The 139,278-nt window shown below is 40.7% G+C and overlaps 2 protein-coding genes across 2 annotated transcripts; both read right to left on the bottom strand.

Annotated features, from left to right (window-relative positions):
* Positions 1 to 24,254: 24,254 nt before the first annotated feature.
* Positions 24,255 to 76,873, bottom strand: LOC134623916 (zinc finger protein 665-like). The gene is made up of 3 exons (XM_065470234.1): positions 76,724 to 76,873; positions 40,165 to 41,647; positions 24,255 to 24,364 (listed from the first exon to the last, which is right to left on the bottom strand). Exons 1-3 carry the CDS (start codon positions 76,871 to 76,873, stop codon positions 24,255 to 24,257), a joined length of 1,743 nt encoding a protein of 580 aa, XP_065326306.1.
* Positions 76,874 to 99,734: 22,861 nt separating this feature from the next.
* On the bottom strand, positions 99,735 to 104,615 carry LOC134618428 (uncharacterized). The gene is made up of 9 exons (XM_063463814.1): positions 104,548 to 104,615; positions 104,174 to 104,275; positions 103,864 to 104,069; positions 103,649 to 103,748; positions 103,411 to 103,573; positions 102,318 to 102,415; positions 102,035 to 102,188; positions 101,684 to 101,810; positions 99,735 to 99,911 (listed from the first exon to the last, which is right to left on the bottom strand). The coding sequence occupies exons 2-9, from the start codon at positions 104,251 to 104,253 to the stop codon at positions 99,886 to 99,888; spliced, it is 954 nt and encodes a 317-aa protein (XP_063319884.1). The 5' UTR covers positions 104,254 to 104,275; positions 104,548 to 104,615; the 3' UTR covers positions 99,735 to 99,885.
* Between the last annotated feature and the right edge of the window lie 34,663 nt (positions 104,616 to 139,278).

Raw genomic sequence — 139,278 nt, 5'->3', positions numbered from 1 at the left:
CATTTCCTCTTCAGCATAAGGCAGCATGACCTCTTCAAGTAGTTTGATTTAAGCAAATTGATCCCTGATATAAGATAAGTAGGCCCGATACCATAGTAAGAGAAACAGACCCCATCATGATGCTTGCACTGCCATGCTTCACGGTCTTCAGAGAGTACTGTGGCTTGAATTCAGTGTTTGGGGTCTGCGGCCTTTGGACCCAAAAAGCAACAATTTTACTTTCATCAGTCCACAAAATGTTTCTCTATTTCTCTTTAGGCCAGTCCATATTTTCTTTGGCAAGTTGTATTCTTTGGCTTCTTGTCTATAGATTAGCCTCACAAAAGTGTCGTCTGATATTCACAGCACTCACAGGTAACTTCAGACCGTCTCTGATCTCGTTGGAGCTGATCATTGGCTCATTCTTTGCTCAGGAACTGTTGAACCGGCTGAAAAATATGCAAACTGCTGAGCTGTTGAACCAGCTGATCAAGCCTTTAGTCTGAGCTGGAGTCAGTTACACAAACAGACTGAACAGGATGTGTTCTGTGCAGCACCTGCAGATAAAACAGAAGCAAAGCTGTTCCTGTGAAATGACAGTGAAAGGGAGTTTCCAAATTCACTGGCTGCATCCTCCTGAAGCCGCATTTGTAGGCCGGTTATGTCACAGCGACGTGACAAATTCGTAGAGTCCTCCAAATGCGTCCTCCTTTCCCCTGAATTTAAAGGATGGGTCGGTGTTTCCTTCATGGCCCACCATATCCCAGAATTCATAGCACGACCCAACCAATTCCAGTTTCCAACAATGGTGGCTGCTACTTAGTTTTAATATCACTGTTATTAATCTTTCTGGGTCACAAAGTAAACTTTTAAAATATTTTCAGGTGAGAATGTAGCTGTGTAAACTTCAAATATCTGCTTGGTTTATCAAGACATCACATACTTGTAAAAGTGCTCCAACGATTTCAGAGACGTCTGTTACCCACCAGCTTGATAGCTAGAAGAGAACAGTGGACTCTCGGCACATTGTTTTCGAACCCCCGCGTTCTTTCGCTACTCAGGTTAAACATGATATATAAGTCTCTTAGATAACTTAAAAATGTTATTGTTTGGCTTTTTTCAGTGTTTTATTTGTTCATGAGTAAATCAGTTTGGCTGCGATTAAAATTATAGTTTTGCTTGGAATCAAAATATAAAGAAGGGAGTGTTGGTTCCAGACTTTTGCACAGTACTGTAAGCCAATGTTAGGTTACATCACAATAATATATTTATTGACTATTTCATTTTCATTACATAATAAACAGCTGACTGAAAAAAAAATCTCCTAAGTTTTACAATTCTCTACAGTCATGTGATTTCCAGGAAGTGCTACAGCGCTGCATGCTCTCTCTCCCTGCAGACTGTTTGTTGCTGTCGTTGTTACTTTGGAGGATAGATTTTAATCCCAAACTGAGAAACTGCCACTAATTGCAGTTTCTCATCTTGTATCTTTCTGCATTCAAATTGTTTCCAGTTCTTCAAGTAATGATAAGCCTTATTTTTCCAGTGAGGAAAATTTCACCCCACACCATCACACTGCCTCCATCAGAAGCTGTAACCCCATCAGTGCAGCAATCAGCATTGTCCATGTCCACACTTTGACCTCATGACCCCCCTGCTGTACTCAGGAAGAGTTTCCTTTTGATTCTTTGTTACTGACCTGCACTGATTTAATACTTTGACAGTTCAGATTAAAGTTAAGTTTAAGTTTCTGAATCCTGCATTTAGGTTCCATCTCCTCCTGCCGAACAATCTTTGACCAAAACCTGACTGGATTAGTGAGAATTACAGTTTTACCTTAAAGCCAAGAGTCACTGACTGCAAGAACACATCTGTTTTTCAGCAGTCACATGACTGTAATCAGAGTAGAGGAGAGTAACTGAGTACACTTCCTCTTTGTGATGGAGGTGATTTTCTTCATTATGTTGTGTCAGTTTGCCTGAGCTGGAGTCAGTCACACAAACAGGTTGAACAGGATGTGGTCTGTGCAGCATCTGCTGGTAAAAACAGAAGCAAAGCTGTTCCTGTGAAGTGAAACTGAAAGCCTCTCTGAGCGTCTCCATGTAGAAAATGGAGGCTGAGCTCAGTCACATCACTCAGCCAGCAGACAAAATGGAGGAGTGTTTGAGACGTGCAGATAAACCGTCACAGCTTTGTGCCTGAGGGCTCAGGGCAGATACAAAGCAGGCAGACAATATGAAATATGAGGAAATCCCTGAGCACTGTGCAGAGGGCTCTGAGGACTGAGACTCTGTGAGAGCTGCAAGATTATAAAGTGACTTCTGTGATGTGCAGAAGAGCACAGAGCACGACTCACTGTCAGATCCTCAGCCGTCACTGTGACACGTGCCTGTATGTGCACATCTTTACTTTTAATAAGATGTTTCAACCTGCAGACATGAATCTAACACAGTAACAGCTGCCTTTGTTTCAGATCCAGCAGAGAAGAAGAAGCTCATCCCAGTTCACTGACAGAGACAAAGTTTTGATGCTGTGATAATGACTCTGAGCTGATGACAGCTCTGATAACTCTGATAACATCTCCCTCCCAGTAATAACCTCCCAGCAGCAACTGTCACAGGCAAATGAGGATGAGGCAGGACAGTTTCACTTCCTGCAGTTACAGTGAAACAGTCTTTGTAATTCACATCTGTGGGACTTGTTTAAGTTTTCTTCTCCTGACAGTGAAACTCTTACAGATACACATTCAAGATTCAAGAGCTTTATTGTCAATACAGCAGTATACAGATTACCACATGGTGCATTTATAAGTATATTAAAGATATATCTCCAAGAGATATAAAACTCAAAATTACAAATAAATAACATGCTTAATTTTGTGATGCGGCTGCTGCTCCACATGTTAGTAAATCTGACCCTTCCTGCTTCTTTAGAGCACACAGGTAACGGCTGCACTGAGCATGAAGGTGTGTCTGAAACATGATGAAGCTCGTCTGGTGCAACGATTACAATCTGCTCCAGGGCAGCTGGAGAGTCGTGTTTGGAGTTTTCCTCGTTTAGAAAATAGAATAACAGCCAGAAACTTCTCAACAGAAAATAGTCTTTCAATGTGTTTGATTTTATTTTCTAGGATCCCTTAGAGTGACAGTGGATACAAAGTGATGTTAGTGGAGAGTTTGTAGTAAAAAGTGTGAGGTTGACAGTTTGATTATAGCTGTTCAAACTGATTTCCTGTTCATGTATATTTGTCACACTTACATGTTTCAGATCAGGAACATGTAGGTTTGGATTTGTTCCCTTAATAACAAACTGCTCCATTTACAATCTTCATTTTGTATTTTCTTTGTTTAATATTTTAATGTGTTTGATCTGAAACATTTAAGTGTGACAAACATGCAAAAACCAGGAAACCAGGAAGTAAACAAACACTGTTTCACTCTGTCTGTGTTTGTTTCTGTCTTATGTTCTTATATGTTGTTTGTTTGAAACTTGTGATCAGTTTTTTAAAGCTCTTAAACTGAACTCAGACACATAAACTACAAACTGGTCAGACGTTAGAAATAAATTGTTTCTCTGAGTATTTGAACCTGCTGTTGTGTTGCTTTTGTGTGCTGGAGTCACTGATGGCTGCTGCTGTGACAACAAACACACAAACAGTTTGATGTCATCAGACATAAACTCTGGATACACTGAGAGAAAAGCTGATTTACTTTCACACTCCAACACTGTTATTACGTCCTGCAGTCTGAGTGTGTAACAGCACTGCCCCCATGTGGTCAAACTGGAGCATTGCACATGATAATTCACATCAGCAAATTTCTTGGACCTTCACACACATCTGACCCTGATTTAGTGGAGACTTTAGAAATTTCAGTGTTTCTAAAGTCTAATTGCGTTTATATGATAATTTTTAATGCAGCCTATGAATTGGGACACAGCTGATGTGTTCTGCTTTTATTAGTTACATGTACTGGTTCAGTTTGTTCACTGTTTACGGCTTCAACTATATATGGCAGAGTGATTTTATTTTCCACAGTCACAGCTTTTATAGCTCACTGTAAATAAGGCACGCCCATGTGTCGTTCAGAAAGCTTTAATTACAAGAATGCAAGAATTAAAGTGTTAATAACAAACACAGATATTAAATCTACATGTAAGTGTTTATTAACAGAAAAATTAAAGCTGAGAAACACAGGATGAAGATCCCATGATTTAATTTAAAAATAAAATGAATAATTTAAATTAAAACAATGAACGACTGAGACTCAACAGAGAACAATAACAGGATCAGACTGATCCATTAGTGTATTGTATAGAGACACCCTTCACACTGTGTCCTACATGCAAACATTTGCAGCTCACAGACTCTGACAGTGTTCACACAGACTGTGAACACTGAGATCATTGGTTATTGATTTCACTCTTTAAAGCTTTAAACAGATTGGAGAGACAGTCCAGGCAGGTGGGATCACGTGGTGAGTGAAATAAATACAGAGGTGGTCACCTCTGCATTTAATCATTAGTTATTATTCATCTCTGGCTCTCTTCCACATTTTGTCTTTATCCTGTCTTCATCCCATTATCCCAGCTGGTCGCACAGAAGGCCGCTCCTCCCTCTTCCTGGTTCTGCTGGAGGTTTGTTTTTCTTAAAAGTTTTGTTCCTGTTTACTGGCGCTAAATTGCTTGCTTATAGGGGGTCATATGATTGTTGGAGGTTTCTTGGTGTTATTGTAGGGCCGTACTTTACAACATAAAGCACCTTAATGACTGTAGCGGAAATTGGATGTCCCCCCGAGCAGCCTGAGACTCTTTAACCATAACCAAGGGATGATCCAGTGCTAACTATTAGCTTTATCAACAAATAAAATGCTTTCTGTCCCCTGAATCCAAACTGGAAGCTGGTTCCACAGAAGAAGAAGAATTATTCACATCAGCAGGCTCAGCATCCTCAACCTGAGATTTCCATCACGTTGGACAACCTGGTTTCTCTCTTACTGGGCTCACCTGACTCAGGGCATAATCCAGAACCACGTCTAGCCTTCCAGTGTCGTCCAAGCTGCCCAACCTTCCAGCCTCATTTCCACCAGTCTGTGAGGAAGTCTTACTGTGAGGAGCTTACAGGGTCCAGTTGTCCAGCGTTCCAGTTTGTTTCATATCAGGTCCTCACTGGTGAAGCTATGAGCCAACTGCCTTCGTTCCACCTGGGCCCTCTTTAAAGAAGCAGAGCTCTCACAAGCACCTGTGTGCCTCTCTGCCTGGGAGCACTCCAGACACTGAGCTAGTGTTATTTGAGCCTCAGCAGGTTCCCTCTGTTTTCCACATGATGCGAATGAGGTGTTTCAGTAAAGAGCAGGAAGTGGTTCAAACAGGAAACACTTCTTCCTCTTCAACGGAAAGCGATAAATAGAAATGAGCGACAGATAGGTGCTGGTGGATCTATATCCTGTGTGTGCACCCACTGTGGGCCCTACTGTGGGCCTCTCTGCTCTTAGTGTCAGCCTACTTTATGAGCGACACACGGGCCTCAAAGGCCAAGCAATTCAAAATCGTGACCAAAAGTAGACACCACTCATATAGCTGGACCCAGGCTCGCCCCACTTATGCTCAGCAGTGCTTCCCTCTGACAGCAGCTCCCCTGTTACTGAATGAAGGGAGCTCTGATTGTGGAGCAAAACATTGAAGATGATCTCTGTGAGTTATTTTTACTGTCATATTATAACATGTGATGTTCTAGCATCATGTTATTCTTCTTAAACCTTAGAAAAGCTTCCTCTGTGTCCATTAAACTGATGACATCAGTGCTGCTGTCTAGTTGTTACATTTAACCTTCGAACACTATCGCTGGGTGATTTACACCCGAGCAAATACATTTACATGATTTCTCTCTCCTGCAGCTGTTTGCGTGTCGAGGAGCATGTGCCTTCACCAGGGAAGTCTCAAATGTCTCAGGAATGGGTGGACCAAAGACCAGCTTTCCAGAGTCATTATTTTGTTTTAGGAGTTTTTTTTTTCTTCATTTTGTTAGACATGGCACAGTTGAAAGTAAAAGACAACCACTCTAATTTGTCATGTGTTGTCATATTTTGATATATATGATTACTTTTCATTGGTCATATTATATCGGGTAAAAATCACCCGGCATTAGTGATTGTGTTACTATTTATAGCGATAGTGTTCTGTTTAATTTTCAAGGTAGGAACATCTGTAAAAAGTACACACAATATAACAATACTGTAAAATTACAAGTAAAATACTTTGATTTAACTACAATCTAAGTATATAATCACAGACTCAGCCTGACTGCCTTGAAGTTCAGGTGTCTTCACTGCCTCCTCGGATAAGAGCTGGAGACCTGAGTAGGTTCGGTCACCCATTAGCAGCAGATCACCTCTCGATCGGGCGCTTTTCAATCTGGGAGGGTTTTAGAGGCCTGGACAGTTTTCCCCAGGAGACTTTAAAAGGCCTCTTTACTGTTTCACAAAGGAAAAAGTCCACAATTTAGACTTTGAGCTCCACAAAGGAAATTTTACTCAAACAGTTTAGCAGAAGCAAAGCAAACTCAGAATCACAAACAACCACAAATAAATTATACAGAATTAACCTTATTCATTTATCAAAATAACCTGCTCTGAGCTAATGCTTTTTCTCTTCTTATCTTTGTGAAGATGAGACTGGCACATCCAGGTCTTAAGACGTGTTTTATCCCAGTGTTTCTCCGTCAAACTGAACAGCAAGATTCCTTAAATATTATGAATACAACCAGTTCCTAAATCTTTTCTTTATAATCCAACATGGTAACGATGAAGACGAGCAGAGAAAGAGTCCACAGCTGGGGGCAGCGCTCGCTGCCCTCGGCGTCGCTGCTGGAACGCTGAAGTTTTGGTATTGAATCTTTGACCTGCTGATCTCACAGAGGCAGGAGACCCAGAGCATCCCTGCAAGCTTCAGTTTATGCTCTGTCCTGTCATCCAATCAGATTTGCATATAATTCACTGATATTCAGTGGCGTTCTCTCCATCTCTGACCTTTCACCCACTGTTAACTAAGCCAAAGGTTTTTTTTTTATTGTCATCACTTCCGGCGCCCCCCGTGTGCGGCAGCCTGTTATAGCAGCTCTGCTCATTCCGAGTTTCTTTCTTTCTTATCTTTTCTTCTCGTAATTTTTCTATAACTAACGTATTAGTAATTAGACTCTGCAACCATGTTCTACCGTTTTGTGCTAGTTCTGGTCGTTTTTCTTAGTTTTTCTCTACTTTTTTCACCCGTGTGTGGGGACCCAGAGCAGGGATCCTTTGTTTACAGTAAGGATCAGCTGTTAGCGCTGCGTCCCACAGCAGTACTGCCGGCGGACAGACCCGACATTCCCAGCGAGCTGAGGAGGAAAAGACGGGGGTGTCGTGCTGGGAAGGAGCGCCGTCGCCCGAGAAGGAGACGTTATCGACCATCTCTTCCTTCTGTAATTATTGGAAATGTACGATCTTTGCCCAATAAGATGGATGAGCTCACGTCGCTAGCCTGGTCACAGAGGGAGTACCGGCAATGTAGCATCATGATGCTAACGGAGTCGTGGCTAACACCGCTAACTCCGGACACGAGTGTGACACTACCGGGATTCCAGCTGCTTCGAGCGGACAGGACAAGAGACAGCGGTAAGAGGAAAGGAGGGGGACTGGCAGTGTTTGTGAATGACAGATGGTGTAACCCTGGGTACATCACTGTAAAAGAACAACTCTGCAGCAGAGACATTGAGCTGTTAGCCGTTAGCATGCGTCAGTACTACCTGCCCCTTCACCCAGTATGTGACCTGCCCAACCAGAGACAATAAAACACTGGACTTACTGTATGCCAATGCTGAAGAGGCATACAGTTCATCACCTCTCCCTCCCCTGGGCAGATCTGATCACAACCTGGTGCACCTTGTCCCTGGTTATGAGCCCTTAGTGCGCAGGGAGCCACCAGCCACCCGCACAGTACAGAGATGGTCGCAGGAGAGCGAGGAGGCTCTTAAGGATTGTTTTGAGTCGACTGTGTGGGAGGTGATCTGTGACGACCACGGAGAGGACATCGACAGCCTTACTACATGCATTACGGACTATATTAATTTCTGTGTGGATAACACCGTACCTACCAGGACTGTACGATGTTTCTCCAACAACAAACCTTGGATTACCCCGGAAATTAAAGCTGTCCTCAAGCAGAAGAGGAGGGCCTTCAAATCCAAAGACAAAGAGGAGTTGAAAAGGGTGCAGAGAGAGTTGAGGGGACTGATAAGGAATGGGAAGGATAGCTACAGGCAGAAGATGGAGAACCAGCTTCAGCAAAATAACGTTGGTGAAGTCTGGAGAGGCCTCAGAACCATCTCAGGCCACAAACATCAGAACTCTCTGCCTGTGAGGGATGTGAGGTGGGCAAATGAACTGAATCATTTCTTCAACAGATTTGATTCAGCCATGAGGCAGTCTCCAACATCGGCTGCAGACTCAACCACCCCCACTGCTGCTGTTCCACCTCTGACACCTCAGACACTTCACACCTCCTCTATTCACCCTGCTCACTCCTCCCCACCCCCAACAACAGCATCCAATACACACTCAACACAAGGCTCCAGCCTGTCTCTCTCAACCACCCAGGTTAGGAGGGAACTGAGGAGGATTAATGGCAAGAAGGCAGCGGGTCCAGATGGCATCAGCTCGAGGGTCGTCAGGTCCTGCGCGGACCAACTGTGTGGTGTGATGGAGCACCTCTTCAACCTGAGCCTGAGGCTGGGAAGAGTCCCACAGCTCTGGAAAACCTCCTGTGTTGTACCAGTGCCAAAGACTTCACGCCCCAAGGACCTCAACAGCTACAGGCCGGTGGCTCTGACATCCCACCTGATGAAGACCCTGGAACGGCTGGTCCTGGCTCAGCTTCGGCGCCTTGTGAGCGCATCACTGGACCCACTTCAGTTTGCCTACCAGCCTGGCATTGGAGCGGATGATGCCGTCATTCACCTCCTACATCGCTCCCTCGCTCACCTGGAGACCGCTGGAAGCACTGTGAGAATCATGTTCTTTGATTTCTCCAGTGCCTTCAACACTATTCTTCCCTCGGTTCTGAAGGACAAGCTGGAGAACTCTGGAGTGGACCATCACCTCACTACCTGGATTTTGGACTAACTCACCGACCGACCACAGTATGTGAGGACTCAGGGCTGTGTGTCGGACAGGGTCGTCTGCAGTACGGGGGCCCCACAGGGAACGGTTCTGGCTCCGTTCCTCTTCACCATCTACACTGCAGACTTCTCCCACAACTCCACCCAGTGCTTCCTGCAGAAGTTCTCTGATGACTCTGCTATAGTCGGCCTCATCACTGATGGGGACGACAAGGAGTACAGAGGACTGACTCAGGACTTTGTGGACTGGTGCCAGCTGAACTACCTCCAGATCAATGCCAGTAAAACCAAGGAGCTGGTGGTAGACTTCCGCAGGCACAAACATCCTCCACTGCAACCACTCAACATCCAAGGTATGGACATTGAGACTGTGGACAGCTACAGGTACCTTGGTGTTCATCTGAACAACAAACTGGACTGGACTCATAACTCAGACGCCCTCTACAGGAAAGGGCAGAGCAGGCTGTACCTGCTGCGGAGACTCAGGTCGTTTGGAGTGGAGGGCCCACTCCTGAAGACCTTCTATGACTCTGTGGTGGCCTCAGCCATCTTTTATGGTGTGGTCTGCTGGGGTGGCAGCATCTCTGCTGGGGACAGGAAGAGACTGAACAGGCTGATCCGAAGGGCCAGCTCTGTTCTAGGATGCCCTCTGGACCCAGTGGAGGTTGTGAGCGACAGGAGAATGGTGGCTAAGCTGTCATCCCTGCTGGACAACATCTCCCACCCCATGCATGAGACTGTGACAGCACTGAGCAGCTCCTTCAGTGGGAGACTGCGGCACCCACGGTGTGGGACGGAGAGATTTCGCAGGTCTTTCCTCCCCACTGCTGTCAGACTCCACAACAAAGACTTTAACTGATCAAACACACACATCCACAAATGTGCAATAACACAAATGTGCAATAATCTTTCTGGCACCGTTGTATTTTTCACTCTGTTGTATATAGCATTTGTATTCTATTTTTATCCTATTGTATATTTTATTCTATTTTATTCTACTGTATATAGTATTCTATTTTTATTCTATTCTGTACAGTTGTGTACTGTATTTATTATTATTTTATTTTATTCTAATTGTCCTTCATAACTTTTGCACTGTCCACTTCCTGCTGTGACAAAACAAATTTCCCACGTGTGGGACTAATAAAGGTCATCTTATCTTATCTTATCTTACTTCTTAACACAGAAATTCCGTCACATTTAAACGTCATCAACACGTTCATTATAGATTTCATCCCTTTTAATTCAAACACACTTTCTCTTTAAAACTGTTGGTCAATCACAATTTACTCAATTTATTTTTATTCAATCACATATTTAAAGACTAGTTCAGATATCAGAGCGTCCAAACTCTCTCACACACACATACTTTAGTATCAGTCATAATCAAGTCTCAGTATGATCTGAGCTGTAAATCTGTATTTATCAACACAAAACTTCAGCACTTCAGAGCAGCTCCTTCAGTGGCTGCAGCGCCCATGGACAATTTTCACTACATTTCTCATTAGTTACTGTTAGCAGAAGTGTACAAAGAAAGCAGAGCTTTAGCTTTAGCCCTCTACATCACTTTTAAGCCTGGATGTTGAGACTTTTGCTTCCTCTCAGCTGTGATGACAGTCTCTGTCTGCTCCATCTCACCCAACATCATCCATCTGACCTGATGCTAACTGACAAACTAAAGATAAAATATTAAATTCCTTTTGGATCGCGTACATTTAAAACACATTTAAAGTGGATCTTTTAAAAGAGAAGAGCGTGACCTGACTGTTGTGTTGAGACAGGTGTGAAAAATGAGTTCACACACATGATTTTGTCTCTGTGACACTTTTCTAACAGCTGTATTTAAATGCAAACAGAAGACTATATCTAGCTGTATCCAATGTATGTGACAGCTCTTTTATACCAGCTGTTTGTTGCTGGTTTTCCAGTAAATTTCTCTTGGTAAACTATTACTTTCCTGTTACTTCATAATGTAATGGCAGCTAATAAATGTCTGCATTTCTTCAAATGTCTGAATAGAACTAAAAATTCTTTTTCTATTATCCTACGTTTCATTCAGTCACTCGTAGACTTGGATGAGCGTTTAAAGCAGGGGTCCCCAATCTCAGTCCACGAGGGCCGGTGTCCCTGCAGGTTTTTAGATGTGTCCTTGATCCATCACAGCTGATTTAAATGGATAAATTACCTTCTCAACGGCCGTTTATCAATGCCCAAGTACGCGAGTACGTACTGGCGTGCTCGGTGAGTACGTACTCGCCGAGAACGCACGGGAGTACGTACCCGCCGAGAACGCGAGCACGTACTCGTGGGCTGTTTCTCAATTCTCAAGTACGCGAGCACGGACTCGTGATTTCTACAGTCGGAACACCAGCGTACGTGATGATGTCACAGGTCCGGAGTTTTTACTGCCGTGCCCTCTTAATTTAACTGTGAGTAACATGTTATGAAGCTTAACTTTAATCACAGCCAAACCGGTTTACTCAGGAACAAATAAAACACTGAAATAAACCAAACATCAACATTTAGAAGTGATCTAAGTGACTTATATATCATTTTTAACCTCAGTAGTGAAACCTCTATTAATAAAAATAGTGTACATGTACATACGTGTACATACCTTAATAAAAACAAGCAGGTGAGATGTTAGAACGCTTTTATTTCTATTCTAGTGGACACTCAATACTATAGACAGCTGCTGGGGTTTCTTTAACCTGAGTAGTGAGAAGACCGCGAGCGGGGGGGGGGGGGGCGATGTGCCGGGAGTCCGCTGTTGAGTTTTGGATGAAATGCATTCTGGGATATATAGCTGTCCCAAGTCTACACCGATGCATGCTCGATAAAATGGGCGGATCGAGAACACATCCGGGACTTTTTCGCGTTCTCGGTGTGATGCGTACTTCGAATTGGAACAGTACTTGGTCTCCGACTGATGACGTATCACGAGTACACGAGAACGCAAGTACGCACAAGTACGCATATTGATAAATGCCCAACATATCTTGAAGTTCTCCAGAGGCCTGGTAATGAGCTAATCATGTGATTCAGGTGTGTTGACCCAGGGTGAGATCTAAAACCTGCAGGGACACCGGCCCTCGTGGACTGAGATTGGGGACCCCTGGTTGAAAGGCTACGATACTGTTTCACAAAGGAATAAGAATGTAACAACCACAATTATACTTTAATTGCAGGAACTTTTATTTAAAGAATTTAGCAGGACAGAAGCAAACGCAGAATTGAAAACAATAATAATAGTAAATTTTTCTTGGAAAATTATTACCTTCCTGTTACTTTTTAATGTAACGACAGCTAATAAATGTCTGCTCTTTTTCTATTATCCTACATTTGATTAACTCACTCGTGGACTTGGATGAACGTTTAAAGGCTACAACATGTAAAACGAGTCATCAAATCTAAACTCAGATGTTGTCCTGAGCTTGGTATTGTTCAGTCATCTGTAATACAAATAAAGTGAAATCATTTCAATCAACGCGTTCAGCTGACAAACAAATCTTTGAGAAAAAAGGGCGTGTGTGTGTCCCCATAAATGATTTCCCTAAACCTGCTGGTCTGGAAAATCCAACAGTTGTCATAAATTGCAGGGACAAGGTAAAAAACTTGGCCGTGTGGTTCGACATGGTGTTATCTTATCTTTTTAGTTTTAAATAGTTGTATAACACTTTGTTTGAAAGCGCTTTATAAATAAAGTTATTATTATTATTATTATTATTATTATTATTATTATTATTATTATTAGTTCATCTAAACAAGATGCACTTAGCCTAAAACAGACATGGATACGTTTATCCTACCATAAAACAATAAGACAAGGTATGACCTCTCCCATGCTCCCAGAGTGTGGGTGTGAAAACCAGAACACCCTGGAATGCACACAAAGCCTACTAATATCATTAAAAGATTATACTGACTACTAAGTACAATTTTCCATTGACATTCCCCCCTGCTGTCAGTATAACTTTTAAGTGAGATATCAGTATGTAACATCTTGTTATACATTTTCTGTTACATCGTCATCAATCACACAAAGTCTTCACGTTCCAACAAGTCAGAGCCTTCATCATCATTTGTCACGGCTACGTATGCAGCAACAGTGGAAAATATTATGCGGTTATCCAATTTCTCATTAATCTCATTCAATGGTAAACTGCATCCTACAGATGAACAAATGAATTGTTAATGGTCAAAATAAGAAATTAACATTTTCAAGATCACTCCAGCTTGGTGGTGCTCCTGTAAATCACAGGTCCCTCTGCAGAGTGGTTTAAGTTCTGCAGGGCGTCATAAATGTGTCTTCCAGTTGTTTCCATCACTGGCCATAGGACCAGAGTCCAAATGAATGTAGAATAGACATTCAAACATACCAGTTGAGTTTGTTGTTTGTCAACATGGTCTCTGCTATCGTGAAAGCTGCAGACCTCTTCAGCACTCTAGTTTTATGGCCTCTGCCAACCCCCATCACCTCACTTGACTCCTCCATTGCCCATCCTCTACAGGAAAAACCCTCTGTGGAAAGGGTGCTGGATCCAGTTATCTTACTGTTATGATCCCAGCACTCTTCAGTGTGCCATCGTGTGCACAGTACAGTGACACAGCATTAGGTGATGTTCATAGGAAACTGCTGTCATCACCACAATAGCTTTTGGCTCCTGTGCTTTTCACACAATCATGATGCCATCCTTGGACTCCCCCTGCGTTGTCACTTTTGGAGCTTAGCACGCTCACCTCATCCTTCAGGTGCCCGTCTGTTGTCCACAATCTCCTCTGTTGGCCTCTGGAAAGCCCCCTTGGCAAGCTCTCATTCCAGGATGCCTGGAATGGGTTCGCTTCTCACTGGGCCTCTGAAGATTTCTCAGGAGATTCCTTTCAGCAATACTTTAACTGCTGCACCTGTATTTCCTAGTTAGGAGGAAAAACTCCTACTTGGAAAGCATGTCAATCATCATCAAACCACATTCTTTAGTTCAGTGAGCTTCATCTATGGACCATCAAAGCCTCATCTGAACATGGATGCACCACTTTGCATAGGTTTAATACCCGTAAATGAACTGTTAATCACACAAAAATTATAGTTTAGAAAACATAGTTTCATGTAACTCTGTAATTCTGGACCCCTCCTCTTGACGCATGGACACTCCCATGAGTCAACTCATCAAACCTAGATTCCTGTTTGAAAGAAAAAAAGTTAGCTAGATCATGTCCCAGGCAACATCAGGGTGTCTCCCCCTCTGGAGCAGCACCACCCCGGACCTATAACCCTGCAATAAAAGATGCTAGTGTGTTTTGCGTATTAAGTTTGCTTAAAACCTGGCTCTGCCAGGAGCCTAAATACACACCATCATGGCCTGGAAAACAAGATCTAGAAGTGAAATCAAACTTCACACTTATAATCAATTGTATCATCAAATCAAATCAAATCACTTTTATTGTCACATCACATGTGCAGGTACACTGGTACAGTACATGTGAGTGAAATTCTTGTGTGCGAGCTTCACAAGCAACAGAGTTGTGCAAAATACAATAATGTAAAACAAGCAAAATATAAAAATGGCTAATCTAAAAAGTAATAAATATATGTACAATATGTAAAGGTATATACATTACTGAATGTGTATACTAAATATGTTTTTCTACGTCGTACATCAGAGTAATAAAGCATTCAGCATCAGCAGGACAAGTATCACGTGCAGGTTTTCTCAAATCAGTAAACTACAATTATTGGCATAATTTGCCTCAGACATGGATCATCCCATGTACTCAGTTAACATTAGTGTAATCGGTGACTTCCCTTAAGCAAAGTCACTCCACTTAGCTATCACTAGGAGCTCAGTAGTGGCCAGCTAATGAGCCCCATATTAAACTACTTCATAAACACTGCAACTCTTAGTTGCTTTCTCATGTTACTTGTCCGTCTCTGCTGAATCCTCTACATGCACTCTTAGAAAAACAAACATTAGCAACACACATGGACAATCCTGGAGGTCAGGCAGAAGTTGACAGGGTCCAGAGGTGCTATAAAAAGACCATAAAGTTAGCCATCCATAGCTGTGGACAGAAGTGACACTAGTTTCAACACAGGAAATGTTTCACATGTTATTCACATCGTCAGAGTAACCTTCACATTTCCCCAACAACACAGTGTAACAGCATCACCAACTCATAACCTGTAAACACAGTTTTCTTCACACATGAACCCAGAAATCCTGTAGTAGAAAAACATCAACCAGCTATCCTGGTATAAATCACATGATCAACTCACATGAAGAACTGTAATGCTGTAGAAATGTTAGCGCTGCGCAGGTGTATACACACTTTCTCACAGTGATCTCTGTGAGCAACACAAGGTAGTGAATAACACCTGTGACAGATGCACAGACACAGAAAGTGGCATTTAAAAGGTTAAATCGTCACGCAACCTCGAATGTTGTTGTCCTCTTTCTGCTCCTGTAAAAAGAAACACACATAGATTCATCTGCACCTTTGTCAGGTGGGGGTTAACTTCGCACAGTCGTGTTACATCAGTAAAGTCTTGTCAGCTTTTGTCAGCTTTTACCAGTCAGTCAGTTTTATTTTCTCTCACTCATTTTCCATTCATTCATTCATTCATTCATTCTTTGCTGATAGTGGAACCTATCGTCGCATTTTCATTTCCACTCTCAGCAAAATGACGTCATTTCAAAAAGAAAAAGAATTTTAAATTGGATTACCTCGCTGAATCCTTTTTGAGCAGGGACTCTCATTTTAATTGTCCCAAATAAGTGACTTTCTCCTGAGCCCATTTTAATGGAGAAGCTCACTTGCAACGGTTTCCTCGACATGTCGTATAGCGCTTCTGTTCTAATAGTGCAGATCTGCTTAAACAGAGATTATCAAACAAAACTTTCAGTGCACTGTAAAAGTATCAAAATAAAAAGGTCTCGTTAAGTCATGACACACGCTCCTCATCTCAGGAGGGTAAATCATACCATTAGCATGATTTATCAAACCATCATACTAATTGGCAGGCTCAACTTCACAACAAAAGAAAAATCATCAGCTAGATAAACTCCAAACCAACCATCAGCCGCACAACACACAACATAAGCCTCATGTCTCATTAACTATGAATTTAATCTGTACTTTTTACTCATTTAGGCCACAGATTTTAGTAAGTTTTCCTTTTTCCCGTCATCATAAAACATGTGACATGTTGTCATGCATTTCACAAAAGAAGTTTGTTCTTATGTATTCAGAGTTTTGTATCTGGGTGCAGGATTCACTCGCACATCAAAACAGGAAACTCAGTGTTTTAGAGTCTCCACTCTTACAAACTCCAACACATCCCATTCACTCGTGCTAGAATTCAATCACCTTTCATTAGTCTAAGAACGATCAACTAATTTGCATATCAGCTATTAACCCACTAAGATGACAGGACAACAGAGATGCATGTTCAACATGTTATCACAAAAATAGAATTTCCCTCATACAGTAAAATATTTTGTGCTGCATCAGTCAAGCAGAAAGCATCTCCCAATTTACTATATTAACAACTAAATTTATTGTCTCATCACTGGTTGGTCAAACCAGAATCTTTTTTCCCACAAAAATGAAACTGTTGTCCTGCAACCTGGAGAGTTAACTGTCAGCATTTGATAAATTCAGCATTTGATAACAAATGTCTGTTAAATTTACACTATTTTAACACTGATGAGAGATAACAAGCTGATCTTCATTGCATGTGTGTTTGTGTTATTAGGCAGGTTTAATCGATGTCTGTGGAGTTGCATCTCCAGCAGGGCATGTTCTTAAAGCTGCCTTTCCTACACACTTCTCTGCTATTAATTGATCATTTTGTAACTGATGTGCTATGAGTCCACTGGTCTTTGCATCACTTCTCATCACACGAAGTGACTTGGACAAGATGATAAACAGACTCACATGCTCAAGATGTTGTCTAATCTTCATGAGCTCTCTTGTGTTTGTGTTAGTAGGGTTAATGCATGTTCTGCTTGTGTGTGTGATTTTGTATATGTTTCTTTTTGCAGTGTTTCAGACTCTTTCACAATTTTCCACTTAAGCAGTCAGTTTTCTTTTCCCCAGGTTTGCTAACCCAAATTTTAATTTCCCACATTAAACAACAGCTTTCCTCTGTGTTCTCACCTACTGCTCTCACTCTGTTGTCCTCTCCCGCTTCAACAGTCCAATAGCCGGCAGTTCTTCTTCAGCTTTGTCCTGTGTTCCACTGTCTCTTCTTGCCATTTTACTCCAAATGTGGCAAATGTCAAACTCCAACAGTCTCCTCAGTTCTCCTCAAACGTTCTTGTCACAGCACAGTGAATTGTCTGTGTCTGACCAACCAATCAGAGAGCTCCTTACATCCCACGGTGTGGCTAATTTGAATAGCCTCCAGCAAGTTGTTAATCGAAGAGCTAATCCAGCAGCTAATCCCGGAGCGAACAGGAAAGGGAAATGGATTTTGAACTGCAGTTTATTAAAGTGCCAGTGGAAAAAGGATTTTGAAAGGCAGTTTATTAAATTGCAATTGGAAAAATGATTTTGAGATGCAGTTTATTAAAGTGCAATTGGGAACCCACGTGTTTGCGTGGGTTCCCTCCGGGTACTCCGGCTTCCTCCCACCATCCAAAGACATGCAGCTTGTGGGGATAGGTTAATTGGATAATCGAAATTGTCACTAGGTGTGAATGTGTGAGTGAATGTGAGTGTGAATGGTTGTCTGTCCATGTGTGTTGGCCCTGCGACAGACTGGCGACCTGTCCAGGGTGTACCCCGCCTCTCGCCCTATGACAGCTGGAATAGGCTCCAGCACCCCCTGCGACCCTGAAAAGGATAAGCGGAAGCGAATGGATGGATGGATGGATGGATGGATTTTGAGATGCAGTTTATTAAAGTGCAATTGGAAAAAGGATTTTGAGATGCAGTTTATTAAATTGGAATTCAAAAATGAATTTACAATTGCAGAATTTATTCTACAATTCATTATTTAAGCACAGAAATTTTTATTTCAATGCGCGTGGCTCTTGTGGTCCTCCATGCTAATCAGATGTGGTGACGTATATGGCAACATATGCTAACGTATTAGGCAACTTCCTTTCCTTTGGCAAAATGGGTCAAAAGAAGGACTTGACAGGCTCAGAAAAGTCAAAAATAGTGAGATATCTTGCAGAGGGACGCAGCAGTCTTAAAATTACAAAGCTTCTGAAGTGTGATCATCGAACAATCAAGCGTTTCATTCAAAATAGTCAACAGGGTCGCAAGAAGCGTGTGGAAAAACCAAGGCGCAAAATAACTGCCCATGAACTGAGAAAAGTCAAACGTGCAGCTGCCAAGATGCCACTTGCCACCAGTTTGGCCATATTTCAGAGCTGCAACATCACTGGAGTGCCCAAAAGCACAAGGTGTGCAATACTCAGAGACATGGCCAAGGTAAGAAAGGCTGAAAGACGACCACCACTGAACAAGACACACAAGCTGAAACGTCAAGACTGGGCCAAGAAATATCTCAAGACTGATTTTTCTAAGGTTTTATGGACTGATGAAATGAGAGTGAGTCTTGATGGGCCAGATGGATGGGCCCGTGGCTGGATTGGTAAAGGGCAGAGAGCTCCAGTCCGACTCAGACGCCAGCAAGGTGGAGGTGGAGTACTGGTTTGGGCTGGTATCATCAAAGATGAGCTTGTGGGGCCTTTTCAGGTTGAGGGTGGAGTCAAGCTCAACTCCCAGTCCTACTGCCAGTTTCTGGAAGACACCTTCTTCAAGCAGTGGTACAGGAAGAAGTCTGCATCCTTCAAGAAAAACATGATTTTCATGCAGGACAATGCTCCATCACACGCGTCCAAGTACTCCACAGCGTGGCTGGCAAGAAAGGGTATAAAAGAAGAAAAACTAATGACATGGCCTCCTTGTTCACCTGATCTGAACCCCATTGAGAACCTGTGGTCCATCATCAAATGTGAGATTTACAAGGAGGGGAAACAGTACACCTCTCTGAACAGTGTCTGGGAGGCTGTGGTTGCTGCTGCACGCAATGTTGATGGTGAACAGATCAAAACACTGACAGAATCCATGGATGGCAGGCTTTTGAGTGTCCTTGCAAAGAAAGGTGGCTATATTGGCCGCTGATTTGTTTTTGTTTTGTTTTTGAATGTCAGAAATGTATATTTGTGAATGTGGAGATGTTATATTGGTTTCACTGGTAAAAATAAATAATTGAAATGGGTATATATTTGTTTTTTGTTAAGTTGCCTAATAATTACGCACAGTGATAGTCACCTGCACACACAGATATCCCCCTAAAATAGCTAAAACTGAAAACAAACTACAAACTACTTCCAAAAACATTCAGCTTTGATATTAATGAGTTTTTTGGGTTCATTGAGAACATGGTTGTTGTTCAATAATAAAATTATTCCTCAAAAATACAACTTGCCTAATAATTCTGCACTCCCTGTATATAAATTACATATGTGCACTTTTAAGGCAGTATTGATTATTTCCAGTTGCTTAGTTTTGCATAGAAAGAGTGACACTGAGTAACTAATAGTTAATCACATGTTAGAATTGTATATACAGTTGCTTCCAGATGCCTATAGCACCTGCTGCTTATTGCATTTGTGTATAATACGTAATAAACATTAAGAGTAAACAGTGTTTAAAAAAAAGAAGAAGAAGAAGTACGGCGCCTTCCTGCTGTGGTTGTGATAGGGCAGACAGTTTATTGTTTTAGGGGGAGATGTTATCAAAACAAGTTTCTGATCCACTCAAAGTTGTTATTTCAGTTCCAAAAGTTTGGCTCTGTCCTAAAACTCTCCAGTCAGTCCTGCATTTGATACCGCGGATCATGGATTTTACTCTCTCGTTTGGAGCACTGGGTGGGCACAGCACTGGAGTGGTTCAGGTCCTACTTGGCGGGACAACTTTTTGCGTCAGTCTCTGACCTTGTTTCGTCCTCCACTCCTCTCTTGTGTGGTGTCCCACAGAGCTCACTTCTAGGCCCCCTCCTCTTTTCTTTGTATCTGCTCTCTCTTGGATCTATACTGCGAAAACACAGCATTGCATTTCACTTCTATGCTGATGACTGTTAGATCTATGTCCCTCTACAGAAAAAAGGCAAATATTTCATACAGCCATTACTTCAGTGTCTTGATGACATTAAGGCTTTGACGTCTCTTAACTAGGGATGGGTACCGGTGTCCGGTGCCATGATGGCACCGGTTCTGACATGAACGGTAGTAACCAGACCGAAAAGCAGCGCACATTTCGGTGCTTTTTTTTTCCTGAGCCAATTCTAGCCAATCATTTTACGTTTCCGAGGATAGTAGGTGGGGCCAGGTACGTACGTTCTTTTAGAGCAGAGCTACAGATTAAAAATGCCCAAGGCAAAGCGATCAAAAGTCTGGCTGTACTTCACAGCAAAAGATGCAAACTCAGCAGCCTGCAACAAGTGCTTTAAGCTGATACTGTGATACTGTCAAAGGAGGTAACACCTCAAATCTGATGAAACACCTGGCGACGCATAGCGTTTTTTTTTAAAGCCGAGAAATGCGCCGTGTTTGATAGCTTGCTGCGAGACCTCACACCGAGCACATCTACTGTGGGTGTGGTGCCTGTTATCGGACCCGGAGTTAGCAACATTCCCCAAAAACCCGAAGAGTAGAGTCCTGGCCCCTAGCCCTGTCAGTGTAGCAGAAATGATGACGGATGATGATGGCAGCAGCAGCCGTTCTTCTCTGCGTGAGTAGCTTCATGTTGTTCGTGTGTAATTTACGTTGAGTACGCTAACCACATTATTACATTAATGCATGTAAGGTGAACTAGCAAACACCGTCGTAGTTACATGCGGCTGTCTTCTTGTTTGATGGCAGATACTCCCTTCACCCTGGCCAAAAAGGCTAAAATGACCAAAGAAAAAGTGGAAAACAGTTGAACATGAGTCTGTGAAGGTTCTCAGTCATCCAGGTCATCGTAGTCAAAGGAGTTTGCAAAGAAAAGCGTCTGGACTTCTTTAAGTTGCTTGAAGACGTTTCACCTCTCATCCGAGAAGCTTCTTCAGTTCTAAGGTCAAATGGCCGAGAGTCCCAGATTTAAACCCAGTGGGAGTATCCCCCCAAGGAGGGACAAAGGACCCCCTGGTGATCCCCTAATCACATGCGCCAAGGTGTGAAAGCGGGTGTGGGACCTAATCAGCCAGGGTTTCGGGTGAGCTCATTGTGAAACCTGGCCCCACCTTGTCATGTGAATTCCTGAGGTCAGATGGCCCAGGATGTGAGTGGGCATTAAGGCGTCTGGGGAGGGAACTCAAAACTGGATTATAGATGGCAGACAGTTGGTGTCGTAAACCACCGCCTCTGTTCAAAGATGGTCCCTCACAGTGGACATAGATGGCCTCTTTCACTCCTCTTTCAAACCATCTGTCCCCTTTTGGACAGAGAGGACATGAGAGGTTTTTGGACCAATTTTGTGTTTTTTCCGTTGTTTAAGCACTGCTTCCAGCCAAGAGTGATACCATATATGCCCTATAGCTGCAGAAAAGGCTAACATTGTTATCTTGTTACAAATAAAAAACAGCTGAACATGAGAGGTTTTTGGACAAAGTTTGTGTTCTCCATTCTTTAAGCACCGGTTTAAGCACCGTTAAGCACCGGCACCGTTTCAAAAGTACCGGTTTGGCACCGGTATCAGATAAAGCCTAAACGATACCCATCCCTACTCTTAACCTTGTAAAATTCAGTGACAAAAAGACTGAGGTGATGGTTTTTGGCAGCCCCACTGAGACACCAAATGTATATTTAGATACCTTGGCCCAGTATGTTAAGCCAACTGTCACAAACCTGCTGGTCAAAGTGGACTGTGATCTGAAACTTGACAGTTAGATCAAAGCAGTGGTAAAATCAAGCTTTCAGCTCAGGCAGCGAGCTAAAATAAAGCCAATTCTTTCACAAAGGCACTTTGACACAGTAACCCACGCCTTTGTCAGCACTCGGTTGGATTACTGTAATGCACTTTATATAGGGGTCAGTGCTTCATACATCTACACAGCGTCAAATATGCTGCAGCTCGAAAGTTGGAGCACATTTCCCCTATTTTAGCTTCACTTCACCTGCTGCCCATTTCTTTTTAGGATTCCTTTTAAAATTATTTTATTTGCTTTTAAAGCCCTCCATGGCCTAGTCCAATCTTATCTCTCTGAGCTGCTACAGCCGTATACACCCACCTGCTACAGCTGTATACACCCACCTGTGGTCGCAAATTTTGAAGCCATTCTGATAACCTTCTCCCACCAACGATCTGGAGATCCAAATCCAATTAAAATCAAGACACTCAAAAAGATGCTCTGTAAAAGAGTAGAATTCTTGGAACAGAGTTTAATACACTGAATCATATGAACAGCAGGAAAAATACATACAGACATTTAGCAAGAAAATTACAGAGCAGAAAACAAGCAAAGCAAAACCCCGGGGTGTACAGCCTTAAGCACAGACAACAGAGCAACACAGAAACGGACAGGTAGCAGCAGCAGGAGGAAAAGAGCTCTGGGGCTGTCCTCTGGTCCCCTAATATAGGGACCAGTGTCGCCGCCCCCTGCTGCTGGGTAACTTTCCCACACGCCCAGCACAGCTGCTGGGGTCAGATAGCGGCCAGAGTTCACACCTGGCGCTGGCTGAGGGCCCGGTCCAAAGTGACACCAATAGGTTAACCCTTTGCTTTACCCTCTGACAATAGGTCACAACATGGTCAAAGGTCACACATTAGTACAGCAAATAGCATAGTTTTTATGATAATCTTATGATATTAATGTGAATAATACTTGGCCTAACTACATCAAATATATGAGTTAAATGCATTACATAAAAATAAACACTCCAGTGTAGGTTTATAGTATGTGTGTGTACATGACAGTGATCTCATTATGTTGTTTCCAGTATCTCTGCTACCATGTAACATTTATTGTGTGCGTGTGTGTGTGTGTGTTTATATCGTATGATATTTTATTGTGATGTGTTCAGGATCTCTGTTACAATGTTACTGTTTTGGTTGTGCTGCATTAAAGACGTTAAATTAATTAATTATTAAGTAAATTATTCAAGAGAACTCTCCCCCTACATTAACTGCCCTGTTTCAGTACCAACTTAATAAACCTCGGTGAAGCAAAATGTCTTGTGCTTAAGACTCCACATGAAAGTTAAAATATATATGTTCAGTGCAGATAGATATATAGTGTATATAGTTACATAGTTATACATATCATACAAAAATCCACTACATTCCCCCCTGTGGTACCTGAAGGTACCACCTAAAAAGACCCCATGACTAAAGAAGAACAAAAATCGTGAAAACTAATGCGTGCGCTGTTTTTTTGCTAACATACGTAAAAGCAAGCTCTAAATAAAACATAAGAATTTGTATAAAGATCCCACACAGTTATAGGTCAAATGAATAAGCCTTTCCTCCTACCAAAAACCTCATAGTTATCAACATAACATTTTCCAAGACTCCAGTTCTCTTGGTTAACCAATTTAAGACAACTTGATTCGTCTGAATTTGCAAATCATGCTACACAGTATCCTTAACAGAATACTCAAGAAACTTAAAACCAGCCTAATTACAGGAAAATGAAAGTAAGGCATAAAACACATCAGCAGAGACACATAATACATACATGGATTACACAACACCATGTGTGACATTAAAAATAATACAATTAAACAATTAATTCCCAATTTTGGATTTCATCTTGGTCCGGTGTAACTTCTTTTTTGAACAACTTCTCAGTGTGGGCTTTGAAACGTCCTTTGTTAGCTTCAAGGTTGACATTTCTGTGCAGCAGCTTCAACCTTTACTCAACTTGTGTCCCTTTTTCAGTCCCATATTTCAACCAATTCATGAGTCCGTGAAAAGTCTCTCTTGGTACTTCTTGACTGCTGGATCTTGCATAGCTTCTAAGAATACTCGAGACGACTTGGTCCTACTCTTGATTAAAGTCAGGGTTGGCGATGGGTAGTAGTTGATCTTGCACATCCATCATTCGGAAGCTGGTTCGGGCACTGTATGGCTCCACCTGGGCTGTAGGCTCTGCAGCAGATTCAGCAGCTACTGGATGGGTCATGGTTCAGCTGTCTGGAGCAGCCTGTCTCACTCCGTTGTCCCCTCGCACTCGTATCGCCAGCACCTGCTCCAGGACCTCTGCATCTCCGTCTGTTATCCAGATGCCATCTCCACCTGCAGAAAGATAGCTTTGCAGAGTGCATTAGTTGTGTTCACAGTTACCAATACAGGCCCTTTATTTGGACTTATCTATGGACCTTTGTGAGTATGCCATGCAATGTTAGTTGTTCTAGTCTTGTTAGTTCACGACTGCATGCACCTTAGTACTAAAGTTAATGTCTGTACCCAGTTGACCTCTTACTTAGCAAATTCCAATTCATTGCTTTATTTTGTGAAGCACTTTGAAATATTTGTCTCAAATGCTGTTATAAAGAGAAGGCTTATTTAGCTTTACCTAGCTATCAGTTCAGGAAGTGCATAGTAAAGCTCTAACATGTTGTTTCATTTAGCTATTAATGTGTCTGTTTTCTGGTGATTAAGACATCTAATCACAGCCACAGGACTAGGGAGCTTTAGGGCCACTACTAGCTGGGTTATTGCCTCTTCATACAATATACTATTGGGGATCTGTTGGCTTCTCTAAGATCCTCGTTGTTCTTAAGCACTATTTGAGCACATGTCACATTTATATGCTAAATTTGAATAAACATTAACTCTGTTACCGGCTGCCAATTCACAATTCATCATTAGCGCTTTTAGCCCTCGACTTAGCGTTGCTGGTTATATGGCTGATCAAACTTCCCACACCTCTATAGCCGCCGAATCTGAATTTTCAAAGCTAAGTTAGACAATGCCACTTTGACCACACAGTTCTTCATGTTGGCAGTAGTTATACTATCACTCAGAAACCATCACTTGACCTAACTGTCCTAGCCAATTATAGGCCAATCTCCAAATTTCCTTTATGTCAAAAATCCCCACAAGAGATGCTGTAAAATAGTCACAGAGGAATACCTTATTTAAAGAGTTTCAGTCAGGTTTCAGAGAACATCACAGCACAGAAACAGCTTCGACAAAAGTTAAAAATGATCTTCTTAAGGCCTCTGACAGTGGATTGATCTCTATGTTCGATACTTGTGAACATGTTATTCTAAGAATCCTCCCACATACACAAGACTAACCATTGAGCTTCACAACGTTTCACACCAGGATCTATTTCTATTTACATGACACATGCCTCCTTCAGGTAACACCACAAAACACACAACATACCTCTGCCGTGCTGATGAGACCCTCCTCATCTGTCCATGAAGCCAGACAACACACACCTATCAGTCAACCTAAAGGAATGCTCTGACTGGCATTACCTTGGTCTCCATTAACACTGTGAGGTTTCTTGGAGTCATTTTTTTTTATCCCAATATGCACTAATATGCGCTTTTTAAGGACTGCTTTCTTCAATTTCTGCAATATCTCGAAAGTCCTGTCCCAGAGTGATGCTGGAAGACAAGTTCATGCATTTATTACTCCTAGGCTGGCCTACTGTAATCTGTTATTATCAGGTAAGTTGTAGACATTGTAACTCCTGAAAAAGCATCCAACTACATTAAAATGTTGCAACATGAATACTGAAAGGGACTAGAACGACAGAGTATATTTCTCCTATTGACTTCTCTTCATAGGCTCCTTGTTAAATCTGTTTTTTAATTACCATCCTGCTCCTATAGTACTGTATCTCCCCACTTCACTCTCAAACTTTAGGCTTACTAGAATATTCAAAAGTAGAATGGGAAGCTGGGCCTGCAGTTTTTAGGTCTCTCTTTTGAGTTATTATTAGTTATTAGTTATTATCAATCTCTGGCTCTCCTACACAGCATGATTTTAGTCCTGTCTCCTTCTCCTCACCCCAGCTGGTCACAGCTAATGACCACTCCCCCCTGTGCCCAGTTCTACTGGGCATTTATTCCTGTTAAAAAGGGAGTTCCTCTTCTCCAAATTTCTTGCTAAAAGGGGGTCCGATAAATAATTGTTTTGTAATGTTTTAATTTGCAGTTTATTCTTAGACAAAAAAAGTGCCTTTAGATGACTGGCAGCGTAATGTCATGCCTGTTCAACCTTGAATTGAATACTATACAGCTTGACAACCTTTGTTCTTACAGAAAAGCTAAAACAGCTGTATTAGACTATTCATACAAATTTTCAGGCATCGATTGTTTATAGACAGTAATCATAAGAAATTCCCTAATTGTACCCTGTTACATATCCGGGCAGTGGACTCTGAGGCAGACAATTACTTCACACCCCATTTTCCTTAACTTGAGTGATAGTAAATTTTGGACTGTAAATAATACATGTAATTGGTATTATATTTACAATACACTTGGATTTCCATGATGAACATTGAGACCTCCTGAAAAACAAACAGTTCTAATTGCAGGTTAAAAGGTCTACTTCAACAGTTTGTAAATTTGGATTGTACCTGGTCAATAGTTGCTCACCCATAGAGGTTTAATCATGCTGTGCCTTACCTTAATCTTCTCAGTTTGCCCCATACCAATGAAATGTTCTTCTCTTTCCTTTTGGTTGCCATGTGCCCGGTCAGACTGCATGTCCCTCCTCAGTGCTTCAAACTCTACCTCTGCACACTGTAACTAGAATACAACTAGAATAGAGTCATTTAGCTCTGCAGTTTTTGCTAGAATATGCGTTTAAGTAATTTAAACATGTCAATCCACAGACAACTGGACCCTGCCACACACAGGAAAGATAATTTAGGCCCCATTTTTTTTAAATTGAGGTTTGCTCATTTTTATAGGGGATCAGGCTATAGCCTCTTTCCGTCCAAAATATCTGATAATTTAGATTATCTCTTCTTTTTTGTTCATTCTTTGGGAGAGTTAACAATTTAGCTCTGCTAAGCCATTCATTTTATTATTTTATTTTTCTTCCTTTTTAAAATTGGACTACAAATTGCTCACACTAAACTATTGCACTATGGATGGTTGAGTGTTGCACGTTTAGAGCTAGCATCTTACATGAACAGAGGAAGCTGCCACTGGTCTATATGTAGCCACACTGAAAAAGATAAAAGACAGATTATTTGTCATATCTGCATACGGATTCACACATATTTGCATCCACACAGTTACATACATGTCAGGAGGATACCCAAGAGCAGTGTACCAGGGTCAGAAACAGCAGATGTTTAAATATCTCATTTCGTGTTACCAGGGATTCTAAGTTTCATCATTACCCCAACCTTTAGTAAATCCCCATGTGTACGTTTCATCCCTTCAATAATGCAATGCTCATAAGGTGATTAATAACTTCTCTAAGTTTACTTAACTGTCCCATGCCCTACTGGGGTTCTAATGCTCTGTGTGTATCTGTTCTAGTGTCAATGGGAGTCATGTCTGCACCCTTTATGTATTAAACTTTTCAATAATATTCTAATGTAAGAGTGTTAGTAATGAATATATTTTTAATAATCTCCTATCTAATGCTTTCATGTGGCCTAGTTCTTAGTATTTGTGTTCTTTTTCTAATGGAAGAGTAACACAAGGAGTGGAGTCCAGGGCTTTAAACTTATTAGTTTGTTGGGAGCATTACTGATGCAGCTGCTTCATGTTGTTCACTGCAGATATCATGGATAGTTAGGTACTCTGGTATCAGTCACAGTCCATGTACTGAAGATTTCTCTTGGCAGTAAATTTCTTGTTTTTATGGTACTGCCCACATTCCTCTTGGAGTTCTCCAAACAGAGAAGATCCCAGATGCAGACGATGTTGGCTCTTAGAGGCCACCGATTTTCAGTCCTCAGCAGATTGATGAGAATGTCAGCTGACTAAAAGTGTGTTTTAATACACTTTTCCAGCCCTCTGCAGATACAGTCTTTTATTGACTCGAGGAGACTCGGTTTCATGAATTGTGGATCTTCACTTGGACGCTCCTCTCTGGAGTTCCTGGGCTTTCGCACGTGCCAGCCATTGGATGTCGTCATACAGCTGACTCCTCCTCTCCACCCTTGTGCAGGCCTCATCAGTGACGTAGGCCTTCGCAGTACCAGTGTTGCTCTTCTTCACAGGCTCATGGCCTGCCGTCTTTCACTGGTGATCTGTGTTTCTCCCCTTCAGTTGGTGAGCTCCTTCATCTGTAAGGAGTTCTTTTTTTTCTTTCATAGCAGGAGAGTCGTTGTTTCGAGTATGTGCATACATCAGTTAGTTAGTAACTGTTTTCATTTGCTCCATTGTTTTTTCCTTTGCCTGTGAGCTCGACCTCATGTTACTCTCCATTATCTTACTCCTGTTCTTTGAATTCTCCTATTTAGCTTCCTTTCCTCTGACTCACAGCTTTCTTATTCCCACCTATCTAATCACCCTTCACTCTTGAGCTCCTTTATCTAACTTCCTACATCTCTGACTTTCTCATGTCTACTTCTCCTCTTCTAAGCCATAATCACTTTTGTCATGGTGTTTTGTTTTGGGTTTTTTGTTTTAAAACAAAGGCTCAAATTTTGATTTCTCCTTATTGCATTTTAGGTCAATGTGTTTTCTTTCTAATTACCAGCTTTGCTGGAACAAAGGCTATGTCATCCCCTCCAGACCCTGCTCCTGTGTATTTCCCCCCTGCATGATGCACACTGCTTATAGAGGGAGCGTAGTGTTTCTTACTGGCAGCACAGATTTATCTATATTTGCTTTTATTTTATTTTTCTTGTAAAACTAAAACAAAATCATAGGGGCTTTATTATCATATACAACAGTTTTATGTTTTTCTGCCCAACTTTCCTGTAAGTGACAAGATGCAGCTGTGGGATCAACCCTGTCACTATTCAAAACCCTGATTCCTGAAACAATTACCCCCAAATTTGTCACAATACCTATTAAACTTGACAAATTAAAAACAATAGTAATTTTGCATATGTAAGAATTACCATATTGCATTTGCTAAACACAGCATTTTGCAAGTTATTCCTTAAACTTATAAAGTGCAATTTATTTCTTTATTTATTTACTTTCTTGGGTGTTAAAAATCACTCTGATGTTTTGGGACTCTTAAAACTTAAATATTTCCTGATTCAAGCCTGACCCTCGAAGCCTTAAAGGGTTAAGGCCCTCTTATGTCACGCACCTCTGAAGCTCGTCTAAATGTTATTTGTCTTATAGCTATAGAAGAAGGATTACACACAGTCTGACCAGCATCAAGGCGAGTGTTTTAGATACCAAAGATCCCTTTAATAATCCCTTCCCCCATACAATATCTAATCATGCTTTTTAATTATTGATCAGCATTTCTAATGATCCACAGCTGCAGGTTAACCAGCCATGCATCCCACAATTTTATTTCTGTTATTTCTTTCCCCAGCCAAATATTCTTTGTCTTTAGATTTTTATTCTTTTTTCTGAAATGCTTGAGTGTAATCACTTTACATTCTTACCTACTCTTCCTCTTATTTTACTATTACACTTAATGGCATTATTTATTACATCTTTCTAATTACTGTTTTGTTATTGTTACCATTACCCTCTAATCAGTTGTCATTGTATTTAGGCTTTTTGTTTACTCACTGAATTATATTATTCTCAATTCTTTCCACTACTTCTCTACTGTTATGTCTTATACCCCTCTGTCATTCAGTTCTGTCTTACTTCCCTGTTCCTGTTTTAATAGTTTGTTATATTTATTTTAATTTACCTGAGAACCAGTTTACTGGCCGTATCATTTTCCTCCCAGGTGTTTCTTCTAATATTTTATTCTCAAATTTAGAGCTTCTTTCTTCCTGTTCCTCACTCTAATGGGCACTATTCTTTACATTTTTGTTGTTTTTTGTTCATAGTACTCAGCATTTGATCACTTGTTTAAGCATCTTCACTGATGTGGGCCTTAAACTTTACAAACAAGTTACATCTTTTTCTTTTTTTCTTTTTTAAGCAAACAATTTTGCTTCCTGTCTCAGGTGACTCCTCTGAGTTTCGCACAAGCTCCCCATAACAATAACCTCTTTGAGACATGCAGGTCAATCTTTTACTGTTCTTCTCACACACTTGCATTTGGCTTAGATCACTTGAAAGCCTGTGCACTGGTCAAGGACACTCTTGGCAGGATGTCAGGGCCCACCCCACACACTCCACAGTCAGAGCAACTTGAGCCAGCTACACCCTGTAACGCTGTTTACGGGCCGCCTCCTGCAGCAGCGGCTCGGCTGATGTGAGCTCTCTTACTACAACACTTTTCCTTTTTCCTCTGCTACTGTCTCCCTCTGCCACACTCAACAGGCGCTAAACTTTACTTGAAGTTGTTAAGTCACAATCTCTGACTTATTAAACCACCATTTCCAACAAAACTTTTCTATTTCACTTCACTATTTTGCATCCAGTGATTTTAGCTATTGGGTTTAATACATCAGTTAGTTGCATTTAAACCCTGTCTACCTTCTTTTCTCTTCCCAACTACTTATTTGTGATGGCAGCATTTTAAACAGATCTCTAGCAGGTGTCTCTTTTTGTTAATTTGTTCATTATTCGTCATCATTACCACTTCACCCCACATGTCAGCCTGTTTATTCTGAACTCCTCTAAGCTTCACACAATGTATTTCCAACAATCATTCATTTCACATCATATTACTCAGGTATCTTTTCCACTCTCTGTATGCTTTTGGGTGAGTTTATGACCTCTCGGCAGAACTCTCTACAACAAGCAAAACTTCATTATTTACTATTCTTTGGTGAGTGATAACAAACCCTCATATACATTTCACATGCAAACTCTGAGACATTATTAGATTCTTCTACAACTCCTGCATTTTACTGAGATCGATTTATGGAAGCAGTTTTGACTCTCTTATCTTCATTGTAGCCCAAACATGTTCTTATTTATTTAGTCTCTATCTCTCGTTCCTTACTAAGACGTTCAGATGGTCTTAGATCATCACCACTGCCTTCTATATTTCTCCAAACACAACACAAACCTCTCTATTTCCATTTATTATTTGTTTGTGTGATTTATTTACTTTTCCTTTAATTATTTTAGGCCTGGGTTTTATCCCAGCTATGTTTTATTATTAGAATTAGTTTATAGTTCTCATTCTTACTGTTATTAGTTTGGATATGTTATAATTTAGCTCTAGGTTAGGTTATCCTTCTTTTTACTTTAGTCAAGCAGCTCTATTTCCAATTTATTTAACTTTTGGTCATACTTTTATTAAGCTAATAATCCAAAAAAGTGCCTGCAATCCCTATTTACTCATTATCCCTATTTTGGCAATTAATATCTTCTTTTACTGAAATTTACCCACAAATTTTCCAACTTACTTCATGTTGCTGCTTGACAAATATTTTTTCTACAGATCTTTCTGTTTAAATTCCTTAAACAACAGCATTATTTTTCAGCAGCAGTGTCTATTTTCCTCTTTATATTCAGCAACTCTTAATTTTTGCAGACTTATCTCTTTTCACTGCTCTGATGCTCCTCTCACTCCTCCACATACTGTAAGGATGATTCACAAACTGCCTGCAGACACAGCGCTCTGCAGCACAGAGAGCTCAGTTTTTTAGTCTCTCAAATCAGTCCCTCTACAACTTTTTACTTACCTACCTACTAACTTCCCTTTTCCGTATTTATTTATCAAAACCCACCCCTTACGCGTTTTCCTCTTATTTACAGCAAGAGTTATTTTAAGCAATATTTACAGCAATACATGGTTATACTCTAGACTACTACTTAGCAATATTTACAGCAGCGATTATACTTAAAGGTTAGTAACAGCTATTTACATATTTACACTTGGGCCGAAGGTGTCGCCTTTCATACAGCGACGCGCGCAGTTACCCAGCGTGTCCAGACCGGTGGACTCGAAAGCCCTCAGAATCCCACTGCGAGCCCCAAGCCCCCGCGTTACGTGCTGAGTTCTTATCTCCAAAATTCCCCCAAAGCCCGAGCAGTCCTGACTACCTAGCAATTCACTTGGGTTAACCAGGTTAACCAATTAAATGGTTAACCTAGTTAGCCTATATCACCTTATCTACTTAAATGGATAACTAGGTTTCCAGCGGTAACCACCTTGGGGGTGCCGACATATATTTCACTTTTCATCACGTTTCATCACTTTTCATCACTTCAACTTTTTACTTCTGCGCAATCTACGCCTATTCTTCAGATGCACTAAAGAATAGCGGAAAAATAAACCCAAACTCCCCCAACACAGCCCTGGAGTCATACTCCAGCACAGGGCAGAGCAGCCTCTCACACACAAAAACCCCAAATACGCACACACACATACAGCGCTCACTCACACTACCCCCGCGGGTCACACAAGTTACAGGAATAACACACACACATATGATACAGGATTAAACTCCGCTCCTTCAGCATCTGCAACATTATTTTTTCAATGTAACACTTTATCACTTAGAATAACAGCGACCATTTGATTAAAGTCCTTTTCAAGGTTAGGTGAAATCTACTTGGAGCCAAGGTGGAACCCCCCTTCTGCACTCAGACAACACCAACATTGAGCAGAAAAAAACTCTGCTTACCTTATTGTAGCGGCCGTGTATTCTGTATTTGTCTCTATTCAAATGATGATTCAGTGAGTTTGAATTATTCTGCAGCAGGAGAATGACCCCAAGCATACAGCCAAAGTCATTAAGAACTACCTTCAGTGTAGAGAAGAACAAGAAGTACTGGAAGTGATGGTACAGCCTCCCACAGAGCCCTGAGCATCATCGAGTGTGTCTGGGATTACATGAAGAGAGAGAAGGATGTGAGGAACAACCTACCAGCCGAGTTCCTTCAAAAACTGTGTGCAAGTGCACCTAGAAGAATTGATAATGTTTTGAAGGCAAAAGGTGTCAACACCAAGTATTGATTTGATTTATCTTTTGTTCATTCCCTGCATTTTGTTGATTGTTGAAAATATGGTGACTTTCAGCTAGCAGGGCTGAAATTAGAGCACCAATCAGTCATATTTGTAGGTTATTGTTACGCCCCAGTCTAGGGGTACAGAAACATAACATAAGGGTTAGAAAGGAAGTGACCCCCCCCCCCCCCCAAAAAAAACAAAACAAAAACCAAACAAACAAAAAAAACCAAAAACCAAAAACAAGCTAAGTCAGGAAAGGAGGTGCTATCTAAACCCTGTGTGAAACAAAAACCAAACAAAAGACACATGCTACACCTAACTCCCTAACTGAATTAAACAGGAGAATATTAAGGCAGCTCACCCCTTCTGCTTCAGTGCCTATTTACAGTTTACTATTTACAAGTGAAAATGTGTCTACACACTATGTACAAAGCTCTGTAGGTCTCAATCACACACATGAATGTCACAAAGTTTGGAGGCCAAGGATGGCTCTGCTGCTGCTGCTGTCAGTTGCTGCCGCCAACAACTGCTGGTGAGGGATGTTTTAAAAACAGCCACATGATGAGGGGACCAATAACCACCGCCAGCTCTCCAATCAGGAAGGACCTGTAGATACTTAGACATAGCGCAGAAACAAACTCTAGATGGCCAGGACCATAACAGTTATTGCCAATAACCTTCAACTATTAATGTCTCCTGTATTAGAACAAAATAAGAGAAAACAGATAACCACTGTTGTGATCCCCTTTATCTCTCACCTGGGTTTGTTGGTTTTGTCAAGTCAATTAATACAAAGAAGGACTGGCTTTGTTGAGCTTCCTCAGTTAAAACACTAACACAGGTACACACTTAGCCTGTATTTTTGTAGGAAAATTACATTCTGGCAACTTAAGCTCAGCATCTGCAAACTTAACATGAGAAGTTCAAGATTACAGAAAACAAACTGAAGCAGAATTAAGAGAAACTCTATATTTGTTTCTTTATCAGTACCTGTGAGAAGACTGTTCATACTGTGTTGTTCTCTCTGCAAAGGTTTCTATCAGTAAATCTCAGAAAGAGAAAGTAAACATTTACCGTCAGGTCCTGAGCTACTGCTAACGATACTGTTACTGTGCCACGTGCATATCTTTGGAAATAATGAATTAGGTGGCAAAATTTGAGAATTAAAATCAGTTAATTAACTAAAAAGATAGAAAACAAGTAGAAAACCAAATTGAAAAGAAATATGTGTTGGTGTGTCGCCTCCTCTGATAAACCTCCACATGTACCACTGAAAACAGTTAAATTAGTTTGAATCTGAAATCATGGCTCAAACTACTTGTTCTGAGACCAATTCTTCATTTTTCACACCAAACTGTTTAATAAGACAAACGTTACACAGAGTTCATCAAATATAACTAACGCTTTACCATTATCAGGATTTCATAATACAAACTTCAAATCAACAGGAAAACAGCTGCAAACATGTGGATCAAAATGAATTCATTAAAAAACAACACGTGGACTTCAAGGATACAGTAAATACACTAAAGTGAAAGGAGGAGCCAAAAATTTGAAGGAATTTGAATTAAGTAAAAGTCACCTGTGATCTCTAAAATGGTCCTGATGTGTGCTGCTGTTTTTAACTTTAGACATTTCTTTGCTGCCACTGTGAATACAAATGTGGTCTTTGCCCAATTAAATAAAGGTTACACTGACTCACTGCTTCATCTTCTGGTACAAACTGGCATTATATGGAAGTACAGCCCAAAACCAGTTTAGCTTGAGTTTCTTTTTTCTGGATATAAAGTCACAGCCGGTGTTGTTTCAAAGCTGGTGGACAGATTTAGTTCATTTTGGAAGTTTTAAGAGCAACTGCTGTGAAAATATTTGCAGTTTTGGGAGAAAATGATTTAAGAGAAGGGATTACCACAGCAAAAGATTAAATATGAATGAAGGATTGAAATTTAACTGAGGTAACACATAAAATGAATACAACTACTAAACACTACTGTGTCCTAAGGGAACAAAGAATAAAATGTAACAGGGATAACATTTTAGAGAATTAAAATCAAAATCCCTCAAAGGAAAAAACATAAACTTGATATGCATATCTATACATGCAGCTTCCAAAATGTAACATTCAGGATTATTCACTGCAGCTCCAGAAATCAGAGCTACCTCATCAGATCCAAGTGTGACATCAGCTGACACTCTTTACAGGAGATTCCATCTGAACTCTGTGGAGCCTGATCTCAAGGTTTTTAAGTCTGACCCTGAAACCAGAAGAGGATCTTTCTCTCTCTTCAGATTCATTGTGATCCAGTGATTTCAGTCCTGCATGATCAGGCTGATGTTTGCACAGAGCAGATAATGAAGTGAATGTTTTTGCACATTGGTAACAGTGAAACAGTTTATTTACAGTGTGGGATCGTTTGTGTTCGGAGTATGAACTGAGATTCCTGAAGCTCTTGTCACACTGGTCACAGCTGAAGTTCACTTCCATGTGTGTACATTCATGTTTGTTACGATGACCTGATCGTGAGAAGCTTTTGTCACAGTGTCTGCACTTGTATGGTGTCTCTCCTGTGTGGATTCCCTTATGCTTTTTCATTGAGCTCATGTGCAGTGGTGAAGGATGACCCACACTGGTCACAGATGTGCTTTTTGACCCCACTGTGGAAGAGGTCATGTATTTTTAATGTACTTGGTGTGTGGAAGCCTCTCCCACATTCTTTGCAGTAGTTCATTTTGTCTCCAGTGTGGCTACGTTGATGTGGTTTTTTGGTCCCGTTGATGATTGGAAGTTTTTCCACAAAGATCACAGAGAAACTCTTTCCCACCACCACAGTGACGACAGGGTTGAGAACTGGATCCATCTGTGTCGCTCTGCTTCTAAACAAAGACAGAGTAAGTCAGGGAATTCCTTCAACGTTTTTATCCTGAACGTCGCCTGAAATAAAAAGCATCTCTGCCAACGTCCAATTACATTTTAATGTTTACATTACAACACTCAGCTAGGGCTGCCACGATTAGTCGACTAGTCACGATTACGTCAACAATCAAAATCGTCGACGACAGCGTCATTTGAAGCTTTGTAAGATTACAAAAGACGCAGGAATAAGTAGTAGGATTTATGAGTGTAATAACGGACTGAAACAGAAGATGGCAGCACTGCATGTACAAGAATGCCAGCTGCCGTTAAACCCCGAAGAAGAGGAAGCTGTATCCTAGAATTCATAGCGCAGCGCAGCTCAGTTTCCAACAATGGCGACAGCTAGTTAGTTTTAATTATGTGTGCCTATGCCAAGAGGCACACATATTACTATTCGTCGGATTTATTGTGTGGATGCCCTAAAAGGGCTTCCACACTATTGTTTTCCTGTTTCTCTTTATTGTGTGGATGCTGGAAGCATCCACACTATTGAGTTCCTGTTTCTCTTTATTATGTGTGCCTATGCCAAGAGGCACACATATTACTATTCGTCGGATTTATTATTATTATTATTATTATTATTATTATTCTTCAGTTTCCGCCTGAAATTTTGCAGCGAATCTCGCCTCGCAGTTTTGAGACAAGCTTCATATATGTTACCTCATTTTGTGCGGCTGGATCAGGAATGGTGTGCTATGACTTTTGGTGTTTATGACTATTATAGTTTTTTAAATATTAATATTTTAGTGAAAATTTTCCCGCGCTTCTCTGCCAAACAGTTTTGACAATAGGGTTACATATGTTAGATCATTTTGTGCGGCTGGAGCTGGACTAGTATTGTATACACTTTTGGTGTTTATGACTTTTATAGTTTTTTAAATATTAATATTTTAGTGCAAATTTAGAAAGATTCTTCTTTTGGCGCCATAGAAACAGACTTCATTTGTGGTGTGTTGGCGCCATCTTTTGGTCCCACTGATACAAATTTCAAACTTCATTTGTGGTGTGTTGGCTCTCTCTAGTGGTATGCCGGGAGTAGTACGGCCTGTCTACCCTTATTTGGATTACCGTAATGATGACAATATCAACGGTGCGCACAGCGTCGCTGCTTTCAGGAGCCATTGGAATTTTTAAGGTTGCGCAAATCATTCAAAAGTTACGGTAATGCTTGGTGGAAAACTCAATATCCCACAATTCATAGCACGCCTCTGCCGAGTCAAACAATGGCGGCCATCACTTAGTTTTTATTTGTCTTAATACTGTTTCTAGGTCACAAAATAAACTTTTAAGATATTTTCAGGCGAGAATATAGGTGTGTAAACTTCAAATATCTGCTCATTTTGTCAAAACATCCCATATTAGCGACAATGTTCTGACGATGTCGTTTCTGCTTGAGGCTAGCTGGCTAGTGTGGCTAGCGCGGCTTTGCTAACAAGCTACAGCCGGCCTGGATGACAGTGAGAGCGGCTTACTCTGGTTTCACACCCGGTCCTTCGTAAAGTCTCGTGGTCACAGCTGGACTTATTTTAAATAAATAAATGATTTATTTATTTATTCATTTTAGTAACGGTATAAACAGTGAAAGGTGGTGGATTGGCCAGATGTAAACTTCAAATATGTGCTCGTGTTACCAAGACATCCCATATTAGCTCTGATGGTTTCGGTGCCTGCAAAGAGCTAGACAGCTAGCTAGCTAACTGGCTGTCTTTTTGACTCAGGGTCATAGCTGGACTTATTTTTCGTTTTTATGAGCCGATGAGGGTTTTTTTTTAGTAACGGTACAAACAGTGAAAGGCGGTGGATTGTCCAGATGCTGGTCGATGTGGAAAAAATAACTGAGTTGTTTGGTGGTCGCTGACGCGGAGCTACAACCGAGGGCAGCTATCCACCGGTGTGTGTCAGACAGAGCATGCAGGGAACGAGGCGGCGAGGCGACCGCCGATCAACCGGTGGTAGATCGTGGATCAGGGAAACCGAAGGCAGGAGAAGCAGGCGGCTGCCGGTCAGAGCGTGAGGTGAACTGAATTTCAGGTAAGAAGTTATGAACTGCACTCTATTTGGGTCAGATATAAACCGAGTTTAGGTGTAGTTTATTTTCGTTGTGCTGACTTTTTACAATCAGTTATAATAACTCGTACTGCGTGCTAGCTAGCACGACGGAGTTTCTATACAGCTGTGTGCGCGCTAAGTTACTGATGTTGAACTTTATGACAGCCTCCCCTGTCATTCTCTCGCCTGTTCAAACTTCAGTCATGAAACTGATCAATGATCGGCTTTTCTCTCTTGTTTGTTTATTGCGCTAAACAACAGCAGCACGTTTAAGCTTGATCAGCTGTTGTTAGAATTCATTTGATTTTAATTTCTAGTATCAGCTGATGTTTGCTGGAGCCACAGCTGTAGAAGCGGCTGGTGGAAACCAGGAGATGACCTTACCGAATCATCAGAGCTGAACTGGTGATGGAGAAACAGGTTTACCTTTTTTTTAGGTGACATGAATGAGTTGAAGGGAAGTTATGAACTGTTTCTGAGAGAAATAAACACCAAGCTCCTTTTTTATTTAGCTGACAGCTGGTAACTGTGCAGGGGCGGATCTAGCAAAGCTTTTGCCAGGGGGCCAGGTATGGCATCTTACAACCAAAGTTTGTATAATAATACACAAGATTGGCTGTAGACCATTGTTAATCATTCAGAACACTGTGTAAAAATAACAAAAAACAAAAAGTGAATGCAAAAGTGCATAAATATTTATTTTACGTGATTGATGTGTGTGGCGGGGCGTGGTCTGCAGTGCCGCTGCAGGGGAGGTGGACCCACCTGAGCGGCATCTGCAATCACGCCTCTCTGGCGTAGTCTGTGCTCTCTCGGCTGTTTTTTGGGTGTGTGTCAGGCTGTGAGTTGAAAAGCTACAGCCGGCTGTGTGGGTACACCAACCATGTGTGAAAAGTGGTCCATAACGTAATGCTTCAAAGCGTGTTCATGCAAACATTGTCGGGTCTGCCGTGGTACAATGGGACTTCTGCTCATGAAACTATGTGCACAGCGTCTGCAAATCGGGGCTGTACAAAGTCACTTCATCTTTACCCAAAACTGTAAGCTGTCATCTGTGAGGCGCGAGCGGTGTTTGTTTTTACCATAGTTCATGGTGGAGAATGGCTGCTCTGCTGAGTTTTGCTCTCTGTAGCTGTATGAATGGCAAACTACATTGATTACCAGCGGCATAGGCACACTTAAAATTTCTTCTGAAATTTTCGCTTTCTAGTATTACTCTTATTATTGTTTCTGGGTCACAAAATAAACATTTAACATATTTTCAGGCAGGAATATAACTGTGTAAACCTCAAATATCTGCTGAGTTTATCAAGACACCACATATTTTCAAAAGCGCTCCGACGTTTTCGGAGACGTCTGGTACCCACTAGCTCGATAGCGAGCCGGGGGCAAGGCTCACTAGAGCCCGTGAGAACATCGGAATCCCGGCAAATCGTTTTCAAACCCACTGCCGTCTTTCGCTACTCAGGTTAAACATGTAATATAAGTCACTTAGATAACTTAAAAAATGTTATTGTTTGGCTTTTTTTAGTATTTTATTTGTTCCTGAGTAAATCGGTTTGGCTGAGATTAAAGTTCTAGTTTTTACACAGCTGAATAAACGTCAAGCAGACAACTGATTATCAGAAGTGTGAGATGCTCGAGAATATACTCCGGTGTCCTGTTATATTTTAGATAGCAAGGAGCAGACGGCTGAGTTTATTAAACTTCACCGAAACAATCTGCAAATTTCATTAAAATTTAATAAACTATCATCTTTATTTTTAGTTAGCACATACCTTAAACAATTAAAGCTGTAAGAGCAGATGGATGCTGGTGCAATAAGCTGTACGTTTTACGTCCAATGGATGCATGATCTGATTAGTCGACTAATCGCAAAAATAATCGGTGACTAGTCGACTATCAAAATAATCGTTTGTGACAGCCCTACACTCAGCTTACTGAGCGAAAATGACTCTTCATTTTTCCAAACAGTTCATTCAGTATAACTCCATAAGTTTACTGATCAGACTTGTTCCAAACAATCAGGTTACAATTACAAGGTAAAAATAAATACATACCTCACAGTAACTGCACTTGTAGAGTTACTTTCTGGTGTGGATCTGTTGGTGTTGATTCAGCTGATGTGGAGCTTTAAAAGTCTTCTCACACAGGTCACATTTATAAGGTCTCTCCTCAGTGTGGCTAAACATGTGTCGCTTTAACTGTGCATCTGTTGCAAACAGTTTCCCACACTGATCACAGAAGTAAAAATCATTTCCAGTGTGAATCCGTAGGTGAATATTTCGGTAGTGTTTGTTGCTGAAACTTTTTCCACAAACGTCGCAGCTGTACGCCTTAATTCCAGAGTGGGTAACTAGATGCCTCTGTAAGCTGCTATTTAGAGCAAAAGTCTTACCACACAACTCACAGCTGTGTGCTTTAAATCCACTGTGGATGAGTTGGTGTCTTTTTAAGTGTCCAGCCCGGGTAAAAGACTTACCACACAACTCACAACTGTGTGCTTTAAATCCACTGTGGATGAGTTGGTGTCTTTTTAAGTGTCCAGCCAGGGTAAAAGACTTACCACACAACTCACAACTGTGTGCTTTAAATCCACTGTGGATGAGTTGGTGTTGTTTTAAGTCTCCAGCCCGGGTAAAAGACTTTCCACACAAGTCACAGCTGTATGGTTTAACGCCACTGTGGATGAGTTGGTGTCTTTGTAAGTGTCCAGCCCGGGTAAAAGACTTTCCACAAAACTCACAGCCGTAAGGTTTAACGCCACTGTGGATGACTTGGTGTTTTTTTAAGTCTCCAGCCTGGGTAAAAGACTTTCCACAAAAGTCACAGCTGTAAGGTTTAACTCCACTGTGGATGAGTTTGTGTGTTTTTAAGTCTCCAGCCTGGGTAAAAGACTTTCCACACAGGTCACAGCTGTAAGGTTTAACTCCACTGTGGATGAGTTTGTGTTGTTTTAAGTCTCCAGCCCGGGTAAAAGACTTTCCACACAGGTCACAGCTGTAAGGTTTAACTCCACTGTGGATGAGTTGGTGTGTTTTTAAGCTTCCAGCCCGGGTAAAAGACTTTCCACACAGGTCACAGCTGTAAGGTTTAACTCCACTGTGGATGACTTGGTGTGTTTTTAGGCTTTGAGCCAGGGTAAAAGACTTTCCACAAAACTCACAGCTGTAAGGTTTAACTCCACTGTGGATGATTTGGTGTCTTTTTAAGTCTCCAGCCTGGGTAAAAGACTTTCCACACAGGTCACAGCTGTAAGGTTTAAATCCACTGTGGATGAGTTTGTGTTGTTTTAAGTCTCCAGCCCGGGTAAAAGACTTTCCACACAGGTCACAGCTGTAAGGTTTAACTCCACTGTGGATGAGTTGGTGTGTTTTTAAGCTTCCAGCCCGGGTAAAAGACTTTCCACACAGGTCACAGCTGTAAGGTTTAACTCCACTGTGGATGACTTGGTGTGTTTTTAGGCTTTGAGCCAGGGTAAAAGACTTTCCACACAAGTCCCAGCTGTAAGGTTTAACTCCACTGTGGATGAGTTGGTGTGTTTTTAGGTTGTCAGTCCGGGTAAAATCCTTCCCACACTCATCACAGCTGTAGGTTTTCTCTCCCTTTCTTCTGTGAGGTTTGTCGGCCTCCTGAGAGCGCTGACGTCTTGCTCCATGTTGGTCCTGCAGTGACAGAGATACAAACAGAGGCAGTGAGTGAAATGCAGTCGTGGAACAAACTGAAACTCCCTCCATTGGTGGAATCAAACATGTCAACAAACACATTGTAGGTGTGTTACCACCACCTTCTGGTGGTAGTATCACATTACAATGATGTGCTACAATGAGAGTTGTAATGAAAACTAGAAAGCGAAAATTTCTGAAGAAATTTTAAGTGTGCCTATGCCGCTGCTAATCAGTGTAGTTTGCCATTCATACGGCTACAGAGAGCAAAACTCAGAAGAGCAGCAATTCTCCACCATGAACTATGGTAAAAACAAACACTGCTCGCGCCTCACAGATGACAGCTTACAGTTTTGGGTAAAGATGAAGTGACTTTGTACAGCCCCGATTTGCAGACGCTGTGCACACAGGTTCATGAGCAGAAGTCCCATTGTACCACGGCAGACCCGACAATGTTTGCATGAACACACTTTGAAGCATTATGTTATGGACCACTTTTCACACATGGTTGGTGTACCCACACAGCCGGCTGTAGCTTTTCAACTCACAGCCTGACACACACCCAAAAAACAGCCGAGAGAGCACAGACTACGCCCGAGAGGCGTGATCGCAGGTGCCGCTCAGGTGGGTCCACCTCCCCTGCAGCGGCACTGCAGACCACGCCCCGCCACACACATCAAACGCATTAAATAAATATTTATGCACTTTTGCATTCACTTTTTGTTTTTTGTTATTTTTACACAGTGTTCTGAATGATTAACAATGGTCTACAGCCAATCTTGTGTATTATTATACAAACTTTGGCTGTAAGATGCAGATAACTATTTAATAAAAAGCTAAATATTTTATATGAGAGTAAGAAAGAAAAGTATATCTTTGTGTCCCCGTTTCCCTGTTAACGCCCTACCTGGCCCCCTGGCAAAAGCTTTGCTAGATCCGCCCCTGCACAGTTACCAGCTGTCAGCTACACAAAAACAGGAGCTTGGTGTTTATTTGTCTCTCAGAAACAGTTCATAACTTCCCTTCAACTCATTCATGTCACCTAAAGGGTAAACGTGTTTCTCCATCACCAGTTTAGCTCTGATGATTCAGTAAGGACATCTCCTGGTTTGGACCAGCCCTTTTTTCAGCTGTGGCTCCAGCAAACATCAGCTGATACTAGAAATTAAAATCAAATGAATTCTAACAGCTGATCAAGCTTAAATGTGCTGCTGTTGTAAATTTTGCTAAAAGGGGTGAAAAAGATGAAATTTGTGTTGAAAAAAGTTAAAAAAGTTTAACTGTTAACTGAAAGAAATGTTGCCATAAGCCGGATTTGAACCCGGGCCTCCCAGTCTGAGAACGGATGCTCATCTCACTGAGCTAAAACACAGCTCAAATGGGCAAGGAAAATCAGTGACGTCACTGATAATATGGCAGAAATGGGCAAAAAATATTGCAAAAAAAATATCAATATCTCAAAAAGTATAGAAATTATGAGCACCAAAAGTCTTAGCCATCATTAGCAGAAACAGCAGAATTTTTTAAAGTTTGAATGGCGAAAATCGGATAAAAACTGAGAGAGTAGATAAGTGCCAAAAAACGTACGGAAGCAACTGGAACTAGAAAAATTTCCATTTCCTGCGAAAATGCTGTGTGGATGCCTTAACGCTGAAGCTGTCTGCTGAAAAGCTGAAAAAGATGAAAAGTTGCAAAAAGTTGTATGGTGGTGAAGAAACTGAAAATTCTGCTGAAAACAAGTGAAGAAGGAGAGATTTTTACTTAAAAGTGGTGAAAAGCAAAAAATTCTACTGAAAAGGGGCGAAATTTAGCTAAAAAAGTGGTGAAAAACAAAATGTTGCCCTGAGCAGGATTCGAACCCAGCCCTCCTGGTCTCAAAGCAGCTACTCATCTCACTGAGCCAAACTCTTTCTCCGAATGAAGAGGTGTGTGTGTGTATGTGTTAGTCCCCGTAGGGAAATTACTCCTCTGCATTTAACCCATTCACCCAGTGAAGCAGTGGGCAGCCACCAATGCAGCGCCCGGGGAGCAGTGTGTAGGGACGGTACCTTGCTCAAGGGTACCTCAGGGTAGCCGTTCGGTGGAATCGAACCCCCGACCTTCCGATCATGGAGCGGTGGAGAGACTGACAAATTTGCTGAAATGAGCAGAAGCTGCTGAGAATTGTGCTGGTAAGAGGTGAAAAGGCTGAAATTTTTGCAGAAGAGGTGAATCAGCAGAATTTCTGCTGAAAAGAGGCAGAACAACCTGGTTCTGCTCAATTTCACCAATCAGAGGTACTGCTTCTGTCTGCTTCATCAGGCTGTGTACTTGTATGTATTTCTGCCATGGAGCGTTAACAAGAATCTGAGGTCCATATTAGAAAAGCTGCTAAAATCGTAAAACTTTGCAGAATTGTAATAAATTAGCAATATAAATTACAGGCCTGTGATAGTGTATAAATTTGTAGTGAAAAAAAAAAGTTGAACAAGGTGGGATTGAACCCACGACCTTTGAGCTGCAGAGCCGTGTCATTACCAATTGCGCCACCTGGAAAGGGGGCGGGCAACTAAAAAACAGAGACATGAGCAGTCAATTAGATTGCGGTGAGAGGCAAAAAACGCAGTTTTTTGGAGTTACAAAACATCGTGTAAATCAAAAACTAGGTGGGATAGAAGCATAATTCTTCTACTGGGTGAATCAGCGGACTTTGGTGTACTTTGACTGCGATTTTCAGAGCTCTTTGTACCTCCGTCGCGGAGATATGACGAGAGAAGAAACGGCTTCATTTCCGGAGCTTGAAAACTGAGAGGACAGATTTCCACCCCTGAGCAGAAGCTGCTGAGGATTGTGCTGATAAGAGGTGAAAAGGCTGAAAATTTTGCAGAAAAGAGGTGAATCAGCAGAATTTCTGCTGAAAAGAGGTAAAGATGAAAAAAGTTGCGCTGAAAAGAGATGAATCAGCAGAATTTCTGCTGAAAAGAGTTTTTTTCTGAAAAAGGCTGAGATTTGTGCTGATAACAGGTGAAAAGGCTGAAAATTTTGCAGAAGAGGTTAATAAGCAGAATTTGGGCTGAAGAGGTGAAAATTGTGCCAAAAAGAGGTCAATCAGCAGAATTTCTGCTGAAAACATGGAAAGAAGCAGAACGTTGCGCTGAAAAGAGGTGAATGAGCAGAATTTCTGCTGAAAAGTTTTTTTTCTGAAAACAGCAGAAAAAACAGAAAATTTTGCTGAAAGGGGGTAAAGATGCTTAAATTTGTGTTGAAAAGATTTAAAAAAGTATAATTGTGCCCTGAAAAAATTTGTTTCCATAAGCGGGATTTGAACCCGGGCCCCCAGTCTGAGAACGGCTGCTCATCTCACTGAGCTAAAACACAGCTCAAACCGGCAAGGAAAACTAGTCATCCCACTTACAATGTGGCAGAAATGGGCAAAAAAATATTGCATAAAAAATTCAATATCTCAAAAAGTATAGAAGTTATGATTACCAAACGATATAGCACCCATTAGCAGAAACAGCAGAATTTTTTAAACTTTGAACAGTGAAAATCGGCTGAAAACTGAGGGAGTAGTTAAGGTCCAAAAAACGTACGGAAGCAACTAGAATAAAGTATAAAGAACTAGAAAAATTTGCATTTCCTGCGAAAATGCAGTGTGGATGCTTTAAAGCTGAAGCTGTCTGAAAAAACTAGCTGAAAAAGCTGAAAAGTTGCAGAAATTGTAAAAACTTTGCAGAAGCAAAGGAACTTTGCTAAAATGTAATAACTTAGCAGAACTGCAATATTTTAGAGGAAACATAATACTTGGGAGAAATACAATAGCATAGCAGAACTTTGCAGAAATATTGTAACTTACCAGAAACATGATATCTTCTCAAAAATACAAGACTTTAGGAGAAATAGTATAAGATAACAGAAAGAATATATTTAGCCAAAAATACTTAAACATTACAGAAACACTATGATTTACAAAAATAGTACAACATAGCAGAAATACTGTGATTTACCAGAGACACTGTGATGAACTATGAATACAGGGAGTGCAGAATTATTAGGCAAATGAGTATTTTGTCCACATCATCCTCTTCATGCATGTTGTCTTACTCCAAGCTGTATAGGCTCGAAAGCCTACTACCAATTAAGCATATTAGGTGATGTGCATCTCTGTAATGAGAAGGGGTGTGGTGTAATGACATCAACACCCTATATCAGGTGTGCATAATTATTAGGCAACTTCCTTTCCTTTGGCAAAATGGGTCAAAAGAAGGACTTGACAGGCTCAGAAAAGTCAAAAATAGTGAGATATCTTGCAGAGGGATGCAGCAGTCTTAAAATTGCAAAGCTTCTGAAGCGTGATCATCGAACAATCAAGCGTTTCATTCAAAATAGTCAACAGGGTCGCAAGAAGCGTGTGGAAAAACCAAGGCGCAAAATAACTGCCCATGAACTGAGAAAAGTCAAGCGTGCAGCTGCCAAGATGCCACTTGCCACCAGTTTGGCCATATTTCAGAGCTGCAACATCACTGGAGTGCCCAAAAGCACAAGGTGTGCAATACTCAGAGACATGGCCAAGGTAAGAAAGGCTGAAAGACGACCACCACTGAACAAGACACACAAGCTGAAACGTCAAGACTGGGCCAAGAAATATCTCAAGACTGATTTTTCTAAGGTTTTATGGACTGATGAAATGAGAGTGAGTCTTGATGGGCCAGATGGATGGGCCCGTGGCTGGATTGGTAAAGGGCAGAGAGCTCCAGTCCGACTCAGACGCCAGCAAGGTGGAGGTGGAGTACTGGTTTGGGCTGGTATCATCAAAGATGAGCTTGTGGGGCCTTTTTGGGTTGAGGATGGAGTCAAGCTCAACTCCCAGTCCTACTGCCAGTTTCTGGAAGACACCTTCTTCAAGCAGTGGTACAGGAAGAAGTCTGCATCCTTCAAGAAAAACATGATTTTCATGCAGGACAATGCTCCATCACACGCGTCCAAGTACTCCACAGCGTGGCTGGCAAGAAAGGGTATAAAAGAAGAAAAACTAATGACATGGCCTCCTTGTTCACCTGATCTGAACCCCATTGAGAACCTGTGGTCCATCATCAAATGTGAGATTTACAAGGAGGGAAAACAGTACACTTCTCTGAACAGTGTCTGGGAGGCTGTGGTTGCTGCTGCACGCAATGTTGATGGTGAACAGATCAAAACACTGACAGAATCCATGGATGGCAGGCTTTTGAGTGTCCTTGCAAAGAAAGGTGGCTATATTGGCCGCTGATTTGTTTTTGTTTTGTTTTTGAATGTCAGAAATGTATATTTGTGAATGTGGAGATGTTATATTGGTTTCACTGGTAAAAATAAATAATTGAAATGGGTATATATTTGTTTTTTGTTAAGTTGCCTAATAATTATGCACAGTAATAGTCACCTGCACACACAGATATCCCCCTAAAATAGCTAAAACTGAAAACAAACTACAAACTACTTCCAAAAACATTCAGCTTTGATATTAATGAGTTTTTTGGGTTCATTGAGAACATGGTTGTTGTTCAATAATAAAATTATTCCTCAAAAATACAACTTGCCTAATAATTCTGCACTCCTTGTATTGTAATTTTAAATGAATACTATGTTTTAGCACAAATACTGTAATTTGACAGAAATACTATCATTCGGCAGAAATACTATGTTTCAGCAGAAATACTCTGGTTTAGCACAAATATTATAACATAGCAGAAATACAATTATATAGCAGAAATGCTATATTTAGAAAGAAAAATATAATATAGTAGAAATACTATGATTTAGCAGAAATACTGTAATCAGCACATATACTGTAACATGACAGAAATTCCTCCACTTAGTAGTAATAGTATAACATAAAACAAATGTTATGATTTGGCACAAAAACCATAATTTGGCAAAATACTATGATTTAGCAGAAATACTAAGATGTAGTAAAAGTACTTTGATTTAACAGAAATACAATTATGGAGGAGTAATACTTTAAAATGGGAGAAATATTGATACACACACACACACAGAGACTAAAGGGAACAGTATTTGTGCCATGGAGTGTTAACAAGAATCTGAGGTCCATATTAGAAAAGCCGGTAAAATCATAAAAGTTTGCAAAATTGTAATAAATGATGAATATGAATTAGTGGTCTGTGACAGTGTATTAATTTGTAGGGGAAAAAAACATGTTGACCAAGGTGTAATTGAACCCACGACCTTTGGGTTGCAGACCTGTGTCATCACCAACTGCGCCACTGAGAAAGAGAGTGAGCGCCTGGAAAAGAGGGTGATGAGCAGTCAGGATTAGATCGCGGTGAGAGGCGAAAAACGCCGTTTTTTGGAGTTACAAAACGTCGTGTAACTCAAAAACTAGGTGGTCTAGAAGCATAATTCTTGTACTGGGTGAATCAGCGGACTTTGGTGTATTTTGACTGTGATTTGCATTGCTCTTTGTACATCTGTCGCTGAGATATGACGAGAGAAGAAAGGGCAGACCTCAGATTTGATTGGCTGGCTGGGAAGCCGTGCAGGCCCTGATATGTAAATTTGAATGTCTCATTCCTCACAGAGGATTAGCTGCCTGGGGACCTGGCAGAAATATATAGAAATAGTATGATTAAGCATAAATACTACATTTAGCAGAAATACTATATTAAGCACAAATCCTATAAAAAACAGAAATACTGTACTATGATTTGGTAGAAAAACTATAATTAATCAGAAATACTATATTTGGCAGAAATACTATATTTAGCACAAATCTTATAAAATAGCAGAAATAGTATGATTTAGCACAATAGTAATAACTAACAGAAAAATTGGAAAAGCAAAATGGACAGCTGAAAAAATGCTGAACATGCTAAGGGTCCCTCAAATGTAATTGTTAAATGAAAAAAAATCAGCAAAAAAAAGTATAACAGTCACACACTCACAAATATGGACACATATGGAAACACACATGCACAGAGAGACACACAGGATCAAATTCAGTCAACCAGTCTAAATATATTGAATTTAAATCATACAATAAGATGCTCCCATCAAAAGGCTCTCTCTCGCTCTCTCTCTCTCTCTCTCTCTCCCCCTCACACACACACACACACACACACACACACACACACACACACACACACACACACACACACACACGCACAGGGAGAGAAAATCAAGTTTCCAGGTCAGTCAAGCAGCCTGGGAGCTGCTAAATTTGAATCCACCAATCAGAGAGGCTGTGTACTTTTTCCCGCCAAAACAGGTGCACCTGTTTTTACACACACGCAGCACAGACAAAGGATTTTTGCAGTTTATTTCTCATAGTGAGGATTCCCCTCAAACAAATGGCTATAATTTCCTAACCGTAGGGGCTAGAACAGTCATTCTTACACCGTTTTGTTCAGAAGAGATGGGGGAATCTTCAAGTGTTGACAATTTATCATTAAAATATGAATTATTAAAGATATTTGACTTTTAATGCACCATAACTGAGGAGAGGCAAAGCGAAAACTGCCTTGACTTGCCCTCAAACAACGCTTTCTAACTCTAAATCTATTTGGAGTATCAATATCATTCTTTCACCATAAGATACAGCAGGCTTTGGTGAACAGTCATGGAAATTTTCAGGTCTCTGTGGAAATCTATCAAAAAGATATGACGAGAGACAAAAGTGCCTCATTTCCAGAGTTTGAAATCTGAAGAAATCTGAGCGAGGGACAAATTTCCTACCCTCAAACAAGTGTAACTCATCTCAGAACGGTAATAGGTGAGAAAAAAATTCTTGAATTGTGAGCGTCAGGAGTGTCTGAAGATATACTGGGACAAGCCTCATGTTTTAACTTCACTTCGTTAAGGAGATATGACGATTCGAAAATGCCTCTCATTACAGAAATCAAGCGGCGATTTTGAACAAACTCTCCATTAACTTTCTATGGAGAGTTTACAGACTATGTGTTGGTCTGAGGAGATTTGCCAAAATTCTATAAATCCCACAACAATGATAGTGACATTTTCTGAAAGCCAGCAAAAATACCTACGTTTTGATGTATAATTTGTGGAAGTTGAGTGAAAATTAAGCAAGTAGCAAGAAGTTGTTCAGACATGAAGAGAAGACTGCTAAAGTTACAGTGGCACACTGAAAGCCAAGTGCATAGCAACCATAACAACGCATGTATTTTCTGAAAAATCACAAAAATGAAACTTAAAACTTAAAGAGGGATAAGATGAAAACGGTAACAGATGTGAAAAAGCTGAATCATACACGAATAGCCCAATAATTTGTGAACATTTTAAGGTTTGAATGGTTGTTCTAGGTGAAAGTATGAGGAAGTAGTTAAGTTTCAAAAACAAGCAAGTTTTAGCAGAATTTTGGAGGTTTTCCATTCATTTCAATGGGACAAAAAATTGCATAAAAAGCTTAATATTTTAAAAAGTATAATGGCATAAAATACCAAAAGTCATAGCACCCATCTCCTGAAATAGCAGAATATTTTAAAATTTGAACGGCGAAAATAATACAAAAATTGTGGAAGTAGTTAAAGTCCAAAAAACATAAGAAAAAAAGCAACTCCAAGAATAAAGTATAAAGAACTAGAAAAATTTGCATTTCCTGCGAAAATGCTGTGTGGATGCCTTAACGCTGAAGCTGTCTGCTGAAAAGCTGAAAACGATGAAAAGTTGCAAAAAGTTGTATGGTGGTGAAAGAAAAAAAAAAATGCCGCCCTGAGCAGGATTCGAACCTGGCCCTCCTGGTCTCAAAGCGGCTATTCATTTCCCTGAGCCAAAGTCATTCTTACAAAGAAGAGGTGGAGAGAAGGACAATTCTGCTGAAATGAGCAGAAGCTGCTGAGAATTGTGCTGATAAGAGGTGAAAAGGCTGAAAATTTTGCAGAAAAGAGGTGAATCAGCAGAATTTCTGCAAAAAAGAGGCAAAGAAGCAGAAACTTGCGCTGAAAAGAGTTGAATCAGCAGAGTTTCTGCTGAAAAGAGTTGTTTTTTTCTGAAAACAGCCAAAAAAGCTGGAATTTGTGCTGAAAAGGGGTGAAAAAAATTAAAATTTTGCTGAAAAGGGGTGAAGAAGCTAAAGTATACCAAATCAAAGTATTTGTGCCAAAACATAGTGTTTCTGCCATATTGTGGTACTACTACATTACAACATGAATACGGATTAAAGATGAAAGAAACTGGCAACAAATTCCTCCACTACAAACCAGTCTGATACCACTTCTTTGCAGTGTTCACGTTTACTAAGGCACTACCCAAAAGGCGCCACAAGAGGGCACTCCAACACAACAGATGACCTATGTACGCTGATGCACTTAGTAACAGTCAGCCTCCTTTAATTGGCAGAAATACTGTGATTTAGTAGTAATACTATAACATAACAGATATACTGTGATGTTGCAGACATAGTATGCTTTTGCACTACTCATTTGTAGTGAAAAAAATTAGCAATATAAATTACAGGTCTGTGATAGTGTATAAATTTCTAGTGAAAAAAAAAATGTTGACCAAGGTGGGATTGAACCCACGACCTTTGAGCTGCAGAGCCGTGTCATTACTGATTGCGCCACCTGGAAAGGGGGCGGGCGGCTGAAAAACAAAGACATCAGCAATCAGAAATAGATCGCGGTGAGAGGCAAAAAGCGCCGTTTTTTGGAGTTACAAAACGTCGTGTAACTCAAAAACTAGGAGGGCTAGCAGCATAATTCTTGTACTGGAATCAGCGGACTTTGGTGTATTTTGACTGTGATTTTCATAGCTCTTTGTACCTCCGTCACGGAGATATGACGAGAGAAGAAACGGCTTCATTTCCAGAGTTTGAAAACTGAGAGAAGGACAGATTTCCACCCCTCAAACAAACGTAATTCATTGCTCAACGGTAAGATAATTGTAAAAACTGCTTCCACTGTGAGTGTCAGCAGTGTCTGAAGATATATTGGCACAAGCCTCATGTCCTAACTTTGCTTTGTTAAAGAGATATGGTGATTTGAAAATGCCTCCCGTTACAGAATTTCAGCTCTGAATTTCAAAACCTCCCCATAGACTTTGAATGGGGAGTATTGAGACCTTGTGTCACTTCGAGGCAAATTGCGAAAAAACGGTAAATCTCACAATAAAGATGGTGACATTGTCTGAAAGCCAGCAAAAATACCTACGTTTTGATGTATAATTTGTGGGGGTTGAGTGGAAATTGAGCGAGTAGCAAGAAGTTGTTCGGACATGAAGAGAAAATTCAGAACAGACCAGCGCTCACTCTGAATTAATTGCATAGCAACCATAGCAACGCATGCATTTTCTGAAAAATCACAATTTTGCAACTGAAAACTTAAAGATTAAAATGGTAGCAGGTCTGAAAAAGCTGAATAAAACAGGAATAGCCCAATACTTTGAGAACATTTTAAAGTTTGAATGAAGTTTCTAGGTGAAAGTATGAGGAAGTAGTTAAGTTTGAAAAACAAGCAAGTTTTAGCAGAATTGTGGAAGTTTTCCATTCATTTCAATGGGACACAAAAGGTGTAACATTTTAAAAAGTATAATAGTAATAAACACCAAAAGTCATAGCAGGATAATCCACACAATAAAGAGAAACAGGAACTCAATAGTGTGGATGCCCTTGAGGGCATCCACACAATAAAGAGAAACAGGAACTCAATGGTGTGCCCTTTGAGGGCATCCATACGCACACTTAATGACATTATTGAAGAAATATCGATCAGCAGAGAAACTCTTTTACTTCAGAAAAAATTGCGAGTTCAACTGATGATATTGTTGTTTCAATGTGTGTAGAGAAAATATGATCTTTGTATTTTCTTGTAACTTCTGTGGTTTTTGGTTGTGAATGTAGATTCTGTATATATGGAGGAGCCCAGGATGGAAAAGATAAAGCTGCTGTTAATGGGTTTTTAAAAACCAACCAGCTGAACACACAGTTTCATAACGGTATAACTGTGTTGTTTTTGTCACCTTTTCTGTTGAAGTCATTGTTTCCTCAGTAGTGGCTGAGCTGAGTCCAAATGGTTGAAATTGTTCCTCTGCTGCACCACCAGACTCTTCTCCTCCTGTTACTCAACTGGGACACAAAAAGTATATATTTGTATTTTAAGAAGCAGAGCAAATAAACATGACTAAACTCCTCAGTGACAACAATACCTATGAAGCTTCAAGGTGAAACCCCAGAAGCAACTACGAAAAGAAAGTCATCAGTTGCCTACAAGAACTTGAATGGGAAAACCCACTGACCCCCCTGCATATCACCGCCTTTACCCAGGGGATGCTACACCCTGTATATATGGACTTCCATAGACCCACAAAGACGGAGTCCCGATCAGTTTCAATGGTAGCAGTATAAACTCAGCCACCTACAACATTTCAAGCACCTCATTACCATCTCGAAACTCATTTTGTTAATGTGGAATTCTAAAATTATTTTACAAATGGAGAATTTATTCTACAATTCATCATCTAAGCATCTAAGAATTCTGTATTTCAATGTGTGTGGCTATTGTGGTTCTCCATATGGTGGTACAAATAGAGGACATAGAGGAAGTGGCACACATCACGAGGGGGTACATGTTGAAGGTGTTAACAACACACAGTGTGGTTGGCTAGGTTAACTCACAAGCAGAATTTAGCTGCGCCTGACTACAATAGAGACTTTCTTCTTTAGACGTTTCTGAAACAAGAAGGTGTAGTAAACAGAGATTTGTTTCAGAAAAAGGGGTAAAGTAATTAAAACCACATACATAAGCACAGAATGTTTTAATCCTACTAACACATACACACACATGCAATGAAGCTCATGAATACCAGATGGTATTTTAAGCCTGTGTTTCTAATTTTATCATCTTGTTCGGTTCACTTAGTAAGATGAGAAGTGATATATGAACTAGTGGATTAATATTATATTAGGAAAGCTGATTAAATGATAGCAGGGGTGAACAGAATGCAGCAGAGGGTTTAAATGAGTGAGACTAACAGATTCTTAGTTTCTTGTTCCTGATGATCAGATAAATGATAAGTTTAAAATCCAGTTAAGGAACGAAGAAATAAAGAAGGTCAAAGATTTTAAGTTTTTAGGAATAATTTTTGATTTACGTCTTAAATTTGACAAGCATGTAAAGAAGATTGCTAAGACGGTCAAGGCTAATCTGAATTGTTTTGAGTTAATTCAGCACCATATACCTGCTTCAGCAGCTCAGTTATTTATGCATTTGTCACGTTCCTGGGTCTTTTGAACCAGTGTTTTGAGTTCTAGTTCATTTTTGATTTTTATGCTTTATGTTTAAGTTCTTTAGGTCAGCGAAGTTCATTTGGTTATTAGATTCCTCTTGTATTTTCTTCCCCTGTATTTAAGTTTCCCTCACCCTTTGTGTTTCATGCTGCGTGTCTTATGTTATCAAGTTTGTAATGTCATGTCTGCGTCTCATGTTTCCTGTTTTATTTTGAAGGTCTGTGTCCTATGTCAGTGTAGTCAGCTTTGCTTCCTTTGTCTCGTTATGTCAGACTAGTGTCAGCTGTTTCCCCATGTGTTTCCACTTCCCCTAATCACCCTTGTGTGTATTTAGTCTGTGTTTCTGGTCATTCTTTGTCAGGTCGTCTGTTGTTCACGCCATGTTTTCCGTACCATGTTTCTAGAGTTCATGTCCAAGTTTTTCATGTTGTTTGTTTAGTTCTTCCAGTTTAGGTTAATGTTAGTTTTACTTCAGTTTGCCTTGCCCTTTGTTGTACCTTTTTTTTTTTACCAGCCTCATTAACCCTTTACAGGGAGTGCAGAATTATTAGGCAAATGAGTATTTTGTCCACATCATCCTCTTCATGCATGTTGTCTTACTCCAAGCTGTATAGGCTCGAAAGCCTACTACCAATTAAGCTTATTAGGTGATGTGCATCTCTGTAATGAGAAGGGGTGTGGTCTAATGACATCAACACCCTATATCAGGTGTGCATAATTATTAGGCAACTTCCTTTCCTTTGGCAAAATGGGTCAAAAGAAGGACTTGACAGGCTCAGAAAAGTCAAAAATAGTGAGATATCTTGCAGAGGGATGCAGCAGTCTTAAAATTGCAAAGCTTCTGAAGCGTGATCATTGAACAATCAAGTGTTTCATTCAAAATAGTCAACAGGGTCGCAAGAAGCGTGTGGAAAAACCAAGGCGCAAAATTACTGCCCATGAACTGAGAAAAGTCAAGCGTGCAGCTGCCAAGATGCCACTTGCCACCAGTTTGGCCATATTTCAGAGCTACAACATCACTGGAGTGCCCAAAAGCACAAGGTGTGCAATACTCAGAGACATGGCCAAGGTAAGAAAGGCTGAAAGACGACCACCACTGAACAAGACACACAAGCTGAAACGTCAAGACTGGGCCAAGAAATATCTCAAGACTGATTTTTCTAAGGTTTTATGGACTGATGAAATGAGAGTGAGTCTTGATGGGCCAGATGGATGGGCCCGTGGCTGGATTGGTAAAGGGCAGAGAGCTCCAGTCCGACTCAGACGCCAGCAAGGTGGAGGTGGAGTACTGGTTTGGGCTGGTATCATCAAAGATGAGCTTGTGGGGCCTTTTCGGGTTGAGGATGGAGTCAAGCTCAACTCCCAGTCCTACTGCCAGTTTCTGGAAGACACCTTCTTCAAGCAGTGGTACAGGAAGAAGTCTGCATCCTTCAAGAAAAACATGATTTTCATGCAGGACAATGCTCCATCACACGCGTCCAAGTACTCCACAGCGTGGCTGGCAAGAAAGGGTATAAAAGAAGAAAAACTAATGACATGGCCTCCTTGTTCACCTGATCTGAACCCCATTGAGAACCTGTGGTCCATCATCAAATGTGAGATTTACAAGGAGGGGAAACAGTACACCTCTCTGAACAGTGTCTGGGAGGCTGTGGTTGCTGCTGCACGCAATGTTGATGGTGAACAGATCAAAACACTGACAGAATCCATGGATGGCAGGCTTTTGAGTGTCCTTGCAAAGAAAGGTGGCTATATTGGTCGCTGATTTGTTTTTGTTTTGTTTTTGAATGTCAGAAATGTATATTTGTGACTGTGGAGATGTTATATTGGTTTCACTGGTAAAAATAAATAATTGAAATGGGTATATATTTGTTTTTTGTTAAGTTGCCTAATAATTACGCACAGTAATAGTCACCTGCACACACAGATATCCCCCTAAAATAGCTAAAACTGAAAACAAACTACAAACTACTTCCAAAAACATTCAGCTTTGATATTAATGAGTTTTTTGGGTTCATTGAGAACATGGTTGTTGTTCAATAATAAAATTATTCCTCAAAAATACAACTTGCCTAATAATTCTGCACTCCCTGTAAAACCTGTCGGAGCGGGTATGCTCCGTTTTGCGTAACTATTTTTAAATCCCAAAAGCTAGAGCAATAAATTTTTTTGCATATGAAACCGGGGGAGTTGTACTTACATCTTATGCCATCAGCTTGTCCTAGGTCACGGTTTTCTTCCACATATAGCTTTGCAAAAACTGCATAAAAAGCGCTTGCAGCAACAAAAACATAATATTCCAGAAAGACGTTTTGCCGATCCGATCAGCTGTTCATAACACTTCCTACGTTGGAATAGACGTCAGCGCAAACTTTCGCATGTCCGCCATTACCTGCCCGAAACCGGAAGTGACGTCATTTTTCGCGGAAATGTAGTTTTTTTTTTTACTATCAGGGCCTCATGAGTCTATACTGGTGTTTTTAAAAGTTATCTTTGACTTTATGACTTTCTGTGTCGTTTCTGGGATGCTTAGAACTCAAATTGCACTGCTGGAAATAGTTTATTTTGATGCATATGCTGCTTTTTTGCAAATTTGCATTGTAATATTTATTTTCGTTTTTCCTGCAGTATATGAAAATTGGTGTATTTCAAAAATAAAACTATGAAGACACTCAAAATAAATTTCCTGTGGTGGGAAACTATTTTGTGCAACTTTTTTGTATTTACAGTTTTGAGGGATAAGCCTCTTAAATTTCTCTAACTAGAAATATATGTTAAAAAAACAAAAACGATTTTCAATTTTTTGTAGTTTATTGCACTTTTTTGCAATTTATGTAATTACTATGCACTTAATGCATACATATTATTAAAATGTGGGCTATAATGGTTGTATTGATGTATATCAACTTGAAATGCTCCCAAAATTGGCACTGCAGCATGTAAAAATATAATATAAGCTCTGGCGGACTTGGTTCTATGGTAGGTCTTAAAGGGTTAAACGGCTCGCTTTTTGTTAATTCAAGTTTTGTTCCACGTTCCATTTTGTCTGCATTTTGGGTCCTCTACGTCACTCCATACAGTCTGTGTCTGCCAGACTGTGACAGCATTCCATGATATTCTCATTTTTCATACTGTATGACAGTTTGGACCCAAGCAGCACCACAGCACCACCTACAATTCAGCCTGTGGTATCCTTATATAACCAATCTTTAAAAATAATGGATAAAAAATCTGTTCGATGGCATCATTTAGGGCTGCACAATTAAACGCTAGAAAATCGCGATCTCAATTCATACTTATGTGCGATCTCATTTCCAAATGACAACGATGTAAAAAAAAAAAAAAAAAAAAAAGGGGGGGGGGGGGGGGGGGAGATGACGATTGTACCGCATTTTGATCCGGGACATAATCTGCATGAAAACAAGCGCTCACTCTTCCTGCTCAACAAATGACAAGGGCGGAGCCTCATACCACGTGATACAGAAGCCAGCTGGCAGGGAAAAAACAACGGAGAGCACGTGAGAGAAACTGCCGGAGGGGAGAAAACACAATGAGTGCAGAGGAAAAGCTCGCTGATGGCGGTAAGAATGACAACCCCACTGTAACATTAATTCCAAGAAAAGGTTCTCGTTCCTCTGTGTGGAAGTTTTTTGGTTAAAAGAAGATGATGAGAGTCAAAAAAATATAATTTGCAAGCTGTGTTTTGCCATAGTAGCATCACCGCAAAGCTAACACTACGAATTTGTATAACCAGCTTAAACGTCACCATAAAGTGCAATATGACGAAGCTGTAAAGGCCAAGAAAGTGACAGGAGAAAATCAGTCCCGGTCAACCACCCAAACATCAATAACGGGAAACTTATACAGCGCTTCCCAATACACGTCAAACTCCCGCAGGCACAAAGTAATTACGGAGGCTATCACTTATAACCTGGCTAAAGATATGGCTCCCATCAACACTGTGCAAAACGAGGGATTTAGGAAAATGATCAACACCCTAGACAAACGCTACACAGTGCCGTCCTGCAACTATTTTTCAAATGTTGCACTACCTGCTCTATACACGCAGTGTCGGGCAAGGGTGGAGACGGAATTACAAGCAGTACAACATTTCACGGCAACGACAGACTTATGGTCCAGCCGAACTCAGCGTTATATTTTGTAATAATTGTGGTTTACATTTTAAGAAACATACCTATTACCTACCTCTCTCATCACCTTACACACGGAAAGAATACTGTTCAAAATGGTATTGTTAGAAGTATTTTAAGGTTTTGTACGTAAGAGTAGACAAGTGAGACATTGATTGTTTTTATGTTCAGACTCAACTGTTAGGAAGTTGATGTGCAGTTAATAAGTGCAATAAATATTTATATTGGAAAAGAAAATCGTGATCTCAATTCTAAGCAAAAAAATCGTGATTCTCATTTTATGCAAAATCGTGCAGCCCTGGCATCATTGTCACATTTTAGAGAAATATAATCTACTTAGTTTTAAGAGTTTTAATCATTTGTGTTTTCTTAAATTAGTCTTTAAATGTATAAATAGGATGGCCCCAGAGTGTCTTAATAGATACATCCAGAGACAAGATAGTAATTGTATTACTAGAAGCATGGTGAACGGAAACTGCAAGATATCATATTGCAGATCTAAATTTGGTCAGTCTGCATTTTACATAAAGGCTTGCAATCTGTGGAACACACGTCCAACCAAAATCAAATTGATTACAGACATCAGATCCTTTCCACTGAAGGTTAAAGTTTGGTTAAAGGGGAATCATAGATGTAGTCATTTTAACTAATGATTTTATTTTTATTTATTGTCTATTAATTGTAGTTGTATTTACGATGTATTTTGGCTTTATGAAAATGTATGTTTTATGGTAAAATGTATTTATTTTGATTGTAAGCCCAACAAGGGGCAATTGTTGAAAATTAGCAATAGCTATAAACTTATGTGCGTTACATCAATTTCTTGTTTTGTCTTTGGACTATGTCAAACTGCACTGTCCCTTTTAAATAAATACATTCAAATTCAAATGTGTGGGGGAGGCTTTACCATGACATGCAGCTGGTTACATGGGAAGAAACTTATTATCTAATTAGGACATTAGGGTTGTGTGAGGGAAAATTGCCTCAGTCCCATCATTCTTTTGTTTTCAAAAGGGGGGACCGCGACATATGCCTCAGCATCTCACACATGCAGGACATTTTAACAAACCAAGAGAGAGACTGCAAAGAATTGGTGAGCTGTTTTTGATTTGGGAGGATTTTCAACCGGACCAATGGGGAAAGCCTTGCTTCCTTATTGCTGCAATTATTGGGTGCAGGTTCCTAGAAGCTCAATGAGTTTGGGTATTCTAGTGGGTACTCTTGTTGCAGTGGTAAGTGGAGGATCTTAGAAGCTCAACAAGTTGGGTTTTCTAGTGTATGGTTTGTTGGACTGGTTTGAGGTGTCCAACAAACTCGCCTCACTGGAGCCAGTGCGCAGCAGTTGAGGAGCCTGGAAGAAGCATTGCGGAGATCTAGAAGGATCTGACCTAGCAGAGTCCAAAGTTCTGATGCGACTGAGACAGAAAAATCCCAGATCTCAACTAGAGATCGCACGATACCACTTAATTTATGTCCAATACCGATCTCATAAAGTTGGATATCTGCCGATAACGACATGAATCCGATATAGTTCCTTTAATAATCAACAAAACTGTTTTTTTAAATATCTTGCTGCATTTTGTATAAGTTCATACTCAAGTTTAAAAACAAAACACTAAAGCTGTTCTGTTATACCTGTATGCACTACACCCAAAATATTTCATTGTTCAGCAATACTGATCAATGTAATTTACTTAAACCTACACCATCCTCCCTATTCGGGTATTCTAAACAGTACTTAGCAGAAATATTAAACAACCTAACTAATATAGTTGCAAACTCCTAGCAAAAATAATAGGAAACCACCCCCACCCTCCCCCTTATAATGCTTAATTGATGTAATCTACCGTATTTTTTGCACTAAAAGGCACACTTAAAATCCAATTTTCTCAAAAACCATCAGTGCGCCTTATAATTCGGTGCACCTTATGTATGAATTCTGGCTGTGTTTACTGACCTTGAACTGATTTTATGTAGTACACGGTTGTTAGGTTTATATTGCCATTTATGCTTAGAAACATATACTCATATATGCTTAAAAGTATACAATCGTTTGTAGATTGGAAGAATGTCTCATCCTAGGAGGTCTGCAGTAACTCTGTGCACCGTGAAAAGAGGAGTACGTTTACTCCTCTATCTGAATGTTCTGGCATAGATCACACACCTCCTAGGGTCATGAGAGAGGTCGAGTCTTCTCTTTCTGATATATGGTATACCAAACACACCTATATTTGTTTAAGTAGAAATGCCTTTTGTTTGTCGTTCCAGCAATAGGTCTGTGCTAGACAAACCTATCAATGGCGCTCAAAAATCTGTCAAAAACTGTTTTAGTAGACTTTGCTAAGCTACAAAGCCGCAACGCTTGATGGATTGTCGGAGCATTACAGCTATCGTAGTCAGGAGCCTCACGACTCATAGTAATCTGGGTCCAAAACTACGTCCCCTTAACGTCCCAAAGTCAAACGAACACTGAGAGTTAAAAACTAAGTTCTTTCATCTTTAATAAGATGATTAGTGCTGCTGCTTTACCAGGTGTAACAATTAAGTTCAACATCCAGGCATCCATGAAAGAAGAATTTATTAAATTTAATGAGTTAGAAGTTAGCAGGAAATGAGCAGGAAGCAGGGGCGATTCTAGGATTAGAGCTTTGGGGGTGCTGAGCACCCAGAGAGCTGCCCAGCCAGGCAAGATAAACTTTACACCAGGGGTGTCCAGGGCAATATCAGTCCACGAGGGCCAGTGTCCCTGCAGGTTTTAGATCTCACCTTGCGTCAACACACCTGAATCACATGATTAGTTCGTTACCAGGCCTCTGGAGAACTTCAGGACATGTTGAGGAGCTAATTTAGCCATTTAAATCAGCTGTGTTGGTTCAGGACACATCTAAAACCTGCAGGGACACCGGCCCCCGTGGACTGAGATTGCCCAATCCTGCTTTACACGTCACAATGAGACTTCTTCCCCGTCTCTGTCAGTCCCTGCATCCTTAAATGTCTCCAGTTGTCCCAAGTTCTCTCTGACTCTCTCCTGGGTGCATTTAAACCCCTGTTCCTCCCTGTCCTCATCGTCTGTTGTCTGCATCTCTGTTATCAGTCATCATAATTTTACCATCTCTGTGCAAGTCTGCAAATTTCTTTCTTAAATCATATGATTCTTAAATTCAACAAGTCTCTCTGTGCCTGGGTCCTCGTCTCAAAACATGACATCACCGTTTTGTACATTTTAACACAAATTTAATCCCCACATTTGAGAAAGAAAGGCAAAACAGTTTTTTGAAAAGTCTGTAACAAAACCATCAAATCTGATAAAGCTTATTTAAATGCTGCAAAAGAAGAATGGATTGGAATAAAAAAAAAATACATATCCTAACCTTAATTACTGGGGGACAATAATGAATGATGCTCATAGTGAGTAAGAAGTAAACTGAGTGCATTTTTTGGACAGAGATTCACTTTTAATGTGTATGTATAATATAATACAGATACATAAAAAACACTCCCAAAACAGAATAAATTATTACAAATAAAAATCTTTACTGCAGATAGTAATTTAACTAATTTAATAATACTAATTTTGTGTTGTAAGATTTATGAGTTTCATGCTTTCATAGTGGTACTTAGGAGAGCTTGACACTTTTATCAGGTGGTACACTGATAAGTGTATGTGTGCTTTTGGAAAACATTTAAAGCTGCTGTAGAGAATCTTTGAAACAAGCCAGGTTAAAACACTTTTAGAATATAAACAGAGCATCTGCTTCTCTTTACAGCTCCTCACTCCACCAGGGCTCCGTTTGGCACTTTCTGATACTGTACTGCAGCAGTCATACAGACAACTGGACAGTCCAAAAGTTGGCCTACCTATTACTGGCTGAGGTTTTAGTAGAGTTGTGGCTGAACCACATAAAAATATATGATTAATTTAAATCTCCCCAATCAATGATAATGTTATGTTGGAATGTCATTAAAGAGGGTCAAAAATGTTTCAACCCAGTTTGTTTTGCAGATTCTGTATAACAGCTTTAATATAGGGAGGACACAACTTCCAGACTGTATGAGTAAAATCAGGTTTTTTCTCTTCGTCAGTTTCATAGTTTCTGTTTTGCCTGTCACTGTTCCCCGTCTGTTTTCTTACCTGGTTCTTCCTGACCTTGTACTTTCTCCTCACGTTCCCTCTTTCCTCTCTCCCTCTTTGGACTGACAATCATACACAAATAGATTGTATTCAATTAGATGAAAAATCACATTAATATGAAAAAATACTATTAAGATCACTAACAAAAAGTCCTCTCTTTGTGGTTTGGTTATTTGTCTTTTGGTTGAAAGTAGTTCAACCAAAAGACAAATAACCAAACCACATGAACATCTAATAAAATATATAAATATTGAAACACTGATCCAACATTATTTTTGATTGAGGGACCATTTGATTTTACACTTTTACCTGAATGTGGCTCCTATTTTTGAAAAAACTTCCTTATATCCCTTATGAACCTGGCTGCCTCTCTGTACACAAACACACACACACACAACCGGAGTTTTAAGGTTAATGGGCATTCAGTCAGCTAGCTGGTTAGTATCCATTTCAAACAGGACAGTGGTAACAACAGTAGGCTACGGACAATTTTAAGTTTTATATTTTAAATATGCTGTATACATTTCAATGGGAACAACAGGACGGTCAGATGTCGCTGATTTTACTACAGAGTAGGAGGGATTGTAGGGTAGCAAACATCGTCAGAAAACATGTTTTCAACACTGCAGGTTACCTGGTGTAATGTTTTTCAGCTAAAAAGAAACATGTTATGACTCCTACCCAACTATATAAAGAGTAACTGAAGGTTAAATGCAAAAAAATAAAACGTACAACTCTGCTATCACTTCCAACATAAATGAAGACTAAAAAATACACAACAGGGAACTTTGTAGGCTTACTGAAGTTGGGCTAGCTGGTATATAACGCTGCGCTTGTGATCGCTAGCGATACAGCTATGTTAGCATAACAAAGCATATCACGTTGAGGCTGGAGGATGACGCCAACTTTTTTCTACTCGATAAAAGTTCCCGATGTTTTTTTTGACAAATGCAATCGCATGGAAAAACGCTCCCAAAAACGGGAAATTTGTTTTGTTACAGCAGAAAGTGGACAGTGCAAAGTTAGCATAACAATGAAAGGGAATGTTGCATTTCCTAAAAATAGATCCAAAAGGAAGCATATACAAGGAGAACAGAGTTGGATCAAAACAGACCCCTGTGGCACACCACAACACACAGGGGTGGAGGAAGAGAAAAAGACAACAGAAAAAGACCTCTCTGATACGGCACGGTTTTAAACCATGATAAAACCATGGTAAAACCGTGCCTTTTAGACCAACAACATGTTCAAGTCTCGATAAAAAAAGCTGTGATCAACTGTGTCAAAGGCAGCAGCCAAATCTAAAAGGACTAAAACAACAGAACAACTTGAGCCGACAGTTAAAAGAAGATCATTAAAAACTTGTAAAAGCGCAGTCTCAGTACTGCGAAGAGATTTAAAACCATACTGGAACACTTCACAAATGCCATGAGTGTCTAAAAAGGTCTGAAGTTGCTTGAAAACAACCTTAAGAGAGTTTAGAAATTAGCCTGAAGTTTGAAAGTACATTTGGATCACGAATTTTCTTCTTAGTAATGGGTTGCACAACAGCATGTTTGAAAACAGCTGGTACACAACCTGTTGACAATGAAGTATTTAATAAAAATATAATACTAGGCCCAATGGCATGAACAGTTTCTTTAAGGAGGCGAGAAGGAAGAATATCTTGTGGGGAATTAGACAGTCTTAAGTGATCAATTACTTCCTTCAGTGCAGAAAATGTCAAAGGCTCAAACTGCTGAAAAACAGCCAAGCATTTACAAGGTGGATCTCAGTCTGCCTGGGAATACAGTGTTCGTAAGGTTGAGATTTTTTTAATTAAGTGTTTAAAAGTTTTCACAAAGTGCAAAGGCAGCCTCCATAGGAACAGTGGCACAGGGGTTAATCACAGAATTAAAAATATTAAAAAGAACTCAGGGCTTATGAAAGTTGGTAGAAATTACACCGGATAGGAAAGCAGATTTTGTAGCTTTAACAGTTTTCTGATATTTTGTTAAACAGTCATGCAGGATGCCCAAAGACACCTGGAGCTTGTTTTCTTTTCATTTTCTCTCTGCACGTCGACATTCACGTCTGAGAGCGCGGGTGGTTTCATTCAGCCAAGGTTGATGTGAAGATTTGGTGGGTTTAGTCCTTAGTGGAGCAACAGAGTCAAGGATAGTGGAGCATATTGAGTTAAAAAGGTTAGCTAGGTCATCAGCTTATAGTTTCACACTGGGATTGGTATCACAGAGGACCGAGTTAGTAAAAGTGGAGGAAAAGCGAGCGGCAGTTACTGAATTTATCATGCGCATCTGATGCACAGGTCGCTCGCTTTCCAACTCTACATCAGGGCTTGCAAAATTTCTAAATCCCTAGTAGCCATTCGGGCAGGGACTCTTCAGTTTTTGGTAGCCCAAAATAGATTTAAGTAGCCCGAATAAAAAAGAGAGCAATTTTTTGATTGATGTTTTGTTTCCTGCTTTGTTTCCGTTACAATATTATACATTAAAGTATAATATTGTAATGGAAACAAAACATTCATCAAAAAAAATGTTGAAACACAAATTACAACGTATAAAAATTACAATCACCAACTCAAATACTTGGTTCTAATTGAACAGACATTTCTTTAAACTTGTAAGAACTGTGTAGAACATGAATCAGTCTGTGTCAGATCCTGAATTTGAAATTTCCACTGAAGTCACGGGTAAAAGGCAAGTGGAACAAAGATCTAGGCCATTTGCTTTTTGAAGTTTGCAAAGACTGCTAAATTGTGCCAGTGGTAGTTCACTCTTTGCAACATAGTACGCTGTTCTAAACAGATTTTTCAGGTTTATTTTTAGTATGTTTGCAATTGGTGTTTGTTCTGGGAAAGATATTGCAGACTGAGCAGTAATGCATTTCTTGCATTTCTCATGGGTTCTAATGGGGGCCTTTCTTAAAATTACTGGTCCCAGTAACAAAGGCGCTTGTCGACTCAGAAATCGAGGGAAAACCAACAACGCACCCGGCAGAACATTATGTTATTTACACGGGTGCACATAAGTGGTCCGCATGTGCGCATTCGCTGTCAAAATAAAAGACGCGCACCAGATAAGAAGTTGCAACGCACGTTTGCATCCATATAAAAGGCACTGTTTTTGTCCGCTAGAGTGGATTTTCACGGCACATTCTCCACCACCTCTCTGTGTGTTAATCATTTATTTGAAGCCAGCTCACCTCCTGCAACCACTTTTCCGAGAATACGCGCTTCTTTGTGGTTCGGACTCCTTCTGAGATTTCTTTGGAGGTGGAGGAACACCAAAGTAATTGCTTAAAAGGGGTTTGCTTCTTCGACATCTTTAAGAGTTCTAAACAAATGTCTGTCCTCCTCCAGAAAATCTTATGTACGCAAACACGCGTTACAACTTCTTATCTTGTGCGCGTTTTTTATTTTGACAGCGAATGCGCACCTGCAGACCACTTATGTGCACCCCTGGTTATTTAGCTCGTCATATTGCAGCCACAGAAATTCTTTTGTCCATGAAACCATAAAGCTGCACTTTCTTTTTGCCTTTGTCATAACTTTTCCGTTTTGTGGTAAGCTTTTCTTTGGCTGTCACTTCTTCACCCTGACCTGTCTTATTTGGCTCAGCAGAACTAAAATATATATCCTGCTGCTTTTACACACGCACTCACATAACGCTCAGCGATTCTCTGCGCGATCAACCTCTCACATGTTTAAGCTTGCTGCGGGAGATTTCACTTGTCATGTTTGCATAGTAAGCTAACGATTGATAAGACGATGTCAGAGGAATTGGTGCGCAAATTATCGTCACCAATCAGTGCTGTCGCTCTCAGTTCACAGTTCGCGCGATTGCAAAGTGAAAGCAAAAAACAGGCGCAAATTCAAACGCGATTTCAATATGCCACATATTGACAGTGGCTCACTGATGCCAATGACATAATTACCCAGCTGCATTTCCAAAAGAATGCAAAAGCTTGGACATATATTTTTCCTTCGTATGATAGCCCGACGGGCAGGGCAGAGATAGATTTTGGTAGCCCGACTGGAAAAATCGCTAGCCCCGGGACGTTGGGCTAGCGATTTTGCGAGCCCTGCACATTAAAAGTGGCAATAAGGACAAGGAAATCCTTTACTAGTGGTCCTGTCTCACAGCATACATGGATGTTAAAATCACCAGCAATTAAAACACGGTCCTATACTAACATAAGATTCCCCAGTAAGTCAGCAAAATTGAGATTAAAATCCTTAACACATTTCGGTGGACGATAAACCACCGCGCAGACAGCTGATGGAGCGCAGTTCATTTCCAAAAGCTGCCCCTCAAAGCTGGCATATGAAACAGGTGGCAGTTGCCAACAGTGAAAATCGCTTTTAAATACTGAAGCTAGCCCTCCACCTCTACCATTGGTCTGGGGAGAGCAGAAAAATGAGCAATCGAGGGAAGGAGTTCCGAGAAAGAAGAAAACTCACCGCGTCCAAGCCAAGTTTCCATCAGGAATATAAAATCCAGTCCCAACGAGATATAAAAGTCATCTAGGATGAAAGTCAGCCGATCAGCTGATCATTGATCAGTTTCATGATTGAAGTATCAACAGGAGATCCTCACAGATGCCGTCTTTACAAAAGATAAAAATAAAAACTAGGCCATTGTTTATTGGCAGACCAAGACTGTGATGATAAAAGGCTTGATTTTCAACATAGTGTTTTTAGTGATGACATTTCTGGCAATATGACGTTTTTGTTTATTTGCCGAACATATCTTCAAAAATGCACGTCATTGTTGAGAAACTTCACAGCACAGCACACTGGTTTTGCATGAGTGAGGTCAGGTCCAGGATCCAAGACTACGACAGAAAAGCCAATCAGCTGATGATTGATCAGTTTCATGATTGAAGTAGCAACAGGAGAGGGAGGGGGAGAGAAGAAAAGGCAATCACTCCATATATCGGTTGTTAAGCTTAGCGTGGGAATGCTTTCTTGATTTCTCTGGGACAGCTTTCTCGGAGATGAAATGCTGGTTTTGTAGCGAGGCTCCACATGCTCCACCAGACCACCGACAGCTCTCTTACGCCACAGCCGCTCTATCACATGACGCATGCTTCTCCGACGTGCTATGGTTATGAGCTGGGTTACGCTATGTCTCAAGTTTTTGTGAAGTGCTTTTGTGATATTTAAAGGATCGGACTAAATTTTGTATTTCTTTTCGATAACCGATCGAGTAATTTAGGTGAGTATCAGACCAATAAGTAATATCGGATCTGTCCGTCTCAAATCTCAACTGTCAATGGAAAAACATATCTCAGGGCAGTCTACCCCTGAGATTGAAGCAAGAAGAGGAGGAAGAACGCAGAGAATCACCCAACACGGAAGACACTGAGTGTTAAATTACAACAGAGGTTCTAGTTTTAGTAGAGAGAGAAGAAAGAGACACAGGTGAAGATGGTTTTGTGGGAGAGCAAAACACACTTAGCCAGATTAGTGTGTTTAGTATGGGACTGACACTTGTAGAGCATATTTTAATGGAATAGACGTGGACTACATTGAAGTGGAAACACCAGCTGAATAGTGTGAGTGTAGCCTGAGGCTATGTCCACACTAATGCGTTTTTGTTTGAAAATGCATCGCTTTCTCTCCATTTTGGCATCCGGTCCACACTGAGACGGCGTTTTCGCTGATGGAAAGCGCAGTGGCTTGAAAACGCTCTTGAAAACAAATACATCTGAAAACGGTGGATCTGCGTTGCAGTGTGGACAGCAAAAACTTTCTAAAACGATGACGCATGTTAACCTTATGAGTTCGTTGTTTTGTTGGCTCTCAATTTTGACAGTCCTATTAAAGATTAATATCAGTCTGTACATGCTCCAGATTTCTTGAAATTATTTAACTCTCAATCACTTTTGCAACTTTTTACTTTTGTGTTACTCACAGCAACAAGTCCACCTCATTGTTAGTCCATTTAAAAAACTCTGTGCTTTTCCTCAACATTCACATTTTGCTGGGAGCAGGGACGATGTTGGCCCATCTTTGGGGGTGCTTCAGCCAGAGCAATGGCGGCTGAGACGCAGCGGAGCGGACGTTGAGTGTCTGGCTTAAAACAGGACATGTTAGCTGCATTTAACCTTCAGTTACTCTTTATATAGTTAGGTAGGACTCAGACCATGTTTATTTTTAGCAGAAAAACATCACACCCAGGTAACCTGCAGTGTTGAAAACGTCTTTTCCGACGATGTTTGCAACTCTACAATCCGTCCTACTCTGTAGTAACATCAGCCACATCTAATTGTCCTGTTGCTCCCATTGAAATTTATATAGCCTATTTAAAATCTAAAACTTACGATTGTCCGTAGCCTACTGTTGTTACCACTGTCCTGTTTGCAATGTATACTGAGAGAGGACTTTTTGTTAGTGATCTTAATAGATTTTTTTTCTATTAATGTAAATTTTCATCTAATTGAATACAATCTATTTGTGTATGATTGTCAGTGCAAAGAGAGAGAGAGGAAAGAGGAACGTGAGGAGAAAGTACAAGGTCAGGAAGAACCAGGTAAGAAAACAGACAACTGAGAGGCAAAACAGAAACTGTTAAACTGACAAAGAGACAAAACCTGATTTTACTCACACAATCTGGAAGTTGTGTTCTCCCTATATTACAGCTGCTATACAGAATCTGCAAAACAAACTGGGTTGAAATATGTTTGACCCCCTTTAACAACATTCCAACATAACATTATCATTGATTGGGGAGATTAAAATTAATGATATATTTTATGTGGTTCAGCCACAACTCTATTAAAACCAATAATAGGTAGGCCAACTTTTGGACCATCTAGTTGTCTGTATGCTGCTGCAGTACGTACATCACATTTGCACACTATGAAAAAGTGGCAAACGGCTCCCTGGTGGAGTGAGGAGCTGTAAAGAGAAGCACAGCGCTCTGTTTATATTTTAAAAATGTTGTAAGCTTGTTTCAAAGATTCTGTACTGCAGCTTTAAATGTTTTCCAAAAGCACACACACACTTATCAGTGTTTCTCAAACTTTTTACAGTGTGTACCACCTGATAAAAATGTCAAGCTCTCCTAAGTACCACTATGAAAGCATGAGACTGATAAATCTTACAACACAAAATTATTATTATTAAATTAGTAAAATTAGTATCAGCAGTAAAGATTTTTTCATACATTGTATACATTTTACCACAGGCAAAGTTGCCCCCATTTTTAAAGTTTTTATTAATATTTTGTAATAATTTATTCTGTTTTGGGAGTGTTTTTTAATGTTTCTGTATGATACATTATACACATTAAAAGTGAATCTCTGTCCAGAAAATGCACTCAGTTTACTTTTTACTCACTATGAGCATCATTCATTATTCTCCCCCAGTAATTAAGGTCAGGATATGTATTTTTTTTATTCCAATCCATTCTTCTTTTGCAGCAACAACATTTAAGGATGCAGGGACTGACAGAGACAGGTTTACCTTGCCTGGTTGGGCAGCTCTCTGGGTGCTCAGCACCCCCAAAGATCTGATCCTAGAATCGCCCCTGGCTGGGACTAAATAAAATACAGACGCATCTGGAGATCATCCTATGAAGTCCTATTCTAAAGGCTGATCTGAGGAGCATTCCTCACACACACCTTTATAGCATAAGGGGGGACGGGCGGCGGGGGTAGCCCTTTGCACCCCTGCTCAGTAGGCTTCCACTTCTCTCTCTCTATTATTCACCCTGGGGTTGCCCTCCCCCAGGCTTGTACCTGTGGCTTCCTGTCCTGGGAGTGGGGGTTGGCTGTTCTCCTGCCCTGCACCCTTTTGTTCATATTCAAAGACTATTTTTCTGTATGTATTCTTACCCTCTAGCAACCGCCATAATATAATATTGCAAGCAATCACGAACTCTACATTCTGTCTAACTCCAGTGTATACCAAGCAATCTGTTATTCTCAACAGAGATAAACTCAACATAAACTGAACCCACATTAAAGTTAGCTCGGTGCTTACCTTTAGATGAGCCCACAAGCCGAGAGAAACTCCGCGATGAAGCTGGAAGTCTTTCCAAGCACAGGAAACAGATCAGGGAGCAGAGACCCACGTGGTTCACGCTGATCTCAGCTACAATCCAGGAGACAAGGGTGTGCGGATCGATGCAGATATCGATCCAAACGTTGTTGGCGGTATATGTTCCTGTGAGTTCACTACTTTACTCCCGTTTCATGAAAAAGCAGCTCTCTTTGCTCGACTCCTCTCCTGCACACACACTTTGCTCCGCCCCCTTTTACCGGCTCTGCTGTGATTGGTGGCTGTGCGGTCATGTGACTCAGCTGCACAAGGTATCCAAGTGGGGAGTTATTTCAAAATTAGCGCCCATCTCTTTCCTTGGCCTCGTGGAAAACGTCATCGTGAGAAGGAGATTTGCTAAGGACTCAGGGAAAGAGAGGAGCAGTGCTGAGAATTGGAACAGACTTTTTTTTGTAGTGCCCAGGGTGTAGATTTGGTTGTGGCATTGGTGGGGACAGATGATTTAGCCATCGTCCCCTGCCCCATTCTTATTTTTTCCTTTTTGTTTTTGCATCTTGTTAAAAAGGGAGAAATATAATTGCGTACATGTGCTATTCTACATGCTTTTAAACCGTTTAAAATTACACTTCATAGTTTTACATATGAATTATATAATGTTAAATTACTATTAAACAAATGACTGACTAAGTATTTCAGGCTTTAGTTTATTTCAGCCATATTCCATATAAATCAGGTATCATACAAAAATAAAAAAAGCTTCAAATACAATCATGACAATAAAAGAATATGACTTTAAGGACTTAACAACATTACTTCAGTTATAGTACACCATCTCTGATACATTAGCACTAAGGGAACATTGAATGACCTGGTGGGTTTTGTCCATAAAACTACTCATCTAAGATCACCACAAAGTAAAAGATCTCTCAGCCACATCCGGCCCGGCGTACATTTATATCCGGCCCGCGAGATCATTTTATATAGATGTACTATAGGGCTTTGGAGATGACGTCACCCCGCAATGCATTGTGGGATCGCGGTGCCATGTCAGTAGGCCAGAAAGCAAAACAAGCGTTTTTTGTGTGTTTCAGGTACTGCACTCACAACGACTGAATGAAACTGCATTACGGCCATGGGTCATTGTGAGCACCAATGGGGGTTGAGGCTGCTCACTGCACATGCATGGTTGGAGTTGCAGAGACCTGCACCCATGTCGCTGCTCTTTTGTTTAAAGTCGAGGCTACAGTGCGTATCAGAGGCACCAGAACTGTAACAGACGAGCCAGCATATTGGGTATTGCCCGGAAATATGACCAGGATTCAGCCCGAGGTTGCACATAACATTGACTTCTCCTCAGCAGCTGCCCAAAAACGTGGTCTTGATGAAAACATAAACACACCCTCGCAATCGCAAAAAAGGCAGATTCCTATTGCAACGCTGGAGGATTTGTCACCATTACTGGATACACTACTGTCAGGTACAAACACAAATCTTTGTTATCGGCGCCAACCACTGTGACCTCATTGTGTGGACACAGAGAGACCTTGCTGTGATACGCATCTTCCCTGATGTGGATTTCTGTGAACCACGTTTAAAGCAAGCACAAGACTTCTTTCTTAAAGTGTGTCTTCCTGAGCCTGTTGGGAAATACTTCTCCAAACAATGTGCTGCTCTAAATAGCCTGTAATGTTTCATGCTGTGGTTCAAGATTGATGCCAGCTGTGTGTTGCCATGTAAATAGTTTGCATTTCATTTTTATGTACTTGCTAAGTACATGTGAACAGATCAAGAATAAAAAACAAACAAAGATACTTTTCTTTTCTGTTTTATTGAAGCTACTTCACACAAAGTACAATTATTTACAATGAACTACACATGCAACACAACAGCTTTATGAATACTCAACAAGAGCAAGTTTCATTTGGCGCTGGTTTGACAACCACACTGGGGCACATATTAACCAAAACACAGCAAACCTTAACAATCTTATCAAGCAGTGTTGTGTTTATTTCTGCTCTGCCCTGTTCATTGCACACACACAATGCTTCGTCTGCCCTTTAGCTTCCGTGATGCTGTCTGTCCGATCGCCACTGTCCACATTTGCAGCTGGTACCTCAACCTCCACTTGTCCAACACAACTGCTGCCCACAGCTATGACACTGTGATTTTGTTGTTGTTCTTCTGTCACATCTTCATCGATTACTTCTGCACGGGGCACACCTTCAGACTCTGCAGCTGCATAACAAAAGCCTGTAAGATAAAATTAGTGCATACACATAAGGTAAATGTACACCAATATTCCAATGACAGGTGTGTGATTCATCTGGAAGTTATGTGCAGATTAGTGTACAATGAGAGCAATTTAGTATGTTTTTAGAGGCCCATGTGCAGTGTCGGTGCCCAGTCTGGATTTGTTACATCCATTTCATATGCTGGTTTGCCTGCAATAATGCTAAATCATAAGCTACTCAGTTGACATGATGACATGACGTTCTGCAGCATCACACATTAGCATGTTTTATCTCATCATCTATGACCTCAGCACATTGAAAAAACACTAAAAGCCTTTTAATAGTGATATAATTAATTTAGAACTCACCCAAAAGAAAATGCCGAGAGCAAACCAACAAAAAGCTGGGTTTGCACAGAACTCGATCCGCTCGTCTCACCGCTGCAATGCAAGCCTGACGTCTTTGTTTAGTAATATCAGATACATGGGATCCCTCACGTTGCCTCCAGGATGGAAAACTACGGTGGCCCCTAGAGACAAAGCACGTACAAACTCCAAAACACATGCAAACTCCAAAACACTTGCAAAATCCAAAACACTTGCAAACTCCAAAGCACTTGCAAACTCCAAAGCACTTGCAAAATGCAAAACACTTGCAAACTCCAAAACACTTGCAAACTCCAAAACACTTGCAAACTCCAAAGCACTTGCAAACTCCAAAGCACTTGCAAAATGCAAAACACTTGCAAACTCCAAAGCACATGCAAACCCCAAAACACTTGCAAACTCCAAAGCACTTGCAAACTCCAAAACACTTGCAAACTCCAAAGCACATGCAAACCCCAAAACACAACGGAAGTGCTCCAGGACGCTAGGGGCAGTGTTGAGCTTTTGTTACCTAGTAACTACACAAGCCAAGTACCAATGACCGTCGCGCTTCCCAGGTTGCCTAGCAACCATGATACTAACCGCTGGAAACGTGTCATACAACTTTGTTTGACAGAAATGAAGGAGAACATATTTTGTTCATTTGTTTGTTTGTTTCCAGAAGAGCTTTGTGTGATTTGATAAGTATCTGAGGCTGAGACCACAGGACAGTAAAACATGATTTTTGGGCTTCATTTCTGTACTGAACAGTCATTTAAGATTAGTTAGTAAATAACAATTTGCTAATGTTGTTCATGAGACTAGTCATATCACTAATGTAAATATAATATGGCCAATATTATAGTTATTATATTGATCATTATTAGCTATTACGGCAGTTAACATGAACTCTGTGTTAAATACTGAGCTTACAGATTCAAATTGCAGTTATTTATATGTCTTATCACCTTAAATCTTCACTCAAAGACAAGTATCTTTGACATTGCATATATATATATATATATATATATATATATATATATATATATACATACATAGGTGTATCATATATAAGAGACAAATGTTGTTAGTATGTTGGCATCACTAAATTTGGCTCATTGCTTACATATATTTATAAAAAGAAAATGTATGAGCTCTTATAAAATGAAGAGTAGACTGATATATGAAATATTCCTTTATTGGGTGAGAAAATCAGACCATGTCATAACTGCTTTAAGTCATACAGAATAGATATCAGAGCCTTAAACAGGCTGACTTCTGCTAAATGGGTGAAACGGGGCAGAAAGTAAACAAACACATAACATCCTTATAGAACATGATGCAACACTATAGATCAACTTACCTCAGAATATATAAAAAAATATAAACAATTACAGCAACATGATGCAACAAACACAGCAGTACTACTAATCCAAAATACTCAATGCTTCATAGAACTGAAACAAACATTTATTTTTAGCTCCATTCTGCTGCTGATACATACTTTAGGTTTCTGAATATTAAACTTGTTGCTGCCTTTCATAGTGTGTAACTTGAAGGCTCTGAGTACTTTCTCCCACACTGAAAACACTGGAATGATAACATTATTTGAACATTACCTAATAAGACTGATTCAGGACAGACAATTAGTTATGTTAAACTTTTCTAGCAGTCCTTCACAAACAGGGAACAGTCTGTCTATTCTCTCCATCTGTCAGCTGCTGCTGCCTCTTCCTCCTCCTCTTCCTCACACACTGCTGAGTTTGTCCTGGTGGATCATCAGGGGTGCAAAGCCTCACAGATCATGTGCAGCAGTGGGTCCCTCAGTCTGTCCTCACTCTGGACACTTGCAGTTGTCACACATGGAAATCAAATGTGTGATAAGCTGCAGGATTCAAACACAAGTGTAACTTATAAATACATGTTCATACTTTTATTCCACAATCAGAGAGAAAGAAACAGAGAGAGAGTGCAGGACAGACAGACAGGTGACAGTCTCAGGTGTATACACTGCTACAAAACAGCACAAGAGAAGGAGGATTTAGTGTTTGTGTTATTACGACTGCTAAACAAGAAGAGTTCCCAGATGGTACAGTGGACACATGTGTGACTCCTGTGATTAAAGCATCTTTCTTTCAGCTTAACGAGTGAACCGTCAGCTCGTTCAAACACACGTTAAAGTCCGTTTGGCTCGACACCACTGTGTTTTGGAGTTTGTACGTGCTTTGTCTCTAGGGGCCACTGTAGAAAACGATGAAAAGAGAGCCCATTATCCAGCTTCTTGCCTTCACGATCGTGTGATCTAACGTTGCAACTGACAACACAACACGTACGAACCATAGCTGAAGCTGTATCCTGTGTCTGGCCTACTGTCATGACGGAAGGGGGCGTGGCCCACCTCCCGTGACATCACGCTCCAAAGCCCTATCCACAGTATTTCTGAGTTCGCGCCATTACCCCGATTCATAGCGGAAGCTGTTTTTTTACTTCCGCTTGCGCTGTTGTTGACAGTTGCGGGGTTACACCTTCACTGTTGATAAAGATTTCTCTCACTGCAGTTTCTTTTACCTGGAGTAAATGGCAACACATCGAAGGTGGATACACAGTAGAGATGTTTTAAAAAGCAGCGAGGACAGTTCAGTTGCAGTGCCTCACCCGTCACTTCTCACGGAGTGGGTAGATGACATGAAACTATGGCCCGATGTTATCTACATCGACATTATTAATTACCTTGTATTTTCCGAAGGCGTTGATGGCAAGGAATTACGTAATTACAAGAGCACCGAGGCGTATAGTTACCTGCACAGCAACAAAATTGATAAAGTACTGCTCAACAAACAAGGCGACTTTATTTTTCTTAAAGCAGCTGTAGAGCCGAGCCAGAGCATTAATCAAGCGAAACACTTAGCATGGGTAATGCTAAGAGAAAGTGGAGTAGTGGAGACAGTCAGCTGTTCCTGTATCGCTGGATTAGGGAGATCATGTAGTCATGCGGCTGCTATTCTGTGGAAGGTATATCACTTATCTGGATATCACAATGTTTAAATCACTGAAACAGAAACTGGTCAAAGGCTGTGATTAAGGAGTCACGCTACTGCCATCAAGCCACTGCTAACATGGCTGTGGTATGCTAACAGTGAATGCCGTCGGTATTTACTGATAGCAAACTGTGGTACGGAGACGACTGTTTATAATATTTCTAGTGATACTCGACAGTTCTCATCAAGTCCTGATTTAATTCAATTTATGCTGTTATCAGTGTTTGCAATGATAGCATGGCTGTGGTGTCATATCAGTGTATGCTCTCGGTGTTTGCTGTTATCAAACTGTGGTATGAGGACCACTGTTTGTAATCTTTGTAGTGATACTCCTTTTTTTTATTTACACCTGGTTTAATTCTGGTATAGTTGAATATTTGTATATAATCCTTGCAGCTGTCAGACTCTATAACAGGGGTCACCAGCCTTTCTTAAATCTGAGAGCTAGATAAAATTGTGAACAGTTTGGTTCATCTTTAGTTATATGGTTCTATCTTGATAAGCTATGTCTTATCACAGGTTAATTTTTCAAAAATATTAACAGTGATTTAAGCAAGGAAAGGGCTACATGTCAACATACAACTCTTTATTTCTATTAATGTCTTACTTCATTCCTACCTGATTGACATGTTTAGGAATTATGAGTGATTGGCTCACTGTAGCGGTAAAAGTTGCTACCAATCAAATTATGATATGGTAAAGTTAAAACAAAACACAACTGACTGTTTTATATTATATCTAATATATATTATGTAATTATCCTTATAATTACAAAATGTTTTATGTAAGATTTATGTTTTGTAATTTAAATCTGACATCACAAAAGTGTTTTGGAATTTGAATAATGTATTTTGTAACTGCAGTACACATAATACTAATTTTGAACAATTTTGTCCAGCTTCCTTGCCACCGGGGACTCCTTCAGGACCATTGCGTTCAGTTTCAGAGTTGGTGTGTCCACAGTGAGCCAGATCACCCCCCAGGTAGCGACGGCCATCTGGGACTGTCTAGTGGACGACTTCATGGCTGTGCCTTCACCTGGAGACTGGCGGTCCATCACAGAGGGATTCCAGGAGCGCTGGAACTTCCCTCTCTGCTGTGGAGCTCTGGATGGGAAGCACGTCCAGACAAAGGCCCCCCATATATCACATAGGAGACACACACATTGATATACATGAAATATTTATTCCATTTCTTTTTTTGTGGTGCCCAAATTTATGCACCTGCTTGATTTTGTTTAAACAATTATTGCACACTTTTTGTAAATCCAGTAAACTTCTTTTCACTTCTCAAATATCACTGTGTGTGTCTCCTGTATGATATATTTAACTGACATTTATTATTGTAACAACCAACAATTTACAATACTTATAATACTTTACAATACATTATTTATAATACAGGAAAATAATGGCTATTAACAAGGTTGCCCAAACTTTTGCATCCCACTGTATTAGTATATTTTGTCATTAGTATAATATGAAATAAATTCTACATGTGTCAAGTCGTGTGCCAACATTTGCTGTGTAGTAGAACTGAGACATTAGTCATTATAAAAATTTATTTGAAATAATATTAAAATTCTCAAACAGAAAAACATTAAACATAAATATATAAAACATAAGTATTTACAGAGAGACAGGAATAAAAAGGACCCAGCTGCTCTCCAGAGCAGGAACAAGGCTGAGGAGGAAATGCTCCAATGGAGACTGGCGTGGCCTCTTCAGGGACACCAGGATGGCCAGCTCCACCGCCGATGGACCGTCCTGGGACCAGTCCCTCATCTGCCTCAGAGCTGTCCTCCTCTCTGGGCCTGTAAGACAGCACAAAACACGAAGAAATGAGAAGGCTGCTATTAGATTTTAATTTCAACATTGGAAACCCCCCCCCCAAAAAAAAACAGGATATAATCAGATTAGTTGGAGATATTTAGTAAAGGTGATCACAAGGGAATCCCACCGAGTAAAAAGCTATCAGTGCTGCTGTACATCTGATGCTACAATTGCATACCTGCGGGTGCAGCAGCAGGAGCTCAGGGACTGGGGAGCAAGAAGCAACAGGGGATGCTCTGCTGCAGAATCAGCTGGTTCTATCAAGACAATATTAAATGTTGACAGGTTGAATACAATAATCATAGAGATAGTCTATACAGTGGTCCCTCATTTATTGCAGCAGGGGTTGTCAGAATAACTAGCCCATCGCCACGCACTTTATACACTTTTTTGCCCACACACATGAACATTAGTCACAGTTCTCACAGGCTGATTCTCACAGTGCAAACCTTTGTAGATTTCAAAACGTAAAAGTATTATGCCGTGTTTTGTCTTCATCTGCCTGCCACTTTCGTGCGTCGTTTTCCCTTGCGGTGCAGGTGTCTATTTCCGAATGAGGGTCATAGTTATGGGTGTTTTTGTGCTGTTTTTGCTATTGGACGTGATGGTTATAAAAACAAAACATGATAAATTTGACAAGTGCAGGAGACACGACACAGAGATTTGTCAATCAGGCTGCAGAATGCAATGCTGTACTGTGCAAAAAAAATAAAAAAATAAAAATCAGCGAAAAAGCGAGGCAGCGACGGATGAGTGGGACCACTGTGTGCCATTTATTAATAAACAAAATATATTCCTATGTGACAACATGCATAAAAGCAGAGCGGTATTTGTACATCAGTGGGAAAATAGCGGTGGCTTGCTAGCTCTTGTGTGGCTTCCTCGGGTCAGTGAAAAATGTAAAAAGAGAAATGAATGAACTTCCAGGTTGCCCGATATGGAACGCCAGGACTGCCATAATGAATTAATTAAATACACCATTAAATAATTAATTAAATGTGGCAATAATTAATTAAAATTGGAATTAATTAATTAAATAAATAGTTATGACACATCTAATTAATTAATTATTGACACATTTAATTAATTATTTATGTATTTCACATTTTAATTAATTATTGACACATTTAATTAATTAATTATTGACACATGTAATTAATTATTTATGTATTTCACATTTTAATTAATTATTTACACATTTAATTAATTATTTAATGATATATTTATTTATTTCATTTTGGCAGTCCTGGCGCCTGGCTCTCATCATGAATTAATTTTATCTGTCAGCCTCACCCATCAAACTCAGGGGGCGGGGTTAACGCTGCCCATGCAGCTTCTCTAACATTTGATTGGTTGCCGTGCAAAGTAAGTCAAAACAGGTCGATCCTAGATAATCGATTGCTTCTGTAGACTTGAGGCAGCCAGGTATCCCAGAATGCATTTCAAATCAGAGGCAGCAATGGTGGTGGTGTAGTTTTAAAATACCCCGTTTTTCTGTCACCAACTACCCTTTCTTGTTTTAGCCGCGAATGTCGCGCCGTAATCTTCACGTCTGGTCAGGTTGTCAACATAGAACATGTTTGCATAAGTTCTCAGATGTTTTCAGTCCCCACCCATCTCCACACTTAGTCCTCTGCAGTTTGCTCGTGTTTCTCCTCACAGTCCAATCAGATTGGTCCTCCTCACAGATTACAGTCACAGCATCTCCCTCAGAGAAATTAGAAATTAGATCTGTTGGGACTCACAATATGACGAGCTGTGAGGAAGAAGAGAGGTTGGATATTACTCACGACTGAACTTCTGAGACCGCTCCGCCCCCTGGTGGCCTGATTTGATACTGAAAAATAATTTTCTACCAGGATGATGTTATAAAGTTGTGGAAACAGGACTGAGGTTTCTGGCATTTGCAGGCTATTTGCAAGTAGCACAAAGAAGAGCAAACATCTGAAGAGGCACAAGCTCCAACATTTTAGTAATATGAAGAACAACTTTGTTGCTTGACCAGCACGTTTTGGCCTTCATAGGTTTAAGGTTTAAAAACATTTTTAGGATTATTTGGTTCAGTGGAAATTACTGCTGCTAACAGTGAAAAAATTGCAGACCTCATAGTTTTCAGAGGATGAGCATTTGTTCCAGGGTCCATTTTCTGCCAGCTCTTCATTTCTGTGCATGCTCAGGATTCTCTCCCTCCCCTCTGCTTTCACTGGTGGGTGAGAGGAAGTGGGCAAATTCTATAAATGTCATTTAAAGATTTAACAACTCACTCATGTTAGTTCATGTTAGCTAGATAACACACATGTCTTAAAGACATAAAGACCTGGATGACCTCTAATTTTCTGCTTCCAAATGAAGATAAAATTCAGGTTATTATACTCGGCCCAGAAAATCTTATTATTATCGTATCTAACCAGAATGTTACTCTGGCATTACCTTGGCCTCCAGTAACACTGTGACGGACCGGAGCTGGAGGCTGCATGCCCCGTTGGAAGGCTTTAATTCATTTTATTTGTGTTTGTTTAACAGGAAAAAATAATCACAATAAAAGTGAGACTAGTGAGGAACATTAGTATTTGAACTCCCTGCAGTTTTGCAAGTTCTCCCAGTTAGAAATCATGGAGTAGATGCATTCCCACTGTGACAGACAGCATTTAAGAAACAATTCAGGAAATCACATGTATGATTTTTAAAGAATGTATTTGTGTAGCACTGCTGCCATACAAATATAGCAGCATGTGTCACTACGTCAGCAGTACCTGTCCTTTTGGTCATCAAGAAATTATTTTTCATGATTTTAAGGATCCAAAAAACTACTTTGGCTTTACTGAAGCAGTCGCATTTCCCCCCTAGAGACTTATATTTTCCTGCTTTACCGTCTAAAACTAAATCAGGGACTCTGCAGTACCATTTTCAGAAGGCAGTACTTCTATTTCCCAGGGCCAAAGGTTATAACTCTTTTAATTAGATTTAAAGGCTGATGTTGATCTTCCTCTTTCACAGAGGGATAGTGAGTCTGTGTAAGTTGATTTCTCATCCTGATGTCTGCCTGCTGATGTGTCTCTTGCAGGCTTCTGTGCAGCTTGGAGGTGACGATTAGACTCAGAACCGCCCAATCAGAAACTTGTGCACAATATTGCGCAGACATTACGTTATACCGAGCTGCAGCTGCCCACGTTAAACTGTGACTATCACCAGGTAACATGGGCATTTCCTGAATCAGCAGCAAATGAGAATCTGCAGATGCAACATCTGGAACACACAAATCTAACTGGCCAACGTAAAAAACCGTTAAAAACAGCTCGGTACACTCTGTCAGCTAACTGTTAGCAGAACTAGTGACATCTCCAAAAACATCGGAGCACTTTTGCAAACATGTTCTATGTTGCCAACCTGACCAGACACATTTGCAGCTTAAACATTATTAAAAGTATAGTTTGTGACAGGAAAACTGGGTATTTCAAGACTTTATTTACAGTTTAGAGCATCACCACCATTGCTGCTGGTGATCTGAAATGCACTCTGGGATACCTGGCTGCCTCAAGTCCACACTACCACCAGTTCATAGCAATCTAATATCTAGGATTGACTTGACAGAGACTTGACAGTCTTGTGTGCTGTTAGTGTTTTCAGTTTTGCTTCCTCCTGTCTCCTTGTATGTGATTTCTCCCAGCTCAGCTCTCCCCCTGTGTCTCATTCCCTCGTTATCCCTCTGTGTATTTAAGCCCTTTGTCTTCTTCTTTGGTTGCTGGATTGTCTGCGTGTTATTCACTGCATTTCCCATGTTCAGGTTTTTATGATGCATGGTCCACATCTCAGGTCTTTATTTTTTTTATTCTTGTTTTTCAGTTTTTCCCAGTTTAGGTTTTAGTTGTTTACTCTTTCTCTCCTTTCGGTTTTGTTTGCATTTTGCTTTACTGAAATAAAGGATAGCTTTCAGTTTAAATCCATCATTATCAACAGTGTGTCAAGAAGATGATTTTCTACATGCACATGTAAAAACATGCATATGTGAGTTGGAATCAGACCTGTATGAGTCTTATGTTTCTTGGCCTCTGGAGGGCGCTGACATGTCAGCTAACATAGTGGATTTTAAAAAGTGGTCATGACAGTGTAGATTTCTGGATTTTGTACTTAATGGGCTGCATATTTATTTATTATAAAGACTACACAATACATAGAATCAAAATTCTGTCTAACTGAAATCTTTTATTATCTGGGTTAAAGAAAATAAAGTTATAGACTATATGAAATGTGTATACTTACTGCATTTGAATCGTTTTAACCATGTATTATAATACATATTACAGGATGTAACACTTTCATATGTGTAAACAACAATGGCTTTGCCACTTAAAGAAAAATCTCACAATCTACCCCTGAACACATTTTCACTTCTTAATTGAAATTATTATAAAATATTATAAAAGAGAAGTTCCAGGTATTTAACCCTACACGGAGCTGCTTCTGTACTTTTGCTAAATCAGCAGCAGGTGTTAAACAGCAGCAGGAAGAACAGGATGTATGCAGCTCAGCAGCTCGGTGATGTCCAAGGAAAATGTCGGCTTGTGATTTCTGTCACAGAAACTCACAGGTTTGAGTCCAGCCGGAGATTGCATGATTATCTGTAGACAACATCTGGAACACATCTGTGTGTCTAACCCGATCCAAGCAGTCGCTGTAAAAAAACAGTTACCCTGGTAACAGTAAACAGTGGTGAAAGTGTGAGTCTTTGAATATGCGCAGCAGTGTTGTGAGTCGCTGAAAAAGCCTTAGACGGAGCAGTGAGCAGACTCTGTCCATGAATGTGCTGCAGCAGCTTTCAGCACAACAACAAGACGTATGTCTGTATTTCTACTGATGCATGAAAGCCTCCATACTGATGACGAGCAAACACTCCTGTTTTAACTTCACTGCTGAAAACACACTTAACCACGGAGTCCGAGTGAGCCGCTGAAAGTCAGATCTGTTCTTCAAAGCAGACTTTCAGCTTTATTTCAAGCTTAAATGTAACCTGACGTAGTCAGTATTTAAAGTCAGGCTCTGTTATTGACTGAAAACAGCAACAGACTCAGACATTTAGAACAAACTAAGAGTCGGATCAGCACAAATACTGACACAGAGATGGCTGCTGGCACTGCGCTGCTCTGCTGCACTTTGCTGTTTGTCCTTGTCTTCGTCCCTGCAGGTGAGACTGAACTAAACTGAGTTTAACAACAAGTACAGGAGGATTATTTTCATCTGGATTCAGTTTGTCTGTGTGTGTGAAGGAGACACGAGGCTGGGTGGACACTTAACATCTGTAATAAACCTGTGACAGAGACAAAGAAGTGTAATGTGTGTGTCAGTGTGATGTGTTGTAGTGTCAGGAGTCAGTATACAGCTACAAAGCTTTTTGTTCAGTGTATACAAACAGCTGTAGCTCCATAAAGGCAGCATGCAGAGACTCACAGTGTCTTATAATGAGAGGCTGCTTTCTCTCACACATTATGTTCACTTATTATCAGCACATGTTGTTGTTCTGTGGAAGCTAACATCTTGTAGTTTCTGACACTTTGCATGTTTAGCATGAGGCTAAAATTCCCCCTCAGTGGGTCACTGGTGACCTGCTGGATGTTCAGAGGTTCATTAAATCCAACATGACTAAAAACTCAAATGTCAAAAGAAACAAAATATTTAAAGTCAATCATTCTGATCATAATTGTACTTTGACCTTTAACCTCTCTGCTCTGTGTTGTTTCCTCTTTCAGAACATAAAATCATCACAGCTGAGTCTGGACAGGACGTCACTCTGACATGTCGAGCTCCAAACAACAAGATCATAGCTGTAAAGTGGAGCAGAGCTGACCTGAGAGACAAATATGTGCTTTTGTACCGGGATGGTCACTTTGTTCCAGACCATCAGCATCCATCTTTTAAAAACCGGGTGGATCTGCAGGACAGACAGATGAAGGATGGAGACGTGTCTTTGATTCTGAAGGATGTGACGATTAATGACACTGGAACATACAAGTGTGGTGTCTACATGGAAGAAACATGGCGATGGAATAAGAGCAGCATCTACCTTCATGTTGATCCTCCAGGTGAGTGAGTAGAGTTGAGTGTGTGATCAGAGGTGAAGCTGCTTCCTGGTTGTTGATGTGTGTTTGTTGTATGGATGAGCTGGTGGATGTCAGAGGCAGACAGATGTTTCTCCAGCTGTTGTCTTTGTGGCTGGTAGTCTAGAGTTGTAGAGCAGCATTGTTTGGGTAAGGTTAGAGCAGAAACAAAGACATTTATGAATCAGTCTCTTCTTCTCTTGCTCTCTAACTCGTCTGTAAACATGTGTGGGGAAACTCAATGTTAAAGCCTACAGCTGGAGGGGGAGGGGAGGGGTGAAGCTGGTGGTTGTGAGTCTGTGAAAGTGAATCCTGCCGGTGCCATAGCTGCTGAAAACGTACTTAGTGCAGACACAAAACGTCCATCAGCTTCAAAGTGTGTCAGAAAAATGTCCACATGATGACTGATGGATGAGAGAGGTCCCATTTTTGTTGTTGTGCACAAATCATTGAACAACACAAACACTTAGAGCTCCTTTCAGTGCTGCCTGTTTTGTTACTGCACACATTTCTGATGGTCCTACAGTCCAACGTAGCAAACATCTCCCTGAAGCCTCTTCCTTAGAGACCAAAGGTTGGATCAGAGCAGCTGAAAGGACACATCTATGAATGCAGTCAGAGACTTTCTCACAACCTCACACTTCATCTCATCAGGTTTACACTCAGGTTTTCTGTTAGTCACTGAAAATAGAAACAGTCTCACACTGGTTCTCAAAATAAATCAATATTAAATGAATATTTGATCAGATCTTCATTTCCAACAATGTGGACACCATCATGTCATCTTTGGCTCCTCCAGCTGAGACACACCCTCACAGACACACAGCCCCTCCCCTCACTAACAGCTGGATCACTGTCACAGGTGACACACTCACCTGTCTGTGTTTCTGCAGGTTTCAACATCACAATGTGACGACAACTTAATGACTGTGTTTGCTTTATTTTAGACAAACACACAACCACACCTCCACCTACATCCACTCTTCCTCCTCTTCTCTCTGTGCTGTTGCCTGTTGGGTCAGTCTATGTTGTGGTTCTACTGGTGTTACTGGTTCCTTTGGTGAGACGATGTGTTCACAGGAAACTTGAAGGTTTGTACATATTCGTTTTTATTCATTGTAGTATTTTGTTTCCATTCTGTGGTCATAATTTAGATTCTTAAATCATAAAAGTGTTTATTTTAACTCATTTCAGCAGATGGAGAAGATGACATCACCAGTAGCATCACATACATTGTTGTGAAAGCATCAAATCATCAACAACCTCCAGTCAAACAAATCAGAGAGAGAGGTTTGTGTCTTTTCCTTTTCTCGTGTTTAAGAGAGGGAGTAAGTAATCAGTTCAGTTTATCTGTCAGCAGTCTGACACACAGTCTTTAATATATCATGTTCATGTTATGTTTGATGAAATATACCAAGAACAAAATCATGTCAAAATCACACCAAGTGTGAAAATCAGTAAAAACGTTATATTACCTGTTTTATAATGTATCCCCTTCAACCTTTGCTACAATACACTAGCCTTTGAAAACATGAGCACCTAGGTTGGCTAAGCATTTGACCTTGAGATTCACTGTTAGCACCAAGAACTAAGTTCCCTGGAAAATAATTCAAGTAACCACATTGAGTAGATCCCAAAAGTTGATTCTGTTCATCTGGACGTAGCGTTTTCAGTGGGAGAAACATTTCGTCACTCATCCAAGTGACTTCTTCAGTCTCAGCTGACTGCAGGTGTCTCCAACCTTATAAACATAATGATTGAAACTAGCACCACTGAATGAACAATAAGCTGTGATGTCAGTTCTTCATCATTAGTATGCAAACTCATGACCAATGTTCCCTCTAAGCTGTGCTCGTGCGCAATCGCGCACTGCTGGCACGGTCTCTGCGCACAGAAAATCTGCATTACGCACAAAAAAAAAAATCTAACCTGAATTGAAATAAAAATAGGTTAACAATTCATTCTGTTTTCCAGTGTGAGTCAGTAAGTGACCTGTGACTGGCTGGTCCAGCCAATAATGCGATTCACATTTGTATATACGCAGCTAATCAATGTCGTTGACAGGCTATGACAGCATCCTTATGTGACGACACCGGTGTTTTAGCTAGCAAAGCGGCGTGGCTGATGTGGAGTAGGGCTGCCACAAACGATTATTTTGATATTCGACTAGTCACCGATTATTTTTGCGATTAGTCAGCTAATCAGATCATGCATCCATTGGACGTACAACGTACAGTTTATTGCACCAGCATGCATCTGCTCTTATATAACTATCATTAGCTTACAGCTTATAGTGTTTAAGGTATGTGCTAACTAAAAATAAAGACAAGATGATATTTTAAACTTTTAATGAAATGTGCAGATTGTCTCAGTGGAGTTTAATAAACTCAGCTGTCTGCTCCTTGCTATCTAAAATATAACATTTTTAAGTTATCTAAGTGACTTATATATCATGTTTAACCTGAGTAGCCAAAGACCGCCGGGGGTTTGAAAACGATGTGCCGGGAGTTCGCTCTTCTCGCCGGCTCTAGTGACCCTTGAAACCTTCCGGCTAGCTATCAAGCTGGTGGGTAACAGACGTCTCCGAAAACGTCGGAGCACTTTAGCAGATAAGTGATGTCTTGATAAACCGAGCAGATATTTGAAGTTTACACAGCTTAATTCTCGCCTGAAAATATCTGAAAACTTTATTTTGTAACTTTAACTTTATTTCCTGTTGTCAGGCCTGCAGGTATCAGGCTGTTCTACTTTATCTCATAGTGGACAGAAATTATATTTTGGAGTGACACAAATAGTTTGTGTGGCATCAAATTTGATGCAGAACAGCTGATTGTTCTGTAAATAGTTTGAAATGTTTAATAAAAAAAAAAAACGCATTGGCTGCATTTTTAGGTAAACAGCTGCAAAAAACTTTGTTGTTTGCAAAACTCAGTATCTCTTTTGAAGAAGTAACTATATAATTAATTGCCCAACATTGGTCATGTATTTTGCAGACAGAGAGTTACAGGACTCTCTCCCAGACCACAGACTCATACTCATAATACAAGTCAGAGCTTTATTAAAAAAATAAAAATAAAATAAAAAAAGTTGTGTTTTCAAAATTGGAGTTAAAGTTATTTTTACTTCCAATAGTGTTAACATACTACACAGGTCATGAACAAGATTTTTTTAAGTTTTCATTGTAAGTGGGCTAAAGCAGTTAATTAAAAGTAGTCTAACATAAATATAAATGCTGTGATTTGATTATTTTAATAAACCATGTAACTTGGATGGATTCGATGCTGGTGTGACCACAGTGCACACGTCTAATGTCGCTCACAGTGGTCCAAGGGATCCCTCAGGGAGTTTGTGTGTTCGCTCAGACACATGAAAAATTAGAGGGAACATTGATCAACAACCACTGATCAATGGCCTTGAGTACCATTCCTAGAGAGTTGGGGAACGGCTGCAATCACAGCATTGTAAGATGGTGACAGATGTACCCTTAGGCCCCCCTCCTCGATTCAGAGATGGATCAGCTGGAGCTTTCTTTTGGCGCCTTCTCAGCTTTGACAAAAGTCCAGCTGGGATAACCACATTTACTCAGGGCCTTCTTGATGTGCTGTTCTTCTGCCTCCCTGGCCGCTGTGTCTGTGGGGATGGTGTTCGCTCTGTGTTGTAGCGTCCTGATGACACCCAGTTTGTGCTCCAGTGGATGATGAGAGTCAAACCTTAAATACTGATCCGTATGTGTAGGTTTACGGTACACGTCAGCTTTTAGATGTCCCCCATTACTGATGGAAATCTCACAGTCTAAGAAGGCTAACCTGCCACTTTTCATATCCTCCCTGGTGAATTTGATGTGTCGGTAAACCGAGTTAATGTGATCCGTTTTATGGTACGTCCCGAGATTTGATTTTCATCCACATATCTGAACCAATGACTTGGTGGTGTTTCAGCGTACGATAACAAAGCCCTCTTTTCCACGTCTTCCATATGCAAGTTACCCACGATGGGTGAAACTGGGGAGCCCACGGCACACCCATGTTCCTGCCTGTAGTACTGACCCTTGTATGTGAAGTAGGTGGAATTAAGACACATTTCCAAAAGCAAACACACTTGGTCCAATAGCATTGTCTTCTAACTGCTTCAGACAGTATATCACCCTCTTCCTTTGACCACTTCCTGGGTCTCATTTCAGTCTTCAAATTTAAAGTTTTTACAGCTTATAGATTTTAAGTTCTGCTCTAATCATTTGGGTAAAGATAATAAATAAACAGGTCAAAGATCACAGGAATTAGGAAAGTTCAGTTTCTTCAGTGTGAAATGTTTCCATTTCTTTGCTTGATCAGCCTCAGTGTTTAAATTGTGTCGACAGCCGTGTAGACAGAGTGGGTGGATTTGCTTCTAGAAGGACTTTGTTGCAGCTCTACAGCAGGTGTTTGTTGTTGGATGGCATCACATTCAGCAGTGCTGTGACTGAGCCATAAATGTCAGAGCTCAGACGAGGCCCACACATGCGTGTTTGTTGGTACACACAGTTAAGATATGGAACATGTGAACATGAGACATATGAAGAGACTGAACAGATAAAATGTCCTTTACATCCATCAGTGACTTTTTATTCTTTTAAACTTGATCTGCATGTAAAACACAGCAGCTTCTGTTTGACTCGAATTAGTCTGACACTGATGGAGCTTCTTGCTGCAGTGTGTTTGGGTTTGGCTGATAACACTGGTCATGCATGTTTGCTCTGAGGTAAAAGTGCATCAGTGTGCAGCTCTGTGGTCGCCCTTCTTATTTTTCTCGGAAACATCCTGATTTCTTTGTGCTCAGTCTGTTTCACAGCAGAGGTGTGAAGATTAAAAAAAAACTGTGAAAAGCTGCTGCAGCTCATGAAAACACAAAATTTTATGTTTTTAAAAAGCATAAAAGAACAGAATGAAATGTCTCCATGACTGTAGTGTAAAAATATCACAGCACTGTTGAAATAATTTTAATGTGTTTATTGTACAGAGACTGATTCAGCTGTGATCTACTCAGCAGTGAGAACTGAAGACGTCAGTCATGGACAAACAGCCATCAGAAAAAGGAGGCCCAGGTACAGCTGAAATCCCCCCCCCCACCCCCCCCCCCACCACCACCACCACACACACACACGCAGACACACACCTACACACACACACACACACACACAATTAAAATAGACTATTGCATAATCCTTCTAGCATTTTTCCATGAAATACTTAAACTCAGGGCTCAGACTTGTAAAAGACATCAAACTTCTCATCTTTCTATCAGGAAAAAAAAGTTTCTATTACAGTTGACCTGCTCCTTTAAAGAGATATGCAACAGAAGGTCAGTTATAGCGTGGTCTTCCTACTTATCTGGACACAATGCTTAAAGTCAGCAGATTTTAGTCAACTGAATTCTTTCATCTCACTTTTCCCAATTCAAGTGCACAATCTTAGATAGTCAATAAGCAGAGAAAGTTGTAAATCAGTTTCATCTCAACAGATGCACTTTAGAGACAACAGTAGGAAAACCGTCAAAAACAGGAATGATTTTACAGCTGGAGGCTACTGACATGTTTCCTTTCTTGTGTTTTCTGACTTTTTTTTTCACTAGTTTTGCATTTGGCTGGTGTCAGGGTCAGAAATGGTAGGATGAGGCAACACCTGGACCTTACCGAGGTTACACAGATAGTTCGACTGCCACAAGGTTTGTTGTGTTTGCCAGCACAGTGTGAACATGGAGGAGATTTCAGGAGAAAGGCAGTAACAGTAGGACAGCTGGACAGGGTTGTAAAAGGTCTTTCACCCATAAGCACAGAATCTGTGAAGAGCAAGATTCATTTTTATCTCAACAGGTGCATTTTAGAGACAACAGTGAGACAACCCTCAAAACAGGAATGATTTTACAGCTGGAGGCTACTGACATGTTTCCCTTCTCATGTTTCACTAGTTTTGCATTTGGCTTTCTGATTCTGACACTACAGTTGGCAGGTCCACCTCTGCCACCCTGCTTGAGAGCAGGTTCAGTCTGAGCACAGGTCTAATGAGACGTGGAGAACTTTATGCTGCCTTTAAAATAATTCAGCATGACTAGTTTAGTGGTGGGTCAGTGATGGTAACTGACCCATAACCATGGAGGGAAGCACAGACCTCTCCAGGCTTGGCAACAACACTGCCATTAGGATTCAGAATGAAATCCTCGACCTGTTATCAGACCCTACTCTGGTGCAGTGGATCCTGGGTTCCTCCTGATGCACCACAATGCCAGGCCTCATGTGGCAACACTAAATCTAAGAGAATGAAGGAACTGACACATTGCTGGCCCACATTGCTCACCTGACCTAAATCCAACAGACTCTGGATGTTATATTTATAGAATCATTTATAGAATACAGTCGATTTTCTAATTAAAGCAGCAGTGCAGGCAAAACTCTGAACTCTGAATCACACCCAATGTGATTTCAACATGCAGTTAAAGTGTGAGCAGTGTGGAAGCTCTGTGATTTGTATCTGAGTTGGTTCCCAGTAAAGTCTGAACTGGGACTGTGTGTGATGCAGAGAGGTGGAGATTGGAGGTCTTGATTGAACTACAAAGCTTGTAATCATGTTTCCTGTTGTTTGAACTGTGTGTGTTTGGGTTCAGACTCTAAACCAGAGCCAGACATGGTCTACTCTTCACTGAAGTAGTCCACCAGTCCAACCACTGACGTCCAGCTGCTGGTCTCTAACTGGTCCTCCAGCACCTCAGACCAGAGGACATCCACATGTTATATGTTTAATGTCTTTTTATCACTGAATTAGACTCTGATGACCCAGAACTACTTACTGGAAGTCAGTTCATTGACTTGATGTTTGTTGTCTTTTGTTCCTACAGCAGTTTCTCTGCAGGATTAATAAACTTTTAGTCTCAGATGTTTTCCTCATGTGGTTCTGTGGGTTTCACAAAGACGTCTGATGGAGAATTTGAGTTCTGGTTTGGTTGTGGCGAACCGTCAGACACGTGCCTTCATAGCAGAAACAAACATTAAACCACAACCACAGTCTATAAACAGCACAAGCATCGTGTGTGTGTGTGTGTGTGTGTGTGTATGTGTGTGTGAGAGAGAGAGAGAGAGAGAGAGAGAGAGAGAGAGGGAGATATGCCACAGGCAAATGGGAACCATTAAGAGGCCAGTAGCAAAACTTTCAGAGACTAGCGTGAGTACTGAGAAATCATCATGGAAGGACAGGTTTCTTCACGGTTTGTACCACCAGCAGATACAAGAAGTGGCTGACATCCAACAATCCTACCAGTTGCCGGACAAAGCTGGACTGAAAGACAGCACAGAGGTGCTAATCATGGCAGCACAGGAACAAATAATCGTCACATCCTTCAGAATCAAAGACACGTCTCCATCCTTCATCTTTCTGTCCTGAATATCCAACCCGGTGTTCTGGGAATCCATACTACCTCACAAACCATCCTACCCGTTGTTTCTGTGCATACGCTGCACATGCGCACAACACAAAACCCAAATTTACTTCATTTTTTTTAACCCACCATCAATATTGTTATGGTTAGGGGTAGGTTTAGTCAGAAGTCACTGTCAAATTATAATACGGGTAGGACGATTTGCCAAAGTACGACGGTTTCTCAGAACACCGCTTCTTAGAAGATGGATGCTGCCCTTCCAGATCAAAGTGCTCATCACAGTAAACAAGAACATGTTCATCTCCCAGGTCAGCTCTGCTCCACTCTAAAATGATGATGTTGAGCAGCGAGGTTAAAGGTCAAAGTACAACTGTTCACTTCTACAGCAGCTATTCATAGTGTTGTGTCCTGTAATGTTATATACCATATTGCGAGGGTGGTGTCATAAAAAAGTGGAGAAAAATGCTGTTGAGAAAAATAGAGTTAAGATAATTTAGTTGGCGAACTTGCTACATCCACTATGTACCTTTATGTGCTGCACTCATTAAAGAGGCACCTACTGACCACCATTACACATAGTGAGAACACACATGCACTTAATGTGTGTGTGTAACAAGCACAAGCAGCCTCTCATTATAAGACACTGTGAGTCTCTGCATGCTGCCTTTATGGAGCTACAGCTGTTTGTATACACTGAACAAAAAGCTTTGTAGCTGTATACTGACTCCTGACACTACAACACATCACACTGACACACACATTACACTTCTTTGTCTCTGTCACAGCTGGATTACAGATGTTAAGTATCCACCTAGCCTCGTGTCTCCTTCACATAAAATCCTGTTCACATTTACAGAAAATTGTTACATCTTTGTGTGCAAAGACACCAACAAACATCGAAGTTGAGCAGAGTGATGCAGTTAAAGCAGACCTTTCTGTGTTGTTCTTACGGCTGATCCGACACAAACCCGACTTATTAGCCAGAGGACCTGTTTTATATACGCGCGGAATAGTGTTCTATATGAGATCGCTGCAAAGATTGCAGCTTTACCTAATGTCCTAATGTAAAACCTTCCCAACACTGTCCATTTCTATAAAACAACATTAAAGTTTTTCTTTTGTGAAATATGACACCAAATGTACAACAGGATCAAGCACAGAGATAAGACACTGCCAAGAAAGAAAGCATAAAAATGTAAATATTTCATCAACATTAGTAATCAGGATGTGTGTTTGTGTTCAACATGCAAAGATGTCCTGTTTAGCTGTATGAATATGCAAAATGTGGAGGTGTGCGGCTCTTTTGAGTCCAGAAAATTTAAGAGAGGAGATATGAAACTGTCATGGTCTATAGCAGGAAGTCCAGGGTTCCCAAAAGTCCAAGGGGGAAGCTCTCTCGCACTCGTTCTCGTCTCCACATCCAAACTCACACACATCCATACAGCAGGAAGGTCACAGGCCCGGGGAGGGAAACTATCATACAGGAGAGGGAAATTACACAAAGTCACCAAAAATACACAAGCAAAGGATTCACAGGGGCTGAGAGGATCACTAACGTGTCTTATAATCATCCAGCAATGAGAAGGTCTGTGACCCGGCCTTAAGAAGTGGACAGGTAATGACAAGTAATCGCGAACAGGTGTGTGGCCAAGAGCGCTCCGCCCAGGTAGAGCGGTGAAGGAGAGAGAGAGAGAGAGAGAGAACACAAAACACATGTAGCCTTGCGGGCCGGCTGGGTAGACCCGGGGGCCAGGACAGAAACAGTATTAAAGTTATTCCTTCTTCCTTTGTCTCTATTGCACTCCACACACCACTGCATTTGTAATGCACACACTGCTCTATGGACAACCCCCAATCCTTAATCCACAATCCTCAATCCCTAATCTCAGGAATTCTGCTCATGTCCATACAAGCTGCTGCACTGGTCACTTTAAATCACTTCAAGGTCATTTTAAGCATCTTACTTTAAATTTTTAAATTTTAATTTGTTATTGAGCCCTTTACCCCTAAAGTGTATATTTGTTTTCCTACTCTTCTTATATTTATTGTTTGGGTTTTTTGCTCTGATGTAACAGGACCCTCTTCGTCTCATCTCCCTGTACTGTGTATAGCAGAGATGACAATAAAGTTTATTTTGACTTGACTGCCACCATGTGGCGCAGGAATACTGTATATTAAACAAGTGTTTAAGGTGGAGTGATCATTGCCAGTTTTCTCGGTGATAGCCTCAGCTTAAACAGTTTTCTCTGTGTTTTATGAGCTGTTTTATACTGTTTATACTTGTAAGTTTGCATTATTTGTCATTTAGAACATATTGTTACAGATTTCTGTCCAGAAGTCAGAGATGGTGTACAGCTGAGCCTTTTCCCCACTTTTCTATCTGTAGTTTTGTTCTTATTATATTATTTAAATGAACTTATGAAGTTTAGAGGTTATTTTTCTGGCACGTGTGGTTTTCACTATTTCAGCTAATCTAGAGGCAGTGGACTGTTATTATGTTGATCCTTGATCTAATTATAGACTTTAATTATTGTTGCTGGAGGAACTGTTCTTCCCCAAACTCACACTGTCCTCCTGGACTACAGGACATGACTTCATAAGTCTAGAAAAAATGATCTTGATTCTCTCTCTTCCCACTGAACCCACAGGCTTATTGTACATTTTGAATTCTGGGTTATGCAAAACTGGTCATCATCATCATTTTCTTTACATGGTGATTTTTTTTCTTTGCTTTCCACCACTGACACACTGTCAGAGTTTTGCAATAGGAAAGGTTTTATTTCCAAAGAAAATCTCCACATTCTCACTGCTAACACAAATTCAAAGCACCTGTTAAAATGAAGAAAAAGGATTGAAGCACAAATACAAACTGGAAGGTGGGACTTTGTATTATGGGGCTATGTGCTGATCAGAGGTGGCCCATACTAAGGTTTCAGCAGTTGTAATGAATAAGGTTTATTGACATTATTAACATATTAGGAGAAGATTTGATAAACACAGAAAGAAAGATACCACTGTTGATCACAGTTGGATTTACTCTATAGTGTGTTTTGTCTGGGGGTTTTTCGTGAATGAACTGAATTAATTATGGAGGTGAAGAGGAAGCTCTCTGTTCAAAAAGAACAATGACAGTTTTTACAGGATGTGTTTGTTCTGAACATTTCATTTTGCTGTTTCATTGTGAAATAATTTAACTTTCATAGTTAGCAGCAGTAAATAGACTCGTGAGCTCAGCAGAGTTAGCTCAGGTTTTCAAATTAAAATATTCATATAAAAATGAGCACAAAAAATAGAGACTTGCTCTCAGTCCAGGATGTCCTTTGTCGTCTTCATCCTTCTCTTGTCCTCCTGTCTGACCTGCAGGTGAGAAACAGGTGTGGGGTGTCAGCTGTCAGGTAGGTGATGAGTGAAGAACAGAACAGAATCCATTTCCTCTTCAAACTGCTGTCAGACATTATCTACTGCACTCTGATCACATCACTCAGACCAGCTGCTTTCTACAAAGTCTCATTGATGGGTCTGTCTAGCAGACCAGACCAGATACTTAACCAGATAGAGAGTAGGTGTCCAACACTCTCCTGCTTCAGTTTCCGGGCCTGCTGGTCTCTGCACCTGTATCAGCATATCAATGGTGGGGAGTCCCACTGGGTTTAAATCTGGGACTCTCCACCATTTGACCCTCAGAACTGAAGAAGCTTCTCGGATGAGAGGTGAAACGTCTTCAAGCAACTCAAAGAAGTCCAGACGCTTTTCTTTCCATGCTCCTTAGACCACAGTAACAAAAATAATGATGCAAGCTTTTCAGATGATGTTTTATTTTATTTGTTAACAGCAATGAAAGATAATGGATACTACTATGCTGGCCAGATCATGGCAATGTCAATTGCCATGATCTGGTCTCTAGGTGTCCTAGATGCTCTACAGACATACCCTCTTCAGATGAAGTAGATGCAAGTGCTGGATTTACAAAGAACATTGTATCCAAATGTGATTTCAGTTTGACTTCAGTGTATTAACAGGATAAATAAATAACAAGATAAATAGGAGGAGAACTAAATAAATTATTACCAATCCTGTATACTGAGTACAAATAATAGGCTATTTCTGCATCCACGTACGCTTAATATGTTGTGGTCTCCACTAACTTCCTTTTTTGACATTGTGGTTTCACTGTATAGCCTAAATTAGCTTCATGTGTGTCTTTCAAAGTACAGCTTAATTTTAAAAATATACATGTTTCACTTTTGCTTTAATCCTTTGGTAATTTAATGTATCTGTACAACAACAGTCTTAGTCAGAATCTCATTACCATTTTGTATTTTTCTCTTATAGTTGAAAATGATGTCTCTGTGGAAGATATTCTTGTTTTCTGCACTGGATGTGACAGCATACCAGCCCTGGGTTTTTCTCCAAAGCCAAGCCTTGAGTTTGTCACCAACTCCAGTGGCCAATACTTGTGAAAATATCCTTCGTATACCAGTTCATGCAATGTACACTACTTTCAAATCAGACATGGATTTTTCAATACGGAATTCACCAGGATTTGGAAGAGCATGATGTGTTTTCTGAAAGGATTGTTGACATGATGAGGATTTGTTTTTGTTTTTCTATTTTGCATATGCATTTTTTTTTTTTGCCTCTCACCCCACGGTAGCTGAATAGGCGCCAACCCCACAGCAACCCAGTTAAAGATAAGAAGAGAATGGATGGAATGATTTTGTTTCAGTTTATACGTGTGAGGCATTTTTGTTTTTTGATTGTAGTCAATTTGTTTTCCTGCTTACATGGCATGTTTTGTCTCTGATATGACCCATAGTAACATTACATTATTTATCACCTCTGCAGTAAGCAAAACAATATGCCACATTCTCGTTGTTATATAGAATTGTCAAACGCTTCCTGTGTTCAACCATTCCACACAATTTGAATTTTCAAATGAGATGAGTTAAGCTTTATTTCAGTGTCTCATTTGAACATTTATGCTTTACACAGAACTTTGTATTAATATCATTTAACTTTTAGCTTAACTCACAAGTTTAAAAAATGTTTTTGTTAGGTTTTGAAAAGTATTACAGTAACCCTACATACTGAGAGGTGGAAAGACAGTATCTCCAACACTGCCAGCAAAGTTGTCTATAAATGTGACAGACATTGGTTTGGTCAAACCGGGTTATGTTACAGGTTGAAATATGAACATTATATCGCACTACATGACATTACAATCTTATCAACTTATTATATGTTATCAAAGTATATAAACATATAAACAATAATAATAATGATAATAAGCATAACCTGGTTTGCAGGGAGTTTTTTTTAAGGATTTTGTTTGCATATTTTACTATACTACTTGATAACACAGGCTCATTGTAGATTGTTTGGGGTTTTTTTCTCTTTCCATTTTTTTGTTAAGACCAGCCCTATTACTGCAGAATATTATTTCCTTCCTCTGGGTACTGGAAATACACAAAGTGTTCTGTGTTCTTACTTTTTATGTACTTTTTGACTTTAAAAAAAGAGTTTAAAACATATTGTATTTAATGAATGTATCATAATTATTGTTTATTAACAGATAAATTAGTACATAATACAATCATATGTAACATTTACTGTAACATTTTGTACTGTGACAAGTATGGTTTGTCATGAAAGAAAAGTGTAGTCTAAAAGCTTTATTTGTCTACTTTTATGATTTAAATGGCACAAGTGAATATGAAGATAAAACCAGTCTTTTTATGGAATCAGAACGATGCCACCTTGAAACGAAACCGAAAAAAATATTGAAACCGAAAAAATCTCTTACAATTTTTATTTTTCAGTTTCAATCCATTTTTTTTCGGTTTCAATCCATTTTTCGGTTTCACTCCATTTTTTTTCAGTTTCAATCCATTTTTTTTCAGCTTCAATCCATTTTTCGGATTCAATCTAGTTTTCGGTTTCAATCCATTTTTCAGTTTCAATCTGCTGGCACTGTTTTGGCGTCCGGAGGCGCGCTTGAGGGGGCGGGGATTCCGACCCGCATGAATTTGCATACATTATAGAGTCCGTTGCTCGTGCTGACCAAGCTGCCATTTTTCTCTTTTTGCCTCTTTCAATGGCTGCATCAAGTTCAGGTGGACCCTCTAAACCGCAGGTAAGTAATCATTTTCCGTCGTCTTTCTTTGCTATTTCACTCGACTGGACATAGGTTTAGTTTTTATTAGCTAAATCTGGTGAAGTTGTGGTAAAATGCCAACATTAGCCTAGTCGTTGTAGCAAGCTAGCTGGCAGCTAAAATTTGCTAAATTCAGTGATGCCCCTGTCTCTTTTGTGAATAAACAAACACTTTAACTTTGTAATGGATTCTGCAGTACAGGGATTTGAGGTTCAAACTGCAAAAGTATCTACAAGGAGGCCAGAGCCTTACTCCTGATGGCCAGTGGTGATGATAACATATTAAGCAATGGCAGATTCCAGGCACATAACGGTAAGACAAGTGTAGGTTTGGAAGTAACGTCTTTATGGCAGTGTTGCCATAAAGGGTCACCTTTTTTTTTTATACACCTTTGCTTGCCATACTCTTTAAAACAAAATAGTTGCCATTTTTAACTAAATTAATTTCAAATATGAATATTCTGCTCCAATCTGGACAAAAAGTTTTCACATATTTTGCATTTTTTAGTATTTTTAAATCACCAATGTATTTTAAAATACATTTGTATTTGTATACATTTGTCACCAACATGTAGCCACACATCTGAAAGCATATTGATTTGCTCTCCTGATATTTAGACTGTAGTACTGATATTTTAACATTTCATAAGAAATACATTCATAAGAAATGTATTTCTTATGAAATGGATGTACTTGTTTATGGAAACGATTTAATTTGTTTATCTTCCTGTTGTGTTCATGTATGTATGCATAGATTATTTTGTCATTAGTGCACAATTAGCAAATGTATCAATTTCTGTTCCAGGTACCATTAATAAGGAGGCAGTTCTATGAAAGATTGCTAACAAAGCTTCATGGAGCTCTACAACGCAGACCTGTAGATATGGACTATTTGCATTATGTCATCACTCATGAATTGAGACTTATACAGTCATTTGGTAATATTTTAGCAGTACCACAAGATATTCTTAATGCCTTATCCAATCTTTTGAGACTGATAAATTTTCAAGACGGAGAGAGACACCCACATTCTTCTCTTGTTGATGTTGTATACACAGCGAGAGGACAACGTAAACTTAGTATATCAGAAGAATCTTTGAAAAGCCTCATCAACATGAAATTTTCCATTCCCAGTATAGCTCGGCTTCTGGGTGTCAGCAAAAGGACATTATTTCGTCGGATGCAAGAGTATGGACTTTCAGTGCATGCATCATACAGCAGTGTCACAGATGATGAGCTGGACAGCCTTGTTAGGTCAGTTAAAATGAGACTGCCACACATCGGCTATCGAATGATGATGGGGGAACTGCAGGCCATGGGATACCGTGTCAGATGGGAGCAAGTGTCTGCATCGATGCATAGGGTAGATGCTGCAGGAATCCTAGAAAGGATGGCATCTGTCGGCTGTGTTGCAAGAAGAGTGTACTCTGTAAAAGGTCCCCTCTCATTGGTTCATGTAGATACAAACCACAAACTCATCAGGTTTGTGTACAGTTCGTGTTTGTATGTTCAGTACTCTGGATACCCTGTAACTATTTTGATTTCTGATTTGAGCATAAGGCATTTTACATTAACAGTTAGAGGATCCAGGTAAATTTCTATTTCTACAAAGTAAAAAAAGTTCCTGTTTAGTAAGCAAAGAAACAAACAAGTTGATAAATTCAGACTTGTGGACAAATGTTATACTTGGGCGTGTGTGTGTGTTTAATATTTCGCTTTTCTTCTTTTTTTTTTAGATATGGCATAGTTATATTTGCTGGGATTGATGGCTATTCGCGAAAGGTAAACAATCTTCCCTTGCAATCACAATTTTTTCCTCAAAATTAACTACCCTATAGAGAGAAAGTGGCATATTCTTCTTCTACTCCTTTGACAAAAAATTTACGTTCATTAGTGTTGAGTTGTCTTTATTTTACTTTAAGAAGTATATAACTGTCAGGTGTTTATTAGTTTGTTAGATATTGTGTTTGTTTCTTCAAAACAAAATCATTTATTCATAAATTATGTTCCAGATAATGTACCTTGGTGCAGGAAATAATAACAAGGCATCAACTGCATTAGGCTTCTTTATGAGCTCTGTTGAACAGTTTGGCTTTCCTTTAAGGTAATGTAAAACCTTGATACATTTCATATTATTAGTCAACTTTCTGAAAACTTGTTTGTATTCTATTTCATCATGCAGAGTTAGAGGAGACCAGGGTGTCGAAAATGTTGGCATTGCTCATTGCATGTTTACTGTTCGTGGTTGCGGCAGAGCAAGCTACATTTCAGGAAAAAGTGTTCACAATCAAAGGTAAGTTATATACAGGGCTTAGCATATATATATATATAAATACATGGGTCTTTTATCATTAGTAAATCAAAAACAGGTACAAGCCTGGATTTGTAAACTAATGTGTTCTTTTGATATTTTTTATGTTGTAGAGTTGAGCGCTTGTGGCGTGATGTCTGGATGGCTGTAACCAGTGTTTATTATGAGCTACTTCACAACCTTGAGGAAGACTGCCTGCTTGACCCCTCCAACAGCCTCCACCTGTTCTGTGCTCAGTACATCTTTGTGGAACGTCTGCAGAAGGACCTTGACACTTTCAAGAACGGGTGGGATAATCATGCCCTGCGAACAGAACAAAGTCTTACACCTAATCAACTTTGGACTATAGGACTTCTTCAAAATCCTGTGGCTGCACCAGAAAACACTGAGGTACGACTATAAAATGTGCTATTACAGATGTTTTATATCGCTTGGGTTTTTGTACCTTGAAATTCATCACATGCATATATTTAAATGTGCACCTGTCTTGTTTTTAAAGACATACCTTTGTAATAGCTGCATACTATAGTTATACTGTTCATAACAAAAACAAGTCTATTTTCAGGACATTCAAGAACATTTCTCTTTGGACCTTGACTGTTCGAGACCAGAAAGTGGTGGTGGAGTAGTTCTTCCACCAATACAGTGTCCTTTGGGGCCTGAGGCGATGGCAGGACTGAGGGCAGCCATTCATCCTCTTAGTCCCTCCTTTGACAACGGAAGAGACCTTTATGAGAGAGTGCTGAACTACATCAGAGTTCATTCAGTAACACAACAGAACCCACTCAGTTAGCCTTTCTCATAGGATTTAACCACATTATTTGTATTGTAATGACAGAATAGCAAATCAATCAATCTTAAGATGTATTGTCAGATAATTAGATGAATGTATCCTTTTTAATTGCATCAAATACTGTTTTTACCTTTTATAACTTAATGTTTAAAGTAGCCACATTCAGTTAAGCATCTCACGTCTTTTGTTTTTGTAACTGGGTTGATTAAATTTGTTTAACATGTCATGTTAATAAATACTATAAACAATTAAATGATATCCTTTTAATGACTGAAAAAAACAATTCATCAAGTGTAAGAATATTTCTTTTCAGCAAAACAGTTGGAATATCACTTTACACTTCACAGTGGAAAACTTTTCAGTAACAAAATAATACTACATGCTTCATATACAGAAAATATATTTAAACAAAATTCATTTAAACTTCTTCAGACTTACAGAATTTGATAACATAGTTTTTAACATTATAAGAACAAAAAATGAAACAACGTGGAAAAATAATCTTGAACTGTAAATATTCTTTCCTTTTTTAATCTGTGTTCCAAGAACTGAAATAGGTTTAAAGGCTAAGACAAATCGTAGAAATACAGTGCAATACTGCATAACTTGTGATGGTATGCTATTCAAGTGCTAACTACACACGGCTGAAATCTCTTCCCATTGTGACAGCTGTTGTCATAACTTCTGTGAACTCTGTGTATGAGTTCATGTGTGCCACAGGAAAGAAGATTGTGTTTGTGCAGGCACTTACAAGTGGGTAACATATGTAGTGTTCAGGCATCATATCTTTGCATTGATGCTCAAATCTTACATGTATTTTAAAATTTGCCCTTTCTGAAGGAAGGCATGGTTTGTGTCTTTGTCCAGTTAACCACTGCATAATCGCTGGGACAGACATTCTCGGTGGTTGGTGTTTGGAATTCCAGTGTTCTTCCTGGTCCTGGTCCTGGTGGTCTTGGATCCCATACTCACAGCTCTTTTTGTCTTTATCCTGATCTGAAGAAGCAGATTCGACTTACTTTAAATCTTTAACTATCATACCAAAATATTTATTAATATGCAAAACCAATTTTGTCATTTAGACATGTGGTAGATTGTATAAAACATCAAAACATATAAACAAATCTTTACAGAGATTTCAGTTCCTTTAGACTGTTATCGTTTGTGATGACAATTTTGCAGAGTACAGTAGGTTTGAAAGAAATGCTACAACACTGTATTTGTAACAGCTGTTGTGTTAATGTTTTGATGATAATACCAGTAACTGGCCGATGGCACAAACCTGAGCTTTCAAGATTCTCCAGGAAGTCTTGGAAGAAGTTGATGATGGCATTTTCTTTGGCATGCCTTGGACTTCCCCTCTCACTCAGCTCAGGCTCAAGGATGCTCATTATGTAATCAGCATCCGGCTAAAGAGATTTGGGGGGGGGGGGGTGTCACGTGTTGTGATTTCAAATAAACAATAAGAAATTGTTTATTTATTAAGAAATTGTTTAATAGTCATTAATCTGAGCAACCTAAATAAAGGCTGAAACAAAAAAAGTCCTTACAGGGCTATTACTACATCACATGTATTTTTAGAATCTGTTGTAAAAACTAAACCACTGAAATAAATAAATAAAGACATATTTACCGCTGTATCATCATTCTCATCTCTGGGAACAAACAGGTTTGAACAGAGACTTTCGTGCCTTCCAATCACCTCCAGAAGGTTGTAGATCTTCATGCCATTTCTAATTTGCTGTAGCATTGGAGTCAGACGCACCGTAGCATGCACAACAATTGATCTATTTAGAAAAGCAAACACAGTCATTAGTGAAACTGATGGGGTATGGTGGTCGAAACCAGGGTTTGAACTTAGAAAATATTAATTTCAAATGTTTCTGGTTGGTATATTGTCTATTAAATTATACTACCTTATTATACTGTCCCGTTTGTCCAGCTTCACAAGTCCTGTGTAACCACAGCTCACAATGTCTTCAGTGAGGTCTGTCAGGTTGTCTGCCACTTCCACCTGAAAACATACAGAAACAAAACAGTAAATGATTTCAAGTTTTTGAAATTATGAAACTATACACAGTGTTGGGAAGGTTACTTTTAAAATGTATTCCACTACAGATTACAGGCCCCAAACTGTATTTTTTAATGTATTCTGTTACGTTACTGAATGGCAGTAATATATTCTGAATAGTTTGGATTACTTAATATATTATCATGCTGTTTACAACTACATAAATATGATTTATTACTATTACTGAAGGTCCGCGGCTCTGAACCATTGTAAAGGGACCTCTGGCTAATATGTCAGGTTTGTGTCGGGCTCGTAGCCAAAAACTAGCTTTACTTTGTTGTCTGGGTTAACTTTGCTAGTGAGAGACAGAGAGAGGCGTTGAAAGGCTGCTCCAACGGAACTTACTGTTTCGGAAGAAAACACAAAAACAGTGTACAGTCAAGTCTTAATAGCTTACTTTCAACTGGGCTCGTCAGGCACTCTTTTTGGCTGCTGTGGTTATTATTATATTTACATGCTTCCAGCTCCTGTTTCTGCTCGATGACAGTTCGTACTTTTCCACTCGCCTTTTTCTCCGTCCTCACTCTCACAGACACATAACGAATATGGCAGTCCATTCTCCCTACAGCACAGACTACACTGCCCATGAGGCTACATTCTTTAGAGCTATGCCTGTAACACTCTGCCTATTAGCTTAGCACAACAACAACAACAACAAAAAGGCGCTCTCTCACCCAGGAAACACACAGTCGCAGAGAGAGCGCGTCACCCTGTAACTATGGCAACCGTAACGCTGCCGCTGTGTAATTCATATATTTCAACAAAGTAACTGTATTCTAAATACCACCTTTTTAAACGGTAACTGTAACGGAATACAGTTACTCATATTTTGTATTTTAAATACGTAACGCTGGTACATGTCTTACGTTACTCCGCAACACTGTATACACACACAAACAATCAGCATTTTTTCACTAGTCTGTACAAACACAGCTCACCTTTTCAATTAGAGACCTATATTCAGTGTCATCCACATCATCTTTGGTCAGCTGAAGCGCATCGAAGTTTCCTGTTGCAAGAAACTGATAACACCAGCTTCTAAGGAAGCATGGTGGTGGACCTCCCTGTGCAAGGCTCACTGAAAACACTTCTCCTGCAGTTCTGCAAGATACAAAGAAATATTTAACATGCTTCATATGCTACATAATGCTGGGAAATGTATAAAAACAGACAAACCTGTAGAAACTATTTTCTAAATCACTGATAGAGTAGACAGGACTCTTTCCCTTCTTGCTACTGCCTTCAAACAGTCGAGTCTCAATACCATGCATCATTTCTACATAGATATACAGAAAGACAAAATAATTTAAAGGGTTAACCTTATACTGTATCTTAATTTGATTTGGCCATATTCAATATCTGAACTGTAAGTACAATGTACATAGCTATACCAGTCAAAAATTCTTTGCTTAATGCACCAGTATCAATTCCTGCTTCTCCGATAAAAGTCACGTGGAGTTTGTTGACAGGGGAACCCTTCTTCTGTCGTTGCCACTGAATGAAGCCTCTTTGAACAAGATCATTCCGAGTGATGCAAATCCTAAAGTCTTTGCTGGTATCCACCTGACTTGAAAGCCATTGTAGCACATCTGCTTCACTGAGAAAAGAAAAATTGAAAATGATTATCATTTCTTAAAATGAAAGCAAATGTATTATAAACAAAACCAGATAATATGAAAGGGCAAAGAATATAAATCATACCTGACTAAATCAGTCAAAGGATCTGTTCTGTTGCTTGGCACACTGCACTCAGAGTCAGTACTGACATAAACGTCTGTCATGTGAGTGGAAGTGTCCTCAGGTCTAAAAATTATGAACAATAGCAAAAATATATGTGATCTAAATTATGATGTCTTTTAACTGATTTTACTGGCATTTAAATTGGGTCCTGAGCTTAACAGGTACGGTGATTACATTGTGTGTTTCAAATATACTGTACGCCTTAAAATGTGGACCAAGTAAGTATTTACTGTAACTACATACTGAGCTCAAAACTGTAATGCCATAAATTTTTTAAAAAGGATTCAGATGTAAACATAGGAAAATGTGTTTAATATGTATAAATTTGAAGGAACCTTTCACCACACAGGCTTGCATGCTGGGCAATCTCATTCACTGGAAAGCAGCAAAGACAGATTGGGCATTCTTTCATGTCCTAGAGAAAAAAATATTGTTAAAACATAAAAGAAACAATGATTTGTAAATATGTGGATTGAACATTATCACCTGTGTTAAGGGTTCGAAATTGGTGGAGAGTACAAAACCAAGACAGTCCAGAAGGTTTGGGTCAAAGCGATCTTTTATTGAAGTACACGCGCGGGAAGACAATCACTGCACACATCAGCAAAGGTCTTCCCCAAAATTATACTTCAGATTGCTTTTATATCATCAGGGTATTATGACGCCCCGTCTTGCGTTTACAGTCACATAATTTGCACGTACAGAACATTTATGTATTTTAAGAATTAACTGCAACATAGAGGTTCCTCTTTTGGCATCTTCTTCCAAAGAAGGCAATAAACTCGGGCCTCTGTGGTCTCCAGGGGCTGGTCCTCTCCACTCGTCACCTGTTGTCAAGACAGAAGCTCCAGTGCAGCATGTTAACTGAGTGCCTTCAGGCCTCTACTTAAATCTGTTTCTAGGTTATATGTAATATAGATTTGTGTTTTGTAAGCATGTGTGCAATCTTTCTTAAGCTCCCGACTTCCTTACCAATGTATCACCCAGACATAGCGCTGAATGAAGCTTGTGACCTTTAATTACCTGGGAAAGCTTCAACTCTTTTAAGGCCATAGAGCTGCAATATGTGTGTAAAGATATAACAATATAAAAATGGTTATGACTGCACCTGTGAAAGATTAATATGGTGTCAGTATGTTTAATGTCTCAAGGCCATCTTAAAGCTATAAGCAGTGTGATTAATGCTATGGCAAAGCTATGAAATATATTGTAATAATGAAGCAATTTTTCCTTTATCCTCACAATCCTCCTTTTGACCTCTTGCCACAAGAGGTCACCACACCGTGTGCTGTGTCACTCCTCGGCCCACTCAGTCATTTCTACGTCCATCAATGGCATCATAGACACCGGGGTCACCGCCCCGGGGTCCACTGCCCTCGTAATTACCTTTTCCAACAATCCTCTGACACAAGGAATGAGACAGCATCCGCAGGTGACCAAAATCCCTAAAAAAGCAGATACAGATAGCATGGCAGACATTACAAACCCTTTCCACTGCCCAAACACGGATGTCATCCAGCCCTCGAAGGGATTCTCAATTCCAGAATCTTCATGCATGGTCCTTGACAACGTTTTGAGACCTTCCAGAGCTCGGGTAACTGAGCCATCTGGGGCAGTATTATTAGGGATGAAAGCACAACACAGGTCACCAAACATAGCACAGACCCCTCCCCTCTCAGCCAGAACCATGTCGAGAGCGAGTCTGTTTTGGACCCCCATTAATGAGGTCGGACCCAACTGCTCCGCCACTCCCTCAAAGGCATCCCTGGTCAGGTTTGAGAGTCTCAGCAGATTATAATGGACATAGTTTATTCTATCCACGTTCTTGTTTGGGGTCACTGGAAAAAGAGCAGAAATAATTGGTAAGTTTTCAAAACCAGCTGCTACTTGGTCTGCCAGTTTATACTCGTTAGGAACTCCCCTAGGCACTCCTATGGAGTCGATCCAGGTGGGTGAATTCATCCTAGGATCATATACATGTGTCCCCTTACCCAATACATGTCGCTTACGTCTGGCTGCCAGTGTGCGTGTGTTACTCTGGGGAATTACTGTCACTCTGTTGCCGATTAATATCAATTGAGCACCCAACCTTACCATTGCACAGGTCCCGACACTTCCCAGTGGAACACGGACCAAAAGAGTTCTCTCCCCACAATAATAGTACAGCCCACTTCTTGCCCATGTACCTATTACTGTGTTTGAGTCATTCTTTGCATTGGTGGTTCTTCCTGTAAGTGTCGTAGCGCACCAGCTGGGATCGATATCTCCCAGCTTGTATTTCATTTTGTCTGTTGAGAACTTAAAGCAAGTATAGTTATCTTTTTTGGGTCTAAATGGTCCTACCTTTGTACCTTTATCAATTGGCGGGAAGAGGCTGGCCAATATTGAACAATTGCCACTACTCACCGCTTCTCTTGTAATTTGTAGCATGCAGTGGTACCCCCATTTGTCCTCTGGATACAGTGGAGCGGGTTCTGTAAACAAACGCGGCCTAGCTGAAGCACAAGCAACACAGTTAGATACATCTTGTTCTTTTGCATTTTGAGCCACCCAGTCCAGCCACAGGTTACTGTCACTGAAACCGGTGGCGCGTTCAATTAAGTCCTGAGGCTTCAACCTGGTGTAATCCACGATCAGGACTCGTCTCTTTTGCTCCTCACGGGCAACAGTTAACGACCCGTTTCCCCAATCCTCTGTACTATTTGTGACCGGAGGTTTGGGCTTTGGGTTTACTAAATTCACTCTAATCACACCTGTCGGGTCTGTCCCTGAAACATCTACCCCAATCACCAGGTAGAACACGCCTCCCGGACGATTTGACCTGGGCAGAGAGCTCCATGGTCCCAGAGAGAGGGTAATAGGGTTCTGTGAAGCAGAAAAGTCCCTCTGGATCGCTATCCCTTTCAATTTTTCAGGGACGTGTGGCTCCCACTTCACTCCAGTCCAGGCTACCACATTGCTCCACCCAGGAATGCACCACTGCCCTGCGGTATATGACGCTAGTACTGGGCGGATTCCCCGGCTGGAGTGAGGGTTCCCTCCCCGGGTACAAATATCCGGGTGACTGCAGATCCACACGTCATATCCCCTCCAGCTGCTGTTTGCGCCTTTGCAGTTAATCACTCCACACAAATCAAAAGAGTATGAACTTGTGGACCCTTTAACGTAGTCCAATTCCATGCCATTATAGGCGCTGAGACACCCATCCCTTTTACCTGATACCTCTCGTTTGGGTCTCTTTAACGGCCACATTTCAGTGTTCTGTTTTTCAGTCAGTGGAGGGCTGGGCTGACCTCCGTGCTCGGGTGGGCTGCTCCGGGCTGTCTGCCAAAAATACACAAAAATACATATGAGCAAAAGTAATACTATCTTATATAACAGCCATGTGGTTGTGAGAAGCATTTTTACCAATTTTCTCTCCTCACGCTTCTTGCTACGTGCCTGTAAGTCAAATGTGTGCATGGTGTCGTGTGAAACTTATACTTCTTTTATCAAAATATATTTATTTAAATGTTTTCCTTTATTTCCTTTATTTTTTTATTTATTTTTTTTTTTAATGTGTTACCACTCCCTTGCGTTGGCGTGGGGATCTCCTCCTTTGCTGTTCTTCTTGCTTCGGCCTCCCAGGTAGACTACTGTTCGGCCCGTTGCACGGGGGAGAGGATTTATTTTGCCTCTGGCTGTCGTCAGCCCCCGTGTTCGGTGGAGCTAGGTCGTTGTCCACCAGGCTCTCATCTGCTGCAGCACACTGCGTCCAGTGATACCAATTTTCACCTTTTCCTTTCAAACGGACCGCTGTGGCCGTCCGAGCCGTCACCTCGTAGGGTCCGGTCCAGCGAGGCTCTTTCCACTTCCTCTTTATCACTTTCAGCCACACTGCTTTTGCCTCTGGAACCTCTCCTTCTGCCGTGGGCCTCCCGGCGGTCACCTGTTTTGTAAAACTGGACACAAGAGCCTTTAACTCATTAAAATATTCAGCATGAGACTTGTTACTTCTCTTAGACTGTTCTGTTTCTGGAACCACCGTCCAAGGCGCCGGAAACTGCCGTCCTGTCAGCAGCTCGTAGGGCGTGAAACCTGTGGATTGGTTAACAGAACATCTTATGGTCATCAAAGCAATTGGCAGGGCTGCCACCCAATTCAACCCTGTCTGTGCACAGATTTTAGCCAATTTGTTCTTCAAATTTAGGTTCATTCTTTCTACTTTTCCTTGGGACTGAGGATGGTACACTGTCCCGAATTTATGCTGGACCCCCAACATTCTCTCCACCTCTGCTAAATCCTTATTTCTAAAATGGGTCCCGTTATCTGATCTAATTCTCTTGGGAAACCCATGCCTTGGGATGTAGTGGTTAATCAGACATTTAATCACACTTTTTGCATCCTCTCTTTTAGTCGCCCATGCCTCTGGCCAGCCGGTCAGAGCATCCACACATACCAACAAGTACCTCAGTCCTCCTGGTCCCGCATCCACCATGTCGGTGTAGTCAATCACAATTTCTTCTCCTGGTCTCTCTGGCATGAGGAACTTACCTGGTTCTGGCTTCACCGCTGGTTTTGGATTGTGTGCCCCACAGATCAGACACGTTCTGGCTTTTTCTTTTATCATGTCTCTCAGGTGAGGGTGCCACCAGTGACACAAGTTTCTCTCCATCTGTGTCACACCCACGTGGCCAAGTCCATGTGCCTCACTTACCTTCTTTTCAGCCAGCTTAGCTGTTAGAGCCGGTCGCCCGTGGGGTCCTCTCCACAGACCTCCTTCTTTTCTGGCTCCTCGGGCCTGCCACACCTCCTTTTCCTCTTGGGTGACTTCTTCCTGCGCCCTTCTGGCTTCTTCCAACACATCAACGGTTGGCTCTTCTTCAGCAATAACCTCCACCATCTGCCTTCGTCCTTTGTAGCCGGCAGCTTCTTTGGCGGCTTCATCTGCTTTCTGGTTCCCTTTTGCTACCATTGTGTTTTCTTGAGAGTGTGCTTTGCATTTTATGATGCTTACCTTGTCTGGGTCGTTCAGAGCGTCTTCCAGTTCCTCCATTTCCTTCTTGTGGCATATTGGGGCATTGGTTGCTGTTCTGAAACCTGCTCTCTTCCATTGAGCGAGTTCCACGTGAGCTGCCCCAAACGCATAAGCCGAATCAGTGTAGATGTTCACCTTCATGTTCTTGGCCAGTCTCAGGGCTCGAGTCAGGGCTATTACTTCAGCTCTCTGTGCTGACTGCTGACCCTCTATTCTTCCAGCTTCTTTTACCTCATACTGTCGTCCTCTTCTGGAAACCACCGCGTAGCCTGCTTTCAGTCCTTCTTCATCACGGTGACAACAGCCGTCTGTGAACCAGTCCTCCGCACCTATGATAGGTTCTGCTTTCAAATCTTCTCTGACCTTCTCTTCAGCTTCAGCTCTTTTAGCACAGTCGTGTGGTTCCCCTGACCCCATTAAGTCTGCCATGTTTATGCCCTCATGTGTAAACGTCAAGTTTGGAGCATCTAGGACTTTGCTCAATCTCTGTTGTCTCAGTGGTGTCATTGTGAAGGCTTGTGAGTTCACGTAGGCTACTACACTGTGTGTGGTGAGCACTTTAAGTGGGTGTTCTCTTACTACATGTGCTGTTTTCTGAATGATTTTTGCTACCCCAGCTGCATGCTGTGTACATGGGGGATGTCTGGCCTCTGTTGGATTTAATCTTATGCTGACATACATAAGCACATCCCTACCTCCTCCTTTTTTCTGAAACAAAACGCCATTCACAATCTCATTTGTTTCAGAAACATCAAGATAGAATGGTTCATCATAGTTGGGTGTGGCCATATCTGTTGCTCTTGACAGATCTTGTTTCAGTGAAATGAATGCTGTCTCTGTGGGTGGTGTCCATGGTAGCTCGGCCTTAAGGTTTCGAACGCCCACGTTTTTGATCAGGTCCCTTAAGGGGGCCGTTTTACCCGCATAATTCGGGATAAACTGTCTGCTGTAACCTGTCAACCCAAAGAAGGAAAGGAGCTCCTTCACCGTTCTTGGTTTTGGGTGTGTCAGAATCTGGTCCCTGTGTGTGTTCATTAAACCCACTGACCTGTGTGCGATGACTCGGCCCAGAAATGTTACTTCCGGTCGGACCAGCTGCAGTTTTTCTTTACTTACTTTAAACCCACATTCTGCCAAACGGTTCAGAACCAGCAGAGACGCTGCTGTGCAGGCGGATGCGGACGGGGCTGCGATCAGCAAGTCATCAACATACTGAATTAATGTACAACCTTCAGGCAGGTGGCATGGTGACAGCGCGTCCTTCAGCACCTGATTGAAAATGCCTGGGGACAAGGCAAAACCCTGTGGCAGGCGTGTGTATCTGTACTGCTGTCCTCTGTATGTGAATGAAAAAATGTCCCTGAGTGATTCATGCAGAGGGAGACAAAAGAAAGCATTAGCAAGATCAATACATGTAAACCACTTTTGTTCCCACGAGATGGCTGTTAAAGCCGTGTATGGGTTTGGTACAGGCACGGTGTCTGTACGTAGTATTGCATTAATGGCTCTCAAATCGTGTGCCATCCTGTACTTTCCTGTCCCGTGCTTCTCCACTGGCAGAATGGGTGTGTTCCAATATGACTGAGAAGGCTCGAGCACACCTACTTCCAACAACCCCTCAATTGTTTCCGCAATTCCTTCCTCAGCTTCTGGTTTGTGTCTGTACTGAGGTCTCTCAATTGGCACTTCCGATTTTAGCTGAAACAGGACGGGTGAACAATTGGCCAGGCCAACATCCGTGGGCCCTGTTGACCACAAACAGTCAGGGAGCTGTGAAAGCGCTGCAACTGCGTCAGGGTGGTCTGTTTTTTCCCTGCCGTGTGTTCTAGAAATTTCTTTGTGCTCTACAACCACCGCGTCGTTAGACAGACAGGTGATTCGATAGGTTTTGCACTGTGGTGCATACCAGACATTTGGGATTTGAGTACTTTGCCACCAGCTGTTATCCAGGGCCCGCTTGACCATCGGACCCAACTCTCTGGCCTGATGACCGACGTGGACCGCCAAAGTGACATGGGGAGCTGAATCGGAGCCCATCTCGTACCAAAGCAGTTGTTCTTCCGTCAATTTTACAGCCGCTGCTACCCCTTCCGGGCCTACATAAATGTTGTGGCAACGCACGCTCCAAATTTGACCTTCGAGGTCATTTTCAAAATTTTCTCGGTACGTGTCATCGTCGTCCCTATCATAAAACAGAGTGACGTGGTAAGGGTCACGCGGCGGGGTGTAGACGGCCAGGCTCATTATCCAGGGTCTCCACAGCTCATATTGTCTCAGAATGCCGTCTTCCACCAGCCTCCCCCAGTAGATGTCGGCTGTAGCTTGTTCAGAGTCTTGGATCAAATATTGAGTCTTTGTATGTGTCCCCAGGCACGGGAACTGGTTTCCTCCTGGAAGAGTAACAGTCAGTCCATCTGCAGAACAAGTGATGGTAGCTCCCAGCTTCACGAGCAGATCCCTGCCCATTAGATTTACTGGTACCTGCGGCGACACCACATATCTGTGCTTCAAAGTCTGTTTTCCCAGCTCAGTCAGTGCTGGATCTGTTAGTGGCAGAGTCATTGGAACCCCGGAGAAACCAACCACGCTCACAGTGTGGTCTGAGATGGTTGCACTGTTTGGTGTGGATGTAAGCGTGGAGTAAGTCGCTCCAGTGTCCACCAGGAAGGTCAGTGGTGTTCCTTCCACAGTCATTGACAGCATGGGATCTGCCATTCCCACACCGTCCGGTTTCTCAGGGCCCCGTCAATATTGCTCTTCCCAGCCCCAGTCTGCCACTGGATACTGGGCGAGTGGCGCTGCGCCTGGGTTAGGAGCTTGGTGTCCACCTCTGTATACACCTCTTCCTCTGGGAGCTCCACGTGCCTGGGTTTGGTAGCCTCGCCCACGGTAGTTCAGGGGCTGTTCCGGGCAGTCTCTCGCCCAATGTCCCTCTGCTCCACATCTCAGACAGGCATTCCATGACGTGTAGCTGGGATTCCCCGTCCCACGAGCCCTTTGTCCTCTCCCGGCGTAACCACCACGCCCTCTGTACGGTCTCACCACCCCCCAATTCCCCGCGGGTTGTCTCTGCCTTGGTGCGTTGACGGGCCAGCGGTCATCAGGATAAAGGTTGGGGTCCAGATCTGGCCACTCAGGCACGGGATCAGGCTGTGGCTTTGCCACCATCATTTTCTTTGTGGCTTCCTTACTGTCCTTCTTTTTTTCGCTTGCTTTATCTCTCGCCTCTATCAGCTGTAATTTCAAGAGCAGCGCCTGCGCTTCCTCTAGCTCCCTCTTCTGTTTGTTCACGTCATCCCTCTCCAACATCAACCGATGTGTTACGTGCCTCTCCCATTGGGTGGAGTCAGCCACAGCAAAGTCTGGATTTTTCTCCAAATCAGTTCTCACCTGCTGAGGCAGCCCTGCCAGCACCGCCGCTCTGAACCACGCTCTTGATTCTCCTTCTTGACCAGGATGTATCCCTGTTTCTGACATCCACTGCTCTTTTGCTCTTGCTAGAAACTCTAAAGGTGTGTATTGTGGATCCCAGACTATTTTAGGAATGGCTCCCGTGTTTGGGGTCGGGTACTTCTCACGCACTGCGTCCGCTAGGGCATTTCGCACATTGCGATATGGCATGTTGTTGGCGTATTCAGTTGTTCCTGCCATATCTTCCACGTCAGCCAGTCCGCAGGCAACCATCGCCCTTCCGGCCAGGGCGCGGAAGTCTCCAAGCGCAATTTCGTCTCCTTCTGTCAACGCATCCAACTTCCTCAGCCATCTTGCGCCTCCTTCTGTGACGGGAGGTAGCTGTCTGGCCAATGCTTCCAGATCTCTCACCTTATATGCTCGGTATATTGGTTCATGTTTGGGTCCCACTATCAGCGGCAAGTTCCGGCCTGGTCTCGTGACTTCATCCTCATATTCCACTTCTCTGCTCTTCCCAGTCTTTCCCGAATTTTTTGGCGTGTCAAATATGGATTGGCGTTTCCCTTTGACGGTGGACTTAGGTTTTGTATCTGGGGGTCTGTACACTGTTCTACTGCGCAAATCCAGATTTCTGTCCTGCTCACAGGCGCCTTTTCCATCAGTCTCCTCCTGTTCTCCATCCGTCTCGTCTTCCGATGAGGTCTTGCAGTCTTTTATGTCCTCCTCCATCACTCTCTTCAAGGCTTTCTTCCCTTTCCATCCAGGTTTCAGGTCCTTTATTTCCTCCTCCACAAGTTCCTTCAGGGCTTTTTGCTTCGCGATGGTCAACGTTTCTACTACCGCCAGTAGGGCGTCTCGGTCCTCGTGCATACGCCCACGAACTTGTCCGTCCCAGAGGTCCTTCTTCTTTGTGATCTGCTTGCCTGCCTGGCTCAGTCTCTGTCCCATGTGGAACGGCAACTCAGCAAACTCTGACCTTCTTTCTTCCTCCTCAGGCGAGGTCACATCTTCAGTCGGGGCAGCAGGCGAGGCTTCGGTGTGAGACACCACCGTCGCTGCCGGTTCTCCTGATGAGTCCTGCATCGTCCGGGCCAGGCGACACGATGTCACACCGGGACCTGTATTACAGGCCGTCTGTGTCCCTGCATTCTCCATGTTCTGCTGTCCCACCACCGTTAGTTCCTCGTGTTGTATTGGCGTTGTCATGCCCATGACTACGTTTGCGAGTCCTCCTACCACAACGCCAGTTTGTCCACCAGGGCCATGCACTTGTCCTCCTTCTAAGGTCATCACTGGCATCACATAAGGGGGAGGAGCCTCCGCTCCACCAGGCTGTGGCGGGGCACTGGGAAGTTGGGTGATCCACGGGTATATTGTTGGTGTGTGAGGGTTATTCACTCCTTCGCTTTTTAGGGTGAGTTTTATTATTTTGTCCTCCAGCTTTTCATTATTTTCCTGTACTTTCTGCATTAATTTCATTATACTTGCCATTTCTTCTTCCTTTGCTCGCTCAGACTCCTCCACTTTTTCCTTCATCCAGGACGACACTGCATTGCACATCATCATCCACTTGCAGCAGTTCCCATGCATTGCCTTCAGGGCCGTCATTTCCTTTTTTGTTTTCCGGTTGACTGAGCGGCCTCCTGATTGCTCCTGTAAGTGTTTCAGTATCTTCTCACATCTCTCTCCCTCTGTTTTAAGCACAGCATCCAGAGCTGTCCTTTCATCTGTCCCTTTGTGTTGTAATTCAAAAATTTTGCTTACCTCGTCTTCCATTGCTCGGCACTCCTTTTCGGCTGCTTTAGATGGACCTGTACAGGCCATCCTTATGGCCTTTTTCAGCTCCTCCATCTGATCTTTCAATGTTTTGTAGCGTCTCTGTCCGGTGGCCGAGCTGTCCGCCATTTTGTGTCTTCCTGTAAGACAGCACTTACCTCTTCAAAATGGCTGCTGTCGGCTCCTCCCTGTCAGTCACCCACAGGCACTTCCCAGTTCAGCTCAGTGCTCGTCTGTCCGCTCTAACAGTCACTTCCTCTTTTCAATTCTGCTTGGTGACACACACACAGTGAACTCATGATCCACCACAGCGTTCAGCTATTCAGTCAACCATTTACCCCTTACCCAAAGGCAATCAGCATAGTAAAGTTTTAGAAAAAGAAAAATACCCACCACTCAACTTAATCATTATTATGTTAGTGTGTTACCTTTATTTGTGTGTGTAACAATGTGTGCAAACTCATTTCTTTACTCCTCAAGGGACCTCAGCATGCCTGTCAGGAAACAGATGCACTGCCTTTCACGCACAAGTGAGCAAAGGGGAACCACACCCTAGCTGTCTGGGGACCAAGCATGTCTTCAGCAAATTTCATTTAATAATACATCACACGTTATCAGCTAAAAGCAATTATGTACAACTTCAGACCAATATTTCAAACAAGTACATTATCACCGCAAATACAAGGCTACTATAACACAACATTAGCATTATTACTGTCACTCTCCACGTTCTTCATCTGGTGATGGCCCTGGAATAATCTGAACTTCCTCGCACAAATCTACTATAGCACTAAATAATGAAAAGCTCGTGGTCAACCACCAGACAATTTCAGCTTCTGTAATAATTGTGGCCACCTCGATGTCTACAGGGTCTTCAGGTGCGTCCGCTCGTTCTCCACGGAAAACACGACTCGCCCTGAACAGACCCTCTCCCAGAGGAATAAGTTTTATTCGGCAGTACCCAAAAGTCAACATCTTTCTGTTTCAAAGTGTGTTGTGCGTTATGAGAAATTGCAAACAAAAATTAATTTATTTATACAATGTGTTCAGCTGCACAGCACATGTAATGCACCTGAAAATTTCACATAGGCATATAACACAACAATGGCATGTGACTCTACAGTTCTGCGGCCTCCTCGCTATTGTGTTCCACAATCTGACGCAGGGAGGTTACCAAACGCAGGCAGTCATTTAATAACAAGGGGAATTCTGTTTCAGTCAAATTAAGAGTAATACTGAAGTAATGATCTGTGCGACCAACCTCACAACAAATACGCACTTCAGTCTCAACCCACCAAGTTTCACCGTTTGTCATTGGAGTCAACACAAGACTGAAAGTGAATCCAGTCATATTTCTACTAACTGACCCCAAATCAGTATCTTGTGTGTCATCCATTAAATGTACATGTGCTCATTAAGAATTAAAATCCAATACCCCACACACACAAATGCAATGCGAGCTATCCGGTCCACTGGAAGTCAATGTCAAAATCCTGAAAAGCGAGCGCACAAAATGCTGGAAAGTCACGTTCCGCCTCAATGGGATCACTATTGGGATTACAATATAATTCCAGTGCCCGAAATATAATCAGGCTACGAGCGGTAAAGTCTAATAGCACGTCTTGGGAGTTTCTTACTACTGCAGTTACTAAAAAACCATAATTAGCATCTGAAAGCACAGCTTTACAACGACAGGTGATGTTTGCAACTTCGCCTGTCCATGTGTATTCCACCCGACAAGAACCGTTATCAAACATGCGAGCCAAATGAGACAGCAACTTATCCCCTCCACTCGAACAGAATGTCAAAGTCTGTGAATGCAGTTGCACAAAAGGCCGAAAAGTCCCGTTCTGCGTCAGTGGGGCTTAAGTTTCTATGCTCTCTACAGTATAATTGAATGGCCCGAAATATGACGAGACTACTACATGCAAAATCTACTAATCTTTCTTCTGATTTTCCTATTACTGAAGTTACTTTAAAGCCGTAAGTAATATGTGAAGACACAAGGTGACAGCGAGAGGTTACAACGTAAAGATCACCTACCGGCGTATATTGAAGCAAACAATACCCTGAGTCAGACATATGTATCTCTAAAAACTTGTTATAAAATAGTAAAAACAGTGTCAGTATAAGCAAACAAGAAAACGCAAGTCCTATGACTTTCACCAAGTGTTAAGTCGTTCAGGGACATGGAAAGCAGAACACTTCACAAAGTAGCCATCATGTTTTTAACAACCGTGATGCAAACAAAGTAAAAATAAAACAGTTATTTCCTTAAAACACCATATGTAACAACCGTAATGCCAACCAATTAGGAATAAAAGCAATTCTTTCCTTAAAACACCAGGACGTCGTGCTTAACCCAGGCTCTGCAGTCAGTCATTAGCCACTCATTAGTAAACAGGAAATGTGACTCCAAATAAGTCAGAGGCACCTCATTTACATAGACACAGACACACAGTGTAAAAATAACCAGCTTGCTGCAATGCCCGTGGCAGGCAGAGAATATATACAAACATGAAAATTACACTACAAAATATCACACAGACGTCTTATAAAAAATCATATGTACAAGGCCTTAAAAGTGCGTACCCTACAGAATTTAGACAAATTTTAAGTTAACCCTCCAAGGGACAAACTCCAAGTTTTTGATTATCAATGACAGTATCAGGTCCAACCTGTATCTGGTCTAATTGCTAAAGTTCCTAAGTCAATTTAAAAGCGTCCAACGCCCAAGGTCCAACCTTTGCTACCCAAAAAAGTGCATAAACCGTTCCAAACGGTAAAGTGGTCCAACCACTGGCTATTTAGGAGCGTCGTTGTTCTCCACACTTGCCAAGTGAACTATCCCTCCCAGAGGAAAATGCCGAGCGTCCCCGACAGATTGGAAGCGTCACCTTCCGACAAATGCACTTCTTAGAACATCCCACAGTTCCGTTCTACAGAAATTTCATTATATTTTAAAGACATCCTATGAAACCACAAAACCTACTGCATTGATGTCCAAGCCCAGCTTTATATTCAATTGTAACTGCATTACCATATACAGATTTCAAATCACCTATAATCCTAAATTCAGTAGTCCAACTACTTCAAGTTATCCTTTTCCTATTTCCGTTACTTTAACTATTCCTATTCAGTAGTCCAACTACTTTAACTTATCCTTTTCCTATTTCCATGTATAAACTGCAAAATATCAGATCATATTAACACAAACAGTCACCAGTAATCTAATGAGTAGACATCAATTTCAATCATCCAATTCGGCACACTTCGGAATATTTCAACAGGTAGTGCCTACCTTTTGAGATGGGCTGCCCTTTTGTCCACTCAGATCGATCACAGGATCCTGTCTGTGTGACCCCCTCGGACGTCCACAACGCCTCTCTCCTTAAACCAACACCGGCCAATGCACCAAATGTTAAGGGTTCGAAATTGGTGGAGAGTACAAAACCAAGACAGTCCAGAAGGTTTGGGTCAAAGCGATCTTTTATTGAAGTACACGCGCGGGAAGACAATCACTGCACACATCAGCAAAGGTCTTCCCCAAAATTATACTTCAGATTGCTTTTATAGCATCAGGGTATTATGACGCCCCGTCTTGCGTTTACAGTCACATAATTTGCATGTACAGAACATTTATGTATTTTAAGAATTAACTGCAACATAGAGGTTCCTCTTTTGGCATCTTCTTCCAAAGAAGGCAATAAACTCGGGCCTCTGTGGTCTCCAGGGGCTGGTCCTCTCCACTCGTCACCTGTTGTCAAGACAGAAGCTCCAGTGCAGCATGTTAACTGAGTGCCTTCAGGCCTCTACTTAAATCTGTTTCTAGGTTATATGTAATATAGATATGTGTTTTGTAAGCATGTGTGCAATCTTTCTTAAGCTCCCGACTTCCTTACCTATGGATCACCCAGACATAGCGCTGAATGAAGCTTGTGACCTTTAATTACCTGGGAAAGCTTCAACTCTTTTAAGGCCATAGAGCTGCAATATGTGTGTAAAGATATAACAATATAAAAATGGTTATGACTGCACCTGTGAAAGATTAATATGGTGTCAGTATGTTTAATGTCTCAAGGCCATCTTAAAGCTATAAGCAGTGTGATTAATGCTATGGCAAAGCTATGAAATATATTGTAATAATGAAGCAATTTTTCCTTTATCCTCACACCTGCTTCATGTCAAGAGGCTCTCTACAAAAGCTTGGTGAATTCATGACAGACAGAAGCTGGACATCAGTCTATGAAGTACAATTGTAATTACTACAATGTATTGTACATTAACAAAAACAGAATAGTCACACACACAGAAAAAAGCCTTCTATAATTCCGTGCACAAATATCCCAAATATTTATAGACTGTTAATAAGGCAATATTCCACAATATAATACAAATTCACCTCATCTTCCTCTTCTGTTGACTGAGACTTCACACAATTGTTGACATGGAGTGCTAGGATATGCAGAGGCATACTTTCCTTGCACACCTGGCAAGAAGCCTTTGGCATGGTTTGAAATTCAGCTGCATCTGATGGAAGAGGAGTAAGATCAAGGTCCTGCTGCAGCGGAACAACATACAAGAGGGTCTTTCCTGCACTGGAAACGTTGCGGATCAGTCTTCCTGTGTAGCCATTTACATCAGGAGGAATTGCTACAAGTTTCCTCCTACCTTGACCACCTAAATACACAGATTGATAGAAAAAACATTGTACAATTTTCAACTTTCACTAGCATCTAAAAACATAATTTCAAAGAGGAAAATTATGCACCTGAGGACTTGTGCAACAACCATCCTTGCACTCCATCCATTTTGGGATATTCCTCCTTGATTTTTTTATTAACCTAAAACAGTGCATAAGGGGACACAATTGGTAAAACTACATAAATATATTTTTATCAGTGCTAATATATGACCAAAAAAAGAATAACTACTATCATTTGCATGTCTATCATAATGATTTGATATAGAACATGTTTTTTTTTTTAATGTAAATGCATTTCTCTTATATAAGTGTAACTACATTAAATCTGTGAGACATTACCATTGTATGGCTCATATCATCAGTCAAGATGAGGGATCTCTTTCCCAGCCCTGCTTGGCTCAGCTGCAGCTCCTCAGTAGCAGAAGGAGTGTTGGTACAGCCTTTATTCACTAGATATATATATACACTGAAAGGCTTGCTGGATTTAGGCCTCAGCGCACTACTTTGGAGTGGGGAAAAGCGATTTTTCCCCCTTTTTTTGGTAAAAAATCCTGGAAATGACCTACATGTGAGAAGTAGAAATCATTTTCAACATGCAGGGATTTTTTTTTTTTACTAATCCAAATGATTAAAAAGTATAATTGTTCAATACAATTTCTAACCTTGCCATCTCCGTCTGCACTGTATCTTTTGGGGTCTGGGCTTGTCCACCTGAGTGCTCGTGAGAGTGTTCAGCATTTGGTATACATGTGGTATTAGGTTGCTGAAGACTTTGAGCTAACCTGTTGATTATATCTTGTGCCGCTGTTATAACACGGGCCTCTAACTCCTAAAAGAGACAGGGGCATCACTGAATTTAGCAAATTTTAGCTGCCAGCTAGCTTGCTACAACGACTAGGCTAATGTTGGCATTTTACCACAACTTCACCAGATTTAGCTAATAAAAACTAAACCTATGTCCAGTCGAGTGAAATAGCAAAGAAAGACAACGGAAAATGATTACTTACCTGCGGTTTAGAGGGTCCACCTGAACTTGATGCAGCCATTGAAAGAGGCAAAAAGAGAAAAATGGCAGCTTGGTCAGCACGAGCAACGGACTCTATAATGTATGCAAATTCATGCGGGTCGGAATCCCCGCCCCCTCAAGCGCGCCTCCGGACGCCAAAACAGTGCCAGCAGATTGAAACTGAAAAATGGATTGAAATCAAAAAATGGATTGAAACCGAAAACTAGATTGAATCCGAAAAATGGATTGAAGCTGAAAAAAAATGGATTGAAACTGAAAAAAAATGGAGTGAAACCGAAAAATGGATTGAAACCGAAAAAAAATGGATTGAAACTGAAAAATAAAAATTGTAAGCGATTTTTTCGGTTTCAATATTTTTTTCGGTTTCGTTTCAAGGTGGCATCGTTCTGATTCCATATCTTTTTACCTTACCTTACTTTTACCTAAATAATAGCCTTGGACCTTTTTCAGTATCATGATATTTCACAATTTTTAATGTCTGGCACTCAAATACATTTTATAATTAAGACAAATTTACTAATAACTTAACTGAAGCATGCAGCATGCTGTCAAAAAAACTTCTATCCCATGATTTCCATCGTCACTCAAGGGGTCGATCTGCCTCAAGTCAGCCGTCAACTGCTGGTGATGGTAAGAACGATGTCTGAAGTGCACTTGACTGAGCGGTCTGTGATGCTGAGGAAGCTGCAACATTCCAACAGTCCACAGCTGCAGCGGGGAGTTATTTTCCATTGTCCTTAAGCTGTGATGGTTCCACTGATTTACAAATTCATTCACAGATCTGTTAATTCTTGGAAGACATACATGGTGAAGAGCCCTGATATGAAATGGGTCAGTGCTATCTAAAATCCCAACATTTTCCATAAAGAGGAAAAGGTCTTTAAAGTATGCTGACACAACTCTGTTTAGTTCACCCCACAATCTTTCAATTCTTTGATTATGCAAACTTCATCCAACCATAAAGCTTCCTCTGTTTGGCCCTCGATGTTCAATCATAAACCGTGCAATATCAATATTCTCACTGCCAGCATCACCCCTGACACGTTGTGGGAGGCCAAAGAGATCAACGGCACTCTGGAAAAGTTGCATAGCAGTTGATGCTCTGTTATCTGTGCAGCATCTCATGTAGGTAATGCAGCGACTATAGCCGTCAACTCCTCCATGAAACACAAACCCCCAAGGATTTAACTTGTGGTTTGTGTCAATATGCCTGGAATAAGAAGAAATATACTATTATTATGACACTAGATGTACTTAGAATACTTAGAATACTTACAATACTTACAATATTGTACTTACAATAAAGGTCTATGACTTTGACATTGTACTTCTGTCATGTAACCTATTTCTGGAGATAAACAATATTTTAAACCCAGACATTACACAACATTGTTCATTAAAACACAAACAAAATATTATATTACTGCAATGCAGGAAGTAATAATTAACTTTAATCAAATTTAAAAAGTGAAAAAAGGCATACCACACTTGATTTGGGACAGTGACATTGTAGACCCTCCGCTGAATTGCTCTCCGTCCTCTCAAAGCTCTTCCCACTGGATCAACTATTCTTAAACGTTCTCGCACTCGCCACCACTGAACTCTGATTCCTCTTCCTCTCAAACTACCACTAATGTAGGATTCTCCTAAGCCAGGGGTATGTGTAAGAATCTCAGTAATGAGATGATCAAGATCCACATTTGAAATATTATTAAAAGTTCCATAGTCCACAAAGCCTAGTTGTATCCTGTGGTTGTACAGTGTTCGAACATTTACTCACAACATTTGAGATATGGCTTTCCAACTAAACCCCAAGTCTCGCATGTCAGTCAGCTGAGTAGCTGGTATGTTGTACCTAAAAGAGTTAGAAACAAAATAACAAATATTTTAATGTCTTTCTTATTTCTTGCATTCATTATCTAGTTTGCAATCTCTTGACTTTCTCAAGTGCCATACACATTATGAATAAATTTCTTCCATTTTTATCACTTACCTTGGCCTTCCTCTTTGACATATAGAATGGTATAATGAGCCCATAACATGTGCTTCAGCTTCTGCCTGAAGTGTTAGCTCAGTTGACATCTCCATCAGTGATTGATAAATTCCCTCAAGAAGCGTGCATAATCTTCTCCCAGAAAAGTTTTGTTGAACATCATTCATGAGCACTAGAAATGTTGCAATAATGAAAACGTGTTCTTCAAGGTGACGTAGTATAAATTCCTAATTATTTCTACCATTTGCAGTTTGAACAGCTGTCTCAAAACAGCTGAAATAGTTCAGCTGATGCCATTTTGTAAAGACAGAGAATTCAGAAAAACCTAATCTCTAAACATGACGTTCATAGATTCTATATATTCAAGTTTCATTCAATATATACATATTATGCATCAACCTTTTTGCAAATCACTTGTACTTTTTTTGAACAAATGTAGGGAGAAACAGATCTTTTTTTAGCTTGTGTGATAAATTTACTTGTTAAACTACAAGTTACACAAAAATAGCATTCTCTGCCAACAGGTTTAGAAGACACAAATATGTCGAAGCATAACAGAAGCAAAGAAAGCAACATGTACGAGCAGGTGGCAAACACAAGTTCATGACGTATTTGTACAACACATGTCTCCGCAAGAGCTTCAGTGTTTACTGGAATGGATTCTGAAACACTAACAGAGCTTTTATCTATCTGTTACGTCAGTCAAATTTACCCAGATAGTCTTGGTTGAGATCTGGTGACTGTGAAAGCCATGGTATATGATCACACCATTTTCATAATCAACTATTCAGTGACCCCTCTTCAAATACTTTGTCACAGGACAAACATAATCTCTCATGGCAACTTTGTAATCATTTTGCGACTCTTGCCTTTCACATGTGGACCCTAACATGGTAGCAAAGTGCAACAATGTCTCTCTGTAGGGGGTCAAGACTTTAGGGTATGCCTTTAATTTTTTCCCTGTCGGTAAATGACAGTACAATGGCATTAATAATCTGTCACATTTTACCAGTATAAATGTAAAACAATTACATGGGGGCAACATAAAAGACTCCTCTTATGACTAGTCAGCAGTGTTGGGAAGGTTACTTTTAAAATGTATTCCATTACAGAATACTGAATACGTGCCCCAAAATGTATTCTGTAACGTATTCCGTTACGTTACTCAATGAGAGTAACGTATTCTGAATACTTTGGAATACTTACTAAATTATCATGCTGTTTACAACTACGTGAATGTACTATTGCTGTGATTTATTACTGTTACTGAAGGTCCGCGGCTCCGAAATGTAGTAAAGGGACCTCTGGCTAATACTGGGTTCCGTGTCGGGCTGGTAGCCGAAAACTAGCTTTACTTTGTTGTGTGGGTCAACTTTGCTTGCGGGAGACAGAGAGAGGCGTTGAAAGGCTTCTCCAACGGAACTTATTTTTTCCGGAGGAAAACACGAACACAGTGTACAGTTGAGTCTTAATAGCTTACTTACAGCTGGGCTCGTCAGGCACTCTTCTTGGCTGCAGTGGTTATTATTATATTTACATGCTTCCAGCTCCCGTTTTTGCTCCGTGACAGCTCGGACTTCCTTTCTCTCCCTCCCTCGCTCAAAGACACATAACGTGTATGGTAGTCCATTCTCCCTGCAGCACGGACTACACTGCCCATCAGGCTACATTCTTTAGAGCTATGCCTGTAGCATTCTGCCTTTTAGCTTAGCACAACAACAACAACAAAAAGGCGCTCTCTCACCCAGGAAACACGCAGAGAGAGAGAGCGTCACCCTGTAACCATGGCAACCGTAACGCTGCCGCCTGGACCAACAGAACGTAGCTGTCAAACAAACCCAAACAGTCCTGACCCGCGACAATATGAAACAGGGAAGTACCGCCGTGTATTCCATTTATTTCAACAAAGTAACTGTATTCTGAATACCACCTTTTTAAACGGTAACTGTAACGGAATACAGTTACTCATATTTTGTATTCTGAATACGTAACGGCGGTACATGTATTCCGTTACTCCCCAACTCTGCTAGTCAGTCTGCCCCAGGGCAGCTATGGCTACAACTGTAGCTTGTCTCCACCAGTGTGTGATGTGAGAGTGAATAAATAGTGGAATTGAACAGCGCTTTGAGGGCCCCGAAAAGCGCTATATAAATGCAGTCCATTATAGTCATTACACATCATAATAACACAGAAGAAAAGAAAGCAATTCATTCTCAATTGCTGTTGATTTCGGGGGATTTTCCAACCTGTTTTGGTTCAAAAGAGCCAAAGGAAAATCATCATCAATGTTGGAGTAAAAACTAGATGCTTTTATAATTCAGACTCAACAGAAATCTGCTGCGTTACCCACATGAACTCTCCAAGCCCCAGGAAGCACCCCTCCTCTTTTCACACCGGATGCGATTAGTCACACATATGGAATCCATTAGACACTTCCGGAGTACCCCCCTCCCCTCACCGTATGCGATTCGTCGCGCTTATGGATCATATTACACACATCTGGATTCGATTAGACACTTCCGGAGTACTTCCGGTAGGGTCAAAAGGTCAAGGCTGGGGCCATCAGTCAAATTTTGACACAAGCCATATGGGATATCTCTCTTATGTTTATTTTAAGCAGTACTAGCATGTACCCTGAAAGTTACAGTCATTTGGATGCATTCATAGTAACTTCATTCACCAGTAGCATTTTGCATTTAGCATGAGAATGACGTTTGTTTTATAAGTGAAAAGTTAATGCTGTTATATTTTATTGCTGTTGTTGGCTAGGAAATAATTGCTCTCATCTCTTAGTTACCATAAGGAAGTAAAAAAAATACACTGCCACTATATGATCACATTCTTGGTTTCAACCAGAACCTTTAAAGAAAGATTTTGACAATTGTAGAAATGTATGTCAGTCTTTTGTTAAGTCTTATGTTCACAAAAAAGAAAATAATCCCAAGCTGTAGAATTAAATGACGAACTTCTTCTGTTGGACATGTGCACATCAGTTATATGCATCAACCCAGGGCTGCTTCACAAGTACACACACACAACAATCAGTGCAAGAGCTCGACTACAGAAACTAGTTATGATCTATGTAGAAAAGTATAATACAGATAAAGTACATGATATATGACACAGTGATGCTATCAAACAACAACACAAAAACAATACAAAGAGTCCAGATGAGCAAACAGTCAGTGCTCAGTGTGACCAGGATCGTCTGAGCTCCGTCCTAAACCTGAACAGCTGTTCACCAGAATCCTGCTGATTGCTGCTCAAAGCTGCTTTCAGAGAAAGTGAAGCTGTGATCAGTGTCAGTGTTTTACTTTATTACAAAACACTAAAATGTTACTTTGTGTCTCTGAGGGTTTCTGTCACATGTGAGTGTGTTCTCACAGCAGATCATTGAGTCGGCCTCAGATCTTCTTGAATCTGTAAAAACTGGAATCACAGGCTGTAGAATCACAGAGCAGCTGACTGGTGTCCTCTAAAAGTTTCACCTACAACATTCAGTTAAAGAGGAAAAACTCTGATCTCTGCTGACATCACTTCCTGAGTTGAGCAATGGTTTAACCAATTTTCCATCAAAGGGATGCCGGATTTAAACCGAACCTAGGATGTAAGTTAAGGAAATATAAGTTTGACTATGGAGCACATCTCCTTCAGCGTTCACAATAATGGACTGCATTTCTCTCAGTCAACTGACTGTTTAGGGGGGGAAAAGCAGCTAATAGTTAGTGGGCTCTGTGGTTGTTGTTTTTTACATCACACTAGGAGTGAACAAAAGCAGAAAAAAAAAAAACCTGTAAAGATGCAGACTGTGAAAGTCTGGTTTATCCCATAAATCTTACCAGATGTAACTGGTGTTTTTTTGTGTTTTAAGTCATAAGCATGTGTCAAGACTTCTGTCTCCCATTGCTGATGCGATCCTCCTTTTTTTCTTCCCTATTAATGATCTACGGTGATTTGTCCCCATAAATTACTAAGGCTTTAATGAAATCGTTGTGATACAGAGATTTGATTTCTTGTGCATGGATTGGATAAAAAAGTAATGTTGTCTACACTGAATGTAGTTTACCGACTGCTCCTCAGTCCGAACTGACTTTATGGTTCATACGTGTCAACTCAGGGAACTCCTGCCGTGACCTCCTCTCTGTGAGCACACACACACACACACACACACACACACACACACACACACACGCAGAAGGAGAGAAACAGAAAGATCATTAATGCAGAGGATTGCAGCATCTCTTGGATTTTCACTATCTGTCGGATTTCAGAAGAACGGTCACATAAATTTCATTACAAATGTTTTGTCTTTGCTTCAATGTGTCTTTAAATCCTTTCTCGTTCAAATTGTTTATTCACATAGTAAAGCAGTAGCTCGGGAACTCAATAAGTAGGAACAGCGATAGTTTAAAGACATTTTCTACCATAATTTCATCATCCACGGTTTGTGAAAACTGCGGTTAAAAAAAATAAATCTGTAAATTCACAAATGATGGACTCTTTTCAGAGGTACGCTTCATGTACTGATTAACATACAGTTCAAAGATGTACATTAGGCTGCACACTGGTTATGCCATTACGGATTTTGCTCAAGAATCTGTTTAAGCTAAAAACTTGAAATATATATATATATATATCTGTATATTTTAACATAGACAAAATGTTTTTGGAGTCACAATTTAAACACTGTTTTAATAATCAAAGAGATATTTATAAAGGGCAGGCTACAACAGACATGCTTACCGGGAGCTGTTTTGTCTCTTTTGCATAAGCCACACCAGAAAAGCTCTGTGCGGATAGCAAAGTCTGCGCTGTGGGAGTGTCTGGACCCTCCGCGCCACACAAACCCGCACTGGTCCCCAGGGGCACGGCAAACTTGTAAGGCCTAGTCCCGGCTCCCGAAAAAAAAAGATGCTTGAGTTGTTCTTGTGTCCAGCAAGTTCTGCTATGTTTTATTTTTTATGTTACTGCGTTGAAGTTAGCTCAATTTAAAATCAAAAAATTATTAGTCTATTAAATGAATGGCATCTTGTTAGACCGGGGACTTAAAAAAACTGATACATTGTTTTACATCTTGTGCACTTGTGCACACTTCAATGAAACTCGAAAAGTGGGACACACAATATGGAGATGATGACTCGGCAATTGTTAGGGAGGAGTGTAAGTATAGAGAGGAGGAATTCCCATTCATGTACTCTGCAATGTGCATTGTGTCCTTGTAACATGTTTACTTTTTTCAAAATAAATAGCTGTGAAAAAACCCATCAAAGTTGAGGTAAGTATTCACCACAGTATCGTGTTTTTTATTATTAGGGTCAAATTTCTCTTTGGGTAAAAAATTAAGCCAACATCCAAGTGTCGAAGGTCGGTTCTAAAAAACAAGTCAGTCCCTGAAGCTTATTTGTGCCACAGATGCTAATTCAGTGACTGCGTGTGAGGAATGTTTTGGGACCTGTCTGATCTTTAAAACAAACTAACTTTGTTGTTACATTACAGCAATATTGGGGAAAAATTTATCGGCTGATCATGGAGCAGGATGAAGGTAAAAGGGAAAGTCCCTGCCACGCTTCCGGTTATGCTTCCATCCGGCGTAGTCATCCAGCCGGTCCATGCTCTCTAAAATAATGATTTCTCTGGGGTTTTTTTCATATACACTTATGGTTACCGAAAATAAAATGCTATTGAAAGAAATGGTTCTCTACAGGCAATAGGAAGCCACTGTTTTTTTCCCCCATTACAAGCGTTGGTGTAGCTTACCTCCACCCGGCACTATATATGTGTATGTGTGTATATATATATATATATATATGTAATCTGTTACTAGTCAGATAATCTTAAAGTTTTTTTTTATTTTATTGTGGCTGTAATATAAGAAAGTAAATTACATCCGCTATTGTAAAAAAAAATAGTTCTTTACTGAGAAAATTGTCATAATCTTTAAACAGAACTCAAACTGCTGTCTGTGGAAAACTAACTGCCGCTCTGTCTCTCTATACAGCACTGACTCAACAGAAATCTGATGCTTCACCCCCAGGAACCATACCCCTCCCTCTCTGATCCCCAGATCTCGGCCCCATCCAAGTACAGAGGAACGCAGGGCTGCAGAATGAAGGGCTCCATGTTGTCTGTGCATAGAAATGTGTGCGCCGCCCTCTCTGTTTTTATTCTCCTCCCTCCACAGACCCCCCCTCCCTCTAAGGGAGTAAACATTTTTTTTGTCACAACAGGTGACACAACAGATGTCGTGCTTATGGATCATATTACACACTTCCGGAGTACTTCCAGTGGGGTCAAAAGGTCAAGAGTAGGGTCATCAATCAAATTTGAGACATAAGGTGTACTGTTATTTTTTTGACCTGGAGTTAGCAACATCCCCCAAAAACCCGAAGAGTAGAGTCCTGGCCCCTAGCCCTGCCAGTGTAGCAGAAATGATGATGGATGATGATGGCAGCAGCAGCCATTCTTCTCTGGGTGAGTAGCTTAATGTTGTTTGTGTGTAATTTACGTTGAGTAGGCTAACCACGTTATTAATGCATGTAAGGTGAACTAGCAAACACCAGTTTGTTACATGCGGCTGTCTTCTTGTTTGACGGTAGAAACTCCCTTCACCCTGGCCAAAAAGGCTAAAATGACCAAAGAAAAAGTGGAAAACATGAGAGGTTTTTGGACAAAGTTTGTGTTTTTTCCGTTGTTTAAGCACTGCTTCCAGCCAAGAGTGAGACCATATATGCCCTATAGCTGCAGAAAAGGCTAACATTGTTGTCTTTTTACAGAAAAACAGCTGAACATGACAGGTTTTTGGACAAAGTGTGTGTTCTCCATTCTTTAAGCAATGGTTTGAGCACCGTTTAAGCACCGGCACCGTTTCAAAAGTACCGGTTTGGTACTGGTATCGGATAAAACCTAAACGATACCCATCCCTACTCAAAAAAGGCACCGGTAATGATTAGTGATGTTCAGATCATTGTCAGAGTAGCTGCAATTAGATGTTATTAATTGTAGAGCTCTGTTGTGGTTGTTCTGTGTAATATAAAACTGCTTAATGTTACTCTAATCAGATGTGGTGATGTAATTATATAAATTACATATGTGCACTTTTAAGGCAGTATTGATTATTTTCAGTTGCTTAGTTTTGCATAGAAAGGGTTACAATGAGTAACGAATAGTTAATCACATGTTAGAATTGTATATACAGTTGCCTATAGTACCTGCTGCTTATTGTATTTGTGTATAATACGTAACTAAACAGTGTTTAAAAAAAGAAAGGAAAAAAAAAGAAGAAGTACGCCAACTCAAAGTTGTTATTTCAGTTCCAAAAGTTTGGCTCTGTCCTAAAACTCTCCAGTCAGTCCTGCGTTTGGTACCGTGGATCATGGATTTTACTCTCTCGTTTGGAGCACTGGGTGCGCAGCACTGGAGTGGTTTAGGTCCTATTTGCCGGGACAACTTTTTGCGTCAGTCTCTGACCATGTTTCGTCCTCCACTCCTCTCTTGTGTGGTGTCCCACAGAGCTCAGTTCTAGGCCCCCTCCTCTTTTCTTTGTATCTGCTCTCTCTTCGATCTATACTGAGAAAACACAGCATTGCATTTCACTTCTATCCTGATGACTGTCAGATCTATGTCCCTCTACAGAAAAAAGGCACATATTTCATGCAGCCATTACTTCAGTGTCTTGATGACATTAAGGCTTTGACGTCTCTTAACCTTGTAAAATTCAGTGACAAAAAGACTGAGGTGATGGTTTTTGGCAGCCCCACTGAGACACCAAATGTATATTTAGATACCTTGGCCCAGTATGTTAAGCCAACTGTCACAAACCTGCTGGTCAAAGTGGACTGTGATCTGAAACTTGACAGTTAGATCAAAGCAGTGGTAAAATCAAGCTTCTTTCAGCTCAGGCAGCGAGCTAAAATAAAGCCAATTCTTTCACAAAGGCACTTTGACACAGTTATCCACGCCTTTGTTAGCACTCGGTTGGATTACTGTAATGCACTTTATATAGGGGTCAGTGTTTCATACATCTACAGAGCGTCAAATATGCTGCAGCTCGAAAGTTGGAGCACATTTCCCCTATTTTAGCTTCACTTCACCTGCTGCCCATTTCTTTTTAGGATTCCTTTTAAAATTATTTTATTTGCTTTTAAAGCCCTCCTTGGCCTAGTCCAATCTTATCTCTCTGAGCTGCTACAGCCGTATACACCCAACTGCTACAGTTGTATACACCCACCTCTCTCAGGTCAGCTGATCAGCTGTTCCTGAATGTACCCAGGACTGAGTGTAAACTTAGAGGAGATCGTGCTTTTTCTGCAGCAGCTCCAAAACTGTGGAACAATATGCCTTTTGAGATAAGACAGGCCTCTTCTGTTTTTTGGTTTTATTTGATTCTGTGCTGTTTTATCTTATTTTAAACATAGGGCTGTTTTAATTTTGATGTATTATGTGTTTTATTTTTTACTGTTTTTTTTTTAATTCTATGTATTTTGCCAGAAATGCGGGGAGCTCACAAAACTATTTCAATGACCACCAAACAGCTAAAACAAAAAATGAGAGCAGGTGAACAGATTCCACACAAAGCGTGGACCCGATGTATCAGTGAGATGTCGTCTTTCTCACCCGACGGCACGAACACGGACACGCTGTCGGGGCAGAAAGTCAACATCTCACTGATTCTGAGCTGCAGCTTTTGTTCCTCTCCGACCAAAAGAAAGCTTCATTTTTGCTGTTTAATACATTTGTTTTTTAATTATGTCAAATTGAAAAACGCTTAGCTTGCTGTTTTTCTGTGTTTTATCCTCAGTTACTTTGAAACAGTTACTGAGTCAAAATTGAATTTAATCATTTCGATTAAATCAGTGACGATACCCAGCCCTAGTGAGTAGCCTAAGCCCAACAGAAGTGGATGTAGCTGTGGGTAATGAGAAAAGATGAAAAGGTTGATAACACATTATAAGCAGTAAATGCACTGCCCAAGTGTCCCCTCTCCCCACTGCCTGCCAATAAAGAACTTTGTGTTGACAAGATTGTTAGGTAATCATTTACAAATCTATAATATCTGCATGGACAGCGTTAACTGATGACATTTCCGGCCACATTTGGAATTGGGACCGCCTTCATCACGTCGCTGTGGTGTAATCAGCCTTCAAATGGGGTCTCAAAATTGTACCAAAGAACTCTGTACCGCCCTCCATCCAACCACACACTACTTCACGTTTGCCATCAGCCCTGCCTGCCTCAGGGAATCCAGGACCGTGACCAACCACTGCACATTCTCCACCGAGGAATCACTATGAATGACAACATCATCCAGGTAGGAAACAGCATATGCAGTGTGAGGACGCAGCTATCGCTACAGGAGGTGCTGAAAAATGGCCGGGGCTTCAAACAAGCCAAACGGAAGTGTGACGAATTGGTACGAACCATACAGAGTGGAGAAGGCCGTTTTTTGTCTTTGGACTCTGCAGATCAGGGAATCTGCCAATCAGCTGCATTTCAAAGTGGTGCTCCATGAGAGTCGTGCACACGGGCAGGGGGGAGAACACATCTGCAAAGCGCTGTTGCAATGCAGGAACATCTGCTTTATTGGAATGTGTGAGATGTTAATCACAATGCATCTTAAACACACGCTCTAAAAACGTCATGTCCACAGCACGTTTTTGAGAAAAATCTAATAGTTTTGTCCTTGAAGCCCATTTCAGAGTTTTTCATGAGCTGCAGGAACCCTGTTCTGTGTGAGTGGAGAACAGCCAAGTCTCCTCTGATAAACCTCCACATGTTCCACTGAAAACAGTTAAATTAGTTTGAATCTGAAATCATGGCTCAAACTACTTGTTGTGAGACCAATTCTTCATTTTTCACATCAAACTGTTTAATAAGACAAACCTTACACAGAGTTCATGAAATTTAAGTAACGCTTTAACATTATCAGGATTTCATAATACAAACTTTAAATCAACAGGAAAACAGCTGCAGAACATGTCGATCAAAATGAATTCATTAAAAAAACAACACGTGGACTTCAAGGATACAGTAAATACACTAAAGTGAAAGGAGGAGCCAAAATTTGAAGTTATTTGAATTAAGTAAAAGTCACCTGTGATCTTTAAAATGGTCCTGATGTGTGCTGCTGTTTTTAACTTTCAACATTACTTTGCTGCCACTGTGAATACGAATGTATTCTTTGCCCAATTAAATAAAGGTTACACTGACTCACTGCTTCATCTTCTGGTACAAACTGGCATTATATGGAAGTACAGCCCAAAACCAGTTTAGCTTGAGTTTCTTTTTTCTGGACATAAAGTCACAGCAAGTGTTGTTTCAAAGCTGGTGGACAGATTTAGTTCATTTTGGAGGTTTTAAGAGCAACTGCTGTGAAAATATTTGCAGTTTTGGGAGAAAATGATTTAAGAGAAGGGATTACCACAGCAAAAGATTAAATATGAATGAAGGATCGAAATTTAACTTAGGTAACACATAAAATCAATACAACTACTAAACACTACTGTGTCCTAAGGGAACAAAGAATAAAATATAACAGGGATAACATTTTAGAGAATTAAAATCCCTAAAAGGAAAAAACAAACTTGATATACATATCTATACATGCAGCTTCCTAAATGTAACATTCAGGATTATTCACTGCAGCTCCAGAAATCAGAGCTACCTCATCAGATCCAAGTGTGACATCAGCTGACACTCTTTACAGGAGAATCCATCTGAACTCTGTGGAGCCTGATCTCAAGGTTTTTAAGTCTGACCCTGAAACCAGAAGAGGATCTTTCTCTCTCTTCAGATTCATTGTGATCCAGTGATTTCAGTCCTGCATGATCAGGCTGATGTTTGCACAGAGCAGATAATGAAGTGAATGTTTTTGCACATTGGTAACAGTGAAACAGTTTATTTACAGCGTGGAATCGTTTGTGTTCAGAGTATGAACTGAGATTCCTGAAGTTCTTGTCACACTGGTCACAGCTGAAGTTCACTTCCATGTGTGAACGTTCATGTGTGTTACGATGACCTGATTGTGAGAAGCTTTTGTCACAGTGTCTGCACTTGTATGGTGTCTCTCCTGTGTGGATTCCCTTATGCTTTTTCATTAAGCTCATGTCCAGTGGTGAAGGATGACCCACACTGGTCACAGATGTGCTTTTTGACCCCACTGTGGAAGAGTTCATGTATTTTTAATGTACTTGGTGTGTGGAAGTCTCTCCCACATTCTTTGCAGTAGTTCATTTTGTCTCCAGTGTGTCTACGTTGATGAGGTTTTAGGTCCCGTTGATGATTGGAAGCTTTTCTACAAAGGTCACAGAGAAACTCTTTCCCACAACCACAGTGACGACAGGGTTGAGAACTGGATCCATGTGTGTCGCTCTGCTTCTAAACAAAGACAGTGTAAGTCAGGGAATTCCTTCAACGTTTTTATCCTGAACGTCGCCTGAAATAAAGAGCATCTCTGCCAACGTCCAATTACATTTTACTGTTTACATTACAACACTCAGCTTACTGAGAGAAAATGAGTCTTCATTTTTCCGAAGAGTTCATTCAGTATAACTCCATAAGTTTACTGATCAGACTTGTTCCAAACAATCAGGGTACAATTACAAGATAAAAATAAATATATCCTCACAGTAACTGCACTTGTAGAGTTACTTTCTGGTGTGGATCTGTTGGTGTTTTTTCAGCTGATGATGAGCTTTAAAAGTCTTCTCACACAGGTCACATTTATAAGGTCTCTCCTCAGTGTGGCTAAACATGTGTCGTTGTAACTGTGCATCTGTTGTAAACAGTTTCCCACACTGATCACAGTAGGAAACATCATTTCCAGTGTGAATCCGGAGGTGACTATTTCGGTACTGTTTGTCGCTGAAACTTTTTCCACAAAAGTTGCAGCTGTACGCCTTAATTCCAGAGTGGGTAACTAGATGCTTCTGTAAGTGTACATTTTGAGCAAAAGCTTTACCACACAACTCACAGCTGTGTGCTTTAAGTCCAACGTGGATGAGTTGGTGTGTTTTTAAGCTTGAAGCCAGGGTAAAAGACTTTCCACACAAGTCACAGCTGTGTGCTTTAAATCCACTGTGGATGAGTTGGTGTGTTTTTAAGCTTCCAGCCTGGGTAAAAGACTTTCCACACAAGTCACAGCTGTAAGGCTTAACTCCACTGTGGATGAGTTGGTGTGTTTTTAAGCTTCCAGCCAGGGTAAAAGACTTTCCACACAAGTCACAGCTGTACGCTTTAACTCCACTGTGGATGAGTTGGTGTGTTTTTAAGCTTCCAGCCTGCGTAAAAGACTTTCCACACAAGTCACAGCTGTACGCTTTAACTCCACTGTGGATGAGTTGGTGTGTTTTTAAGTTCTGAGCCAGGGTAAAAGACTTTCCACACAAGTCACAGCTGTATGGTTTAACTCCACTGTGGATGAGTTGGTGTGTTTTTAAGTTCTGAGCCAGGGTAAAAGACTTTCCACACTCATCACAGCTGTATGTTTTCTCTCCCTTTCTTCTGTGAGGTTTGTCGGCCTCCTGAGAGCGCTGACGTCTCGCTCCATGTTGGTCCTGCAGTGACAGAGATACAAACAGAGGCAGTGAGTGAAATGCAGTCGTGGAACAAACTGAAACTCCCTCCATTGGTGGAATCAAACATGTCAACAAAAACACATTGTAGGTGTGTTACCACCACCTTCTGGTGAGAGTATCACATTACAATGATGTGCTACAATGAGAGTTGTAATGAAAATGACATTATTGAAGAAATATTGATCAGTAGAGAAACTCTTTTACTTCAGAAAAAATTGTGATTTCAACTGATGATATTGTTGTTTCAATGTGTGTAGAGAAAATATGATCTTTATCAGTGTTGGGCAAGTTACTTTGAAATAGTAATTCAATTATAGTTACTAGTTACTTCTTCAAAAAGTAACTAAGTTAGTAACTCAGTTACAATATTCTAAAAGTAATTAATTACTTGGAAAAGTAACTATTGCGTTACTTTAAAAAAAAACAAAGAACGTTTAACCCTCTGGCGTCCAGAGTATAATTGGCCATTTTTTTACTACTCTTGATTTTCCCTCCACATTTTACCTTTAAAAACTATTTACTTTGCCTTGTTTGGTATCATTCTTTTTAGCGCAACCTCACGTGCCTGAATTTACAGTTATGTTCTCATTTTGTCATACTGTATAACCAGAATTGATCTAAAATCAAACAAAAAACATAAAATCAGAGTAGAAAAAGTTATATTTTTAACTGTAACAACCATAAACATGTTTAATGAATCATATTTCATAACTTCAAATGCAAATATTAATTGTCAATTTTAAAATCCTATGCACAAGTTTTGCAAACAACAAAGTTATTTGCATCCATTTACCTTTTACCCTTTTTTAAAATAACCATTTCAAACTATTTACAGAACAATCAGCTGTTCTGCATTCAATAAGATGTCACACAAATTATTTGTGCCACTCCAAAACATAATTTCTGTCCACTACAAAGGAGAACATCACAGCCTGATACCTGCAGGTCTGACAGCAGCAGGTGTATCACTCCGGTTTCTACCTGGAGACAGCAGTCGCCTCATTGTTCTGACACACAACACAAAACTATACACAACACTACACACTAACTACACAAGACAACACATTAACTACACACTCCAAACACACTAAACGTCACAAATCTCAAAACTCGCTCTCTCTCTTTTCCTGCTCTCTCTCTCTCTCTCTCTCGCCGTCACTCCTAAAACTTTTTTTTTGTTTTGCTCATAAGCAGAGAGTGCTTGCTAGCGCTAACGTGGCGAAACTATTGAGGAAAAAACGCCGTGTATATATTGTTTATCATGACTCTGGTTTTACGTGGCCTATCGACACAATTTAAAAACTGGTATATATCACCTTGTTGCTTTGTCTTGAAGTGGTCATGTGATTGGCTTACCACGACTACTTTATTCTTCCTCAGTCAAACAGCAGCACTCATGTTTGTTTTGCCCCCTGAGCTCCGGGTGTTGTGCAGGACAGTGCTCGTGATTAGCGTCCGCGGGAGCGCGCGCAGCTGCTTAAAGCTGTAGCGTCCAGAAGATGCGGTAAGCTGAACACAGCTTCAACCGTCTGTTTGTTGAAAAATAGTAACGGACCGCGTTTCCTTGTTAGTAACTGTAACGCCGTTGTAACGATAGGAATAGTAATTAGTTAGATTACTCGTTACTGAAAAACGTAACGCCGTTAGTAACGCCGTTACTTGTAACGCCGTTATTCCCATCACTGATCTTTATATGTTTTTGTAACTTCTGTGGTTTTTGGTTGTGAATGTAGATTCTGTATATATGGAGGAGCCCAGGATGGAAAAGATAAAGCTGCTGTTAATGGGTTTTTAAAAACCAACCAGCTGTACACACAGTTTCAATAACGGTGTAACTGTGATGTTTTTCTCACCTTTTGTGTTGAAGTCATTGTTTCCTCTGTAGTGGCTGAGCTGAGTCCAAATGGCTGAAAATGTTCCTCTGCTGCACCACCAGACTCTTCTCTTCCTGTTGTCAAAGGAGTTTGCAAAGAAAAGCGTCTGCACTTCTTTAAGTTGCTTGAAGACGTTTCACCTCTCATCCGAGAAGCTTCTTCAGTTCTAAGGTCAAATGGCCGAGAGTCCCAGATTTAAACCCAGTGGGAGTATCCCCCCAAGGAGGGACAAAGGACCCCCTGGTGATCCTCTAATCACATGCGCCCAGGTGTGAAAGCGGGTGTGGGACCTAATCAGCCAGGGTTTCGGGTGAGCCCATTGTGAAACCTGGCCCCACCTTGTCATGTGAATTCCTGAGGTCAGATGGCCCAGGATGTGAGTGGGCGTTAAGGCGTCTCTTCCTGTTACTCAGCTGGGACACAAAAAGTATATATGTGTATTTTATCCCTGACAAAAAGAAGCAGAGCAAATAAACATGACTAAACTCCTCAGTGACAACAATACCTATGAAGCTTCAAGGTGAAACCCCAGAAGCAACTACAAAAAGAAAGTCATCAGTTGCCTACAAGAACTTGAAAGGAAAAACCACTGACCCCCTGCATGTCATCGCCTTGACCCAGGGGATGCTACACCCTGTATAGATGGACTTCCATAGACCCACAAAGACGGAGTCCCGATCAGTCTCAATGGTAGCAGTATAAACTCAGCCACCTACAACATTTCAAGCACCTCATTACCATCCTAGCTCCCCTAGGATGGTAATGAGGTTTTTAAAAAACATTTCGAAACTCACTTTGTTAATGTGGAATTCTAAAATTATTTTACAAATGGAGAATTTATTCTACAATTCATCATCTAAGCATCTAAGAATTGTGTATTTCGATGTGTGTCTTATTTAATGAATCATTTCAATGTAAGCAGCTATCTCTTGGTAGTTTTCAGTCTTTTGAATATGTGGCTTTACAGCTGAAGGCCCCATCCAAAGTTATGTTTCTTAATGTTTACAGGCCTCCCAAATACTGCACAGACTTTTTTAATGACCTCAGTGAACTGCTGTCTGTGATCTGTGTTGATTTCGACTGTGTAATTATTGTTGGGGATTTTAACATCCATGTGGACAACCCTCAGGACAAAGGGACTAAAGACCTGAGTAACACTCTGGGCAACTTTGGGCTGACTCAGCATGTAACAGATGCCACACATAATAGAGGACACACTCTTGACCTACTGATCTCCAAGGGCCTGAGCATTTCAAACGTTACTGTGTCTGATGTGGGCCTGTCTGATCATTACTGTGTTTTCTTTGAAAGTAAAATTTCAGCCCACATAAATATATCAACAGCAGTGATCACAAAACAGTGTATAACTGAAAACAGTAGTGAGATCTTTAACCAGGTCTTCCCCTTAACACCTGACCTGTCCAGAGGTTCAGTCAATGAGCTCGTCACTAGCTTCAATGCTAAAATGTTAAATGTAATGGACACTATTGCTCCCATTAAGGTGAAGGTTATCTCTGGAAGGAAAAAGTCTCCATGGAGAAACTCCACACTGGTGAAAAATGAAAAAAGAGAGTGTAGGAAAGCTGAGCGCAGATGGAGAAAAACAAACCTGCAGGTTCATTATGACATCTATAAAGAGAAACTTCACAATTATAATTTACAACTGAGGAGTGCAAGGAGGTCCTACTTCTCTGACATCATCACCAAAAACAGTCATAATGCTCGGGTCTTTTTTTCTACAGTTGACAGGCTAACAAACCCTCCTGTGTCAGTGGCAGCTGAACTTCATTCGATCATGGCCTGCAATGACTTTGCCAAATTCTTCACAGAAAAAATCCAAAAGATTATACAAGCAATTGATACATCAACAGCAGATTCAGGATATGTACTGTGTCCACCGAAAAACTGTTTAAACACCATCGAACAGTTTCACCCTATAAACAGCAAGGACCTGGAGGACATCTTAGGTCAACTGAACTCCTCCTCTTGCTGTTTAGATGTCCTGCCAACAAGTTTTTTCAAAAAGGTCTCAAAGACTTTGGAGTCAGACCTGTTACAGATCGTCAACTTTTCTTTAATATCAGGTGTATTTTCAGAACCACTAAAAACTGCTGTAATTAAACCTATACTGAAAAAGGACAATCTTGACAAGACACAAATGAACAACTACAGCAAACATAAACTCACTTAGACAGTAAACCTTACCGCAGTAGTTATGAAACAAAAAAAACAACAACTGAAAAACAGACACTGCTGCATATCAATCATTGATATCTAGACGCTCCCGTCTGTCTGCCCACATATTTGCGTCAACATCACAGCGAATGTCAGCTCTATCGTTGCATCGGGGAAAGTATCTTCTGGAGTGTCGAATCCACCCTCTGCAGGACTCTGCTGTGATGTCATCACAAGCTTTTGTAGATTCAGTATGCACCTCATGCCAATCCTGTCTGTTGGTTTACATTATATATATACTTGTAGAGTAGGGGATACTGTAACGCAATTCACCTATGACTGGGTAGAAGAGGCTTTTCATTGGTTGCAAGTAAGAGTAACACACACCAATTTTCATTAGTGTGAGATAAGGTTCAAGTGAGAAAAGTAATTTATGGAGATTTTCATGGAAACTCCTTAAAAATAGGGTTTTCAAAATGGGTGTACAAATTGTTTGACAAGATGTTCAACAATTTT

The sequence above is a fragment of the Pelmatolapia mariae genome, linkage group LG3_W (genome assembly GCF_036321145.2).
Source record: "Pelmatolapia mariae isolate MD_Pm_ZW linkage group LG3_W, Pm_UMD_F_2, whole genome shotgun sequence".
Classification (NCBI taxonomy): Eukaryota; Metazoa; Chordata; class Actinopteri; order Cichliformes; family Cichlidae; genus Pelmatolapia; species Pelmatolapia mariae.
The sequence above is the reverse complement of the archived record's forward strand: the minus strand, read 5'-3'. Positions and strand labels throughout refer to the sequence as shown.

Bases quoted from the DNA above. Each gene is read 5' to 3' on its own strand.
- LOC134623916 (XM_065470234.1), bottom strand. From the start codon at position 76,873: ATGGACCGCCAGTCTCCAGGTGAAGGCACAGCCATGAAGTCGTCCACT. The intron at 41,648-76,723 runs GCAAGGAAGCTG...CAGCGCTCTCAG, and splicing joins TCCTGAAGGAGTCCCCGGTG to GAGGCCGACAAACCTCACAG. The intron at 24,365-40,164 runs GTGAGAAGACTT...ATCTTTCTGCAG, and splicing joins ACCTTATAAATGTGACCTGT to GTGGAGATGGCATCTGGATA.
- LOC134618428 (XM_063463814.1), bottom strand. From the start codon at position 104,253: ATGACAGACGTTTATGTCAGTACTGACTCTGAGTGCAGTGTGCCAAGC. The intron at 104,070-104,173 runs GTATGATTTATA...TTCTTTTCTCAG, and splicing joins CCTTTGACTGATTTAGTCAG to TGAAGCAGATGTGCTACAAT. The intron at 103,749-103,863 runs GTATAGCTATGT...ATATCTATGTAG, and splicing joins AAGCAAAGAATTTTTGACTG to AAATGATGCATGGTATTGAG.